The 143440-nt window shown below is 40.7% G+C and overlaps 9 protein-coding genes across 16 annotated transcripts; 5 read left to right on the top strand and 4 right to left on the bottom strand.

The window, feature by feature from the left end:
* The first annotated feature begins 1018 nt into the window (after nt 1-1018).
* On the top strand, nt 1019-7763 carry LOC119740458 (monocarboxylate transporter 12-like). Of its 2 annotated transcripts, none has more exons than XM_038215777.1 (5): nt 1019-1102; nt 4318-4390; nt 5573-5713; nt 6009-6911; nt 7179-7763. In XM_038215777.1, exons 2-5 carry the CDS (start codon nt 4327-4329, stop codon nt 7331-7333), a joined length of 1263 nt encoding a protein of 420 aa, XP_038071705.1. In that variant the 5' UTR covers nt 1019-1102; nt 4318-4326; the 3' UTR covers nt 7334-7763. The 2 variants fall into 2 exon arrangements, with proteins under 2 accessions (XP_038071705.1, XP_038071704.1); XM_038215776.1 differs by having other exon boundaries at nt 1038-1102; nt 4173-4390.
* Nucleotides 7764-13422: 5659 nt separating this feature from the next.
* Nucleotides 13423-26209, top strand: LOC119740724. 2 transcript variants are annotated; one of them, XM_038216111.1, is made up of 7 exons: nt 13423-14569; nt 15941-16163; nt 18035-19301; nt 19931-20020; nt 21258-22424; nt 24427-24676; nt 25369-26209. In XM_038216111.1, exons 1-7 carry the CDS (start codon nt 13511-13513, stop codon nt 25591-25593), a joined length of 4281 nt encoding a protein of 1426 aa, XP_038072039.1. In that variant the 5' UTR covers nt 13423-13510; the 3' UTR covers nt 25594-26209. The 2 variants fall into 2 exon arrangements, with proteins under 2 accessions (XP_038072039.1, XP_038072040.1); XM_038216112.1 differs by lacking the exon at nt 21258-22424 and having other exon boundaries at nt 25369-26199.
* A 2683-nt stretch (nt 26210-28892) lies between these two features.
* On the top strand, nt 28893-45497 carry LOC119741015 (43 kDa receptor-associated protein of the synapse-like). Its single transcript, XM_038216575.1, has 7 exons — nt 28893-30504; nt 30829-31612; nt 39647-39745; nt 41378-41500; nt 41954-42007; nt 42746-42945; nt 44176-45497. Exons 2-7 carry the CDS (start codon nt 30923-30925, stop codon nt 44252-44254), a joined length of 1245 nt encoding a protein of 414 aa, XP_038072503.1. The 5' UTR covers nt 28893-30504; nt 30829-30922; the 3' UTR covers nt 44255-45497.
* On the bottom strand, nt 45250-50805 carry LOC119741017 (caltractin-like). The gene is made up of 7 exons (XM_038216583.1): nt 50391-50805; nt 49544-49902; nt 49148-49230; nt 48594-48624; nt 47770-47851; nt 47273-47294; nt 45250-46710 (listed from the first exon to the last, which is right to left on the bottom strand). Exons 2-7 carry the CDS (start codon nt 49873-49875, stop codon nt 46538-46540), a joined length of 723 nt encoding a protein of 240 aa, XP_038072511.1. The 5' UTR covers nt 49876-49902; nt 50391-50805; the 3' UTR covers nt 45250-46537.
* Nucleotides 50806-50845: 40 nt separating this feature from the next.
* On the bottom strand, nt 50846-57732 carry LOC119741016 (ubiquinone biosynthesis O-methyltransferase-like). 6 transcript variants are annotated; one of them, XM_038216582.1, is made up of 5 exons: nt 57430-57732; nt 56135-56339; nt 55438-55742; nt 54311-54443; nt 50846-52754 (listed from the first exon to the last, which is right to left on the bottom strand). In XM_038216582.1, exons 2-5 carry the CDS (start codon nt 56307-56309, stop codon nt 52582-52584), a joined length of 786 nt encoding a protein of 261 aa, XP_038072510.1. In that variant the 5' UTR covers nt 56310-56339; nt 57430-57732; the 3' UTR covers nt 50846-52581. The 6 variants fall into 6 exon arrangements, with proteins under 6 accessions (XP_038072510.1, XP_038072507.1, XP_038072505.1 ...); XM_038216579.1 differs by having other exon boundaries at nt 56135-56350; nt 57430-57731; XM_038216577.1 differs by lacking the exon at nt 57430-57732 and adding an exon at nt 57124-57423 and having other exon boundaries at nt 56135-56350.
* Nucleotides 57733-61329: 3597 nt separating this feature from the next.
* LOC119741769 (ubiquinone biosynthesis O-methyltransferase-like) lies at nt 61330-75332 on the bottom strand. Its single transcript, XM_038217666.1, has 4 exons — nt 74995-75332; nt 65209-65513; nt 63094-63226; nt 61330-62598 (listed from the first exon to the last, which is right to left on the bottom strand). The coding sequence occupies exons 1-4, from the start codon at nt 75167-75169 to the stop codon at nt 62426-62428; spliced, it is 786 nt and encodes a 261-aa protein (XP_038073594.1). The 5' UTR covers nt 75170-75332; the 3' UTR covers nt 61330-62425.
* LOC119741770 lies at nt 71121-71833 on the top strand. The gene has a single exon (XM_038217667.1). The coding sequence runs from the start codon at nt 71121-71123 to the stop codon at nt 71772-71774; it is 654 nt and encodes a 217-aa protein (XP_038073595.1). The 3' UTR covers nt 71775-71833.
* A 12480-nt stretch (nt 75333-87812) lies between the features above and the next one.
* Nucleotides 87813-102292, top strand: LOC119741817. The gene is made up of 7 exons (XM_038217718.1): nt 87813-88010; nt 95637-95727; nt 95883-96224; nt 97551-97853; nt 98271-98324; nt 98973-99165; nt 100480-102292. The coding sequence occupies exons 2-7, from the start codon at nt 95652-95654 to the stop codon at nt 100553-100555; spliced, it is 1044 nt and encodes a 347-aa protein (XP_038073646.1). The 5' UTR covers nt 87813-88010; nt 95637-95651; the 3' UTR covers nt 100556-102292.
* Nucleotides 102293-109005: 6713 nt separating this feature from the next.
* LOC119740602 (hyalin-like) lies at nt 109006-140633 on the bottom strand. Its single transcript, XM_038215960.1, has 22 exons — nt 140549-140633; nt 136498-136749; nt 132938-133165; nt 132216-132461; nt 130761-130991; nt 129290-129538; nt 127971-128207; nt 126856-127110; nt 124981-125223; nt 124417-124668; nt 124016-124252; nt 121635-121880; nt 120295-120402; nt 119048-119176; nt 117215-117247; nt 115545-115675; nt 114732-114802; nt 114459-114634; nt 113457-113640; nt 111097-111291; nt 110164-110243; nt 109006-109331 (listed from the first exon to the last, which is right to left on the bottom strand). Exons 1-21 carry the CDS (start codon nt 140631-140633, stop codon nt 110174-110176), a joined length of 3858 nt encoding a protein of 1285 aa, XP_038071888.1. The 3' UTR covers nt 109006-109331; nt 110164-110173.
* Between the last annotated feature and the right edge of the window lie 2807 nt (nt 140634-143440).

Genomic DNA, 143440 nt, shown 5'->3' on the forward strand with positions numbered 1-143440 from the left:
AGAAATAAAAACATTCAAAAAATAGTAAGAGAAAAAAAATAACAACCGTAAAGGCATCGCGCTCGCATTAGTTCTGATCAAAGTATGTCCCCCCCCACTTTTGAGAAGCGATTGACGCCCCTGCCCTCTCCCCCCGGCCTTTTTTGTTTTCTGGGCTAAATAATTATTAGTGATGTTATCATTGTTCACATGATGATTCATATGATTTTTATTAGGTTAACAGTGCCATATAGTAAGTAACTTTGTGAATTTGAAGCTCATCAATACTGAGGTTTACGAAGACTACATGATGATATCTGAGGATGGGGAAACGATGCGTGCTTTAGGGTACAGGGTGAGTCAAAAAAAGTGGAACCCAAACTGGCCCCCAAAATTATATTTCATATTTAAAAAATATGTAGCACCAAACATAATAATGACTGGAAAGCAAATTTCGTGAGCTACTTTTAGATGAAAAAAATACTGAAATTGCTCAATCCGTTCAAAAAATATCACCATTTAAACACAATGACCATAAAACCTGTTTCGTCCCCTGTGAAAAAAAACGCGGCGCCACATGTCGTTGGATGCATGTTCGTCCGCTTAGAACAAAATGAGGGCGCCCTTTTATGTAGGCTGGACAAAATACGTCACGTGACAAAAACGGGAGAAATTCCTTCTTTTTCAGAAAATGTCCGAATTTGCCGAATTCGTTTCGTCGACAATCGGATAACGCCACAGTATTTCCGAGTATAATATAGTTTCTATTATTAAAATTATTGCTTATTAAACACTTTTAAAAATGAGTTGATAAGTAATATTCATTGCTTGCATTTAGAAAACTTGAAATTCGCTGTGTCAACGGGTGGGCAAGTGCCACAACAATAAATGATACGTGGGGTCTATACAATTGTGTATAATATATCATAAGTGGTATATGGAATACTTATAATCGCCACAAACATAAGGTGTGTTGCACGAGAGGTCACAGCGATAAGGTTGTGGAGTTTAGGCCTTAAGAGTGGCGCTCCACTGACCGTCATTTAACCCACCATACGTCGTTGGCGTATACGTCCATACCATGCTCCAACGACACACTCTATAGATCTACACTCCGAAAACAGTGAGTATTGAGAAAAAAACCAGTCAAACTAGCACCCAGCCGGCTGACCATACTCTGCTGGGTGCAAGTTGGACTGTTTTCGGCAGTAACCGTATGTCCCCCCCCCCCAAAAGTGTCCATCTGACAATTTTTGTCTCACCTGGACTTTGTTCAGGAAAGATATACTATAAGCCTATATTATGCAATCACTTATGTATGTCTGTTTATAGGCTACGTACATGTACGTATGTATGTTTATACGTACGTGTATGTGGTATTTTGGTTAAAGTTTGAAGGTATTGGTGAATTGTAGTCCAAATGGAACCAACTATTTGAATCGTAGTTCGCTCGTACCCCCGCCCTGCAAACGCTGGGAAGGGGCTGATCTCTTTGAGCTCTCATTGGATAGATTTTACGTGACCTGTGACGTAAAATGCAGCAGGCTGCCGTTGCATGCGTTGAAGCTGATCTGGTACACGGTACCCTGTAGAGACATTATGTGCACAATAGGGAACATAGGATTGTATACGTCTCAACAGAGCAATTTCAATAGGTGAATACTTCTCCACAAGGTTGTCACGTAATAGATATGTGGATTTTACTCAAAAAGTAGCAATTTCCAAGGTCACAACTTGGGTAGATGCTACATGGGAACCTTCACATGATCGTGATGTCAAAAGTCACACACCAAGGTCAAAGGTCACTCTTTAAAGATAATCGCGCAAGCAGGCGAGAGGCGCGGTTCGAACCGCCTAATTGTTGAAATAACTACAAAATCATGAAGTCAATTTTGAATTTGTTTCATTGTGCAGATACTCCTTATCCGCCGGCCTAAACCCCAAGGGCCGTACGTACAACTGGGCTATTGTGATTGTGCATTTGCCCATGCCCCTGTCAAAATGGCGAGTGGAAGCGGCGAATCCTCGCGGTCTTTGAAGGGAAGTTTTACCGCTGAGCAACTTAATTCTGAACACATTTATAAATGACTCTGACAGTGAAATAGATAGATTTGACTTAGGAGTTGATTCTGGAACATCGGAAAATGAAGCTAGGAATGATTCAGAATGGGAATTTGAAAGTGATGAAGTCACTTCCGGGTTCGGTTACATTTAGGTTGCCGTGACAATTGACATGTCGCCTATGTTAAGTTGTGTAATTTTTATTCATTAACATCAAAATTCTCTCATAAGAACACATATTTTCACTTTCCTACCCAGATTTTAGGTTTGGATTTGCTGATTGGCCATGTGTATGAGAATAATGAAAATTATGGCTAAATATGTGGATTTATTTACATTTTTTTTCATATTAATTAGTTGTAAACAATATGGCGGTAAATGGTCATGTGACCTCAATTTAGGATTTTTCACCTTTTTTGGTTTTTCTCAATACAAGGTGAATATTTCCCTACTAGTTAAGTAACTTCATTTATTGAAAATCCCATGAAAACCTACAGTGTAGAATAATTGCACACAAAAACACTCAGTACTGAGCGTATCCGGGCCAGTAACGAAAGGGTTAATGCTCAAGGGCAAATGATTCCAATTCCAAACCACATCAGCCTTTTTTTCCACAACACGCGGGATTTTACACAGTTTGCATAACACAGCACTGAAATTGATTAACTTAACTTGGTCACAACAGTATCCAAAAAATTAATTGTGATCAATTGACCATTGTGCAGTGATGCGTGATTGAAATAAACACTCATAGGGGTTTAGGCCAAGGATAAGGAGTATCTGCATGCAGCTATTAAAAAAATTCAAAATTGACTTCATGCTTTTGTAGTTATTTTAAAAACACGGTCAGACGGACACTGTTTTGGGGACATACTGTAGTGCGTTGCATAGCATGGAGGAAGGGATATATGTCACATCATACGTAAAGGCGTCCCGTTTTATTTGGGTTCTCATATTTTAAACTGCAAAACATAAACATCTTAAGGAAACAAAAACAAAAGGAAGTTGCACTTGTATTGATGGCTGAATTAAGCGATGCCAAATGTCTTTGTTTTATATAGTGCAATGAGATTATCATGATTTTATAACTGAACAAAACTTACATTATTATCTCACATTATATATGCAACATGCAGCTCACTTAAACGTTTTGCTGTAAAAGCAGCCATGACATAACAGTGAAGGTATAGACCCCTGATGATGCTGCATGTGTGAGGCAACACTCATTTTTTATGGGGTAGCAACGGTAAATTGCTGTATGTGCTTGGAGTAAACTTGGATGATATTTTCCTTAACTTTTCCAGTGACACAGAGCCTGATTTTCTAAATTTGATATTCATAAATACCTCAGACAGTTTAGCTATTCCTATTGGTCGAGAGCCCGTCACGTGGCCGGTATTAAACGGATGATAAAGACATGGCTAGCTGGTCTTAAACACTTTTCCAGTGTCACAATAAAATGTGGACTCCTAAAAATCCAGTGCCTCTTACCGTTTCATTGGTTGAACGTTCACAATCCTCACGTAGGCATGCGCAACACTACAAGCGAGTCAGAATTTTATAGTTCTAAATTCAAAACGCAACGCCCCAGGTGCGTTCTGCGTGACATCGCGCAGAACATGTTACGCGCGCGTCAATCTCCATAAAAGGGTTGTTTACATCTTACTCGCCAGCTGAACACTCCATTATTTTGCTAGAGGGATGTTTCAAAAAGCATGAAGTGAACTTGTTGAACAAAATCGGGATTTTTTGAACGAATTATTTGAAATTTTTTTACGGATAAGGTATTTATGAATGGGAATAAATATGTGCTCGGTCGGTATTTATCACTCGTTTAATACCGCTTAGAGTCTGGGTGCTGATAATTACCCTCGCCTCCGGCTCGGGTAATTATCAGCACCCAGACTCTAAGCGGTATTAAACGAGTGATAAAAACCTCCAGAGCACACATTTATTCCCTTATTAATTTTTACCCATTAATTCATTTGTTATGTTAGTGGGTTTTTTTTTGTTCTTGGGTCGGGAACACAAAATAGGGTCGGCCGGAATTGAGAACCAAAGAATAAAAAAGGGCACCCATACAGAAACAAATTGTGGCACCACAAATGAAACGCCAATTTGTGTCCATACAGATCAAACTGCGCCGCTACGATGAAGTGCCTCAAATCAGAAGAATGTACCGGCAAGGGTCTAGTCGTAGTCTTCGCCTCGTTCTTGATTCATCTATTCATGGCAGCAATCACAAAGTGCACGGGGGTTCTCTTTTCGTCTTTCCAGACCGAGTTCATGAGCACCACTGCGCAGACTGGGGCCATCTCGAGCATCATGTCGGCTAGTTCCTTCTTCGGATGTGAGTGGGAGCACACATTGGCGTAACTGGGATTCATTTCGCAGGGGAACGGTTTGGTGGGGTGGGGGTGGGGGGCTTATGGGGCCTCATTTTCTGGAGGGTGGTACACAATGGTGTTGAGGCATATTAAGCTCATTTTTTGCCTTCCTCGAATTCTGAGCGTAGGTATATGGGGGTGAGGGCACAGGCCTCAAGCTGGGTGGGGGGGGGGGGGAAATACGTTCCCCGTTTCCCCTATAGTTACGTCAATGTTAGGCCCTACATTAATGGTACCTGACCGACAAAATATCCATGGTTAAAGTCGTATTTAACCTCAAGCAAATTATTCAGAAAAAAACTACATTGTATATTCTCAGCAATTTGTCAATTTTGTTAGAATCCTTTCTCTGTTAAGTTCATTCTATGGACTCGTGTTGTAAAACGAAAAACAACTTGAACATTTCTTGTGCATGCATCATTTCAGTATAACAGCAGACTTACATGTATGTTTGAGTTCGTGTAGTACTGGGCAGGCCCGTTGCCTGGGGGGGGGGGGGGGGGGGCTGGTGGGGTCGGGACCCTTTGGCGAGCACTTGGCCCCCAACGGCAAAAGCCATACATATGTATTTTGTATTTTTTTATGGTAGTGGGCCCCCTAGTTGATACTATTGCCCCCCCCATGCTCAGGGCTGGCGACGGGCCTGGTACCGGGCCTACAGAAGGCTGCAGATACCGCGCAGGTCTATATAGTACCCCTAAGGCCAAAAAAAAAAGTCTCCGGTTTCTGGTATGCGCGCGCGTCGCTGTAGCCATGCGCGTCGGCAAAATGAAAAAGTTTTTTTTTCAATAAAAGATGATGTCTCAAAACCGCCAAACTCACTGGTTTGACTGGAATCCTGCCGCTGCACAATTTTAACGTGTTTTTAGATGGAGTCATGGTCGAGAATAAGCTTTATGTGGCCTCTCTGGACTCCCAATCCCATATAGGCCTATTTGTACTAAGTTTAGTCGGGCACCATTTGCAGTCATCAGACGACATTTGAAGCAAGAAAGTCAGGTAAAAAAAAAAAAAGCCGCGTCGCCGCACCACTTTTTGGGCAAGCTCCATACCAGAAACCGGAGACTTTTTTTTTGGGGGGGGGCCTAAAGGTCGAGGGTAAATTCACGTCCCATTTTCATCCCTGATGACATTGAATTTTGCAGGCACTATTGGCGGTGCAGTGGCGAATCGCTTTGGGTGCCGCATCGCGATAGTAGTTGGTGGCTTGCTCACTATCGCGGGAATGATTGGTTGCGCTCTGACCAGACACATCTATCAAATGTATGTCTTGGGCGCTTTGGCAGGTGAGGAAGCCAAAATTGTGCACCATATATATATTGGCCTATCAGTAAAACATTAAATTAATTTTTTCCCTCCAAATTAGTTTAAATCAAGTACCTTAATATGCCTCTCATATAGCGTTCATGGGTATTACAAATTGGCAGGCCTGTCAATTTATGAGTATACCTTTACCAAGATTGGTATGGAGAAGATAATGGCCTCATGATATAATAGCCCGCTGTAAAGTTGATATACGAAATGTGTAATGTAAGCTTACGGCTATATTTTGCTGAATGTTTAATTTGTTTCTTTGTTTAGGTATTGGAAACGGGGTAGCCTACACCCCAGCTGTTGTTATAGTTGCTCAGTACTTCCAGAAATATTACTCCTTGGCGGCCTCCTTTATGACCACGGGGGATAGCATAGGAATTATGTTGTTTGGTCCACTGATGCAGCTGTTTTTGGACACGTACGGCTGGAGGGGAACGTTGCTGGTAACCGGGGCAGTTACAGCTAACATCTGCGTGGCTGGTGCAGTGTGCCGGCCAAATACACGTCTGCTTAAAGCACGCGAGAGCGAGAGCAGAGATAGTTGCAGGAATATACCGTTAAATGAGCGAGGCAGTCTTGAACTGCAAGTGATAACTCATCCCGAACAAACGGATCCACAGCCCATAGCGATGTCGCAAAGCAGTGGTAAGAGGAGAAACAACTTATGTGTACACGTAGCGTTTTTCTGGACCGGTGTTGTGAAGATGTTCCGACTGAATTTACTTTGCCAAAGCTACCGCTTTTCACTGTTTTGCTTTGCACAAAGTGTGTATGTTGCATCGCTCGGATGCTATCTCATTTATCTCATCCCGCGCGCAACCGGTTCGTCCGGTGTGTCCGACCGGGAGGCGTCCTTTCTCCTCAGCGTGGTCGGAATAAGTGGTCTGGTAGGGCGGCCTTTCTGTGGACTCCTCAACCAAAAGGTGTCATCAGAGGTTATCTATGACGTGTCTATGGTGGTCTGCGCATGCGCTGTCCTGGTGGCACAGTTTGGCACCTACGGCCATTTTGTGTTCTCTGCCGCCGTGTTCGGGTTCGCGATTGGGTTCCAACGCACCATTTCGCCGGTCTTGATGCGGGAATACGTCGGTATGGATAATTTGGGGTCAGCAGTCGGAATTTACTCTGGGATTGGAGGCGTGGTTGATTTAATCGGGCCAATTTTAGCAGGTAAGCCATACCACCAAAACTATAGTTATAATTTTGCAATGAACATTTATTTTCATAATAGTCCAAGTCTGTGTAATGTACTTTGTAAAAAGCAAAGTGTGAAAATTGAAATATTTGAGAAAAGAGATCAACTCAGATCAACTTAAAATCACGATCACCAGACGATCCCACTTTCCAACTCGATCTTCTTTTTCCTGATTCTTTTGGTTGCCTTAGTTAAGAGATTTCAGATTATTGACAGTTTTTTTTTAAACTTTCACCTTGCAGGAGCTCTCTACGATGCTACTGAAAGCTTCGCCATTCTTTTTTACGTCTTGGCAGGACTTTTTGTTGTGGGGTTTTTGGCAATGCTGTCGGCGCCTCTGCTGAAGAGAATTGAGCCTGGTGTCTACACAAGCGTGGATACTGAACTGACCGTTTAGGGGGGAAAACAGTCATTATTTTAGGGACAGCCCTACACACCTGCAACCCAAAGATCCCCATCCAAAGTTGCTCTAGCATATCTCTGAGCATGCGCACGAGCGAAACCCAAAAGTAAAGACCGCATGATTATGCTGCCACCAAATGTCAGAAAATGTATAAAATACAACTTTTGTAAGACATCTTCCTTCTTTTTATTTTAGGGATTTGAAAGCAAACAAAACAGGAATCTCGAAATGTGGATTTTGATGGGACTCCTCATTTGCAATAGGCTTGCAAGCACGTTGCAAAATAGAATTTTCGTACCTACGAGAACAAAATGCACAATTTACACAATCTTCCTATGGGGCACTGTTAAAAGTAGACATTCATGGCGCTCTCGGACACTATCGGTTGCTTCATTCAGTGGCGCAGCCAGGATTTGTTTATTTTTTTTTGGGGGGGGGAGCTAAAAAAAAATTCAGGGTTTTTTTTTGGAGGGGCGGACTATTTTGACGTTTGTGGCGCCACTTACACCCCTATTATACTACTCGATAATAGGCCACATACATAATTATCACCAAGGTCAAATCGTGGGACCGTAAAAAAATGTAAAAACAAAACAAAAAAACCCCCTTTTTGGGGGGGGGGGGGGGGGGGGTTGCGCCACTGGCTTCCTGCAGGGGCCGGGGTGACTTGATATGCATGTATGAAGGCAAAGTGCAGATTGAGCTAATAATCATCCAAGTGTTTCCAGCTATATATTAAGACTCACGAGTTCGAAGACTGAATATACAATAGCCTGGTGGTTAGGGTCATTGTCCACAGACCGCGGGGTCCGGGGTTCGAAACGGACCCCGGTGCATTTTTTGGTTTTCAATACAAGCGCTCACTCATTTACTTAAATAAGAGTATTAATTTCCCGTCGTCAAATACCAACCGACCTTAGCTCAATCAGTTAAGTCAGCGGCTGGGACTGTCTGCGAAGTCCAGGTTATGCATCTACTCATAGGTACGGGGCTCTTTTGTTGTCTCGGCAGCAAGGCATAGGGTGTCGCCTCGTTTCCTCCCTTAACGGTGCTTGGCCCTCCGGGGTTACATGGATGGACAGGGAAGGAGGTGTGGTGGGCCGGGGAATCCGAGGCCCAGGAAGAGTCCTATATGGGAGTTGGTAACCAATCGCGACCCCTGAATGCTTGGTCAACACCACATAACTTTTTGTTTTTCTTTATCCCATTATTTTTTTCATTGTCGAGGCTTTATAAGGTACAGCAAAACCAAAAGGTTTTCTTCAATAAATAAATCGTTAAATAAATTCGCCATTAACATTTTTTTCCAGCCGGGCTACTGAAACAGACTCTTAATTCTAACAAGCCCGCATGTTTTTCTTTAGTGTCTTATAAACAAGAATGTACATACATGTAAAACATGTATCATGAGGCAATCTTGTCAGTGTTTTTAATAAACAGATCAAATTTTTTTTACCATAAACAAATAATAAAATTAGACACAAATTGATACAGGTTTGCTTTCTGAATTGCATGATTTATTTCTTCCGGTCCTTTCATCTTTGCCGTAGCCAAACAATTTTTCACTCGCCAGCCAGGCTACTTAGGCTAGCGGGCCGCCGCTAAAGTCAAACCCTGAACTAATGTAACAGTTATACCAACATTTCAGTGTAAACAGAAAATTCAAACACAATGATCATCTCTGCCTGCACGGGTCCCTTTTTGCTCCTGGGTTGGTAGAAAGTAAATATTGATATAAAGTGTCTTGCCCAAGGACAAAAATATACTTCAGCAACTTAAGGCTGCTTGTCGGGACCGCACAATGACTCAACTGCATCCAATTCACTCCACTTGGAGTCTTGCTGGTTGCCTTTTTGCAACCTCTGCTGCACTCCAGCAAGATTAAGGCCCAATGTGAAGGCCGGAAAACAATCTTGACAAAAAAAAATGTTTTTCTAAGACTTTGCGGAAAAGCCAAAAATTCAAACACTGGGTATATGCGAATTAGGCGAAGGGTTGCCTAACGTGGGGGCATAATTGACAAATTTACCCCGTAAAAAAACCCAATTTGACGTAGACATCATAAAGCGATTGACGCCATTGACTTTACCAAAAAAACAGCAAATTATACTTGAACAACTTTTCGCACATTTAACTCCAAAAACAAACTGCGTGAAAGCTTGACCGTTAAACTTGAATAGCGCCCTCAATCAACTCGAAGTCGTCACTGTACACATATTATTATTTTATCACATACAATTATTTCTGATCACAACAGCAAAGAACCCCTTCATCTATTTTTAATCCTAATGAACACATGTAATTAACAGGATCTGTTTCGGTGAACTACGTCGCCGATACAGCTAATTACCCGCGAACTACTTTTCGTACGTTTAACCCCCCAAAGCAAAACTGCGTAAGCTTGACCGTTAAACTGAAATAGTGCCCTCAATTGACTGAGAGTATCGCCACAAATAATCGTCATTGAACAATGTGACGAATTCTTTTCTTCTTTTCAGGAATTCGAACACTTTCTCTTCCAATATCGGGCGTTACACTATTGACAGCGCACTCTGTTGCGTAACTTTTTAGCGCATTCATTGTTACGCCGAATTGCCTATTCAACTTCACTCTCGATGGAGGAACTATACGTACCCCTCTCTCAAACTATTCTTCTTTTGTTTCACTTCTTGCAATCAACAATTTCTTGCATGCCGCACGACCGTTCAGTCCGGTACTGGTCTCGCGCCCACGTATGTATTAGGCCAAACCCGGACAGTGTTTTTTTTTTAAGGGTGGGCCAAACCTTTTTTTTTTGTTCCCCGAAAAAGAGGGTCCAATAGACCTGAAACGTAATGACGTAATGGCTTTGTTTACTTAACTCGCTTTCCTATGGGAGCAAAGTCGGGACTACAGACAACGTGGGGACCGTCTACCACATAGGAAATGCCGGTGCGACTTTCGAAATTTCTTTGTATATACACTTTGAAGACCTTTTCGTATTCCATAGGCAACCCCCGCGGGTGACACCCCGTGCTGTTTACATACCTAATTGGCTATAATTAGTTTTCAATGTGCATCTTCTAAAGAGAAAATTTACTTAGTATTCTAATTTTGGGCGTCTGCAACCCTCTGAAAAGGGAGTTTCATTTTGCACACAAATGAACCCATCCTGCGTAAGTTGAATGAATATCTGGCAGCCAATAATTCGATATTTTTTTGAAAGAAAAAAGTCAGCTTCTAAACGTCAAAATTTTCGAGGTGAAACGCAGCGAGGGGACGCATCTTTAACAATTGAACCTGTGATATTTTTGGCTATTACTCGCTCCCTTCTCCATCAACAAAGCATTTTATTGTGAATCGCTTATTTCTAGCAGTATAAACGTTCTTCACTTTTGAATATATGTATAAGACCCGATATTCCAAAGAAAAGCACCGATAAGAAAGAACTATAGAAGATTGGGTACATTTAAGAAAAAAAAGGGCAAAAACAAAAATTGTCCAAAACATCGTAAATGACGCTTGTTTAGCTGCCGTCCAATCTAACACTTTTTGAAGACAACCTAAAATAATAGCATAGGAGGGAGCGTAAATAACACATTGAAATTATATGTCTTTAATTTTGTGCTGTATATAGTATTAATTTCACCGTTATATCCTACATCCGATTCAACTCAAGTTTGGCTCGGCAAGCGCGCATGATTATAATGACGTCATTATGTCTTAGGTCTTTCGGGCGACATGCAGATACTGATTCCATACCGTATGCATGTGTCTTTCTTTCCATGTAACAGGCCTTCACACCGCCCAACCACATCAGGTTAATAAAAGCCGGTATATTTGCCCCATTCGCTCTAGTGTGTTGCGATATTGGAACAAAAGCGAAGTTGAACGGGCGAAGGCTTCTCATTCACATTGTAAAACGTCTCACCTTTTGAAAAAGTTACGTAACGTACGGAAGACCCATACGAACAGTGCGCTACACCAGTCGTGAAACAAAAACGTAGCAACTCTTCCACGGGTGGTAAACCAACGATTTGATCCTCTGCAAAGAAAATGGTGAACAATCGTGTTCGGAAACAAAGCTGAAGAGTCAAGAGTCGCTCGCGTGAGACCGAAACCTCTCCCTCGGTCAGTCGGTCTTAAAGTTAAACTATACAAGGAATAGACGACACATTGTGACCATAACATGCTCCATACACAATGAGTACATGCTCATCCTAGTCAGCTATCGTCCCTCGACTAGTAATACGGCCCGGCACTCGTACGGTGAGCCGGGCCCGCCGCTTTCGAAATGCCTTCAGCGAGATTTTGCGATACATGATAAAAAAAAAACTACAGTGAAAATCGAACCTGATGTCTTACAAAATGTTAGCTTAAACTTCTACTACAAAATAAAATAAAAGCAGACACAATGTCAAAGAGAAAGGCAAAAGGAAAGGACATCGAGTATAGTCAGTGCGCATGGATACTGCAACATGCATGGACTTGGCTGTTCAAACGTTTCGTGATAGAAGTCAGTTCAGTTCAGTTCATTTATTACCAGTGTTCACAAATCAGTGTCTTAAATACATAATGTGTGTCTGTACATGTACATGTCCAACAGGAGTGAAAAAAGTAGAGGAATCCATAAGAAGACACAGCTTGTATAAATTATATGCACAGTAGGCCTAATTTTCAGCCGCCAAGTGACAATCAAGCAAACTGTTGTATTCAGAGAAAAAGATTTACTTGCAAAGATAAACAAGGGTACATATCAATAATTTTATAAGCCAACATAGGAATGTACGTAAGGAGTAAATAAATATAGTTTCAGATATCAAAGTAAACATTCAGCACAATAGATTTGTATGATGTAGAACTTCATCAGGAATGGACTATAACTTTGGTTCTCTCGAAGTTGACAGGTTTTGAAGCAAAATAAGTAGTTAATGGTGGATGGAAATGAATAGTTTGCCGTGTAGAGAGTAAAATATCGAAATTCCTTTAAAAAATGGATTGAAGAGTAAAAGGTATTTGAAATTTATAGACGGATACATTGCGGAAAAAATTACGGCGAATGGGGTGACGAATACAACAATTTTAGCAAAAGTGCCTTAACGAAACAGGTCCGTTTTTTTTTTTTTTGACATGCATGTATAAAGGCAATTGTGGTGAACATCTCGAACGGGGGTTTATCGTTTTGAGACTTTAGATATAGAATTCAGCGCTAGTTTGCGTTTCACTATGGTGAGCCTATAACGAAATGAGCATGTGAGACCATGGAGGAACTAAGGAACATGCAGCATGGTGTTTTTTATTTATGAAATTTTGGGTAGTGCTGATTTATTTTTTTGTTTTACATTTTAGCAATCATTCAACGGCTATTCCTGTGAGGTTGATTTTTTTTTAGCTACTTTGTGAATTTGAAATAGTATCCACCCTGCGAAACTAGAAAATGAATCGACGACTCAACCGTGCATGTCTTGTGCATTCAGTTTCTGCGAGATCGAAGTTGAAGTGCACACCGGGGATGAGGTTGACTTCAATTAAGCGGGGGCTAGTCTGGTATCGTTCCAAGCGCAATGATATCTGTATGTAATAGAAAGGACGCCAGACATTCTATCAACCTGCTTTTTTTTATGTGAATCGTACTGTGGCAGGTGTATATAGCGTAGTGTGTACACAGGGCCTTGACAACGGGCCGTCGGTGTAATCAAAACATTGTCTCTAACGCTTGACTGGACGCGGCCGGCACACATGTGCAACGTAATTGGATCGACTTTGCATGGCGTATTGATTGATATTATAACCTGAATTTAATCTAATAAACGTTGATTTTGCCGATTCTGGCAGGAAAAAGTTTGAGTCTAAGTTCTAACTTAAGTTTTCAACATCAAGTATCCAATTTTGCGCAAAACAACTTGTTCGATCGGAGTTTGTGTCTGCTCGAGCAGTCGAGGGAATTGTTTTTCTTTTCCCTTCCTTTCTGAGAAAGTGGACAGTCACATGGACCATGGACACAGTTTGTGTCATACATGTTTAATAATATGTTGGAAAGTCTTCAGTCGTTGTCAGCTACATGTAGGCGAAGAAAAAAACATCAAGCATGCATACGCGCATGTCAAGAATTGAATTTTAATTGAGAACACTATAAATAAGAAAGTATACAGTTTTCCCCAGGACAGTTGTGCTCAAAGGAAGTAAGTCATCATGGCAGATGCATTAGTCCTTAGGCCCAAAGGCATCCCGACAATATTTGGAAATCTTGAAGAGAAGAGTATAACCTTTCTTGTGGATGCTTCAGGAAGCATGTATCCTTATCTGGAGATTGTTAAGGAGCATCTGATAGAGGTTCTTCTGGCAAGGTCTTTCAAGCAGAATGATACAATGTTCAACATCATGGAGTTTTCCTCAGAGGTGATCCCATGGGCGGACCGCATGGTGAAATGCACCCCCCAGACCGTCACGGTCGCCGGGGAATGGGTGAAGAATTTGGGATGCAAGACGGGAACCAACACCTTGGATGCCCTTCTAGCTGGATTTGCAGATCCGGCTTGTGAGGCTGTTCATCTGGTGACCGACGGACTTCCGGATCAGATACCAGAGGAGATCCTGCAGCACGTTGCAGTGGCTAGTGAGGGTCGTCCGGTCCATGCGATTTACCTCAGTGGTGGAATAGCTGACGTACCAGCTTGCGACTTCCTCGCCAGTCTTGCAACGGAAACCGCTGGAACCTTCCAGTCAATCAAACTGTCTCACAAGGGTTCCATAGAAGAAGTCAAAATTGTTGTTCGTTCAGACCACGCTGTGAGGCGCATCTCACGTTCCCCACCAACAACTCTTGACAACCCACCAATGAAGAGCTTCAAAGTTTACGATGTGTCGACAGGGAAAGGCATTCCTTCAACCAGCATCAAGACAACTCTCCAGAATCTTCCGAGATCCAACACCATTACCTACATCAATGAATCCGATGACACTTCCACAAAAATGTGCAGTGTGACAACCTCGCTAGACCACGATCCAATCGACCAGAAACTCATCTCAGTAGATGACGTTCCGACAAGGGTGATTCGGACAGATAATGTTCAGCTGCGTTACCCAGACCTTACCTGGGAGACACACCGTCCAACGGCGAGACTCGTACGAAGGATGATTGCAAATGCCGACAAGACCTCAGTGACTGGAGGTGTTCTCTTGCAAGGCATGAGGGTCTTGGCCAGACGAGATAAAGATGGCTACTATTGCTTGGGATTTGTTAAGCAACAGGTGCTTAAAATGTAGATTTTTCAACTTTTCTAAAAAAGGCTTGAAGACTTATGTAGAACGGTCCTACTAAAATGCGTCAGCAAGCGTCAACTGGCGTCAACAAACTTCAACGGTCGTCAACCCAGCGTCAACAAATTTTGTAGAAGTTTTGGAAAATCATAAACAGATTTATATGGTAGAAATGGCAACAAAGAACACCTTCAGCATATAAATTACAGTAAAAACTATTTCAAAAGTTGTTTTGTCAATGCTAAACATATGACGACTCTGTCGTGTTTGTGTTGGCCGCCATTTTGTTTTCGTAAAGCTAGCCGTACCACGCATGCGTGAATTGTACAGAGCCATACTACGCATGCGCGAAGTGTACAGCGCCATCCAAACAAGATGGCGGCCAACACTAATCGACAAACTCGTCATACATTTCGCGTTCAAAAAACAAGTTTTTAAATAATTTTAACTTTAATTGATATTCATGCAGAAGATGTTCTTTATTGCTTTTTCTACCATATAAAGCTACTTTTAATGTTCAAAAGCATATATACTAAATTTGTTCATGCTTGTTGACGACCGTTGACGCTTGTTGATGCATTTTAGTAGGACCCATGTAGAATTGTGTATTATTGTAAACTATGCAGTCCTACTTATGCCAAAAATAATAATGGTTCTGCTTCCGGTTACTCTACCTACCCAAAAAAAAAAATTTGCGGGGGGGGGGGGGAGTGCGGAAAACCCTCGAAGATCATCAATTACTACCTTTTACTCTTGGCTACACGCAGACACCTCCATGCCATGTAATCGGAAGCAGAACTTTTCTTCTTTTTTTTGGCCTGAGAATTGCATTAGAAACATTTGATATAAGAAGTTTTGGAACTAGAACTTATCAACTTCTTTATTTGGTACTTTATTTTTGGATTATTAAGTTAATGAATATACATGTATGTAGAATGATGTCTTAGAATTATCAAGGACAATTTCGTAAATGTATATATCCATCCCAGATAATGTAAGGAAAAAAAAAGAATGTGTTTTAAAGTGACCACTTGGGCTTTTCTGTTTTGGTTTTACAGAATATCAGTCCTCTATTCTAAACATCCCCACAAGCTCCATTTTTGTAAGCAGCCTCAATATTTGTTGATAAGTAGTTCATGTTAGTTGGTTTTTTGAACTGTCTGAAGGCAAAATATAATTTCAAAAGACAAGTTTAGACACCTGAAACTAGACCCATTTTAAATTCCTTGTAAGGGTGTTGCCTCATGGATGAGCACAAATTATGAAACATTTACGCAGTCGTTTCATGTCAAATAGATCACTCCATGTCTCTTGTGGTTTGGGTCTTGAACTAACCCTGTTGATGGCCTTCTTGATTCCCAGATCACAGCCAACCACACCTTCCTGATCGAGTTTGACAAAGAGCCAAGCTCCAAAGCACAGCCGCAGCTTCAAGAAACGGCAATCTACGACATCATCTCATACAATGATGCTTCCAGACACTCCATCGCTGCAGGGGACAAGGTCCTGGCACCTCAAGGGAAGTTGCAGTACCGCTACGCCCCAGGGACGGTACTAGAAGGACTTGAAGGGAGATCATCTGGATGTAAGTTTGTATTATCATTGAATTCATTTTTTTCCTGGCAGAAGTTTATGACTTGGTTGGGGCAGGGGATGGGGGGGGGGGGGGGGGGGGTGTGAACGAGCTTTTCAACAGTGAACTAGAATCAAGTGAAAAATTTAACATTTGAAAAAAGAATGAAAATGAAGCAGTCCATTATTTTATGAAATTCATGAAATTCTTAAAATTTATGTTCACATTGTCAGCTGAAACAGGTCAAGTTTAAACAGATGTGCACTACACTGGGAACATATAAGCATAAGCAATAGCTAATTTTACTCCCTTGTAGAATAATTTTTTTTTTTGTGGTTTACAAAAAATTCCATTTATATCCAATTTTCTGGGTTAGAATTTTGTGCAAAATGTTTTGCCCTGCACCATGGAAACACATCTTTGAGACAATTTATCAATGTGTTTGTTTAAAAAGGCCAAATAAAAAAAATCATGTTTAGCGTCCTGCCTGTTTGAAAAAAAGGAAGGAGGAGGCCCATTGTTTTTTCCAAAATGGCCGCCCGACCAATTTTCCAAAATGACTGGACGAGCAAATTTTCAAGGTGGCTGCCAGCTTTTTAAAAAAAATGGCCGTCACTTGGACTCAGGCAATGACATACCAGCTTTATATGGGCTAGATGCAACAGACATGATGTCACTGTTTAAAATGTATCATTTTTTCAGGTTTTCTTTTCAATTAAAAAAAGAAAGAAAAAAAAAGAGGCCGTCTCCAAAAAGGAAGCGGGCGGGGATGCTAAACATGGTTTTTTTTCTTATTTGGCCTAATAGAATGTACACATACTCGTAATCATCCCACTACTTTCTTAACCAGGCTCCACCCCCAAAAAATGTTTCAATAATATTTTAGCCCTTAAAAATAATTCTAGGACGGACAATAAATCAATACACTAAAAGCCTGCTGCCAGTACTGCACAGTAATTAGCATGGCTGCAAGCTGTTTCTAACACATGCGTACAACGTCAAGGTCACCTTAGGCCAAAACACTTATTTGATTATGAAGACAAATGGATGCCTGTTGCTAGGTTGGCAACGGTTGCCATAGCAACAATCACACTGCTAATGACACGCATTTGTTGCTGCCGCATATTTGCTGCTGCTTGGCTGACGGAGAAACAGCACCACAGTTTTGGCTTGGATCATTTTGGATGATTATTTACTTTGCAATATACGGAGTCTTAGCATCATTGCGTTTTTTAAGGACAGACCTCATATTTATTTCAAGAAGGTATTTATAATGTTTCTTCTGTTTTCTGTTGGCTTTGTTGAATGGATTGTCCAATTAGATTTTATTCTTCCAAGAAAGCGTGTGTAATTTGTACACGCAGCTGGTGCTTATTTCAATTTGTGCGGCCTCACAATTGAGAAAGGCCTAATAACAAACACTTTACGAAAGAGTTTTGCACTTTTGAAATTACAGTCGGATGTCAGTTATTTTCAGACCATTAACCATATTTGTTGGAACAAAAAGCCAATGTACTCAGTCACATTAATGCATTCTGACAGCTCAAAATTGATTGGAATAAAACGTACATGTATTTCATATTTTCATAACTCTTATTATGTCTGATTTTACCCTCTGTAGCAGTACATGTAAATGTACTGCTGCATGAGAGTTTTGTGTTGTATAAAGACTTTTGATACATATAAATTGCATACATTGTACATGTTGCATTCTTGGAAAGCTTATTCAAAAAATTAATGTATCCCACTTGATTATAATTTTCGTGTACTAGGTTACATCCTTTCGCTGAATAGGTTTTCATAACTTCTATTCATCTATTCAACAATTCATTTCAGGAAATTATAAAGCTAATTATAATTTTTGTATTGTTTAATCCGTCCAGGTGCTGCAGATACTGAAAGTCTCGTTGTCAGTTTCTTCGACGGGAAAACAGAGAAGATTTTGAAGCAGGCATCCATCTGGATTCCACCCCAGCTCTACGAGAGAGTCAAACTGGAGATACAGATGCCCATCACAGCTAGGCAATACCTTGTCAATAATCCTAACTACCCCATCATGCTGCCTCCGGGATATAGCTCCAGAACGGGGGTGGGTACTGGGTACCTCGCGAAAACGTCAGCAGCTCAGGAAACAGGATACCTGATGGGTGGTTATGACTCCACGTTCGAAGCCACTGATAAGTACCCAGTCTATGTTCCTGTGTACCCCGGAGATTCTGCAGCATTTGGATTCAGGATGCCATCGGTACGGGAGAGCGTTGTTAAGAGCGAGGATGTACACCGGCTTATTCCAGGTACCAGCCTTACCAAAGAGGATCTGAATCGCAAGGTGATGCAGCAGCTTATGGACAACAAGATGATCCCAACGATGCCCGGGGTTGCCAGGGCAACAGCAGAGGAGAGACAGAAGAGGGCATCCCCACTGCAATCAGGGATCCTGCGTAAGAGTGTTTCCTTCCGGAAGGAGGAAGGAGAGATGGACTCCGGTATTGGGTCTTACACAGCTGCGTCGGCAGTAGCCAATGAATCACAGTCAGAACCAGAATCGGAGGATGAAGATGACAACCTCATTGAGAGTGGCACTCAAACGTTATCACTTAGGGACTCTGGTGTTGGCACAGACTACAGCCTCTTGTACAACTACCGGCCTGATAGTTCTCTGGATGAGCGCCCGCCTTGGCAGTACTGGAACCCCAAGTCCAAATCGTCTCGCCCCTCATCTCACAAGAGCTCCAAAGCCAAAGCTTTTCGCGAGACGGTCCTGAGCGCACCTGCGGAAGCCAGGGTACAGCCGATCTCAGCTGAGCCCATCACTGCGTTTTCTCAGTCCCAGCGTCAGGCCTTGTTGGATGCAATTGACCAGGACATCAAGACTGACCGCGCCCAGTTGGAATGGATACAGAGGCACCCCCATCCACCCCTCCGGCCCCCCTACGACCCCGAGGTAGACATGGGACCGGTCAACCGGAGTGGCGCTTTCAACACGGTCAGCAACCAGATCAAGAGTGACCGGGCCCAATTGGAGTGGATCCAGAAACATCCTCAACCACCTAACGGTGCCATGAGGTATCATGGGGTCCCAGCTCATCGCAAGATTGGTAGCCGTGATATCGTACGAGAAGCTAAGGAAAAGGCCTACCTGGAATACAGGTAAATTTTCAAAAATGCATATGTAGACTTTCAATTTTTTTTTAAAGAATTGTTTAATAACAAGTAGGCCTAAGCGTTTTCGCGCCAGCTCTAGGACAGTGCTAAATATACATGTAAATAGTGCTTATGAACTTACATGTATGTCAGTGAAGGGCGAAACCCAATATTTTATTTACATAGCAGGTTGAATAGAAATTTGAAATACCTTTAACTTTTGTTGGAAGCCTAAACCAGGAACCCTTGAATGGAAAGAAGTCAAGACAGGATATTTATTTTTAAAAATCAAGAACACTCTGCTATGGACTCGTGAATGAACAACAGCGGGCGCTGTGACACCTATCAGTAATATCCTGAGCGAATTATACTTTCATACATTATATGATGTATGTATACCAGCGAATTGATCAATTCTATTTTCACCATTGCATGGATACTTGTGGTCATAGGCCAAAGTATCTAGCTGCAATTTTTTAGTTGGAAACTTTAGAATTTTTTTAAGTTTTCGAAAAAAAAGAAACTTATCCATCTTTGAAGGCTTGGGTAAATGAATGCCTGTTGGATGAGAAGTGAAATATTGTTCGTACAAATAGGGACTAAACTTTTTTTTTTGAATGGTTTATTTTCTCCAGACGAAATCAAGTGATGCATATGGAGGCCCATTTTTCTCAAATGGAGATGGATGCAAGAAAAATGAAGGAAGCGAAAGAAGACCGTTGCAGGTTAGTCACATTTAGTTTTGGCTTGTTTTATGCAACCTTGTTCTTTGATTGAATATTTTCATTCCTGAATCATATGTAGAATCTTTGGAGACAATTTCACAATATTATCAGCAGAAAGAATTCAAAATATTTGATGGCATTTTTTAATGATCACTAAACTCATTTTCATTTTTATGACATGATAAAATGTTAATCTCAGCTTCACATGCAGCATTAACATGTAGGCACTTTGAATTAACAATAGACAAATTTCATTAAACGCTGCCCAGCTTCTTTTGTGATGTGTGCCCCAAAAAAGGGGCAAAGTTTCATGCATGTTTTGCCACCACATCTGCCAAAATTAACTTCATGAATTAAGTTTGGAGTTTCTGTTTTTGAAATAATTGATCTGTGGTGAACTGAAAGAGAGTGTTCTTCATCTTTTTTTTTGAGGGATTTGCGTCTTGCTAGATGTACCGTACAACTGACAATTATTTTTTTTTTACTAGAAGTTTTCCTTTAAAGATTAAGCTATTCATAAATGGATCATATTGCATGCCATGCCAGTGTGAATACAACTCACGATATCGTATCATCCATTTCTGCTGAAGTAAACCCCTTTTCAATCTTTTCCCGCCCTCCCTTTTAAAGTGATCAGTTTATGGGGCACATTTCTAAAAAATAAACAAAAGTTGAGTTAAGAGTAAAGAATGAACTCCCATAAGTTTCCTACAACAGGGGTGTGAAATCTCAGCTTTAAAGCTGATTTCAGCTTTTTTTGTGTTTTGGATTTCAGCTTTTTTCCCTCACTTGCCCTCCCTTACAAGAGAATAGGAGATTTCCAAAGTTCAGCTTTTTTACACCTTTTTCAGGTGTTTTCAGCTCTTTTTATCAGTGGTCACTCACACCCCTGCTACAAAACCAAAGGTTTGAAAGAAATGACTGCTCTAAATTTGATGTACTAATATTCACTGTGTTGTGCAGTTGCTCGGGGTTGTATACAACTTACATGTATACCAAGTCGTGGACTTTTTTTGTGGAAAATAAATAATTATAAAAATGTCCCAAAGTTGGAGAAGTTTAGAAGAAGTAGAGGTGTAAGCTGCATGGAGTTGTAAGTCCACATTAACTCCAAGATAAAAAAAAAGTTGCTGACATCTCAATATTTTTTTCAGTGCTCCTGACTGATTTTGACCTCAATGTTCTTCTCTTCTTTTCTCCTTCTTTCTATTTTTTGGGTTGAAATTTAAAACCTCAGTGCATCCGTGGCTGTCGAGGAGTCCCTTACAATGCGATATGACACCTCCAACCTCACACAAGTTAGAGATACTCTTACCTCAGACCAGATCCCCGTATCTGAAATAGCTTATTCAGATAATCCAAAAACAACAAATAACACACTGCCTACAACAACTCAATCCTATATCACTGATGGATCACGGCCACTCAGAAAAACACAAGAAAAGCTTACTATTCGTGATGTGGTGTTTGGCGAGAGAAAGACCTTGACGCCCCCTCCTGCCCCCAAACAAGAAATTGAACAGCCAATCTCGGGGAAGAACGATTCACCAAGGGGGCGGATCGTTTTTAATCCTTACGTCTTGAATAAGTCCTTCTCTTTCACACCAAAAACGTCTTGGCAAGTAGGGGACAGAGCTGCACCCCACAATGGGAACGTGCTTTCAATCCAAAGTGACAGTGGTCAAAATTTTAAAACTGCAGGGGTGAAATCCCTGCAGGCGATGTCCCAACACCAACAGAAAACTAAAACGGGAGAGAGAGCCATGGTCAAGGTGACCAAGTCCACCATGGACAAAATGATCAATAAGGATTTAGAGAACTCGCTAATTGCATTTGTCAATGAAAATTATCACTCTGGCGTTAACACAGAAGAGATGTTGCAGCACATGCAACAGATGCTGATGAATTCATCTCAGGGTCCGAAACAAGTTCCTCAAACGAGACCTTCAAATTTGCAGTCTAGAAAAGGGGGCAGGGAAAGAGTCCAACACAAAACCGCTGTCAGAACAGCTCAGTCTTCAAAAGAAATCTCCAGGTCATCGACAGCACAAAATGTTGTTACTGAAACAAATTTCTCAGAACACAGGCCACACCAACAGCAGTTTTTCGTTGAGAAACCTCTTACTCACTATGGCGGCATCGACAGGCAAAACCCTAGAATTATCCAAAACTCAGTCACTAACAATTCAACCACTGCTCAACACAGCTCATCAGAAACCCAAAAGCAAGTGTGTCAAAAATCAGTCACTCAAAACTCATTCGGCAACAGTTCAGGAAAGACCCAAACTCAAACTGTTAGAGTAGTAGAAAACTCACAGGTGTGCACGGAGGTCAAATCGCAGACGGCGACAGAAACGATAACCAAAATGGCTACCTCCGCCATCCCTAAACAACTGCCTCATCAGTAAGTGTGGCCATTATTCCCAAGCATCATCATTGGAAAGAGCATGTGTAGTTGCCTCATTGTAGAGCATGTCTGATATGTACTAAATCCCAATCACTCTTTGCATGGTGTCTATCGTACATTCATTTTTTCAGTCTTTTTCATTTCCATTGCATACATACATTTCTGCATGAATCTTATGCCTCTGTTTTGTATACAGTACATGTATACATGTGTATTTAGCTATTTAGTGTTTTATAACACAGTAACAATAAGTAGAATGGTGTACATTGGCTCAAGTGTCGTTTTGTTTTCTTGATGTACATTTTATATTTTCAGTGTTTTCCTGCATAACTCAGAATTGAACAATTGACCATTATTTTTCATAAGCAGCATTTGGAGTCATTTGGGGCGGAATCATCCTCTTAAAATTTATCTTTTCACATGAATATGATTACATTTTATCTCCTTTTTTTTCTTTCCAAAATTGAAAAGTAATGACAACCAAAACAAACAACCTGAGGGTGTTTCTGCGTGCCTTTGATGCATTACACTAATTGTATCTTGCATTTTACAGCTTTAATAAAATAACATTGTTTGCTCAATTTTGTTTTTTTCACTAATTGCAGTCTTATTCACATCTATCAATACTTAAGACTGAGATAAAAGTTAAATGGAAATTGAATAATTGGTAAAAGCACAATTTTTTTTTTTAAATTTGCCCTTTTTTGCTACTTCAGGTTGCATGAAAAGATATCACGCATATTAATTTTTAGGGTAATAAATCCAGCTGCATTGGTTACTTTCATTTAACCGGATAAGATTGTTTCATCGGTGACTTCAGATCGTAATCTTTCTCTTTCAAGCATCCTCAGCTTCTTATTACATAAATGAAGTTAATAACACTGTCATTTTCTGTTGTCCCCAACCTAAGGCCAAAAAAAAAAAGTCTCCGGTTTCTGGTATGCGCGCGCGTCGCCGTAGCCATGCGCGTCGGCAAAATGAAAAAGTTTTTTTTCAAAGAAAGATGATGTCTCAAAACCGCAAAACTCACTGGTTTGACTGGAATCCTGCTGCTGCACAATTTTAACGTGTTTTTAGATGGGGTTATGATCGAGAATAAGCTTTATGTGGCCTCTCTGGTCTCCCATAATATTTGCACTAAGTTTAGTCGGGCACCATTTGCAGTCATCAGCCGACATTTGAAGCAAAAAAATCAGGTTAAAAAAAAAAAAGCCGCGTCGCCGCACCACTTTTTGGGCAAGCTCCATACCAGAAACCGGAGCCTTTTTTTTTGGCCTAATGCATGATTCTGTACAAAAACCTTTACACATTCCAGTGTTACGTAATGTTTGTGACAGAGCTAAGAGAATAAACCTGAAAATGTATTTTTCAAATCTTATACATCCATCATCTATAATGGTCAAAAAGATGACAGACTAGGAGTTTTGGATTTTCTTTGAATTATTATTAGATATCTGGTTAATTGGCTCTGTCACGGACATTACACTTCCTTTCATAGTGCTGGAATGGCCCACATGCATTGTTATACTTACTGTTTAGCTTTTTGCAGTTAGTAGCAACGAGAATTTGTTGTCCGTAAATTTCATGTATTTTGTGTTTGAACTCATAATTGAAATATGAATGTGATGTACATTGTAAGGCTTTGCAATGGTGGATAATACAATTGGGAAAAGGTTTTTGGTTTGATCAGTTGGAGTGACCAATTCAAAAAATGTGGTTTAGATAAGAACAAGGCAGGTCTTGATGTTCTTGCCAGTTTGCTTCGTCGATCATTTGAGGATAGTCAGAGTATATCGACTGAAGTTTCCACTTGTTATCACTGGTTCTTCCAAGAGCCACACTTCTCTTGTAGAGTTAGTCGCTTCTTCTTCTTCTCACATGTTGTATTTGCAAATTTCTCACAAGTCACTTTTAAAATGCTCAAGAAAAGTATTTTCACAAACTTCAATCCAAGACTTGATGGTCTCTTTCTTTGATCCCCCTTTTTGTTCATTTATAGGAGATTTGCTGCTGACGTGACCAGGCGTGACGTCCAACGCCAGCGAGACAGTGAGGATAAACTACGTAGCATCCAGGATGCCAAGCGATCGGTCAGCTCCAGTATCGCCAGGCAGCAGCAGGAGAGGTCAAACCGAGAGGCGGACCGAGAGGCAGCCAGGGTGGAGGCCCTGAGACAGCGTACCCAGAGGCGGGAGGACATTGCCTCACAGAGGGAGAAAGAAATCCAAGATGCTATCACACGCAGACAGGTGGGGTGTTGATTGTGTGCAGTGGTTCAATTTTCAGAATGAATTTCCAGAGAGATTCCTGATTAACTCAAGGACCCCAACAAATTAACAAAATTTGTCTGAATTGTGCCAAATTTGTGTCTTTAGGCTAGACAAGCCACTGGCCACATCACTTTTGTGACCAGTGTTTGTCACAAATGATGGGCACAGACTAGCACAAATTTTATGCTGCCCCACTTTAACAATTGCTGCCCTGCTTAAATTTTTACTACCCTGATTTTTTTTTTTTACATCATATACATGTGTCATATTTTAGTTAATGAAAGAAAAAAGGTCCTTATAATGGATTCTTGTTCATTAAGGATTAGTGAAAGCTTGGAGATTAAAGCACCACAAGCCAGATAGCTCTAGAGCCATGCAAGCCACAAATGCACATTTTAAGATATTTAAAGAATTCCTTCTCTTTTCTTAAAAAAAGGGGCCACTTTAAAGTCGTGACCTCGGAAACCAGTGATCGCGACTTTATCTTTTATATTTTTAGTCAGTGGAGAACAGTATGTGCCCTCTATCAGTGATTATTTGAGATTAAAAACCAACTTGACTTGAATTCTAAATCAAACATGCTCGGTTGCTTGAGAGGGAACACTTTATGTTATCTCAAATAAAAATCCAAAGTTAACCAATTGTCTTCTTTTATCAAATCTACTCCACAGGACATCAAGCAGCAGAGACAAGACGACCTGGCGAGGCGTCACGTCCAGAAACTCTCGGAGCAAAATGAACAAGGGGCCGCACGGGAAGCGCAGAAGCGGAACGAGGAGATCCGAAGACGAGAATACTTCTACAACAAGGAGCAGAAGAACCAAGACGCCAAGGATCTGCGGCTGGCCGTCCGAGAACAGAAGCAGCATGACTTGCGCTCTCAGGTCCTGCCATGAGACAGTGAGAACTGCCTACCCAGTGTGCTGCACCTGTTGTTAAAAGAAATGTAGCAGAACCATTTTCTATGGGCTCCGTGCAGAAGTACCCCCTCAGCGGTAAGAAAGGGAGAGTTGGGGGAGACCACTGGGAGAGACATTCGAACGCATTGCCCAAGACGCTTGACGCTCACGCGAAGACGCCATGGGTTTGTGCATATTGACAATGAAATTAGTTGTCCGTACCTTGAGCTGTACCCACACCGCAACCTGTATGCGCACAGCGTATGTCCCGTCCAAGGGCTCTCGAAAGTGGTGAAAAGCGCCCTCTCTCGCTCACGCACTTAGCCAATGGAACAATATTGGTAATGATATCAGGGTCACAATATGATATGCACCATGATGCATATCATATAAGTCATGGTAATTAGGGCAGCGTTTCGATTGGTACGCTCCAGTGTTGTAGTCAAGCAAGGGCGGATCCAGAACACAATTTTTGGGGAGGCCAACAATTTTTTTGGTCCCCCCTAAAGGGGGTCCAAAAAATTTGTTACCAGATGCTCTCTGGTATGATCTGAGGCAATTTCTGACCACTGTAACCAATTTTTTTGAGGAAAAGATGGTGGTTTACGCAGTGCCTGCCTTTATTGCGATGTCACTTAAAAAAAAAAAAAAGTTTTTTTTTTGGGGGGGGGCATGGCCCCCGTTGGCCCCTGTTGGCCCCCCTGGATCCGCCCTTGTAGTCAAGTCCATCACAAGTTAACCATTCCCATGTCAAGTCACAAGCTATTCAAATGAGACTTGACGAAAGCATTCCTTTTTATTGTTCATCCTCTGTTACTTGTGAATGGAAGTTTTGAGATATTTTCCTAAATAGGCCTGTTTTCAGTTGAAAGTCACAGGTCCTCAAGATTGTATTTCCTTCAGGAAAACCATTTTTGCCCTCGAAATGTTGGATTAGTCAACAAACTGTTTTTTAAAGTTGACATCACAAAGTGACGCTATGATTTTCATCTGTGGTTCTTGGAACAGGTTTAAAGTCCTTTTTAATTATCATTTATCTTTAGTTTTGATAATTATAACACAAAATACCCTCAAACGCTTGTTAATTGTACAGTTGTGTCTCACACTAAAACCGTCCTCAAATGCCAAAGATTCAAACACCACTCATATAACAAAGATTCAAACACCACTCATATAATTAAACATTTATGTTCTCTTTTCCACCAAATACGAACTGGCCTTTACACATGAAGCAAGAAAAGATGTTCTTTTCTAAACAGCTGATATTTTATGTGCAAAAAGAAGTTATAATATTTGTCCCTACTTAACTTGTAAGACAAGCAAACTTAATATTTACTTGCTGTAAATGGTGACACTCAGGAATTTTTAATACATTTTTACTTGTGTACAAAAAAGATAAGTTTATTGCATGTACTGTATGTGAAGTATGTATGCATGTAGTACAATTAAGAAAGCTTTTAAAATGTAATGACATGTACACTATGTTGAAATGTTGTGTCATATTTTAAGATGGTCACTTACAAGAATTTAATGAAAATTATGAAATTTGTCTGATGTTGTTGTGAAATTATGTATATTATGAGCAGGCTGTAAGCATAGGAAAAATGATTGTAAATAGTTAATTAAAAGTGTACATATGTATTTCTATGTGTCTAAAATGTTACTCCAAAACACAGCATAATTAATTCCTGTTGAACATCAGAAAAACAATATGTGGTTTGATTTTGTTTGATTTTCATCCCTTGAAGTTAAAACACCACATTTGTCATGATCGTAAAACCAATATTTTCTGGTGAAGACTCACTAATAAGAGAAATTGAGAAACACCCAGCAGATATCTACAGTCTGTGTACAATATTACAATTGTTTTGATAATGATCCCAATTGAAAAATGTCCACACAAATGAGTTCATTGCGAAGAAGGTTGAAGTAGGTTATTATGGTTGTCATTAGAATGGTGAATGATGCTTAGCCATAGAGCTGTAAATAAATGAGTAGAAGAACAGATATTTTTCGTGAGTTGTATCTTTAAAAGTATATATATTCTTTTGCGGAATGGAGATGCAAGGATGGCCGATGACAGCATTATATATTTCACCCCCATGGCAGTATAAAACCTTGTGCCTGTTATTAGATTAGCAGTCGAATGTGATGCAGGAACCATGCAAATTAGTGGATCACTCTTTCAAAAGTATCATTCAGAGAAGAAACAATTCGTTCAAACGCCCTAAAAATTCTAAAAGGCCTAAATTCTTTGAGCGTAGCATAAGCACACAACCTGCCCTCACATGCTGAGAAGGAAAAAAACACTAACTTTTTTCCATTTCTTTTAAATTTCCAAAATAATATGCTATAAAATAAAAATTGTGACAAATACAGTAGTTACCTGCACAATCTCGAATTCAAGTATTTCGTACCTTTCTACCGGGACGTGAGCACTTTTAGATTGAAATAATTTCAATAGAGGGCGCTGCAGTTTTGACTCATTGGCAGGCAAATGGAGTTGAAGGGAATCATTTTGTGTCCATTGTACACTGTTCTTGGTGTTAGAGGAAAGATTTTCACAATTATTTTACGGATAGCTCCGGAATCGTTTTTGAATCTCTCATCTCAACTGTATTCATATAACGAATCACTGCCAATTAAAGGAGAGGGGCAAAATATAGACCTGGGATGTTTTGAAAACTGGAATTGAAAGATGATACTCGATGCTCTTCACTAATACGGATCTTTTTCTTCCAACGAATTTTCACTTTGTAGGCCTATGTTTTGTTTTAACGGTAACTTCTTTGGTCCGATTTCGGGCGTCTGCAGCTCTAGCCTCTGAAAAGGGCTTTCATTTTGCGCACAAATGAACGAGGCCTGCCGAATTGTTGTCTGCCGAATTGTTGTCGGTGGATTTTTTCGTTCTCATCTAAAAGTGAATACATGTAACTTTTATATTTCCAGGAAAATTAGCAATCGAAACAAACAATCTATTTTTCGGAAATAGCACGATGAATACATCTTTAGTTTGCTAATTGGACCATGGTTAAAAATAACCATGGTCGATACCACAGTTAATGGTGCCACTGCCCCTTTTTCTGATTTTCTTTTTTTCGGCGCTGCAAAGTTTTAAAACAAATCCACAAAGCTCGCAAAAAAAATCGGACAAATAAAAACGTATCATCAGAACGGTATCAATAATACTGATCTTCGCTAGAATTCTTTTTTTTTTTATTTATCCTTTATTTTTTAATACTTCATCGTTTGATGGCTCGTGTTTTGTTTTCTTACTTGGCACAAACGGAGTAACTTATTCATTCATGTTGCATCATTGTTGATCGCACGGAAAAACTGCATGATTAGAAAACCGCCCAGAAGCTGCGTAGAAATCGAAACATATATCACCGCTCCTATTAAGCGCGAGGTGACATTCCTGTTTTTATACCCGCGGAACTTGTCGGCTTCAGTGATAAAGCGCGCGGGCATTGGGAGCGAGCGACCCCCGAAGATAAAAGAACGCTCTCGCAGTCTCGCACCATCACAGCTGGCAAATGTCAAAGGAGACAGACAGTTATAGAAACGCCCCTGGTCGGCTACATGGATATCACATAGACGCCATTGTGAAATCAACCAACGTCCTTTCCACATCACTGTAACGGTTCTTGTCCGTTACATATCGGCAGCAGCAGACGATGGAAACTTAGGATGACGTCATTGTTACAAAGTGAAAGTTTTTCGCGCCCATTTCCGGAGTCCACTGCTGAGGACTGAAAGCAAAACACTCCAGGTTTTTCAACGGTGAAGTATCAGGAGTATTTCCTCACAAGTTACGAGGTCTGCGTGCAGATGTATAGCAGTCAGACGTGATTGAGGTTCTCTGGAGAAATGTCTTAATTAATTTCGCGTCTCGGAATTCATTAAGGCCGGCGGTTATTGCGTTAATCAGTTGGATCGTCGATTGGCAAGCAGGCCTGCGATATGGACGGCACTTGAAGTCTGCACACCAGCTTTGCTCTCGCCATATGGCTTCTGGCTGCTGGAAAAATATTGCTCCCATCCCACTGCCGATAATCTTGACACATTTCGAACATCACTGAAGAATTCTCTGATTGCGTTGGAGCCCTGACATTCTCCTCGTAAATATAACCATAAGTGCCGCAGCCTGCGTGTGTTTTGTTCCTATCGCCCTAGCACCGTGGTAATCAGAACAGTACACAGACGGACGTTTGGAAAATTTAGGATTATCTGCCTGAGAGGAGAAGCGATCAAAACAATATTTTGAAGTGAAATCAGCCGTGGTTCAATTAAATGGAGATTTGAGTTATGATACGAGAGAGTGGCAAATATAAAGGCATCATTAGCCATGCATTGACAGGAGAGGACGCTTGCTGAGCTGGCTGCCTCGGCCCAGCGAGTAGAGGAATTCCTGGCGGTGATTTTTTTTTATCAATGACTGATGTGCCTTTTATGGTCCATTTCGCACCGGGGAAGGACGAACGTGTTGTCAGTGCAACGTTGGATCCCTGACGCATGAACATTGTTATGATTTCAGCTCGTGTCACTGGGCGCAAGAATAACAACCGTGAGCACAGGCTCTGCAATTAAATGAATTGGAAAAAAAAAAGAGGGAGAAAGAATGGAATGAAAAGAATAGACTAGACAGTGTTATGTTAGTCATTTTTTCTACAGGATGTATGAACCAAGGACGCAGCCAGTTGTCACGGCTCTACGTAATATCATGGAGGAATATTATATCCACGGAATGCCTTTTACCAGTCCGTCTGCACATTAATAATATCCGACACAGCGGGCTGTCACAAACGAGTTGTACCGCAATCTTTCGCCGGTCTGAAGGCGTTGCTTCATGGTCAAGCACCCGGTGATTTCTGTCAAGTTGGCTTGATGTTGACATCATCCTTGAAGGTAATCTTTTTGCTTTACTTTATTGGTCGAGTTCCAATAATTTTCTGTTGGTGTGAGATTTTGCAGTAAGTTTATGAAAATGTTATTTTAAGAACTTTTGTCAGTGAACTTAACCCAAATAACATTATTACTCACGAATGTGAGTCATCAGTCGTACATTCCTTTATATTTAGCTCAGTGCGAATCAGAAAGTAAAATGAGTGAATTTATTGAAGAAACTCTATTCGTTGTTTTTTCTTTATTATTCCATCCCGAAATAACTTCACAAAGTTGAGTGTTTCGTACTCCCAATTTAGTGTTCTTTATTTCCTCAAAACAAACCAGCCACATCGAAGTGCCAACGGATGACTGAATCGTTCAGTAAAAGGGGGCTGCCCGCCGTTCAACCGCCTAGGTGAGTGTCAACACTTGTGTCAGCATGGGCCAGCGAGCGGCCAAACAACAGATCGAGAAGGGACTGAAGCTGTACAACAACACCAAACAGGAGCAGGCAGTACGCAAATGGAAGGCAGCCCTGGGTAAAGTTGGAGACAAGAAACGCTTGAGGTTTATCCTGTTGGGTCATTTAGCCCTGGCTTACGGCGACTGGGGAGACTATCGCGAGATGTTGGGTTACTCCGTCCAGCAAATCGATATCGCCAATGAGCTGGATGAATTGGAACTCAGGGCCGAGGCTTACCTGAACCTCGCCCGGGCGAATGAGAAGCTATGCGAGTACCACAAAGCCATGTCGTACGCCAGGCACAGCATGAATAACACCGCGTCACAGGAGGACCCTTTAGTGGGGCCGATACACCTCTGCCTCGGCAATGCCAATCTGGGGTTCGGTCACTTCCAGCAGGCACTGGAAAACTTTGACAAAGCCCTAAAAATGGCCATCAAGATCGGAGACAGGGGGTTGGAGTGCAACACCTACGGGGACTTAGCGGAGGTGTATATCAGCTTGAAGGACTATGATAAGGCGTTGAGGTACACGGTGAAAGCGAGTGAACTGGTGAGATGTAGGGGCCAGGAGTGGAGCCCCAAACTACGGACGGTAGTGCAGCTGAATCTGGCTACGCCTTATCGGAAGCTGGGGAAGATGGATCTTGCCATGGATTACTGTGAGGTAAGACACGATTCGACAGAATATGCGAATTTTTCTGTGCATCATCTATTTCTCATCAAGTACATTATAGTATAACACCCCTCTCCCAAGATTGGTACATCTCCAACTTAACATTCGCCACTGCAATGCATTGCCATCATTATTATTGCATTAACCACCATGTTGTAACTTACATTGTGTACCATTTCATCATTAGCATCACCATCTTGATTTGTTGCATTCTCACCACCTCTGTCAGTTTATGGATACAGAAAAACAACTCCATGGTAACAATTCCTCAAGCATGTCCTCCATCCTCCCACGAAAAAAATACATATAACGGAACGAATATTATCAACCAAAATGACCTTCGATATCAGATAGGCAAATGTTTTAGTCTTTTCATACTTGATACCTTTTTCATACCTTTAGATAATGTTCTTTTTGTTGGCAAGGAACGAGTTATGTTCTTCTTGTATAGGTTGTGGGATTTAAATGTACAGTCTATCTGTTTTAAAGAAAATCAATTTCATCCATCAGTGACATTATTCTGGTATAGCAGATGTAGGAAAAATCTCTGGAATAACGTCAGAAATAAACTCCCTGTCAGTAAAATGGGGTCTCGGAACTTAGCCCCTTTCCGACTGTTTCACAAGTATCTGATATCAAAGGCACCGATAACAAACATAAAAGGCGCCTCGTAAAAAAGTAACTGCCCATCATCGGAAATGCCAAGTATTTAATAACGGGTCTCTTTGAGGCCACAAAGATATCGAAACAGGCAGGCTGCCTGTTCAAGCGCAAATGTGCATTGTCCACTGCATTCCAATTTCATGGTATATAATTCGATGAAAATAGACTCTGGACAGAAATCGTATTCACGCTCTACACAGAACACACTCTTGCAACATTTTGCTCATTCATTGATATACAGGGTACAATTTTTCACATTCCGATCCAGCCTGATTGGTTTACATTTCTTGTCGCACGTTCCGTAAATACAAAAACATTGTCTTTGGCATCGGAATCAGCGAATGCAAATTGCATTCCATTCATGATATTCACTGCCGGCGTAATATACAAACGTGTAGAAAGGAGGATGATCCACGTTAATGTTGCATGCAGTGAAAAACAGCCAATCGTATTTTTTTTTTATAAATTATAGTAATTGCTTCACAGCTTTTGTGGAAAGATACAGCGGATTGAAAAAAAAGACATGCAAAGCTGGTAAATTTCTTATTTGAAATAATTAGAAAATGCATAACTTAGTTGCTTTCTTGGTACATGAATGTGAATTGTGAAACAGAGAAATTTAGGTGTAAGTTTTTTCAGAAGTTCCCTAAGCCAGTCTTAGAAAAAGAGCGAATCGTTTGATGGGGGCGTGAAGGTTTTACACCTTTGCTTTTGTTGTCCGACAATGGTCTAAGAGAAGCTTTTGTGGGCTGTCTGTTAGGTCTTGGGGCGAACACTGCAACAGTGAATAGTGGGCTGATTTGTTTTGGGTCGAACAGTATAAAACCTCCTTTGAAGATTGTTAAGTTCCACCAAAAAGTGTTACTCCGCTCTCTGCAGTCTGCAAATACCCCATCAACAGATTGTTTTTATTTCAAATGGCAGAGTTTATTTGAATATCAACCCCGTATTTTGGTCACCAATCTAATTTATCTCATTTACTCGCACGCTGTGCATCCATATTTCATTTTTTTGTATCAATACGGAAATTCTTGAAATTTTGGGACATCAACAAAAGATTACTTTTCGTTGGTAAGTGACGGCTGTCCAACAGGAAAGTCATTGGGCGGATGCACTTCTCGTTTGATGTATGCGAATTTGACGTCCATTCATGATTTATCTGGCTGTTTGTCGATTCAAATGTACACAACTCCCCGTAATATTTTGTCAAAGAGTTAAATGTCAGTCAGAGTTAATATGTTGTCAGTAGTTTAAAGGTCAGAATATTTCCGGTTCAAGAGAGAAACATCAAGTAAAATTTAATAAATAGGCCTATAGGTTTTGCAATTCACCAGCATAGCTTTAATATTCACAACAAAAAACGCAAGCTTGCTTGGGACTCGAACCCACGACCTCCGGAAAAAATTCTCTCAGTGAAGTTTCACGCAGAGACATGATTATGTGAGACCCTCGCTTTCATATAATACTATTAGGATCACTAATGATGTCATTTGGGGGGGGGGGGGGGTCCTCATATTAAAAAGAAGATGTCACGATCACCCATACACCGTACGTCTATTTGTTCTGCCCAGATGTGTCGTGGCACGATCGTTTTTGCATGTAGTTGTTATGTGCAAACTAGAGCGTGCATGCTCCGTCGCTCAAGCGGAAAGGATATCCGCTGTGAGAAATTAATTTCCGGAGAAGTTTGTGATTGCAGTTGACCTTGATGTATTGATTTTTTTTATACCAAGATCAGTGATATTAATGTATGCTGGTTAAGAAACAGATACGACTCGATTGAGGTATTTAACTCCGCTTGAATATTCAAGAAAGAGACAAATAAGTACCAGGCACAAGGACATCACATTTTATTTTTATTTCTTCGGGCACTATACCCATATTTTTTACTCACATGCACACGAGGCCAAAATAAAAGGACTGCACATTATTTTGCTCTTTGGACTTGAGCAAGCTGAGCTGGACTTACCAAATCCCTAGACAGCCAAACTATGCTTAGGACGCAGAACAATAAGTTTTACTTTGAAGTCAAAGGTGACTTCGTCGCAGTTTATAATTTGAAACCACTTCATTTTCCGCACCGTTTAAAGCCATGCCCTGAAATTGCGATGCAGATAATGTAATCCCTGCTCCAAGATGTAAGACTTCTATGGTGTGAAAACGTATGGCTGCTCTGCATGCCTTGGTGACCCGAAAATGCCCGGGGTTATTTCGCGCTGGGAATTCATAAGATTTACGAGCTTATTGCCACCTTACAAGTTTTTATGGTTTTTATGCTTCGTCCTAAACTTCACTTCTGTTAAGCTGTCGGCAGTTTTATACTTCCTGAGAACGACACGCCATATTCTGTGATTTGATCGAGTTTTTTGACAAAGTGTGTTGTGGCGACAGCTGAAAGTTGGGCTACGGTTATTGTGATCTCCATTATTTTTATAAGCAGAGGAATTTATCTCAAACATGGTCTATCTGCCGATTCTATATTTTTGGTGTTCGCAGAGGCTAGGGTCAGCCTAGTTTCCACTTTTTACCCAGTGACGTAATGACTCACAGACTGTCACTGGTGAAGAGCTAGAACCGGGCAGTGCTATTGTATAGGATTTCTGCGTAAAGCCAATGAATGGACTAATTCCGGCCAATTATGTAGACCAGATGCATGAAAAAACTTCCAGTAAATAACCACACTGAATCAATTAAAAAGAATTGTGTGTACTCTGGGGCCAGCTTTACGAGGTTTGCTTTGTTTTGTACTAGATCGAGTAAGTCATTAAATTCATCCAAATTTATGGTCTCATTCCTTTATACCTTTATTTCCTTTATACAGGAAAACCGCACTTCATATTAACTTATACAAACAGGTCTTTCAAAACTTCCTGTCACAATATAACAAGGATAATTCCCAGCCATTTGTTACACCTTATACCATTATCCATCACAGTGGACGTGTCTAACTCATAAATACACAACCGCACGTATTTGCCAGCAGCTCTCAGAAAAACCCATAAACTCACATCCCATCAACAAACCTAAGCCACTACAGTCAAAATTTCCCACTCTGTCAAATCACTAATATTTTTTCCCCTCGTATATGGAGAGATTATTATTCAGAAGTGCATACCCTCAAGTGTTATTTTTGTTCCTGGAGTCCCGGACGTGGACGAAAGGTAATACGGGACCGTCGCCCCTCGTAATTTGGAGTGGGTCCAGGAGAGGGTCGATGCCTGCCCCTGTCCGCTCCCGGGTCCCGTTCCCACGAGCTGGGTTACGCACCACGCCAAGGTTGTCGGTGCCTCGGTAAAAATGATCAAGAAATGAAATTGCTACCGCAAAGTAATTGCCACTTAATCTGTTTCCGTCTCATTAAAGTGAGGAGAATGATTTAATTGATGATTTATTGTGCATTGCAACCTCGAGCACATGTTGTGGAAATATTGATTGAGCAATTATGTAATCACTCATCAGTCAATCAATTTGCGAAGTTGCTCATCACTGTGTTGCTCTTTTGGATGATTAGTCGGTTAACCAGGTATATCAACCAGCGTGTACCAATAACCCAATCACACGTTATTACACATAGTTATAAATACATACCTTACCCCATACCCTAGCTAACCCTCACCAGGCTCACCCTTGCCCTAACCCTAGCACCAATCCCAACCCTAACCCACAACGACTACTTTTCAGTTATATTTAGTGACGCATCCTATCAATGGTTATCAATCCGTTTTCAATCGGAGTTCGGTTTCCCTTCTGAAAAAAAAAACTTTCCAAAATGAACAGGGCCTAATAGTTTTCCAACGTATCTTGAAGACAAAAAGTACCCGCCAGATCGTATAATCAAATCGTCTAGCATCCGATTCAAGGTTGAAGCACTTTTCAATTTCTCAAAAGGGTTGCCTTGACAACGGTAAAAACGCCTCGGGGAAAATCGAGTGGGATTTCTAAAGTTTAAGCTATGACTGGAAATAAATTGGCAATTTTCCCCCTCAAACCGCGGTCCCATCCCCTTTTTCTTTCCTCAAGGACCAAAAGGCACAGCCTAGGGCTAAACTCTTCTGGAAGAAAAAACCAAACGCCATACTCGATTATCTTCAATCGACTCTCAGTTCGGGGAAAAAAGTTTAAGAAAGGGAAATTTGACCCTGGAAGCCCCGCAAGAGGTTGAAGAATAGCCCTTGAAATATAATTGAGAAGCCCTTTAACACAGCCTGCCTGTTACGCGCTCAAATTCTTTTAGTCCGATTTGCGACAAGGAGATTTCGCTCATTTTCCCTCGTCCACAATTTATTCAACCCTGCAGTGCACTGAGATTTTGGATGTAAGGGACAACACAAAATGCAGAGCTTCCAGTTACCTCGGGCATCTCGTAAAAAGCTAAAATATTATGTCGTACTTCGTAGTAAAATTATGGTATATTGCTGGCTGATGGTTCAATCAGAAAAGCAGCTCAAGAGATTGCAAAGTATGAGAAATGCAAATTGACAAACTGTTTCCATCGTCAAGCGTACAGTGTTGCATTTACGGTTTGTTAATACGGTCCTTTTTGTTATTTTCGGCCAACTGTAAACTCTCTTTTCACGTCAGCAGCCTTTGGCAGAATGTTGTAAAAACCTCGTTTATCTTGTCGGCCAAATAATTAGAAATTCTACTGACACTTTCCGTAAGTAAGAGTACGGAGAGCTAATGGTGACTTAGCTAATGCCGCCTAAAAGGGGTCGTGGCACTTGGGTAGCGTTGCGAGAGGGCTGAAGTCGAAGGTGACGAATCGTTAGGTTGGAGGTTGATAAAGGATCGTATCATAGTATGCCGTATACTATGGTGTCTCCTTTCCTGAAAATAATTTACTAAACTCCGTTCTCATTTTTGCGTGAAAATAAGTATACAGGACTCTTCTATTCTAACCCAACGTAGCCATAAAAGGAGGACAGTCAAACTTTGTTACCAGCTGAAAATCAGTCAAAACATTGATTATTTCTTTGACTGGAAAATTGTAAAAAGTCGAAAGGTAAAACAACGATCGGTGTATATATGTTAGTGACCAGAGTTCAACTAATTGTCCAAGAATAAAAGAACCTGTACAAGTATTAAGAATATGTTGTTTTAATTTAAGGGTGTGTATGTTTCCATTTTTAAAACAGTATTAGCCTTTAATTGCAGAATGGCACATCGGGCATCTACAACAGATCATACAATCATGCACAGTTTTCTTGACTGCTGTAATGTAACATTACACACTATATAGCAACAAATATGTCGAACGCGATATCTGTATTTTTACCCCAAATCGTAAATCTATAAACGGACTCATATATAGACCCAGTACAGACATTTGCCTTTGCTCATCGTCCACGGATCAAAAGTTGAACTCCCTCGACACCAACTACAAATCAACAACCCCACTCTCCCACAAATCGCGCCCGGTTTTTTGCCAAAATTGTTCCGTACCCGGGGGGACTGTGCCGGCCCAAGTGATCTGTCAGTAAGATGGAACGGCGCTGTTTGAGCAGGTCAAAGGTCACGTTCTGAACTTGACCTTCCGAGCTTGAGTTCCACGTGGGCTCCATTACGGGGGATCAGTTCCGACCGGTAATGAATGTTGTTTTTCATTTTCCACTTAGTCATCCAAACAGTGGCCTAGATTTTGGAGTGAAAGAAGGACTTTGAAGTTTGATTTGATATCGAAGTCGAGGCAGACAAAAATCTGAAATCTTTGTGTTTTATGGTACCAATTGCAGGAGTTAATAATCCTTGCACAGCACCTTCCCAAAACCTATGCCTGTGAGTTTGGCCAGGCCTGTTTGGTTTGTTTTCCCCAAGCAAAATTCTGCACTCCCAAAAATCTGAAATCTATAGTATATTTTTGGTGCCAACTGCAGGAGTTTTGATCGTCCAGCAGGACCTTTCCACATTGTCTGTGAGTTTGGCCAGGCCGTATTTTTCTTTTTTGCTCCAAGCTCCAAACATACTTCTCCTTAACAGACTTGCGGTCAACTCTCTTATTTCCAAAGATTTAAAATGCACTCCATTCTGGTGAAAATCCACTCCATCTGACTGAGAGACTAGGGGCAATACGATTTAGAGTGATTTCAATAAATGAAAAAGGTCGAGTTTTTCGCTGATCAAGTTTCGACTGAAATGATTCTTTTCAAAGAATTTTAAACAAAACTTCGAGCAAATAGCCCGGTGACATCGTCAAATCCCAAGTTTCACTCTTTGGAAATTGCTAGAGAACAGTTCCAAGATGCACTCCCGTTTTTTCCTATTAAAAAAAGAAAAAGGAAAAAAAAAAAGAAAAAGAAAAAAAAAAATCTTAACGAAAACAAGAGCTGTTTCGGTGTGTACACCGAAACAGCTAAAAAGAAGGAATAGTTGTGTAGGCCTACTTCATTGAACAGTGTGTAGGGGCCTAGTGAATAATACACGAATGTATAACAAACATGAGAAGGGTCGAGTTGGATCGATTCTTGTGAAAAGGTAGAGTTACTGTGTGACTAGGTATACCTGTATTTGTACACAAAATAACTGCCGTACAATTCTCTAGGGTTTCGCTAACTAACAATAACAAGTCGGTCATGACCGTATTCCCTTTTGAGTCTGGTATCGGGGGAAACCCATGGTGCGACAAGGTAACCCAATACGAATATTCAGTGCGGTCTGCCATTGTGGTTATCAGCACACACATTGCGGTAAAGGAGACCACCACAGTTTGGCCGCAGTGATTGCAGCGCGAGCTCAGGCGACTCACGCTGTTCATACATGTAGGCCTATTACGACCAAAATGTCAGAATCCATTGCGTCGTATTATCATTCTGACGAATTTTCTTGAGCACGCATGTAGGGTATTTAGGGTATTAGGTTTCTTTGAAGCTGAATGTGGATATGTAAAATAGAAAAGATACCAGCAAGAGCGGGGAAATCGTTGTTTAATTAAATGAAAATTAACGACAAGTACCGTGGACCATACCTTGATTATTCTTAACTGAACATACTCGACTGGCTGTCTTTTGAGGAATTTTGCATCGAAAGATGTAAACTTAAATTTTGACCAATAAAAAGATCTTTTTTTTGGGGGGGGGGGGGCGGCATTCCCGAATTACGAGCAGAGAGTGGGCACACGTACGAGGGCACAGGCTGGGGGAGATGATGTGCCATCATTCTTCCTTGGTTACTCCAGTGAATTTTGCCCTTTATCCGATCACCGACGTAAAGCTGCAGTCCGCGAGATTCACAAGCTTACTTTGGAGTTACTCGAACCCACGACAGTCCTGCCGACTAGTGCAGTCATTTACTGAGCTGTGTTATGAAATATTTAACTAACTGGTCTATTTCCAAAATCTTGAGACACGTTTTCTGCCTTTCCCCCAGGAAGCAATGAAAATGGCCTTGCAACTGAATGACCGTGCCATCCAAGCTAGATGCCTGTGTATCTTTGCCGACATTCACAGGAAGAGAGGCGATTGTGAGGTAAAACATTGTAATGGTCCTTATAAGTGTCACAAGACTAAAGAGCCAGAACTACTGAACGTCTATATTTTGGTCTGTAGCTCTTCTATGGAAAGTATGGCATTTGATTGATTTGCCTATAAAGTTATACACGCTATTAAAACAGCAAGTTTGTGAAGTCTGCTTTCTTTGATTTTCGAATGATTTTCAGACTTTTCCCTTCCATTGCGTGTGACCTGGTACTGTATCCACCAATATTTTGTAAATATGTCCTGAATGACATAAAGAATGAGTCAGTACTTTCGCATTTCTCATACATATTTCCCATACTTTGAGCGAATGTCGTTAGACTATATATGAACATGGAAATGAAATGTTTAGTTTGTATGCATTCAAGCACAGAGAATCCTATTACCCGGTACGTGCGTAGGAATCCACTAAAATGTGATACGCCGCACGCCAAAGGCCTAGCAAGCTAAATATACATATCAAGTTATTTTGGGGAGAGCTGAGTAATTCGCCCGAAGAAATGTAGATCGTCTTATCATTCCTGAATTCCAGATAAAATAAACACACCGCCGCGACAGCGTTTAAACAAAAATATATTCTCGGTCTCGACTTTCAGTGATTGTTGGTGTAAATAGCTGACTGTTGGTGGCGCTGTTTATGTTGAAAGTTTTGTACGGATTATATTTTTGAGCGGGTGAGGGCGCTGTAACGACGCAATTTTCTGGGTACAGACAACAGAGATACCCCGTACACTGAAGCTACTTGACAACTTGACTCTAATGTAAAAATTACATATTGTGAGAATGTAATTTTTGAATCATAAAGATGTACACTAAAGGCTGGCATTCACAAATGATAGTCCCCCCCTCTCAACGGCGTCGTTACATACAGCGCCCCCATCACTCAAAATATCGCCTTTTGCATGCAATAATTCAAACGAACTTTTCTATTCACTCGTATAGCTAGAGGTAGTCTGTGGAATATCCCCCTTTATCCCCTTGCACAGCAAGGGGATATGATACGCCAGCAGATTCGGCGATTAACTATGCAACACGACTGCGTCTTGACCTCGAAATTCTGCCCATTCAACGGGCGCCTTCTATATCGGGTCGTCCGTAACCCGTTGTTGTATTACAAAATCACGGCATGCAAATTGACCAATCCACAGCTTAGTCCACACCTCTGATCGAAATGACGTCACTGTCTCTAAAGACCACTCTGATTGGCTGGCGCGCGGGGTCGCATAAAATGTACATGCTATGATACATCAGACGTTCAACCGTGGCTTAATTGCCCACGTGAAAGTCTGATCCTCAGACTAAGCTAGAGGATACTATTGTAACAATTACTATTTTTTAGGGGACCTTCGTAAATTGGAATTAAAATCTCAACGTTCCTGAATGGGAAGTAGTCACTTCCTTGAATAGACTTTGCACATGCTTTAAGTAAGGGACTTACAATATATCAAACAGGTTTAGAGGTATTTAAATGATGAAAATCTAATCTCTGTTTTACGCACCATCTGGACGTAAATTTCCTTTTGACAACTGTCTGTCTTTTAGTAATGAATTTTCATCTATTTCCTTCACCTAGTGTTCCAATCTTCTTTTGCCTTATTTCGTTTCCATTATTTTGAACCAACAGAGGGCGTACCCACGCTACGAGTCGTCACTGAGTATCGCTGTTGAAGCGGGAGACAGACTCGGCCAACTCCAGGTCCTTTCGGGAATGGCCAAAACTTTAGTTCTGATGAAGCAGTTTCAGAGGGTAACAATATGGAAAAATCGAATTTTAGACGTAGTATTTTGTAGAACTTAGGCTTTTCACTTTTAACTTTATCATCAAAAGTGTATGTCAATCATTTCAAATATGTTTAGAAGTTATTTCCGTAGGATTTACAAAAAATTCTTTTCGAAAGCAATGTTTTGCAAGGCACTACCTCTTAAGAACTCACGTCTTTTGCATTTTGGCACCAAAGTTACGTCATGCATTTCCAAAGACTGTATACTTTTGTTAGCAGAACTCATCTTTAGAAAAGACGGACATGGTGTGGGTCATTTTGCAAGAAGTACTACCCCCACGTTGATTCACTCGGCGCTTTGCTTTTGGTCAGTGGCAAAAAAAAAAAAAATGTTACGATGGGTTTAGTCAATCCTCGATCGAACCATTATACATCACTTGGTGAAAATAATGTGTCTTGATTATGGTTTTGTTGAATAGGCTCTTGACGTGAATACCCAGGCATTGGACATCGCCACTTCAATCGGAAACAAAGTAAGTGGATATGCCATCCCAGTGGCAAGTATGTCGACTTACGGCACGCTGCACGGCAGGTAAAGCATGATCTGTGTCCCCAACTCAGGAGCTTTTTCTGTAAAATTGCGAATTGCTCAAATTGACCACGAAATCATACAGTATTTACTGGGTTTACTCCCCTTTCAGAGTAACAAATGAATCCGCTCAGGATTGTAGCTCACTATACGGTGCGTATCCAGTGAGAAAACAGAGACTGACGGTTTTGAACCATCTGCCCCGAAACCCAACAATTTCGCCTTAGCCGGCAGCATAAGTGGTCAATTTTTGGCCCAAAACTCCAACTTCGGTCAAGTGTTCACAAAAGGTGCACAGAGGCCAGAAATGGAATCCCCTCAAGATTTCGACTCACTACTGTGGGCATCCAGTGAGATAATCAGAATTGAAGGTTGAACCATAATGTGCCCCGAAATCCAAACATTTTGCCAAAAGCCGGCATCATCAAAAAAGTCTTTTTGCCCATAGATTGAGTCATTCACAAGTTAATCGCAATTTAGGTCACAAGTAAAAGGGAATGAAGAATGACAAAGGAATGCCTTTGCTACAGCTCTCACAGCTCACACTTGACTTGTGTCTGGATGACTTGTGATTGGTTTGTGATTGACTTGTGATTGACTCTTACTGATGATTAATGATTGAATGTTGATGACTTGTGACACCTTACGACGGTCTGACTTCAACCCAACTTTCTATATACAGATGTCCATGCTACGGTCCCACTGGCTGATGCACCAGCTGTACCGTGCCTTAGGCAACCCCAAGGCGTCCCAGCAGCATGCCTCGGCCTTCGATGGCTACCTGAGGGATCTGTCACTCTACTGCGGGGTGTGTCATGAGGTCATGGGTAGTCGACATGACAGTCTGAATGTCCTGACCTGCTGTCACATCTTCCATGCACGGTAAGGGGGACGAACTCGGGAGGCCTAATTAGCAATACGGTCACACAGTGTTTGCGGAAGATGACTACTGTGCGATTTAAGCAATGTCCTCGGACTAAGTATTTCTTTAGAAAAACCGTCTGCAGCAAGTAACATTACAAATACCAAGAGCTGAATCTGCCCTGTCAGACAACATTTGTCGGTTACAATAGGCCCTACAGGGTGAGTCCGAATGATCTGGACCAAAGTTCATCATTTTTTGTGTGGCAAATGAAGTATAATGAGAAAAAACTGAGTGTTTCATATAGATGGTTATTACCTTGTCTTCCACAGGAATTTTTCAAATTAGTGGCTGTGGTGAGGGGTTATGCCATTTTTTATTGAAGTGGCTCATTTTCCAGTCAGCACACGGAATTGGTTTTGCCTTTTTTTAAAAAATGTGTTAATGACCTCAAGTGAGTCAGCCACCATGACTAGGTTTTTGTTTGTAACCCTGCTTCACATCAGTACGCGATTTCAATAATTTTGTTGAACCATGGAACCGTGGTGGTTTGTGTTTTAGCGTGTGTTCTTTGCTAGCGCTTTTCTTCAAAGTGGTACAGTGGATATACATGGAACTTTCACCAGATATGTCCAAAATACCAGCCTATAACATATCTAATTTGCACTTGTTTTGATAATTGCTACATATTTTAAGTATTTTCTTTAATTTGGGCCCAGATCATTCTGACTCACCCTGTACAACCACACTTTAGAATGATTTGACATGTAGCTTGCCGAAAGAAGAGTGCTCTTCCCCTAACCGCAAAGTGAGATATTCCACAGTAAAATAGAACATATTTATACAAGAAAGAACAACATTCATACCACTCGCTTCTGTTAGAGTCATTGTTCAGCTGATGGTCGGAAAACCTTTTTAGAAGTGAAATAAGATTGCTTTAGTCTGAAAGGAATTCAGGTTTTTCTAAGCATTTTGAGGTCCATTAAGCTAACCAGTTTGATTTTTTTCCCGAAAACTTGCAAGAGAATTCGTGAGAATCCTGTAACGCGCGGACGGGGCAATCATAATTGCTAGACATGCAAAGCGATAATAGCCTCACGAAAATATGAACCATTTTCATCCAAGACTCATGGTGATAATCACCCATTGACTAGCTTTCTATTATCAACTATGGAAACTTTTTAAATATTGGAAAATGACAGAATATTACACACATATTCACTTTTTCCCTTCCATTTTATCCCACCCAGATGTGCGGAAACAAGCAGCTTCAAAGCTAGGGGCTGTCCGAACTGCAAGAAGGTGTTGACAATACCGATATTCGTCTGAAGATGTTCATCTCTGGCATCTTCAATTTTGAACCGAAATCTTTCTTAAAAAGAAAGCGAGAACTAATTGCCTGTGAAATGGGAGATATCCTCTCCGGGCGGACGAAACACGACTGAAGTAAAGCAGCTGTATTGAAGAATGTTTGGATGTATGGTCTTCTTGGCCACCTAGCGGCAGCATGGTGTCAAGTCCCCGCGGGAGGGCTTGACAACTGAAGAGCACTTTCGATCAAGAACTATAGGGCAATGATAATTTGACTTCGTCTCAACGAACTCGCACTATAGTGGCATCCTCGCTAGCCGGAGTAGTCTTACTCCTGTATGTCTTTAAGACGGTATATCGGGGCAAACAGAATCCACACATTTACTGTTTTGACATCGCGCGATTAACTAAAGGTCAAACTTTTGTTACAAAAAGCTGACCACCACACGAACTCAGTTTCGGTAGGGTCGGACAACCGTCCCTAAGCCTCGCGATACATACTGGGTTTTGGCTGCCATAGGGTGGGTAGGCCATGATGCAGCACGGGTTCTGGCCCAACCAGTCTTCACTCCAACAAAGACAATGGCATCCACAAGGCACTGAATGGAAATTCTATGGTGTCTGCGACAAAATCCTCGAAATTTCGTGCTCATACGTAATACGTATACAGAACGATTTTTTGGTCGCCTAAGCAATTTGCAACAAAGGCTACACGTCTCCTATTGGCTAACAAGCTCCAGAAAAAAATGATCTCTTAAATATCCAGAATCCTGAATATTCAGTGCGAAGGGAACGTCACAATGTCTACGCAGACAATCTGATTGCCTAACGGCGAGTGTCAAAATAGTAAATTAGTGGACTTGGTTTGCCAGGGTAGTCTACGAAATGGCTAGCATGGACTGTTAGTTGAAAATGGTTGGACTAGTCTAGTATACTAGTCAGCAACTATGGTACCGAGATAATAGAACAGTTATTGGTCGATCGTAATGCCCGGATGTTAAAAGCCACGTGAGTCAGCTGAAAGCAAATTCTTTTAATAAATAAAGACCACGACAATTGACCAAATTTTCTAATTTCAAATTTGTATATGTAGATCAGTTTTATAAAATTACTGAATTGTTTCAAATATCTTATAATTATAATTTAAATTGGTTCTGCGGAAGGAACTAGATTAGTTAACATAAATGCATGCAGGCCTATCGTTTTAATTCATGTTCAATGTTGGTACATCAAATAAAACGAAAACTAGGAACGACATTGACATTGGGTTTTTTTGTAAATGTTTTTTGATACCCGTTTATGATGCGCGCAGCGTGTCGCTTAATTAGAACGTTTTAAATTGGTCCTCTTAAGCGAGTCCAGGAAAGAGACACAAAGATTAAGTGGTGCCGTTCATGGTGTGTTGGGTGTTCTCCACACCGATCGCTAAAATATCGTCAAGGTACTCGTCAAAAGTGGCAGTCGTTTGAAAGTCTTCTGTTGGCAACCTCGTTCCCATGGGTGCGAGATCTTGCTGCGCCATGTTGTTTCCCATCATGCCTTGCGCGATGAAGGAACGCGCACGCGCCCATGGAGTCGCGGCTGTTCTGTTGGCATTTTGGCTGGTCAAACAGGGCCAGCCTAGTGCCCCATTACCTATCTCGCTGACTGACTAAGCTGAGCAGGCTGAGTGTCACTCGTGACTTCGACTGATTGTAGACTGGTGAAGAGACCCGGGCAGTGCTATCTTATAGAATTACCCTGTAACATCAATGAATGGCTTAAGTTCACCCTAATGTATAAACCAGATGCATGAAAATCCTTGCAGTGAATATCCATAATATACAAATAATGTTTGTGAGTGCAGTGGTAAGAATAATTTCATGAACTGACAACGTTCCATCTGTCACCGAATGAAACGATTCTTTCCACTGCAAGAATGTGAATCATTCATTATTTGTTTTATTCAACACCTGAATAAATCCTCGTCATCTGATTGGACAGAGCCACCAATGGTGTGACAGTGCAATGGAACTTCCATTTACAGTGTAATGGAACTTCCAATTTTTGTCGTGCGGCCGCGCCTAGCGATGGGACGAATAATTCAATGACACGTGATCAACGACCCATGCACCAATCAGATGACGGGGATTTATTTAGGCGTTGTAACATGACTTAAGTGCATTGTGCGCTCTGCATAGCTTTGTGTCCCCTCTGTGCCTATCTGACTGACTGACTTTCACTTATAACTTATGGTTTGGAACCCTAGTCTTGTTTATAAACATGCCGTGGTATTGCACCAGTAAAAACGTCGATTCCGGGCTAAAACAGGTTGGTTTGCAGCATGACTTGGAAGAACTCTTCTTTGCTGACGAGATCATCGCCATTGGTGTCGGCCTCATCCATCATGTCTCTGATCGTACCATCTCGGAACTTGAGTCCCGCCGCCTGAGATGCCTTCTTGATGTCTTCAAAGGTCAGGTGACCCTTCTCACCTGTCAACGAATCAGAGACAATGGTGACGTCACTCGAAGTTCACTGGCACATTGCCGTAATGACGTGTTCACGCCTTCTGTTAATACATGGCATGTAGCTAACAATTTTTTTTGGTGGCTTTGTAAACCAAATTTTAAGAAACGCTGATTCTCAATACCGGGAAAGTTTGTTACAAAACAGCTTCCAATTAGCCCATATTTGGTGAAATTTCATCATCAAAATAGGCCTAATGTTGAGTGTTTTATGCCACTTTTAATTCAAAAACTGTGAACTAGTGCCTTAAGGAAGGGCTCGTGACGTCGACAGAAATGACGTTCAACCATGTCGATAAATAAAAACTCGCTGCTTGTATATACTGTCATATTCCGTGTCAAATACAACGGGGCACAGATTTATATACATGTAATTTCTAAAATTTTCAGGAGGGCTTTCTCAGCTCGTTCTGATGTTTGCAGTACTATGCATAAAGTTACGTGTTGTTTCCCCCGTGAAATGTTCATATTAATTAAATCGTTTTATTTTGTATTGATATTTCCCGGACCGTAAAGAATAAGGACTCACCTATGTCCATCATCTTGAAACCCTGCAAATAAGATAAATGATAGATGTGATTGATTATATGATGTGATTGAAATTGCCGTCTATTCATTCTCTTAATTCTGTGATTGTGCATTCGATGGAATTTGGGTTGCATCGGTACTGTTAATTTTCCCGACCGATATCTGCCCCGCCAATCCTCCCACGCGTGTCCTGCCATTATACATGTATTTGGCGAGGAAGGATGGATTGATGTTAAAGTATTTGTTAAAGCATTTTTGTTACAATCGCGTCAAGAGCGAAGTTTCTCATGAAAAAAATAATGACCGCCGCTCTCAATTATGGTATAAAAGCAATCAATGATTGACGATGAACGTTACTTTAAAGACAATATTTCACTACCTTTTCATTGACCCTTTTTGCTTTCCCCAATATCTCACTAAAAGTCACAATTTGAGTAAAACGCATCAATACAATATTTGTATAATACTAAACCATACATTTAAGATTGGTATACTTACTTGCTCCAAATCGCCGTATATATCCCTTGCGTCGGCCTGTTTGTAGACCACCACCTCCAAAAACTGCGCAAATGTGACTTCGCTGCAAAATCCAAATCATGACATTCATGTTAAATTATTTATTGCCAGTGATATCAATACCAAGGTTACAAAAGTTTTTAGGACCTACGAGATCTTGATTTTTGTTCACATTAAAGGGGGAAACGTCTAAAGGTGATATCATTTAATTGATAACATGTAATTTAAGAAAACATACATGTAATGTACTTTCTTGGTAAGAATTGACGAAGTACAAATCAGTACTTGGATAACATTACTGTGAATTTTCTACAATATTTCATTTGTGCTTTTCCCTGTGCATGAATTTCACGACTTTCTTCCTGAAGATCAGGCACTACCACAGAATTCTGCTTGCAGTTATTTTCCTCGGTATTAGCATGAGTGACGTCTTTTTGTAAACACATACCGTTTTGGTCGCCAAAATGAACCTGCTGTGATTTATTCCCGTGATGAATGCCTTTGTTATAGCGCTCAGCAGTCCGTGCTGAGAAGTATTGTTTTCATCTGCTTTCAGGTGTCTTCATGCACATTATTCTCCTACTTATCCATTTCTTGGGGATTCTTTACTTTGTAGAGTCGTGTTCGAAGATCACGTGCTATACCCAATGGTGGATCCAGAACACAATTCTTTTGGGGGAGGCAAACAAAATTTTGGTCCACCAAAGTCAAAATTTTGATCCCCCAAAACAAAATTTGTACCCACTGTTTTGTTTATATCATTGAGTGGTCGGACTGAATCATGCCTCTGTATACTTGAGACTTACCGTCGAGGTGCCGTCCCTCCATTCACGTCAGCTGCAGGCAGAACAGACAAAGAAACATGGGTAAAAATTTCCATTGTTTCTTTCGCTTCCTTTATCTTGTGTAGTGTCTTCCCTAGTTGCTGTGTTTTCAATAATATTTGTCACGTCAGTAGTGGTTTGTGTTTTGAGTACCTAATTGTATTGCATTAATACTAAGGAAACGAAAATACTAAGGAAAAGAAATCCGCCACTGCGTCTATAACATGAATCCCATTTCAGGTAACAGTGGACTTGCTTTACCTTCCTCAATCCTGCACAATCCTCCGGGACCTCCTTATTGATTTTGAAGGATCTGTAGGATTTTGAGGGATATTTCGGATTCCATCGAATGCACAATCACTAAACAGCGGTGTACAATAGCTTTATGATTATACCAACGAACACTGCCGCAGCGTAAAGTCCATTGTTGCAGAACCGTCAAATATTAAACTTTTATAGATTAAAAAAAATCATCATTGTTCTTGTGAAATATGTGTCAATTAAGGTACCATTAAGCTATATACAGGGGTACTTACCAATCATTTCGGTCAAGTCGTCCTGGGTGACTTTGAAGCCCATCACCCTCAGCGCCCGCCGTAAGTCGTCCGCGTCGATAAACCTGCAATTGAAGTTATTCGTAAACCTTTGCTTGCCATTTTCTAGTGACTTTTTTTCACCTATAAGAATTATAGAAAATGCATATCTTATAATGTAAGTTTTTTTCCGTGGCATTATTTTTCTCCAAGCAAGCGTGACTAGCAAGTATTCTTAAGACCCAATGTTGTCTCACAAGTAATTTGTGAAAATAGCCTACCCTTAATCATGTCAGTCAACAAATTTACATTTTTTTTAAGTACTTGCATGTTTAAAACTTGAAAGCCTTTGATGTAGGTGGCGTATCCGTTTTTCTATTGCAGCTCATTTGAACTCACCCTCTGTGCTCGTTGTCGAATGTATCAAAGACGTACTTCAAATCCCGTACTTCCTGCGGTGTGAGCTCCCCCTGTATTTTGGCGTCCACCTCGTTCATTTTTGTTTCACTTGCAATGTTCTTCAGCATTTGCTTGGTCGCCTGAGGCCGACTCGGGGCGTCACTACTATCAACCGACGTGCGAGCATCCTTCTTGTTTTCTCGCAGCATTCGGCTACCTCGTGCATCGGTTGTGTTTGTCTCGGATTCGCTGGAACTGGATTGTGTCCTTTTCGCAAAAGTGCGGTTCTTGCTTCGAGTGACTTCAACGTTTGAGGTAAACCTCTGTTCCATTTTGAGTTTTGTGGCACAAACGAAAACCTTTGAAACGAGTGATGTTAGATTTACTTTACAATGTCACACTAACTATTATAGTAATAATTGGTTTCATGACTTGTTTTGGCTCAAGGGCATGAATTATTATAGGCCCACATCATTATTTTGATTGCTTGGACATTACAAAAAAATGTCTTTAAGGGAAAAAAAGGCACGAAGCCTGGAAGGGAAAGGTTTTCAAATTCTCCTAGGGCATTTGTTTTGTTATTCATTTCAAGGCACTAGCGCCTTTCGACTTAGAGCTCATTGGAGGATACAATCTATATCGACTATTGGAGGTTGATTGGCTGGTGATATTATTTGCGTATCAGGGGATTCTGTAGCTACTGCGTATAGCTGACCAATTGCCCAAACGATCCGAGCATAAAGTACAAAAAGGGATTCATTAAAATGTATAAACAAAACCACAGAAATAGATTACGCTATACTTAATTCCCAAGGTTTTAACTGTGAATCTTTCAATAGAAACCTACCTTCTGAATGGAGTTTGCTACCGTGAAACACTGTACATCAAGGCTATGGCGTCATTTCACTGGCTATATTTCATCAGATTGCCGACTCGCCCCTAAAATTATGCACGCAGTTTCAAAGGTGAAATACAATACGGTTGAAATACAATCTGGAGTAGGTAACCGTTTTTTAATGACTGTACCTCACAGTAAAATAACTCTTCTACTATGATGTATATCAGTACAGTGCCAGTGTCAATATTCCTCGCGTCGGGCACACAACAAAGCAGTACTGACGAGAGGTAGCCATGGATGCTGCCATATACGGCGCTTATTAGTAGTCTCTTCACCAGACGCAACTAGTACTTAACCGTTCACGATTTTTGGCGTACAACGTCCAACCTTGCGTCCAATAGTTGTTTAGTACTGGTACAGTGGTAGAACACACAAACACTGACAAAAAATGTGAAAAAACAAGGTTCCTTGTTAAGCCAAGATGTGGGCTTTGTAACGATTACCGTCTTTGCAACTTGGAAAAAGTTACCTTGAATTTACATTACTGTTCAGAAAATGTACTGCTATTATCCATTTTTTGATAATTATTCATTATTAAAAAACATGACTTAGGAACTCATTTTGTGATTATCATAATGGTTTATCCAGTAATACACGGATATGCACGCCATAAATCACAGCTGAGCAGAAGGCTACAACCAATCACGCTCCATCTGCAGTATTTGTTCAGGCGCGATAATATTTGCACTATGATCGATCGATAGGTCTAAACAATCACGACAGAGCTATGCAGGTATATAATAGAACCAAATTGGACGTTTAAAGGTGGACTTCACAGTCTTCAGTCAACAAAACCCTGAGCCACCGTCGTCTTGTTTGGCGTGTGGAAAGAAAGGACTAAAATGCACTCTGTTGTATACCTGTTTGTCTTTTTTACACTGCCTTTCACTTAAGGAATTCCCAAGGTATTCCACAGTACAGTTATAAGGATTTAACTTTAAGCCTTCTCTCGTTTGAGCAACCAACTTAAAAATGTTTTGCCGACATTCAAGTGTTATATACTCGGGCTCCTTTAAGCATCGACCTTTTATTTAATATTCGTTCCTGCCTCGCTAAAATTGATTTAAACTGATTCACTTCAGTACCAACTTGTTGGTTTTGTTTATTTAACCCATTTGATTTCTTGTTCTTATAAACACCTTGATTAGGCTTTTAAAGTTAATTTGGGACAGGTAGACCAAATGCCGTGGGGCGCTGTGGTCCAATGGTTATGGTGTTTGACTCCGTGTGCCGTGGTACATGGGTTCGAATCCTGACCGTGGGAACATGGTGCTTGTGCTCTTGAGCAAGGCACTTTACCATTATTGCTTCGTCCTTCGGATGGGACGTAAAGCCGTAGGTACCGTGTGTTTGCACCGGTGCTTCTGGCAGTGGCAGCAATATGCGCCGCAGCACCTAGCAAAAAGGTGCTAGATAATGGGTCTCATAATTATGTTCATATACTTCATTTACCTGTCTTTGGTTGCATTCTCCCCAGCGTTTTTTATCCTTTGGAAAAGGCGCTATATAAATACGGTTATTATTATTATTATGCTATGACAATGACTGATTATTAATTCCGGTATTTTTTTCATCCGAATGGACGGTTTAACCTTGCTTGTTAATAATAATAATAATAATAGTGGCATCTTATTAAGCGCAAACAGGTCCATCATTCGGTGACGCTCATGGCGCTATACAAAGAGTAAGTACAAACTACAAAATTTATAAATGACAAAATTATAAATGACAAACTACAAATTATAAATGCTTGGTCCAAGACGTATGAATTGCAAGGTGCAAGCCGAAGAGGATATTAGAGTGTGAACAGGTAGGTTTTGAGTTCTTGTTTGAAGGAGACCGAAGAGGGAGCTTGACGGATAGAGAGGGGTAGACTGTTCCAGAGAGTTGGGCCTGCGTGAGAGAAGCTGTGGTCACCCCAAGAGTGTCGGGATCGAGGAACTTAGGCCCCTTATACAGTTTTAAACAACTGCTCCAAATGTACTCTAGCAATAGTCTGTCTGTTTCCTAAGATAGATTCGATAATTCAAATCAGGAGAGCAAGCAAATTACGAACTAACTGACAGAATGATCAGTTATGAAAACGAACGTCTTTAGACACCGCAGACATTCTGTAAGCGATCGCAGATTGTCTGTGACTTTAGAGAGGCTTGCAAGCGTGTATGACTAAATACTCGATTGGAATGCAGACATGTCCGTCTTGGGTCTCGACTTGGTATCGAGACAACGCCCACTGCCAGAGATCCTCCAGATATGCCTCCTGGTCCGACTCCGGTATTCTCGCTGTTATGCCAATTGCAGTCTTGAAGAATACTGCAGGATACAAAGACAAAATATGGTCATAGTTAAATATTCCAAAATGATGTAAACCGAGCAAAATTAAAAATGTGTGCCGTTTAGCAAGAAACTACAGAGATGGAAAAATGAAGAAACAATTCTGTGCAAGCACAGAAATTTAGCATCAGTATCATTACGACGAAAGCAGAAAATATCTTACTCTCGTAAACTACAGAGTTGCTAGCTAGCTATCATGTGCCTTTAAACAGAAATTTAACACAAAGCTTTCCTTTTGTCATCGTTAAAACCCCTATTGATTGACGTATGATTTCACAATTGACTGACTTGCTACCCCTGGTACATCTGATCGGTGTTGTAGCAAGGGCGGATCCGGGGGGGGGGGGGGGCAACGGGGACTGTGCCCCCCCCCCCCAAAAAAAACGAACCCAATTTTTTGTTTAAAGTGACATCGCAATAAAGGCAGGCACTGCGTACACCACCATCATTTCCTCAAAAAGTTTTGGTTAAAGTGGTCAGAAATTGCCTCAGATCGCACCACAAAGCATCTAGAATCAAAAAATAAAAATAAAATTGGGGCCCATTTTTTGGGGGACCACCCCCCCCCCATCAAAAAAAATTGTGTTCTAGATCCGCCCTTGTGTTGTAGTCGAGTCACCACGTTTCCATCACTAGCCTGGTCAGAAGTAAATCCGGCCTAAACTCCACTTACAAGTAACAGGTGGCGAGCACCATAAAAAGCTCGTGACTTGAATTGAGACTGGAGATTTTGTGATGGACTTGTGAGGACTTGTGAGGACTTGTGAGGAGTTGTGATGGATTTGTGAGGACCGTGATGACTTGTGAGGACTTGTGGGCACTTGTGATAGACTAAATTCAAGTTTAAACACTGCTTGTGATTGACATGTGATTTTCCCGATTACAACTATCCATTCAGATATAGACTGCTCCTTTCAAGTCAATTAATCAACTCATCAATATCGCACCTTCAGGCTCGTGACCTCTGATTAGATAGATTTGAGTGTGTTCAACCAGTTACTGCGTGCGCACAACACATGTGCATTGATCATTACGGTTAACTATACCCATCATGCATTGCGTCAACTTCCTTCGCATTTAAAAAATGTAAGTGGTCATGGGCGGGCTTGGATAAGGACTGCGTGCGGTGTTTTATTTGCAGCACACGTCGTCAATGGATCATGATTATTCAGCTAATTCGATGTTTATTAATAAGAAAATAACAATGACGTCACACCATTGCTATCAGTCAGTCATGCATGTACATTAAATCATTTCAAAGAACGGCTTTCGTCGAGCTGCCACAGTGGCCTTCTATAGTGGAATGAACTATGGATCGCAAGATCTGTGGTTCGAACCCGTGGCCATTTTCATCAAATATTTTTGTTGCTTGGGATAAGTTTAATTGAAGAGAAAACACTACGAGAACCTAAGTGTCCTTCCATCCACACAGTGTGATAAATATTCATGTTAAGGTGCGTGATGTGATTGGTTAAAAAGACGATGTATGCTTCAGAAAAAAAATACGCGGGCTGCGTGTAGGATGGAATGCTTACATTTTGTTTGGAGTTCCGTGGTTGGCAGACGATGTTGAATCTCACATTGCACCTTCGTCCAGCCACACGTCGCCATTAACTCCTCGGCCTCTGAGATGGATCGTTTCCAAAAGTATTGCGAACCCTTGAAGCCCTAGAATTACAAAATGTTGAAAACGCAATTATGCTGACGTTAAATCTAAATGATAGTGAACACATAATAATTAGGTGCTAACTCCGTTGCAAGTCATATATTATCGCCAATACGATCATAAGGTTTTGGAGTTTAGAGTTTGATTTTCAAATACCAGCTGGGTACATTGCAATTGGCACCCAGCCTCGGTGAGGTCCGTTGGTATCGGTTTATCAACTAGAAACCAAGCTTCTCAATTCAGATGCGAATCACGACAAGATGGCGTCTGTGGTAGGCCGCGTCCAAGTTGGCATTGGCTTGCAGTTAATATTATCAAGGTATACATTTTATATTAATTTAACTTATTTGAATTTTCCTTTATTATTTTAGTTCATTTGTTTCTTTTGAATTGTCTACTTTATTTGTAGGCCTATTTAGTTTATTTGGTTTACTACTGTGCATCAGGAAGCACTCGGAAACCAAACCAAACCAAACCAAACCAAACCAAACCAAACCAAACCAAACCAAATCATAAAAGTACGAAGTTGCCTGCTGGGCGCATCCATGTTTGTTCACAAACCTATCCGGTTCGTTAGTAAAAACGTCAAACACGCGCGTGCACCACTGATTACTGGCGCCCATTGGATAACCGCTCGAGGTGCGTTAACTTCCGGTTCCATTCGTGATATTCTACACCGTGTGAAGTACGCATGGTTGAATTGAGATGATGTCACTCTAACGAACCGCTGGATTTTGTTCGTATTCCGAGTCATGTGTTCAGGTACTTGCCGGTCGTAGCCTAGTAAGCCGGAAGCGGGAAAACGAAGGACTGCAACCTCACGTTTCAATATTACTCGCCATCTTATAAAGCAACCTATTTACTATAATCTCAATTCCCTAATGTGAATTCTGCAATGTCACATCGCTTGGTTCAAATAAGATCAAAACTTTTTTTAACTACCTGTGCGTTTGGAATGTCTGGATTGACATTAACTGCATGCATGGTCTGACTCACCTTCACGTATTCTCCCCAACGGGCGTGACTGCCTAAGAACGCGCGCACATCGGGAGGAAATGTCGTTCGGTTACCAACCATGAGCAGCCCCTCCCCTCCCGGCTTGAGACAAGCCAAGATGCTCCTGAGTGCCTTAGCGGGGTCCGGGCACCAGTGAAGAACGAAGAAGCTGACAGCCTTGTCGAATCTTCCCAGATAGTCTGGGTTGTCTCCGATGGTCTGTGCGTCTCCCAAACCGTAAGTTACACTGGGTTCTGAGTTGTTAGCACGAGCGAAGGCTACCTTCTCCTCTGAAGTGTCGACACCTGAATCAATGAGTACGTGAACACATCGTCACAAAAGACTAAAATGCACTACCCAATGCATTTAAATGTGTCAGCATTTGGAGTGACATTAAACAGGTTGGATGTTATTTTCACATTAGTTTTGGCATGACTGATAGAGCAGAAAATAAATACCCTATGAAAGAGGATTACGTTCAGACGGGATTCCCGATAAAAATTCCTTTAGGCATACAGCAGCTTAAATGAGTAAATTTATCAATGAATTATTCAAAATAAAGGAAATTAAAGAAAGTCGCATCTTTAATCCCTTCTGGGTATCGGGCTGCCCTTTGGAATTATTTTTACCCTGAGCAGTAGGCAGATGGTCAATGTTAAAAGACTCCGTGCGATTCCCCCCCCAACCGTATATTTACCGGTTACACTGCTGACTTTCGAGGCTAGTGCCTTCGTCTCTTCGCCCGCACCACAGCCAACGTCTAAAACGACATCCTCCGGTCGAAACGTCAGCTTGCCAATATTGCGCATTATGATGCCATGTTGATTGTATCTACCACTTTCTTGGTAGTCACCGTTCGCTGGAAAGCTCATTTTGCCAGTTCGTCAATGCCTATCTGGTATCTGTAATATAACTAAAAGTGATTGATATTGAAATAGATATGTAGGCCTACGTCGAAGAGACAATACTGCAAAGTCATCTACCATTCGATCCTAACCATAAGCATTATACTTCAAGCTTAATGAAGTTTAGGGAAAAAAGTGGGTACACAAGCGATTGCCCGCGAACTAAAAAACCCCAAGACACACCACTTGACCTTTGACTCATCAAGGTCGTCCAACTGCACTTTTTGTATGCGTTGTAAGCGCGGTCATCCGTGCACAGACTAACGTGCATTCGTTGGCAAATCAGAACCGTTTACAGTCGAGTCTCGTTATAACAAACTCGTTTGGACCTAGCCAAAGTGTTTGTTATATCAGAATTTTGTATTAAGAGGAACATCAGTCCCATCCATTGTGCACATAAATGCACAGTCGGGACTAAGGCTTTATGTTTGTTATAACCAGAATTTTGTATTAACAGAGTTTGTACTATAAACGAGAGTCGACTGTATATCTTAATGCTGCCCATAAACCACCTACACAGGAAAGCAAATCCGCCATTTCTACATCATTATCTTGAATGGGAATTTCGAGGGGAAATGATGGCAGGCAACAGGCTTTGACCTGAGTAATACTAGGGCCTATAATCATTGTGTGATAGCATAGTAAGTGCACTATTTCGTCGGGTGACGAAATGATAGGGTTCGAAAACGTCAACGATGTAATCTAGCTGATAATAATGGTTGAGTCATGGAGGTAGAATTCTACCTCCATGGTTGAGTTTATAGATAGTGGACTTACCTACTTATCTGACGTGTTTCAGATCATCAGCCAGCCCTAGGCCTATATAATTATAGGCAGGTTCGTGGTTCCAGAGCATGCAACTAGCAGCATTCAAATGGGATATGGAACAAGTGCATGCGATTTTGTGCAGAGTCACGGGCAAATGGTGTGAAAGTTAACTACGGGTTTATTGACCCGGCGCAGTATACCCCCGCACAAATTAGGACAATGAAAACTGAGTGACCGAGGTAAGGCACACAATAGGGGATTAGGTTTTTAACGTCATTCGCTCATGGTGGTATTATTTTGGTATGAAAATACATACGACCTTTTCGTCTGGCTCTCCATTGATCAGTGGCGCAGCCTTCGCGTCGCGCTTGCAGTGTTTGCGCCTATAACTGAAGGCCCCAAGCATGGAAGACTCCACGTGACCGTATGATTCCAACTTTCCAAGTACTCAGTAGCATATCCGGAGGCTTTTCGTTCGTGGTGATACCTTTATGGAAACTGCTACTGTGACTGCAAACACCTATACGGTCTAGGTTATACGCAACTGCTCAGTGCTTGTTTTACAATGAATTTTTGTGCTGATTGAATTATCGGTAAGGCGTGCAAAATCAAAGAAGTGCATGCTCACATGTGTGATTGTTTGGTTTATTACAAAAGCCATTGTCGGTCATGTTCGTGTTCAGGGGCATATAGTGGGGGTGCCACACCCCCATTTATTGTTTTGTCAATATCGTGTCTGTCGACAAATGCCTCAACGAAAATGCAGCGTCACCTATTGTCTGATATTGTCCGATATTGTCCAGTTTCGTCCGAGTCTGTTTTGAACAGCGCCCCCATTTTGATTAGTTGGGGGACGATAATTAGCGTCACCTACCTTTCTTTGCCAACCATTGTTTTTTTTTTTTAATTCAATTAATCATATCGTCGTGTGCCCGGCAGAAGGGCATATGTGCATATATGCCCTTATGCAATAGCGCGTAATGACCAAAATGTTCCCAGCAAAAGGGCATATGCAGAAAACTGCCTCTATTTGAATGAAATTTAAACATTTTCATCAGAAATTAATACAAGTTGATCCAAAACTTATGATTCATAAGTGTGACAAATTTCAAATTCGTACGATTTATATTTCGTGTGGGAAAAATTGGATACATAATGCACGCGAGGGAACAATGGAACCTTTCAATGCAATTTTCTTGAAAATGATTTTTTTGCAACAGAACGCTCATACGCCCTTCTGCCGGGCACCCGATATATTTATTTATCTATTTATTTTTGCAAGTAACAAGACGGATAAAAACACAAAAATTACATATATTTGTTAAATATATATGGTTTGCACTTTTGTCAACCAGTGGTAGGCAAACTGTGAAAGGTCAATGATACAAATATAAATAAAGGTTATTAATGTTATAAGGAAATGTTTTTAATATTTCCAAACATATCATTTGATTGTTGCAAATACAAAATAACCCACAAACCATACCAAAGTCATAATATAAATGCCTCTTTCTTACATAATGAGGGTGTTGATATGCATTTTTTTGCTAAATTTGTTGGCCATCCACGGCTTTAATTTATGCGCTTGTGGCAGTCCATTCAAAATGGTGCTCAGAGTTTACAAAAAATAGTGGTTCAGGCCAGTATAATTTATGCTTTAAATTGCCTACGCCAAGCAAAACGCGATTTGCATGCCCTCAAATTCTCAGGTATTAAAACATTTTGACTGAGGGCCATGAACTTCACGGTTTGTACAAAAGAAGGGTGGAAGCCGTGCAGAGGACCACGAGCTCGTACATTTTGTATATGTATGTGAGATTCGGATGAAACTAGGCCCTAAAATTGCTCTATTTTGCAATGGAGCGTAGGCATCATTCTTCAAAATGGCGATGGGCTTAAGGACTACTTTGAGGGGTGATAATCTTTTCTCCCAAAAGTCATTGGTTAAGGGGGAGTCATGTTGGCGTTGGGGAGTCAGGTTGGCGTAGCGACTGTCCTCGCCTTCCACCGCTGTGGCCCGGGTTCGAATCCCGCCCACGCCAATATGTGGATTGGATTTTCAGTCCCTACCTGATTCCGTGTTTTTTTCTCAGAATATTCCTCTGGGCTTTTCCTCCCACTTCTAAAACTGTAAATTCTTCTCATTGTCTTCTCTCTAGCTCCAGGCAAGTTCTTCAGGCTTTCGAGCTACAGTGCCTAGGTCACTTTTTAGGAATCCTTTGTTTCATTACGAGAAAGAAATAGAATAAATAAATGAAATAAATAAATGTCTCCAACACCTTAGTTGCGAGTACTTTTAATAATTATTGTAAGAGCGCGTGATTATCACTGAGGTCTATGGAAGTCTATTTTACTGACCTGCACCCCTATTGTCGAACAGCGCCCTCATTTGCCAGATGGTGTCCAGTCTTTCCAAGCTTCAAGGTTAATACATTTTCAAAGACCCCGATGATAGATGTCCCCACTTCAGAAATTCAGGAAAAATACTCACAACTCTGTGAGGTGTTCAAGACGTACATCAAATTAAAGCTTTTTTCATCATCTTTCATTTTCTGTTCAATAACTTTTGGGAGAAAATTCCATCCAAAGATGCTCACCCCTAAAAGCAGTCCTGAAGCCCATAGCCATTTTGAAAATGGACGCCTACGCTCAATTGCAAATTAGAGCCATTTTAGGACCTAACCATCACGTTTCACAGAAATACGAGCTCGCAGTTCCCTGCATGGCTTCCAACCTTCTTCTTCTTCTTCTTTTTTTTTTTTACAAACCATCAAGTTCATGGCCTTCAAAATGCTCTAATACTGAAGAATTTGATGGCATGCAAATCGTGATTGGCCGGCGTAGGCAATTTCAGACCGATTTACTGGCCTGCACCCTCAAGTTCCAGCACGAGTGGCCTGTCGGCCATTTTGTTTTCACAGGGACTCCCTCATTCAAATTGTTCTGGCGACGCCTGTGTGCTCGATGTCTTTTGTTACAATGTATCAGGGTTGCACCTAAAGCCTATCGAAATTCGCAAAAGGACCATTGACACACCTAGGGTTAAACGGATGGTCTTGGGTCAGCACACACATCGATTTTACTGTATGCGTAGGCTACATTGTAGTTTACGAATCGAATTTTAAAATTTCAAACCTTGCAGCCAACATAAGGTCCGTAATTAAGCCATCAATTCATTTAATCTACTGAAATCTACTAAAACTGATCGCTTCAATATGTTGAGTACATGTATTATCAAAAATAATCATTTTGTAAAATATTATTGTTATTAATATTATTATTATATATTCGACCAAAATTACAAACACAGAGATGTGCCGGGGCAGTAAAAGTAAAAATACTGTGGTCCGCGGACCTGTTGCCCCACATCAAAGTGCTTTAAAATCAATATACAAGAAATATATATAGAAATATAAAACACCCACAAAGCAAGGAACAACACGTCATTAGGCAAAAAAAAAAAGTCTCCGGTTTCTGGTATGCGCGCGCAAATTTTTTTTTTCCAATATAAAAAGATGATGTCTCAAAACCGCCAAACTCACTGGTTTGACTGGAATCCTGCTGCTGCACAATTTTAACGTGGTTTTAGATGGGGTTATGATCGAGAATAAGCTTTACGTGGTCTCTCTGGACTCCCATATATTTGCACTATGTTTAGTCGGGCACCATTTGCAGTCATCAGCCGACATTTAAAGCAAAAAAATCAGGTAAAAAAAAAAAAGCCGCGTCGCCGCACCATTTTTTGGGCAAGCTCCATACCAGAAACCGGAGACTTTTTTTGGCGGGGGGGCCTTAAACACTGTTTAAAAGACAAACTTCGCACACAAAAAAAGATTACAAAAAGCTAAATAAAAAAATATACAACTCTATATAAAAAATAGAAGTAAAAAATCACGACTGATCAGCCACTGGATAAGAAAAAAAAGAAAGAAAGAAACACTACCAACAGGCATTGGATTAAAAAAAACCCAGCCCCAACCAGAGAAAAAAAAAGAAACAAAAGAACTGCAAAAGAAACAATTGAGGAGAAATTTAGATATAACTCAAACCACACTATGGTCCCAAGCAAAAGACTCAGTAAAAACAAAAAAGATTAATAAAAATTGATACAAAATTAAATACAAATGAAAAAAAATATGTACAACCGCCCCCCCAAAAAACCAAACAAACAATGAAGACCATTCCATAAACAGGAGACCAGTGGCGTAGCTACGGGGGGGGGGGGGGGAGACAGCCCCCCCCCCCCCCATGAAACAACTTGAGGTCTTACCCATGCGAGTTTATAAAGCAATAACAATAATATGTGGAGATAAAACAGGTTACACTATAGATTCCTTAAGACTGCGGAGCCAGGTATGCAAGGAAACAGTTAAAAAATCTATTCGAAGCTGTTTGGGAAGTTAATCATCCCATGGAGGAATAAAAACACATGATCATTCCAAAGTCTCGGGAAGGCGTGCATCGGACTAAAATGCAGCCTCTGCGTTCTGGCAACTAAATGTACAAACTTAAGCGCATCCACATGTTAACCTGGACGTTATGAAGTACTGTTTGACAGTTGACCTCCTTAAATCAGCACTTGGCAATAAAGGATAGTAACAGATATTTTCTACGTGATTCTAGTGTATACCAATTCAGGTGTTGTAATCGGTCAGGGTAAGACATTTCCATTCTCCGTTGCTTTAGAACAATCCGCGATGCTTCCTTTGTATTCTCTCCAAGTCATCTACGAGCTTTTGGGTGTGTAGATTCCAAACTGGCAAACCGTACTCCAAAATCGGTAAAACCAACGACTTGTAGACAAAAGAGAGCACGCAAAGAAATACCGACCGGCCATACTAGAAATCAGACCTAGCATCTTGTTAGCGCGAGAGGTAATATAATTGACATGATTAATCCATGTAAGATGGCTGTTAAGAATAATACCAAGATATACTTGATCTCTTTCACAACTTGAAGTGTCACCGAGCCAGTTTATATTCAGGCTCATCATGATTTTTACTGCAGGTGAATCTGACCACTTCAGTTTTAACGGGATTTAATCGCATTTTGTTGTTAGCACACCACTGAACCATTGTATCAAGATCATTTGCGGCAGAATTTGATCGTAAGGTGTAAAAACCGGTCGATAAATAACAGTGTCATCAGCAGATAATGCACACGGTGATTTAAAACACGAGGGTAGATCATTAATAAAAATGTTAAATAAAATAAGCATTTTGTTATATGCATCATTGTAAAAGTCATAATATGGGATTCATGTTATTAAAACTGTAGAACAAACGCGGGCAATGGAGTGTTTTGATCCATGTTCCCTACAACGGTTTGGCAGCGTGAATAATGATCATTTCAGCTGGTAGTCGGACGTGATCTGGTTTCGACGGCTCCTCATACCGAAACAGCGCCCACTGCCACATGTCATCTAGATAAGCCTCTTGCTCGGACTCCGGTATCCGAGCTGACATTCCCAGACTGGTCTTCAGATAAACTATATGGATAGAAGAAAAAGAAGGCTGTTTTATCGATGTGATTTCAATGTTATAAAGGTATTTCCATGTCAATCTTTCGTTATCTGTGCCCTCTTGTTATGTTTTGTGATTTTTTTCTGATACAAAAGTATTCGAATTAAAGCTTTTAAGAACGGACAACCTAGACAACGCCCTCACGCGTTCGAAAGAATTGAAAGCGTAATGGCAATGTCGATCTTTCGTTGTTTGTATCTGGGCCCTTTTGTTATGTTTCATGATTTCTTTTTTTCTCTGATACAAAAGAGCGGACAACCTGGACAACGCCCTCATGCGTTCGAAAGAAACTCGAAAGAGTCATGACAATTTTTAGATTGTCCATGCTGAATGCTTCCATGAAAGCAAATACTGGGTTCGCCCTTTAGAGACGAAGTTTTTAAGAAACGGGAGGTCGTCGAATCGAAATAGGGTTTTAAATTAACATTTTCAATGGATTTTTGAAACAATTTGGAACCTACGTTTTGTCTGCACATCCGTGATTGGTTCGTGGTGTTGCAGTTCGCATCGCACGTTTGTCCAACCACAAGCTCCTAATAGTAACTTGGTTTCCGAGATAGATCGATTCCAAAAGTGATATGAAGTCCTGAAATCCTGTTCGAGAAAAAAAAGGTCGAACACATATTACTCTTAAACAACACTGTCAATACAACCTGATTTTTTTTTTTTTTTTTTTTTACAGTTCTTGACAACCGGAAAATCTATGCCCATAACTTTCTTTTGAGAATTTTAGAGTCAATAATAACCCACGACCAGATTATTTTAACTGGTTTTCAGTTCCATCCATCTGTCTTTATGCCGAGTCATTTTGACTTGTTTTCCGGTCGAAAAGGGCCAGTCTGCACTCCTCTTCGAACTTATCTCACTCAATTCAGTGACTGTCACTTGTGAATAAGACTCACCTGCTTGGCACAAACAGTTGACTCAGATTTTTTAAATTTTATTTTGCATCTTTTGACATTAAGAAATAAAATGAACAGGAGATGTCAAGGAAAAACAAAGGTATACACTCTAAAAACAGCATTAGTCAGATTTGACTAGAAACCAGTTAAATTTTACTTGCCATTCAGGTTCAGCTGGGTGCAACAGAAAATCTGTCAATCTGACTAGATTTTCCAGTCAGTATATATGGAAAAAAATGTTATGCAATTAAATGAAATTGGAGTCGAACCCAACTATTTTTTTTTCTGAAAATGTGCATGTTTAACTAAATTCCTATAGTCAATTTTCATTTACTATAGGAAAACCAGTCAATATTTTGACTAAGTAGTTTTTCGAGTGTAAAACTGTCATCTTAATGATGTGTTCATCCAGTCCCCTGTTCCAAAAAAAAAAAAAAACATATACAAAGATAAAAAGATAATTGCCCAGTACATACTTAAAAATTGTTGAAATTATAAAATTAACACGATAATTTAAAACACACACAAAAACACATATTCAACATGCAGTGAAAACCCGTTAAAATGTGTTAACATCATTTTACGCAGACAAACAAACAAGCAGACAAGCAAACCAATTCAAGACAAGCCGGTATTAGGCAGAAAGAAAATCAGACACGGACGAGCAACCACACAAGCAGATCAAATCAGACATGGGCTTGCTTCCCCTCCCCCCGGACAAGCAAAAAAAGGAGAAAACAAATAGGCGCGAAATCATATTGTTGTTAAATTAATGGGTTGGGGAGGGCAAAATTAACAATCGGGAAATAGCTGGCAATTGGAGGGCTTTTTTTGGGGGGGGGGGGATGTGCTTTGCCCCCCTCTAGAAAAAAAAATCCTGGCGACGCCCATGAATCAGACAAACAGGTCTCAAACAAAATCAGACTCACAAGCGGACAAAATCAAGCAAAGCAGACAAACAAGTAAACAGAGTCAGACGCCAAGCACATATGCCAACCAAAAAACAGACAACGCCACAAAACGAACAGACATGTTCAGACCATACCAATACATAGACAGTCAGTACCACTGAAAACAGGCGACCAAAAGAGTTATGGGCAATTTTCCAAGAATTGTCAATATTGACCATGGGACCAAGTTTTCAATTTTAGGCATTGGGACAAAGGTAGGCTAATTGCCTCTGTGTGGATGATTGCTTGGCTGACAAAAATGTGTTTAGCGACTAAACACAAATCTGAACACTTTAATTCTTGCCAATAGTTTGTACACATGTTTTCATGCTAAACCAAAAAAAATTCAGCATGACGTGATAGCAAGAAAGTGTTAAGAATTGTGTTTACTCGCCAAACATATTTTTTGTGTATAGGCCAGGCAATTATCCACACAGAGGCAATTAGGCTACCTTTGTCCCAATGCCTAAAATTGAAAACTTGGTCCCATGGTCAATTTGACCTCTCTTGGAAAATTACTCATAACTCTGTCAAACATTATCAGATGAGACGTTTGATGTCTCATTTAAAAGTGGAAAGGCGTATCTTTCAAACCATACCTATATTAGGGCATATCTTTGTTCGTTACTCATTCTACGTTTGACATTCGTTATATTATATTGTTTGCACTTTTTTTGTGATACACACTCTATAGTCGATATACGGCAGGATTATACTTTTGTACCTTCGCGTAAATACCCCACTTGGAGTGGTGCTGCAGGAACTGATTGGCCTCGTCTATCAAGTGAGTGCGATTGCACACAATGAACAGCGCCTCCCCTCCCGTCTTGAGACAAGCCAAGATGCTCCTGAGCGCTCCGGCCTGATCCACGATCCAGTTGAGAACCAGAAAACTGACTGCCTTGTCGAATCGGTCCTGCAAGTACAGATTGCCCCCCATGGTAAGGGCGTCGCCGTGGATGTACGTCATGTTTGGGGCGTGGTTGTTGGCACGGGCGTAGGCAAGCATCTCAAACGATGCATCAATACCTGAAGAAATAAGTTGGTTGAAACAAGATGCGGTGAAACGGATTAGCCCCTTCCAGCGCCCTGTTTGCAGGGCAGACTTGTCGGCCAGACCAAATAAGCCATTTGCGAGTTAAATTTGATTACAATCTGGAACGCTGACTTAATCCAATGCTTTGCACGTTTTAACTTTGCATTCTCCCGACCAAAGAGATTGTTACTATATCACATTATTTGGGGCAAGCCTTATGCTAGCAACGCCCAGCTCCGGCATGGTCTGGTGTCTTTGTTCCATTCTCACCCATTGTGAACAATCACGGATCCTAGACACCAGGATAAACGACTGTTCTGAGCTCTAGTACAAAATGCACTCAGTGGACTTGCCTTAATTGGTTAGACGCGTGATAACGGGCATTAAAACCCGTTGGCGCGTGATCGCGAATTTTCCAGATGTGCCATTGTGTTGGGTTGTTGCACGACATCTAAAACGGAAATATTCATAAAACTGTAAGTAAAACTACTTCTTATTTAAGATATAATTGTTCCAAATTATTTAAAAAATAAATACTTCAGGATATAACAGATGGTATTGTGCAGTTTTTGTCGTCATATAGATGAAGTATTTACCCGGGAAATAAATGTCAAATTTCGAGGAGAACACCGTTTAACCAAATTTCGTTTTTAATTAGGCTTTTATTAAAACGTTTTAGAGAGATAGGATGCCGAACTGATGAAACAAAAACGACATTTCATTGTTCATCTTAAAGCTAAAGATATTGTGCTCGGCATTACCATGGTTATTTAGTTATCACTTATCAGAATTCAATAATAAAGACCAAAAACGTAGACTCATGAATATTCCAAAATATAATTCGCTGGCTTGACAGACTTCGAGGCCAGATCGGGCGAAGAGCCTTGCAAATCTGAAAGCCACCGCGCGCAGTGGTCTTTGTTGAAAAGTATTCATGGTATTTGCCACCAGTACAGGCCGTTATCACGCGTCTATAACCAGGAGTTGGGCCGAGTCGTTCATCCTTGTGTGTAGGATCCGTGGAACAATGTACTGGTGCTGAGCGTCCCTTATAGTCCAGGCAATATAAGGTTTGACCTCAAACAAATTGCAACAGAATTTTTTTCACCACAGTGCATTTCTATAACGTTCCTTAAAATGACATATGAATAGTCCAAAAAAATCCAAGTGGTGGAAATATGCCTAATTTGCATAAATCCAAAATGGCCGCAAATTTTAGGATTTTCACATTGATTTGGTCATATTTCTCATACTAGATAGCTTCTTGAGGAACTTTAAACAACAATTTTAGTCCTTTTACATTGATTTCATCATTATTCTAGTCCTCGGTAAATTTCAAGATCCCTATGTTTCCCAAATTTTCCAAATGCGGTATAATAATTTGCATAAATGCCGTATATTAATTTGCATAAATTAAAGTTAAAATTATGGCTGTCATGTGTGGACATCACAATTTAATTTTCCGTAATTCTAGTTCAGTTATGTATACATCAATATCACACCACAGAGCATCTCTATATGGTCCCAAAAAAAGTAAAAAAAAAACCAAGTGGTGGAAATCTGCTTAATTTGCATAAATTCAAAATAGCCACTGATTATATGATTTTCATATTGATTTTGCCATAACTCTCGTCCTCTCGTCCTAATTTGTCCTTTTAACATTGATTTCATCATTATTCTAGTCCTGGGTACCTTTTGAGATCTCTGTTTTTCCCAAATTTTCCAAATGCCGTAAAACAATTTGCATAAATGCCGTATATTAATTTGCATAAATTAAAATTAAAATTATGGCTGTTATGTGTAGACATGGCACAATTGAATTTTTCCTAATAACTTCTAGTTCAGTTATGTATACATAAATATCACACCACGGATCATCTCTATATGGTCCCAAAAAAGGGGAAAAAAATCAAAGTGGTGGAAATTATGCCCAATTTGCATAAATTCAAAATGGCCACTAATTATATGATTTTCATACTGATTTGGCCATAACTCTCGTCCTACATTACTTTTTGGGGTACTTTAAACGACAATTTGTCCTTTTACATTGATTTCATCATTATTCTAGTCCTGGGTACCTTTTGAGATCCCTATGTTTCCCAAATTTGCCAAATGCCGTATAATAATTTGCATAAATGCCTTATATTTATTTGCATAAATTCAAAAAAAGGAAAGTAAAGTTGAAGTTGCAACACAATTAGGACCCGTGTTGGGACTTAGGCCATGAAAAATGAGTTGCGGGGGTAACTATTCATCAGGTTTTGCACTTTTATTGAGTCTGATTTAAGAGGCGAAAGAAACATATTGAGTAATCTTCATCCAAGAACAGAATGACAAAGTTAAATACTAATTCTAAACAATTAAAAAGGAACATGTAGCAAGTCAATTAAATACAAACACAATATAGTTAAAGTCGCAATTATTTAAGATGTTTTCGCTAAATCACTTAATAGTATCAGTTTCGAATATGAAACTCAAAAATACAAAATACGGAATATTCAAATGAAATGATACTGTAGCTTAACTTCTTATCATATATGATTACTGTGAAGGGAGAAAACAATTGTACTTTCCCTGATAATCCAAGTTCAGTTATGAATACAGAAATATCACAACGATCCATATTTGTGACCTATCATCCATATTGGCTTGCATGCAATGTTAGTCTGATTGTTATCATCTACACGTACATCATTGTATCTTAGAATGAACACTTATGTGGCAGACTATAATCTTCAGTAGCATTAGGATTAATGTCTGGTTGTAGGCGAGTTGGAACAACTAGTGCCACGGCATTCAGTGCAAGTAGTTGAACAAGAGAGGCCAAACTTTAGGCACGTGCAGTTTCTATTCGCACAAGTCTTTCTTACACCCACATCTGATGACCTCAAGTAGTGATGGTGGTGCTGGCGGTTTGTCCGTTTGTATGGGAAGATTTTGCCATCAATGCTGGAGGCAACTTGTTTGCCAACCCTTTCCACTTTGCCAAACTTTGGAACTTTGTAGATGCTGAGGTTGGTGGCAATGTCTGAGCTTCTAAATGCGAAGTGGTAGTTGATAGCTTCACACAAAATCTTCTGTACCTCAGAGAATCTAGACCCTCCGTCGTAACACCACTGTACAGACAGACCAGTGCCTTCTCTCCAGCTCTGATTGATAATGTCCTGTTTCAGGTCTGATCCAGTTTAACCAAAAACTTTAGCTTGTTTACGGAAGCTGTCATTCCCCATGGTTTGCGGAAACACCATGTGCGAATAATTTCTCAACTAAGAGAATGGTTCTCGTTGTTTGTTAACTTCGTTTGCAAGGTATTCCTCTTTCCTGAATTTGCCAATCACGTCACCCTATGCAAAGTTAGCTGTCAGGCTTGGACAATTACAAGCTCCTGATCGCCTAAGATGTGTGGCATCTTTGGTAGTGGGACCATCTTCATAACCATCAAAACCTACAGTTGGATGTCCAAAATCTGCGAGTAATGTAACAAACATAGAGCTGGCATATAGACAGTGCAGATGTGCACCACCATCCAAAATATAGTGCCCTGCTGACAGCTACCCGTCGTTGAAAAAGTAGTTGTGGGTCTACCTGTACAGATTCGTTTCTGATCTGTTTTCAAGTTCTGGTGCCACTTGTTACGGCTTGACCGGTCAATTCTTTTGAATGAATAGTCCTCTACTTTCCTTCCAGCCACGGTCCAATATCTTCTTACCTATATAGGTCTACATGACTTTTCCTATCGATTTGGTTGAAGATGACTCTATAGGAAGCATCGTGTGTGACAACATTCTCTTCGTCCATGCTATTCTTGGCTGCGACATCACATCTCGTGTATCTGGACTTGGTAAGGGTGTAGCACTCCAGAAAATCACGGGGAATGACAGCTTCCGTAAACAAGCAAAAGCTTTTGGTTAAACAGGATCAGATCTGTAAGAGGATATTATCAATCAGAGTTGGAGAGAAGGCACTGGTCTGTCTGTACATTGGTAATACGACAGAGGGTCTAGGTTCTCAGAGGTACAGAAGATTTTGTGTGAAAGTATCAATTAGCACTTCGCATTTACATGTAGAAGGTCAGACATTGCCAGCAGCCTCAGCAGCTACAAAGTTCCCAGTTTGCTTGTCTGCTACCAAATATTAAAGTGGAAAGGGTTGGCAAGCAATTTGCCTTCAGAAGATGGGGGTTAGCAGATCATTGATGGCAAATATCTTCCCATACAAACGGAAAAACCGCCAGCACCACCATCACTACTTGAGGTCATCAGATGTTGGTGTAAGAAAGACTGTGCGAATAGAAACTGCACCTGCCGAAAGTATGGCCTCCCTTGTTCAACTGCTTGCACTGAATGCCGTGGCACATACTAGTTGTGCCAACTCGCCACCACCAGACATTGATCCTAATGCTGCTGAAGATTATAGTCTGCCACATAAGTGTTCATGCTGTGATACAATGATGTACATGTAGATGATAACAATCAGACAATCAAACACTGCATGCAAGCCAAAATGGATAAAAGGTGGCCAATCTGGATCTGTGTAATATTTTTCTATTCCTAACTGAACCTAGATTATCAGGGAAAATACAATTGTTTTCTCCCTTCACAGTTTACTTGTAATCATATATGATAATAACAGAAGTTAAGCTAAAGTTTCATTTCATTTACTATTCCGTAGTTTGTATTTTTGAGTTGCATATTCGAAACTGATAATGTTAAGTGATTTAGCGAGAACCACTTGAATAATTTTGACTTGAACTATAATATTGTGTTTTATGTAATTAACTTGCTACTTGTTCCTTTTTTAATTGTTTAGAAATAGTATTTAACTTTGTCATTCTGTTCTTGGATAAAGATTACTGAATATGTATCTTTCGCCTCTTCTCCATTATACAGATCGGACTCAATAAAAGTGCAAAACCTGTGGAATAGTCTCCTCCATGACCCATTTGTCATGGCTTAAGTCTCAACACGGGTCAAAATTGTGCCATGGATATAATTGTAACTTTACTTTACTTTATTTGAAATTATGCAAATTATAGGTTTTCCCGGACAATTTCGGAAAATGTGTACACGAATTTGTAAAAGAAGCATTCGTTTTCGTGCGAAATAGAATGAACCTTCCAAATCTCTGTTTCTATTCAACAAATGATAATTCTTTTTCCGTGAAGGTGCATTCAGTCGTAAAAAATCAGCGTACGATTTCCCGAATGTGCACTGCATTTAGTGTATTGACATTTCATTTTAGCGCGAAATCGAAGGCACATCCGCAATCCTATTTTCCTTTTAATTTGTCATCAATCTTTTTCGCTAAATGTGCAGCCGATTTCCCTCGCAGTGTTATTTAACGTATGCCTGGTCAAGCATTGGAATTCATTTATGTGTTAAAGTAACATTTGAGGAAAGGTTGATTGAATGATTGAACTTTTGAATATTCATGATGATTGAGCTAAAACCAAGAGGTGTAGTCTTTTGAAACATACCAACTATTGTAATAAATCCTTTATAAAAACCTAACCTTAAGAAAATCTTTTTCTGCTCAGCATTTGCCACAATCGCATCATATAGCCAAGAGTCTCAGTTCACATAGTCCTTAAATATCCAATAATGGCTGCAACAGGGAGATACCGACGAATCTCGGACGTTGACCGAAATCGCCTCATCGATGCCTTTGAGGCTGACGACGCTGACTATCTGCAGGTAGCAGATACGCTGGGCATCAAGCACTCAACGGCCAGATCAATCGTTGGCGTATATCTTCGGGATGGTCGTCGTAACAAGCTGCCGAAAGGAGGACCCATAAACCAGAAGGTTGACGACGACATGAGAGATGCCCTTCAAGGATATCTAGATGACAACCCCCTTCTAACTTTGCGTCAACTCAATACTCAACTGCGAGCTGATCTTCCCGATAAGCCCTTCGTTACCACTAGTACCATCGCTAGAACTCTAGATGGTATGCTTATAACTCTTAAACTAGCGGAAGATGTTCCAGAACAGAGGAATGAGCCACGCATATTAGATGCACGAGTCATATTTGGAAATTGGTTTCTTCAGGTTGGTGTCCTTGGCCACACTGTGTACATTGACGAGACTGGGTATAACATATGGACCCGTCGGTCTTATGGTCGCGCTCCTCGTGGAGAGCCAGCAAGGCGTGTCGTCCATGGCCAGAGAGGCAAGCAAGTCAACATCACGTTTGCCATTTCTGGTGAGGTTGGACAGAATATCATCAGAGACTGTGACGAGAGCGACTTTTGAGGATTTCTTAGCGACGACTGTACAAGAATGCGGTATGTTATTCCCGGCAGGCGAACGCATATATCTGATATTTGACAACGCTCGTCCTCATATCCGAGCCCAACTACCCCCTGATGCCGGCAATTTCACCATCAAGTTGCTGCCCCCATACTCGCCATTCTTAAATCCTACGGAAATGGCGCACTCAGCTTTCAAGGCGGGAGTGAAGCGCACGCTGGGGCTTCCTGAATGGCAGGACAGATTTGGAGACCAAGACGCAAGAGTCCAAGCTGGTGTGAACCTGCAAGTCTGGAGATCCCTCCGTCTCCAGGAGGTGGCTGCACTCAACATTGGAGAGGTGACACCTGCGAAATGCACCGCCTGGTACAACCATTCTCAGACATATCTCCCTCGATGTCTTGGTGGACAGGTCATTGAAGGATAGACAATCGAACTGATAAGACGAGAGAGAACCTTAAGAAATACATAAAGAAATTAAAATACAACTAAGACAATGAACCAACAAAAAGTCCCCATGCAGATCCTATGTAACATGGCACGTGATGTGTCCCTTTACCGTTTCAATAATATGGATACATGATTATTTTTATTGATTTCATATTGGTCATATTTATATCATTTTCACATTTCATTTGCTTACATTTCACATAGGCCTTTGTGTATATAAGAACAAACACATTAATGATCAATAGGGCATACATTGATTAATTAATGAATCAAAGTTGTATCATGATTTGTATAGGCCTGTAAAATTTATTTAAATTGAATGCAGAAAATGCGAATTTAAATTGTAACAAATGAAAAAGAATGTTCAATTCAGCCCATGTCACAATAGACAATCGATTTTCTGCGAATTGGATTGCACATTCGTAATAATCGGCAACTCATACGTCAAACCGAAAACCTAATCACGTATTTGTAATCCCTTAAATGAAACGCTATGCACATTCATTCATTTGATTGATGCAAAATGAAATTGAATGCTAGTTATTGCGAAAATGAAACCAGGATGTACGTCGTTCTCAAACTCGGCGCCAAATTGAATTTATGTTTTACAAATTCAAACGCACATTTTCCGAAATTGTCCGGGAAAACCTATATTATACAGCATTTGGCAAATTTGGAAACATATGGATTTTGAAAGGCACCCAGGACTAGCATAATGTTGAAATCAATGTAAAAGGACAAATTGTTGTTTAAAGTACCCCAAAAAGCAATGTAGGACGAGAGTTATGGCAAAATCAATATGAAAATCATGTTTTAAGTGGCCATTGGCCATTTCGAATTTATGCAAATTAGGCATATTTTCACCACTTGGATTTTTTTCGGACTTCTTTAGGGGCCTTATAGAAATGCACTGTGGTGTGATATTTATGTATACATAACTGAACTTGCATTATCAGGAAAAATTCAATTGTGACATGTCCACACATGGCAGCCATGATTTAAAACTTAATTTATGCAAATTAATATAAGGCATTTATGCAAATTATTATACGGCATACGGCAAATTTGGGAAACGTGAGGATCTTGAAAGTTACCTAGGACTAGAATAATGATGAAACCAATGTAAACGGACTAAAATTGTCGTTTTAAGTACCTCAAAAAGCTATTGAGTATGAGAAATATGACCAAATCAATGTGAAATTCCTAAAATTTTCGGCCATTTTGTATATATGCAGATTAGGCATATTTCCACCACTTGGATTTTTTTGGACTTTTAGTATGTCATTTTAGGGACCTTATAGAAATGCACTGTGGTAAAAAAAATTCTGTTGCAATTTGTTTGAGGTCAAACCCTATAGGCCTATAGCCTGTACTACAAAGGGTATACGTACAGGTCACTCGCAAATGGCTTATTGTGGGGTGATGGCATTGTGTTCCCTTTATCCTTTTTTCTAAAGATTCTCATCTAGGGACTAGGGTGATGTGTTTCTGTTGTAAAAATAGTGGGGATGATGTTCCTGAAAGGACCATCACCCCCCAAGTGGGGTATGGTCAGAACGGGGGTATGGTCAGAACGGGGGTATGGTCAGAACGGGGGTACGAGCGAATACGGTTATCACCAATGTTGTCACTAAAAAGTCCCCAGACATCGCAGCTACAACGCCCTCAGTAATGTGATCAGAAAAATATGGGACATTTTAACTAAATGTTTTAAAAGGGCACTTTACCAAAAAAATATGTAATTGTCAACATTGGCTTTTTCGCCGTAATTTTCAGAAATGGATGGATTTGGGGGTTAGTATTTTCATAGAAAATATATTACACTGACTTGTTTAAAATTATTGTATGAAAAACCACGGAAACAAAATAATGATGTTCTTCTTTACATTTAAGAGGAATGGCAAGTTGCACATTGTGTTCCAGTGCACAATTCATGCCATGGTCCCATTAAATGTATTTGTTATGGACTGGTCACTTGAGGCTTTTTCACAACCCGTCACAAGCCGTCACACAAGTCCTCAAGTCGACTACAACCATACACACAAGGATTAACGACTCGGCCCAACTCCTGTTGCAAGTTAGACGCATGATAACGGCCTGTACTGGTGGCAATTACCATGAATACTTTTTAACAAAGACCACTGCGCGCGGTGGCTTTCAGATTTGCAAGGCTCTTCGCCCGATCTGGCCTCGAAGTCTGTCAAGCCAGCGAATTATATTTTGGAATATTCATGAGTCTGCGTTTCTGGTCTTTATTATTGAATTCTGATAAGTGATTACTACATAACCATGGTAATGCCGAGCACAATATCTTTAGCTTTAAGATGAGCAATGAAATGTCGTTTTTGTTTCATCGGTTCGGCATCCTATCTCTCTAAAACATTTTAATAAAAGCCTAATTAAAAACGAAATTTGGGTAAACGGTGTTTGTTCTCGAAATTTGACGTTTATTTCCCCGGTAAATACTTCATCTATGACGACAAAAACTGCACAATACCATCTGTTATATCCTGAAGTATTTATTTTTTAAATAATTTGGAACAATTATATCTTAAGTAAGAAGTAGTTTTACTTATAATTTTATGAATATTTCCGTTTTAGATGTCGTGCCAAAAGCCAACACAATGGCACATCTGGAAAATTCGCGATTACGCGCCAACGGGTATTAATGCCCGTTATCACGCGTCTAACCAATTAAGGCAAGTCCACTGAGTGCATTTTGTACTAGAGCTCAGAACAGTCGTTTATCCTGGTGTCTAGGATCCGTTATTACCTGTCACACTCCCAACTTTTTTCGCTATCGATTTCGTCTCTTCGCCCGAGCCACAGCCGACATCAAGCACGGTGTCGCTAGCCCGGAACGTCAGCTTGTCGATGTTACGCCTCACCAAGGCTCGCTGTAAGTGTCTCCCTTCGCGGTCGTAGTCATCTATCGCTAAGAAATTCATTTCTGATTTGAGCCCAGCGCCGACGAAACAAACCCACAAGTTGATGCAAATATCTCTTATATGGATATTGTTTAAAGCTATATATTTGACAAGCTTTACACACAGACTGAGACAAGCAGATGTTATATGTTGGCTGTGCTATTGCCAAGTGTGGCCTTTATTATTACAAGTATAAATGGTCAGTGTAGTGGTCTTGTGGACAGTGGTCTGTTACATAATGTCTAGACAAGTGACCTTAGCTGGGGTTACTAGTTGCAACATCAGCACATCAACACATCCCCCTTTCTTTAGAAGTTTTGAGGAAGAGTGTTGCCATAACAAACAAGGTTTCCATAATAGTATCAAGGTTATAATGATCCAAAGAATTAATCAAATTAGTAAAACATGTTCGTGCTGATCATAGTATTTCAAGTTTCATAACAGTCATGTTTTAAGAAATCATTGTTGTAGAAGGAAATTTCATTTGTGTAAAATAACTGCATAAGGAACACTTTCAAAATGATTCTTAAATAAATTTAGTGTCAATGAATCAACATTTGATAAATGTCCGTTGTTAATATATTGGTATAAGTAAATGTCAATTTAACATTATACACCACACTTTGGCCATATTACTTTTAAGAATAATCTAATTATCTATACTATCTACTCTATGCTGGATGTATCTCTAATTTGAACGTTAACTGTAAGTACACGATAGTTAATTTTGCATTAACTGTATAATCTTGCAAAGAACTCTGACTGATTTCTTTTCTTTTCTTTCTCTTATTTTATGTGAATCCATAGTATTGAGGCTTTTTTACTGTTCTACCTGATCTTGTGTTATAACCAGAATCCTTAGGTTTCTCAACTCTTTGTTTCACTTCCATCTCCGAATTTGTGTTAGAACTATCAGGGTAGTCTTCATGGTCATCGAGAAAAATTGGATTTGTGTGTGTTTTGTCTGGTTTGAGATGTCGTCTGTTCCTGGTGTACGTCTGTCCAATAGTGTCTTGTACTATGTATGATCGAGGGTTGTCTCCTATACGAATTACTGTTCCTTTTCCCCATTTGTCATTTTTCCGTATCCATATGTTTTGTCCAACATGCGGTTGTCGCAACTCTTTGTACCCTTGTCATAAGTTTGCTTTTGTTTACGGTTGTGTTCTTTGATTTTTTGAGTCACGTCAGGGATTACTTTAGGCTTCAGTAGTTTCTGCGTCGTGGGAAGAAGAGTCTTTGTCCGTCTGCTAAACAGTAGTTGATTAGGTGATTTGTTGGTGTTTTCCATTGGTGTGTTTCTGTAGTTGAGGATAGCAAGTTGGATGTCGGCATTGTCAGCTGTTGCTTTTCGCAATAACTGCTTGGCTATTCCAACTGTTTTTTCTGCTTTGCCATTACTTTGAGGATATCTTGGTGAGACTGTAGTGTGTTGAAATTGCCATTCTGTGCTGAACTGTTTGAATTCGTGGCCAATATAGCATGGACCGTTGTCGGACACTACTTCGTCTGGTATTCCATGTCTGGCAAAATGCGTTTTGCATAGCTTCACGATGGTTTTGCTCGTGGCTGAATGTATTTGATCGATTTCAAAATAACTTGAGTAGTAATCAACGAGCAGGAAATACTGTTTTCCATTCAGTTCAAAGAGATCGGTGCCCACTCTTTGCCATGGTCTAGTTGGAACTTCGTGATTAATTAGTGGTTCTCGTTTATTCCTTGGGCTGTACTCGGCACAAGTTGAGCATTTTTCTACTTCTTCTGTTATTTGAGTAGACATTCCAGGCCAAAAGAGGATGTCCCGTGCTAGTCTTTTAGATTTTTCAATGCCTTGGTGACTTTGATGGATCTTTCCAAGCATTATTTTTCTCATAGTTTTCGGTATGACTACGCGGTTACTTTTGAATATGAGGTTATCTTCTAGAGTCAGCTCATCTCTGAACTGCCAATATTCTTTGACTGAGTCGTCCACTTGGTTTTTGCTTTCTGGCCATCCTTTTTGTATAGTTTCTTTGAGAGTCTGAAACTGCCTGTCATTTTTTGTTTCCTTCTTTATTTCTTCTAGTCTGTGTGGAGTGATGGGAAGGCAAAATACCATACTGATCGGTACTGTCACGTCACTGGAATCATCTTCTGTCACGTCTAAGTAGTTTCTACTAAGACAGTCGGCTACATGCAAATCAGTACCGCGTACATAATATACGTCGAGGTCGTATTTCTGCAGTTTTAGTAGCATTTTCTGGAGTCTCATGGGAGTTTGATGAAGTGGTTTCTTGAAAATGGATTCTAGTGGCTTGTGATCTGTTTGGACTAGTACCTTACGTCCAAAAACGTAGGTGTGAAACTTATCACAACCAAATACAATTGCTGCAAGTTCCTTTTCAATTTGAGCCCATCTTCGTTGTGTTTCAGTAAATGCTTTGGATGCAAAGGCTACAGGTGACACTTGCGATTTATTGTCATCAGCATGCTGCAGCAAAACTGCTCCTGTGCCCTTGAGTGAGCTGTCAACACTCAGTATAAGTGGCTTGTTTGGATCATAGTACTTTAGTACTGGGGCTTCCGTCAACAATTGTTTGAGTTGATTGAAACATTTTTCATGTTCATCAGTCCAGTGCCATGCTGTTTTCTTTTCAGTTAGTTGTCGAAGGGGTGCTGTTATGTCAGACAGGTTTTTAAAGAATTTACCCAGGTAATTGACACAACCTTGAAACTCCTGTACTGCTTTCACAGTTGTTGGTGCTTTCATCTTAGTTATTGCTTCAATTTTCTTGGGAACTGGTTTCAACCCTTCGTTTGTGAGGACATGGCCCATGTACGTGACCTTTGTCAGACATATCTGACTTTTCGCTTTGTTCAGTTTTAGATTCTTTTCTTGGCATCTTTTTAGAACATTTTCTAGTCGCTTATCATGAACTTCTTTTGTGAGTCCCCATATCAGAATATCATCCACCAACACCTCTACACCATCGAGGTCTTGAAATATCTCTGTCATGATTGATTGGAACAGCTCGCTACTACACGATGTTCCAAAAGGCCAACGGTTGAATCTATATCTGCCCTCTGGTGTATTGAACGTGAGGAGTTCTGAGCTTTCCTTGTCTAGTGGTATTTGCCAGAAGCCTGAATTACAGTCTAGTGTACTGAAAAATTTAGCTCCCGTTAGTTTGTCTGCTATGTCTTCAATGATTTTCATGGGAAAATGAGGTCGCTGTATAGCTTTGTTCAAATCCCTAGGGTCAAGGCATATCCTTACTGCATTTTTTCCCTTTTTAGCAACTGTTACCATCGAGCTTACCCATTTAGTTGGGTCTGTTTGCTTTGTTATGATCCCTAGATCTCTCATGCGTTTCAACTCTTTCTTAACCAATGGTCGTAGCGACACTGGTAATTTGCGAGGAGGATGCACTACAGGGGTCGCATCTTTATCAATGTGAATGTGCTGCTCTTGGTCTACGCACCCTACACGTTCTTATAAGTTGTTAGCAACTCTTTGCTTGGTTTTGGTGTTTTTTCTTCTTTGTGACTTTCTTTTACAGTCTCAACTTTTGCGATCAAACCTAGCTGTTTGATGGAAGGGAGACCAAGTAAAGATACTGGTTTGTCTACAACCTGAAAATGCAGAACATGATATTTTCCATGTCTTTCTGCTAACATAGTGCATCGACCTTGCGATTTAATTGCATGCCCTGAGTATGACACAAGTTTTGTCAAGGATTTTTCCATCTGTGGTTTACCAATCTTTTGGTATGTATCGCAAGACATGACATTACATTGTGCTCCAGTGTCTAATTTAAATTTGACATTGTTGGAATGAGATTGGCCGTTTAAGTGTGTGTACTTTAAATTGAGATTTACATACCACTCTTGTTGTTTTATAGTGTTCGCTGTTATCTCATCCAGCAGGAATTCCTCAGCATCACTCGATGAGTAGTCGTCCTCGGTGGACGGTGCACTGGAGACGTGCACGTCGTTGACTTTTCGACGTGATGATCCATACTTCTTGGGTCGGCGTTTGTCATGATGTTGACTCCGTTGGCGTTGAGAATTGTCCGATGATTGGCTCGGTCCGCTGCTGTATTTCTTGCGGCAAACTGTCCCAAAATGGTTCTGTCCACCACAAACGTTGCAGGTCTTTCCGTAGGAAGGGCATTGTCGGGCGGGATGTTTCGTTTCGCATCTCGAACATGGTGCTCTGGGTCCAGATGACGTCTTTTTGACAACATGGACGGTTGTTGCTGTTTGGTGCTGTTGACTTTGTATGTGGGTCATGTGACTGCTAGCCAGCTCTGCTGCTTTGCAGATGTCGATTGCCTTTGACAAAGTCATATCTGCATCTCGAAGTAGGCGTGCACGGACTGTGTCCGAAATGATGCCGATGACGATCTTGTCTTTGATGAGGCTGTCTCTGAGTTCACCAAAGTCGCATTTCTTGGCTTGATTGCGGAGAACAGTTAAATACTGCAGTATACTGTTCAATTCTCTCGTCGGTCTGTTGGTTTCGCTTCTGAAAGTTATATCTTTCGAGAGTAACATTCACCTTTGGTAGGAAATGCTGCGAAAATTTGTCGAGAAGAACATTGACATCTTCTTTGTCTTCCGTATTATCAAAAGAAAAAGTGTGGTACACTTCTCTTGCATCTCCCCCGACTATGTGAAGCAGAGTACAACTTTGTACATCTTGGTCTGTTTGTGGAGACCAGTCGCTTTTGCGTAGATTTCGAAGTCCTGTCTCCATCGTTTCCATCTTTGAGGATCTGTGGTATCGAAGCACTCAGGCGCTTTTAGGCTATGAACCTGCTGCATATTGACGATACTTTTTTGCCTTTATACAATTTTGCTATTCAAAGGGCTTAACTTCTGACACCATGTTTAAAGCTATATATTTGACAAGCTTTACACACAGACTGAGACAAGCAGATGTTATATGTTGGCTGTGCTATTGCCGAGTGTGGCCTTTATTATTACAAGTATAAATGGTCAGTGTAGTGGTCTTGCAATGTTGCAGTGTCAGCAAGCTGACGTGGTAGACAAGTGACCTTAGCTGGGGTTACTAGTTGCAACATCAGCACATCAACACAGATATCGGGGGGGGGGGGGAGCTCGCAGTGTGAACTTGCCAATAACCTGGAACGCTGACTTAATCCAACGCTGACGTTTTAACCTTGCATTCTCCCGACTGTTAGGTTTGTGAAATAAACGGACACAAGATACGTCGTGTTACTTCATATTGTAATCCGAAAACCAACATGGATGCCAGAAGCCGTCAAGGCTACGGGTGCAGTGAACTAATTTCAAGTGAGAATTTCTACGCAAGCTGATTAGCATAAAAAGTGACCCCACAGTTTCTTTTGAAAACCATTACAACAAGTAAATGGCCATCCTCCATACAAACGATCAGCGTTGAAATACACGCTGTATTCACACACAGATGGGTATAGGCTAATGCATACACACTCGACTTAATTACTGAAACCATAACTCCTAAAAAGAAACAGGTACTGAACATAGTAACTGTACCCAATGTAAATTTAGTTTGTCTGCTTGCTGTAGAAACCAAATATTTCTGCTTGTGGAAAAATTATATGTACGTACAAGCCCGCGGGAGCGGGGGGTGCTGTGGGTGCTGCAGCACCCCCAACTTTTTGGATTGGGGTGCTGGAATATGCTTCAGCACCCCCATACCGCCGGGCAAAAATGTGTTCCAGCCAGCAGTTCTACGACGATGAAATTGCGCCGCTACGCTATACATTATGCTTGCTCTACAAATATCTCCTTCGTTTTGCTCGTTTCTAGTTTGCCGCGGCTAAGCGCGGCGCTTCGAACGTCTTGCACAAACACTGTAAAATATCAAGAGGAGGTATTTTCTAAATTTTTAGGCAGTGCAGAATCAATATTTCTCTCAAGGTATCTAAAATCATGACATGTCTATGACATTTCCGCCATAATGGAATCTTTGACCCGAAAGCAATAACCTCGGCCATGACAATGGTGGCAAAGTTGATTTATGCTTGCCCGGGATTTTTTTTCATTCGATCTTTCAATAGGGGAAAAATGTTAATACCTTTACCCTGAAGGTTTTTTCTTTACATTTAAAAAATGCATTGACGTTGCTAATATTCTGTACACAGCATTGACAAATAGCAAGATTCACACACATCTCCAACATAATGGTAGTGGAATTGGCTTTCATTGAAACTAGTCATGCTTTACGCCAATTCCAGTGCAGTTTCGTTTTAATAAAAAAAAAGTTATTCAAACCCTCTGCAAGTTTTTCCTCATAAAAACTCAGTAGATCGATAAATCCTTGCCCAGCCCCAACCTTACCATCTACCGATCATAAACATGAAGATGCATTTGGTCTTTTTTCTTTTATATTTGCCATTCCCTGTAACACACAAATAACACTGCAAATATATCGAGAGTTACATCGTTTGGTGAGTTAGAACTATGTGAATATTTATATGAACAGAAATTCATCCGCTTCCAGTGGAACCATTTGTTTTAACTTGAACCAAAAAACATCCTTTCGGGTTTTATAAGTTTCAGTATACTTCAGTATATTTCATCACAGTGCATCCAAAACATCCAACATTTTGGACCTTAAAGCGGGCCCCTGGCCCTGTGGCCCCACGCCGTAAGGGCTCGGAAAATAAAACAAAACACACACGACGGCATTTACTAAATGTAAGAAAGCAGCCTTGCAACAATAATAGTTACACGCGATGTCATGCAGAATGATACAATTCTTTTTCCAGAATTAAATGGAACCAAAAATGGAGATAAAAATACCGCAGGGTTCTCCACTTTTCAGTACAGTTTACGTTTTAAGGGCAACAGTATATTCTAAACAAAATAATGAAATGAATTGTCTTTATAATCTCAAAAAACTTTTGCTAAAAAAGTCAAATGAAGTGGCCATGAATCGCTTCAGATTGCACCACAGAGTATCTACATGTATATTCTAAATTAAGCCACGACGTAATGGCTTTGCGCTCCGCTTTCGCCTTTGTCCGTCCTTTATTCCAGCACCCCCTGGCAAAAGTTTGTTCCAGTGGCAGTGTGTACGTACGGTACTTTTCGAATTCAAAACGAAAGCAATTGCACTACGGGCACACTGACTATGTCAGACATACATGCCTTTTAGGTGGCCGATTCGCTCGGCCAGATGGCATACGGGGCAGTCTATTTGCCTGTCACTCACGAAGTTTATTCAGAAAGTAACTGCACAGCTAGTTGCTGTCAACTCTAGTGAATATTCAAATTAAATTTGAATGAAAACTTATGTACGTATTTTTCAATATTCATAAAACCATTAATCAATCTGAAGTTGATCGACTGTATAATCGACCGGTAACCCAATTTTGGCTTGTGTGTTCGCCGGGTGCGCGCGCGCGTACTTCTTGTAATGCGGAGACCGTTTGGCTTTAAAAACGGTGGAATTGTGTGAATGTAGTCAAGGATCAACTCCCTGGTTTTTGAGCTTCCATCTGAGGGCAGGCTTGATAAAATTACGGTTGAAAAATGGGTCCTATTTGCCTGAGAAAGTGGAAGGATGCCACTTGTAAAACGGCTACATGCAGGCTTGGGAACTATCACTTTTCGGGAGGTGATTTTTTTTGGTGTGAATATTTAAAAATGTTATCGGCTAATCTAACCAAAATTGAAAAGAAATGAAAAGATGAAGTACAAGACAATAATTCAATTTTTGTTTGAGAAACCCCAGTGATGTCGGCTTGCATGTTATTTGGCCCTGAACTTTGTTGATTTTACACTGTTTTCAATGGGGCTTGAATTGGTTCAGTGCACCCTTTTAAGGGTGCAGACCAGTAAATCAGTCCGAAATTGCCTCCGCCGGCCAAATCACGATTTGCATGCCCTCAAAATCTTTTGAGCATGCTGTGGGCCATGAACTTGAGGGTTTGTAAAAAATATGGGTGGAAGCCGTGCACAGGACTGGGAACTTGCAGTTCTGTGTAATTTGGATGTAATTTGGACCCTAAAAGCGCTCTATTTTGCAATGGAGTGTAGGCATCGTTTTTCAAAATGGCGATGGGCTTCAGGACTATTTTCAGGGGTGATCATCTTCAGATGGAAATTTCTCCTAAAAGTCATCAGTTGACCCCCAAAAATTTAAAAGAAAATGAAAGATGAAATAAGCTTTAATTTGATGTGTGTCTCGAACACCTTGGAGAGTTGTGAGTATTTTTCCCGAATTTTTGAAGTGGGAGCATTTATACCATTGGGGTCTATGGAAGTTTATTTACTGGTCTGCTACCTTAAGTGGGTATGAACAGCGCCCTCATGAGAGCTTAACTGGTACACGTAAACAAGTTTAAAGCAAGTTACAAACATCGTACACCGACCAAAGAGACTCACTATATTATCACATGATTCGGTGAATAACTAGCAACGCCCAGCTCCGGCATGAAGTGTCTTTTCGCCATTCTCACCCATTGTGAACATTGTAATGGTGCTGAGCGTCTCTTATATACGTAACTATGCAAAAAGCTTGCCCAGAATCATGTGAAATTGACTCTGTGGCATACCTGTTTGTCTTTTTACACTCTAGTACAGCTAGGATTTAAACCTTCTCTCTTTTGAGAAACCAACTTAAAAATGTTTTGCCGACATTCAAGCGTTATGTACTCGGGCCCCCTTTAAGCATAATATTGGCCTTTTATTTAACAGGTCTTCTTTCCTGCCTCGCTAAAATTGATTTAAACTGATTCACTTCAGAACCAACTTGTTGGTTTTGTTTATTTTATCCGTTTGATTTCCTGTTCTGACAAAAACCTTGATTATAATAGGCTTTTAAAGTTCATTTGGGACAGGTAGACCAAATGCTATGACAATGACTGATTATTAATTCCGGTATTTGTTTTCATCCGAATGGATGGTTTCACCTTGCTTGTTAGGCCCCCTATACCGTTTTCAACAACTGTTCCAAGTGTACTCCAGCAATAGTCTGTCTGTTTCCTGAGATGGATTAGATAATTCAGAAACCAGGGGAGCAAGCAAATTACGAATTAACAGCCAGAATGATCAGTTTTGAAAACGAACGTCTTTAGACACCGCAGACATTCTGTCAGTGATCGCAGATTGTCTGCGACTTTTGAGAGGCTTGCAAGCGTGTATGACTAAATACCCGATCGGAATGCAGACATGTCCCTCTTGGGTCTCGACTTGGTATCGAGACAACGCCCACTGCCAGAGATCCTCCAGATATGCCTCCTGATCCGACTCCGGTATTCGCGCTGTTATGCCAATTGCAGTCTTGAAGAACACTGCAAGGATGCAAAGACAAAATATGATTATATAGCTTAATATTCCAAAATGGCGTAAATCGAGCAATATTAAAAATGTGTGCCGTTTAGCAAGAAACTACAGAGATGGCAAAATGAAGAAACAAGTCTGTGCAAGCACAGAAATTTAGCATCCCTATCATTGCGACGAAAGCAGAAAATATCTTAGTCTCGTAAGGCCCCCCAAAAAGTCTCCGGTTTCTGGTATGCGCGCGCGTCGCCGTAGCCATGCGCGTAGGCAAAATGAAAAAGTTTTTTTTTCAATGAAAGATGATGTCTCAAAACCGCCAAACTCACTGGTTTGACTGGAATCCTGCTGCTGCACATTTTTAACGTGTTTTTAGATGGAGTTATATTCGAGAATAAGCTTTATGTGGCCTCTCTGGACTCCCAATCCCATATAGGCCTATTTGTACTAAGTTTAGTCAGGCACCATTTGCAGTCATCAGCCGACATTTGAAGCAAAAAAGTCGGGTAAAAAAAAAAAAAGCCGCGTCGCCTCACCACTTTTTGGGCAAGCTCCATACCAGAAACCGGAGATTTTTTTTTTTGGCCTAAACTACAGAGTTGCTAGCTAGTTATCATATACTTTTAAACAGAAATGTAACACAAAGCTTTCCTTTTGTCATCGTTAAACCCCTATTGATTGACGTATGATTTGACAATTGACTGACTTGCTACCCCTGGTACATCTGATCGGTGTTGTAGCAAGGGCGGATTCGGGGGGGGGGGGGGCCAACGGGGACCATGCCCCCCTCCCCCCCAAAAAAGAACCCAATTTTTTGAAAGTGACATCGCAATAAAGGCAGGCACTGCGTACACCACCATCTTTACCTCAAAAAGATTTGGTTAAAGTGGTCAGAAATTGCCTCAGATCGCACCACAGAGCATCTAGAATCCAAATTTTTTTCGGGCCCCGAACCCCACGCCGTAATTTTTTTAACCCACTTTTTTGGGGGGGACCAATTTTTTTTTTGCCCCCCCCCCCAAAAAATTGTGTTCTGGATCCGCCCTTGTACCACAGAAGCTATCTATTGAATTGTGAAACTCTATAAATCCTGAGCATGTGTGTAAATCATCGATTGAATGCATATAGGCTGTGATTTGAAAAAGGATGACACTAAATACAAAAGCCCCGCAATAATTTCACAAGTTTCCCCATATAAGCGGCTTATCGTGTGTTGTTTGCGACCGAGTTCTCCAAGGAATGGTCTTTTAAAAGCATTTTCTTTGGAACATGATATTTCCCCTTTTTGTGTTTCCCATACTAAGCATGGGCAAGGATTTTTTTCAAGAGGGGGGGCAAAACATATTTTTCCCAAAAAATTCTTGTATTTCGCAACAAATTCTTGATTTATCAGTTTTGGAGGGGGGCAGGGACATTTTGCCTCCCCCCAACTCATTAAATTTACACCACTATGACTTCGCGCCTCTTTTTTTCTCTTTTCTTCTTTTTTTGGGGGGGGGGTGTTGCTTTTCCAGGAGGGGGCAAGCGCCCCCCCCCCCCTTGCCCCCTCCCTCGCGACGCCCATGATACTAAGATTATAACCTTAACTGAATAAGTATATATATTAGATATAGTATAACGAAAGACTACCTCGGAAAACTTTACAAAATACGAATGTAGTTGGTGATTACATTTCTTAAGTTTAAATTCAAGATTTTTTGCCGGGTTTGATATTGTAAACTATACGAACCTTTGTTCCTTTCCCTCTGACATAATTTGGCGAATAAACGTAACATCTGCTGTGGAATGGGTTCCCATGTACCTGCATATATCACATCACTGTAGAAAGTCTGCGCGAAAAAAACCGAATTACTTTGTTTGAGTCATATGCGTGTTCATTGCATAGCTCTTTATAATTCATCGTGCAAAGTGGATTATACGTTCTTTACAAATTACAGAGCTTAAATAAACATTTCAGATTCCGTAGGCCCCCTTAAATTCAACCAGTATATCGATGCGTTGCTTAAAAACACTTTTTATATTTGTTTAATGCGGAAACTGAGTTCGCGGTTACACCATGTGAAAGGAAATCTCTTTTGTTAGACACATTAAAAGTACATTTGACCCATTAAAAGTACAAGATCATATCCAGTATTTGTAAAAGAAAAAAAATTCAGACCATCAGCGTCCCCCGAACTGAAGGTCATTCACCAATTACAAAGTTATTTACTAAACGACATTAATCATTGAAACCGAATGAAAGGGGTTTATTTTTCTTTGTTTACGCAACAACGAGGGAAAATCCGTTACCTCGATGTCTATTGATAAGTTTGGCCTAAGTACCAATAATAATATGCCCCTAGACTCAGCAATGGAAATTTCCATTGCGGTGGGCATGACTTTACAGATTTCACCTGCAAATGGTTTACCGTGCTCCCGCACGGTAAACCATTTGCAGGTGAAATCTGACACTGAGCTTGTATTATTACAGTGTTCATCAATATCACTCACAAGAACTCGTGTAGCACAACACAAAATTCTGTTCTATTGACAAATTTCAAATTAACAATGAAACCGAGGGCCTCAGTGCTGTCTTTAGTTGAGAGGATTAAAAAAGAAAAGGTCCTCAGTGCTGTCTTTAGTTGAGAGGACGAAAAAAGAAAAGGTCTTCAGTTCATACAATGGCTAATTAGCACTGAGAGACTCGGTTTCAATTCCAATTTGAAATTCGTCTATTGATTCAGAATGGCAGGAAGTCTTTTCATGCATCTGGAGTACACTGCAGTGGGCCGGGTTTAGTCTGTTACGGGGTAATCCTGTACGAAAGAACTGCCCGGCAATTGCATTTAAGAAATTACTCTTTGGTAGCTATTACATTTTATCATCATATTTTTGTGACTCAGTTTGATCAGGTAATTAATTTATATTAATTCATACGTCTCAAGTATTACAGCTTTGCATTGGAAGACCGGTTTTGCAAACACTTTTGCGCATGCGTCTAATTTGCATACTTTTTGCAGATCACGTGACGTACATTACCCGGCCACGCTGCTACCTGGCCGCCGTGGGTTGTACCTCTTGGTATTTGTTTCAACTGGGGGCACTATAATAAGGCATTCAGTTATCTGTACTCGAGTCTGGTCACGTCACCTTTTGTTTTAGGAAACACTTCTTTGATTTCAGCAATGAATACATTATAACATATTTACACACTATAGTTAACAAACAGATTACGAAATAATTGTACATTATCCACCCGCCCGCTGTAGTTGTGCGCACGCGCGCGCGCGCGCCTGTTATTGTAAGAAGTGATGTCATGGGGGAATTCCCAACAACGAGTCTAGTTGTTGTGCAACGATCGATTCACGCCACACGCTGGTATATATATAAAGTCCACGAAAGAAAACTAGCTACCTGTTAATACTGACTGCAGTGGCACGAACACGTACACGGGCATCGTATTGTAGGTTGAGCTCTCCGAAGTTCTTCATTGTTACAGCTGTAATTTACCAAAGAAATTGAAGAGACAAGTAAGACCCTACGGAGGTTGGGGGAAACATTATCTTGGAAAAGACAGAAGTAGGCCAGGCAACAAGTTATACGGACGGGGGTAAGTTTATGGTGTCTTAGCGATGCGATATTTATGATGACCTTGTAAATGGCATGGCAAAGAATATTTCGTGTGTGACTCTGATAATCTGACTGGGTCAAGTGTGGACTGTTAAAGTGGCTGACACTGCTTGATTGCTATGCTTGGGGCGCCAAGTGCACGATATTTTCATGGTCTATATGCAGTCCTTTTTACAATTCTTTTATAGTGTCAATTTTTGTATAGGCATCAAGTGTACCGTGAACCATCGCAATGTGTACGCAATAGACCGGTGAATGGCTTAGTGGTCTATCAAGGCCAATTGAGAATTTTTGCTAGGTCTATATATTTAGGGCACACACATGAAGCGTAATGCCTATGTACCCAGGTAGGCTACAATTTTGCCATTTGGCATTGGACGTTTCATTTTTTTTCCCAGCAAAAATTAATGCCGCTTGATTTGAGTTACACACGTTTCATGGAAATTTATGACTGCTTGGGATCTATAGTTAAACTATGCAAAAGTGGTTAGATCTCTCTAAGTTGTTTCAAAAACCAATTCCCAGAAACACGTATATATCTTTTGTTTTTATATCTTTCACTCAGTGACTTAGGCGCGGATCCAGAGGGGGGGGGGGGGGGGGGGGGGGGGGGGGGGCAGCTCTGTCAAAAAAAAAAATTATCATACAAATTCCTAAAAAAAATAAGTCGAAACCCCTGAGACACCCCCCCCCCCCAAATTATACTTGTATAATGTCCACCTGTTCAAAATACGGTACACCATTCTGTAATGTAGTGTTAATAATCGTCGAATTTGAACATCGCCCCCCCCCCCAGTTATTGATTTTACGGAGGCCAAGTGTCCGGATAAAATACCTGTGTACATTTTCGGATTTTTTGCTGATGAAACCCCCTCCCCCCCTTGCGAAAATTCCTGGATCAGCCCCTGTGACTTTAACAGAACGAAACTATCTGTTTAACCTTAGAATTTTCAAACAACCAAACATGTATACCACAGATGCTATCTATTGACTTTTGAAACTCTATAAATCCTGAGCATGTGTGTAGATCATCGATTGAATGCATATAGGCTATGATTTGAAAAAGGATGACACTGAATACGAATGTGTTGGAACCCAAAAGCCCCACAATAATTTCACAAGTTTCCAATGATTTGATGATAAGCGGCTTATCGTGTGTTTGCGACCTAGTTCTCCAAGGAATGGTCTTATTAGCATTTTCTTTGGACCATGATATTTCCCCTTTTTGTGTTTTCCATACTAAGATTATAAGACATGATAGGCGCATAAGCATTTCAGATTCCGTAGGCTCCTTAAATTCAACCAGTAGAGTGTATAGTGTATATACTTCGATGCTTAAAAACAGTCGGATATTTAAGTATTGCTCGCATTTTTCATTTCCCAAATTGTTTAATGCAGAAAAAGCTGAGTTTGTGGTGACACCATGTGAAAGGAAATTTTATGAGACCTATTAAAAGTACATGTAATTGCCAGATTAAAGTTAATAATATAAACGGCATTAATCGTTGAAACTGAATGAAAGGGGGTTATTTTTCTTTGTTTATGCAATAACGATCAGGGGCAATCCCTAACCTCGAATTCCATTTATAAGTTTTGATCATGTTCTTAGTACAGTGCGAAGATTCCCCTAGACTCAGCAATGGAAATCCGCGCATGCTCAAAATGCTGGAAACAATATTTCCCACGGAATTTTCCATTGCGGTCGGCATAAATTTGCAGATTCACCTGCAAATAGTTTATCGTGTGGGAGCTGACAGGTTGCATGTATAGTCTTCATAATTATCACTCACAGGAACTCGTATCCTACAGCAACAAAAAAAATCTGTTCAATTGACGAATTTCAAATTGGCACTGAAACCGAGGGCCTCAGTGCTGCATTTGTTGAGAGGATTTTAAAATGGTCCTCAATGTCATACAATGGGCCTTATGCACGAGTTGGCCATTTTTTTGTCGAGTTCCCTGAATGTATTTCATTCATTGTTAACTGTTGAATGGGATGGCGCCAGACTATTTATGCAGGCATTATCCAGCCTTATTTTACTGTCAATTTTTTTTAATCTGGTTTTTAACATTACGTATGTTTAATTAAATTTTGAATTATTCATTGAAGTAGACGGGACTTAATTAGTAATTAAGTTGCTTTCATTTCTCTTCGCAAGTTAAAAAAAAATAGGATTTTACCTTACTTTCAATTCAATACGGCCGACTTGTGCATAAGGCATATGCCTTAGCACTGAGAGCCTCGGTTTTAATTCCAATTTGAAATTCGGTTCTTCAGAATTGCAGGAAATCGTTCCGTGCATGTGGTGTAATATTATGTACACAATGGGTCAGATTTAGTCTGTTACGGGGTATAATCCTTTACAATAGGACCGCCCGGCTCTTTTCACCAGCCTGATGACGTTCGGGGAGTCAGTCAGTCAGTCAGTCGGGGGGGGGGGGGGAGTCGGGGAGTCAGTCAGTCGAGGAGTCGGGGAGTCAGTCAGTCAATCAGTCAGGTATAAATAGGACATTAGGCTGGCCCTCTGTGACTAACCATAAAAAACAACCCCTATATTTTTCATCGATTTCGCCCATCTATTTAGCTCGTACTTACTCATTTACTTAACTCATTGACTAAGTGAATGTCCGAGGCATTCAATAAAAAGTGGAGAGCAATTGCATTTAAGAAATTACTCTTCGTTTGCTATTATTATCATGTGTTATGATTCAGTTACGATCAGGTCATTAATTTAAAGAGAATATACAACATGTGCAAACATCAAAAAATAAAACTACCAAGTTTTTACGAAATACCTTAATAGGATGTTGGTAGATGACAGTCTAAAGCATCCTGTAAAATTATGGCACCTGGTGTGAAGTCATTCTCAAGAAAATGGTATTTTTGTATACATTTCCAACGGTGGTCGGCCGATCACTGTTGGAAAAACCTAACTATTTTTCAACAACTCCTCCAACTTTACACTTTTTTCAATCCAAATTTTGTTTGCTATTGCATGGTTACATGTTCACGAACGGGTGCAGGCCAGCTAGACTGGTTCCCTTACCTTACAATTTTCCGGCATCTATAAATTGATCCATTTTATATTTAGTGGAGTCAAGGAACCAGACTACTTGAACATTTTTGTTTTTCTTGGTTTTTCCAGCATTTTCGAACACAAAACTTCAAACATATTAAAAGCCAATGATGTACATTCCCTTTAAATATAGTCGCTCTTTAAAACATTCGGGAGTTTTCACCATAAAACCAATGAGCACGTATGAGTTCGAACAAACACACACCAGCCCCTGTGTAATTAACCCCATAAACAAGATTGTATAGATTAGTAGCTTTAATGGATCATTCTTAATTCATATTAAACTTTTTCATATCTCAACTTATCGCAAACTATAAGAGGTTGAATGTTCAAAGATACAAATCAAATCGAGTTCACTAGTCACAAACAGGTCACACACTAGTTTAGAGTGGTGGTTTGCTGCATAAAATACCCATCATCGATGGAAATTTCCACGTATGTGTCACTGCTCCCCAAAAATTACATGGAATTTTACTGGTCCCTTGATGACTCAATAATTTACAACACTTTTTTTGTCCAGTAACCGTCGGGATTTAGTTACCTTTATCATGCTTTCAAAGACCCGGCCTGGCGCTGTGAAAACATTCAATAAAATAAACACAGGTTCAGTTTCGAAAGACTTCTAAATAAACCGGATGTCATTACTTTTCCTTTTTTTGATGAAATATGGAGTAAATGGTCTTAGTACTTCAAACTAACAAAGTTTCCTTCGTCGTAAATTTTTGCACTTATATACACGCAATGTGAAGTAGGGATAAAATATTATTCATAGCAACACACGGTAAACGTTGTCAAATAGTTCTTCAAGATCTGGTCCTTTCGGATTGTTTGTTTATTGTTTAATATTTTGCTGGCCAGAGAGGGCCTTAGTCTTCGTTGGGTTTCAGACCATTAAATAAACTGCCATAGGCTACACCCCAGTGATAATTACACCCACTCCCAAAAATATAAGGAAAAATACTCACAACTCTCAAAGGTGTTTGAGACACACATCAAATCCAAGCTTAGTTCATCATCTTTCATTTTCGGTTCAATTTTTCGGAAGTAATCCGAACTTTTGGGAGAAATTTTCATTCAAAGATGATCACCCCGGAGAGTAGTCCTGAAGCAAATCGCCATTTAGAAAAATGATGCCTACACTCCTCTGCAAATTAGAATAGTTTTAGGCCCAATTTCTTCATACGAGCTCTCAGTCCTTTTCACGACTTCCATCCTTCTTTTTTTACCTCAAGTTCATGGCCCATAAAATGCTCTAATAGCAAAAACGTTAAGGACATGAAATTCGTGATTTGGCCTGCGAAGGCAATTTCGGGTCTATTTACTGGCCTGTACCCTTTATCCTTGTTTGTGGCGTATAGTCGTCAATAAAGGCTTGCACTCAGTCGTTTTCCCTCGCAACTTGCCCCAGGCACTTGACTTGAGGCAGTAATATCATAACTGTATATGCTTTGCAGTGTTGAGAATGGTCTACCCCACATACGTACTCTTGAACCATTTTCTTTAAACTTCAATCTAACATTAATATTTCGTATATATAAGTTTAGAGATCAACTTAATCAAGGACATTCGGGGTTTTTTTATCTTCAGGAATAAAAACACACCTAGGCCTACTTTCCTCGATTTATATCCTGATGTACACCGGAAAACAATTGAAATGAAAGTGTTCTCGTTTGTTCCTGAACTGCTTCGCAAGTTCCTGGTTTCTCAACTTCAAGCATAATGCTTTGGAGGCCAATTGCAAACGGAAAATGTCCAATTCTTTTCATCCGTGCTTAAACGTTTTTCAATCGTTTTACGATAAACGGAAGTAGTTGAGGGTATGTGGAAGTCTCGTTTTACTTTCGATTTTCTGCTGATGACCTCAACATTATTTTTCCAACTAGTTCCTTGTAAACTCTTTCCAAAAGCATTCCTCGAATGGCTGTGTACTAGGAATACAGCAGACAAATATCCCACAATTGCGAACATTTGAAGGTGTTGTGGGTCTCAAGGAATAATATTCACAAATAATGGCTAACACTTTGCTGCCGTACGGTGGTCTTCCAAACCGAACTCGCAAACCTTAAACCTTCAGACAAATTCGATCCACTGATCACTGCACACAAGCTCGAGGCCCCCTCCAATGGATAAACCACTGTGCAAGCTATACTGACATTACAGATTATATGAACTGTAGCTAGCAAGGTGTTATTTCCGCCATTAAAGGGGGCCTTCGTAATAGAATCATTGATAACGTGCCCTGATTGCATGGTCTGTAGATTGAAAGTTCAGTCAAAGGTTATTGTTCTGATTTTTGTATAAATTGCATCCTATCGTGGACCCAGTTGCAACATATTGACCGTTGCTTCATCATTTCGCATCATGTACCGGTATTCCCCGTCGCTTTTACCGCATAGCCATACAGCATGTGTTTCAAGCGTAAAAATAATGACGAGTCATACGTCTCAGGGTATTACACGGGTATTGCCCGCATTTGTATTTCATAACATCAAACATCCCCACATCTATCTTTGCGCTGAAATCTTACAACATAACTAGCGCTGGGTCTGCTGTAGACCATTAGATCGTCCAGAGACTGCACCATATTACGTGCACACCGTGTACATGTATGTGTTTAGTGCATGCATGCTTCGATGAGTGAATACTAAGCAAGTTCTTTTTGCGGTAGGTAATGTTGCATGAAATATTATGTGCTAGGGACCAATAATTATCTGATTATCTTCATTGTCAGGTAGACGCGTAGTCAACGGATCGTGAAAAAGCATTGTGCATAATTTGGGCAGAAATGAGTACAAAAAAGGAGAGTTCGTTTGCCTTTTACCCTTTGTAGTGTTGCGATATTAGGTGTGTGTGTTTTTTGGGTGCATACCGATGTTCCCCAATACCGATGTTCTCCGAACCCTGTAACCCTAACCCTAACCCTAATCCTAAGGATTTCGGGGAACATTGATAGAGGGGAACATCGGTATTGGGGAACATCAAGTAGACCCCCTTTTTTTTTTTTTTTTTTTTTACTTTTATCCAGTCGATTAAGTGTGATGTAGAACGTAGTATCTAGAAGAAAAGAAACACGTGATCAGTTAAGGCAAGAAACCAAAATAAAATGCTCAGTATCGTGATATATATTAAAAATCCCCAAGTTATTTCACAATCTCACTTTTTGACTTTCGGTGGTTTTGTACATCGATAATCTCTTCTGTTTTTCGGGGATGAATCTGAATCACTCATTCATTCATTTCTGTTATTTGTCTCAGCTCCTGGCCCAGAGGGCAAAATTTTAAAAGACAATTACATTATAAACAATTAATTCTATATGTAATCGGGTAATGCTTGGCAGCTATTTCGTCTTCATCAACTGAATTGTACTTTGCTGGAGTTGGGATACATTTGCATCGACTGTGTGGTAGTAGGCCAATACGACGAGTATTGGAAATTGCTCTTTCGGCGTGTGGCCCCTCAATTTGGTGATGTTTACAGCTGGCTTAGCCTGAAATGTATGCCTATACATGCCCCCGTTTGATTGACGGTCGAACATGTTTTCTCTCTGTAAGCAGTTTGCATTGCTAATTACGGCCCTCTGCTTCTGGGGGATGTATATGGGGCTGGTGATAAGTTGTATTGTAATGTTGCTGAATTCGATGTCACATTATTGTGCAATCAATTTGCTGTTCTAGGTTCGAATATTCTCCATTTTGTTTTTCAACCCTTTAACCCTAATCAGGCCGGGTTATTTTGACCATCTCTCAGCCGGGGGGGGGGGGGGATCTCGGCCATTGAGTGACGAAAAATTTTGAAACTCGGTACATGCATAGAGTAACTCATCATAAACATTCCGCCCCGGCCCTTTTAAGGTTAACCCAATCCTTTCCCTCGTCTTTTCTTGCCACCCTGTCCTGATAACGTTCCATTACCCATCCGCCTCCGAAATTTCCCCACTAAGCACATAACCATACGATCGAGGACCGTTTTCATCAAAAGACCCAACGCTCGAGGACTGAGAGGCTCTTTCTTTCTGCCCGCGTGTCTGTCCTCTATCATAAAGCCATACATGTAAAGCTGATCCTGTCTTCGTTTCACGTCCACTCCTATTATACAGTGCGAGTCCAAAAAAAATATACACTTTTAAAATTGGCCATAGTTTTATTCTGTAGCAATAGATAACATATTTTCATATGTATTTTTAGAGTAACTCTTCCCGCTTCTTTTGGTGACTTGATTAGTTTTCATGCATGACTGCACAGGAGACAATTAAAAGGGTCGGGTGAAATCTGACTTGCACCAACTGGTCAGGGCTGGATAAGAAAGAAACAATTTAAAAGAACAGTCATGCATGAAAACTAATCCAGTGAAAATGTCACCAAAAGAAGCAGAAATAGTTACTCTAAAAGTACATATGAAAATATCTTATCTATATTACTACAGAATAAATCTATGGCCAATTTTAAAAGTGTATAGTGTTTTTTTTTTTGGTTACTTACATTGTATTTACAGCTCACATTTTTGTTTTCTCTGATTTTTGATGGACACAGGTTAAGTTGAAGACAATGGGCGGCTGTAGTAGTAACTCCAAATCGAGGGCTCTCCTACTGCTCTGCCTGCTACTACAGACGATAGTCCTTGGTAGGAAGAAACTTTGTTTTTTTAACCAATTTGTTTTTTTTGTAACCAATTTTTTTAAAAACCAAAATGACACCTTCAAAAGAGACGGAATGCAAAACAATGCATTAAAGATATCTCATCTAAAAAAATTCAAACCCTTCTTTTTCTACTTCTAGGGATTGCCAAAACGAAAATCTACATGAAGACGCCAGGGGTATGTGTAGCTTTCGGGGACTCAATTCATTTGGTCTGTGTACTAGGAGAGGCATCAAACGAAGACACACAGATAGCGTTCTTCAAGGGATCGATGCCACTCGCCAGTAACAGCAGGGTCCATATAAATAACGACCACACTGAACTCTGTCGAGAGATCGGCTCGAATCGTAAATGTGATCTGAGGGCGAGTCTCACAGTAGATGATGTATCGGCGAGCGATAAAGGCGTCTACTGGTGTCAGGCGACAGAAAATAATATTACAATAAAAGCAAATGCGACAGTGTTTGTGCAATCACAATCCGGTAAGAATACATCACATTAATGTTCTTCGTTTTTGTTTTTAAATGGAATCGCCATGCCATAGCAACCTGAATCGCAACTGAGCTACGTTCCATTAATTTCGCAAACGTCTCAAGTGCTTGCAAACCACAGAGCTATATTAAATTACAAACCCACGTCGATTTCACAAAACGTCGAGTCACACAGCCTTGCACAACTTTTGACATTGCGCAACACTTCGGATATGACAAAATGAATCCGCGGATTTCGCAACAAAGATGACGCAACTTATTATGAAGTCATTGAAGGTGGCGTGGTTATCTGACGGAAAATTGAGCATTTTTTAATGACTATTCTTGACAGTCGTAGAGTCTGTCATTGCCCAACTTATCAACGTTTATTTAACAAAACATCCACGACTTTGTTTTTAAAAGTTTAATGAAATGCAACTTTTTTACTCGTGTCAGAATTTTGAAAAGTTGCCGCTTCTATAGAAAGTCACACAGATTTTTGTTTTCTTCAAATTTTCTTCAAACTGGATGAATGAAAACCGACGACAGTTTTGCGACCGAAGTAAACAAACAACCGTCGTAAAAGCTTTGATTTCTCCATGTCAAAGCGGTGTGTAGTTATTGCGTAGCTGCACAACAGGATTTGTTGGCAGAAGCTCCATTTATACTTGTGGCTTGAATTGGCAACCCGCTGTTTCGTGAAATCGGCTGTTACGCTTGTAGGTTTTTAATTAGCTATTCATCAACCAATTCTAGTCGAGCCTCTCCTTTTAGTGATCCCTAAGAAAACCACTGTGGTGCTATGAACGTGCTTAGTGCGTCGAAGAAGTAATTTCAGTAACAAGGTTTTTATCAAATGGGGTGTGTTTACCTTTTAGGTCCTATTTTCAGAGTAATTGAAGGAATGAGATATTTTGTTTTTCATGTAATTTCATCAATTCCAATAATAACAAAACTAACAATCCAAGGACGAATGTTCAAAACCTTTTGAAGTTTCAGCTCAGTGGATACTACATGCTTTCGAAAGTTTCGAGTAAACAGTTCACACTATACTGCCTAACATTTCGATCACGAAACACGATTTCGTCTAGACACAACTCTTTTATTTCCAGTAATCAGTCAGTTGACTGATCGTTGGAAATCACCTACACTTCCCATTTTCTTCTAAAAGCAAGCACAAACTGGAGTAATTTCATGGGGTGTTCAATACCAGTACGTTTTTTTGGATAAGCCTTTTGGAAATAATTCGGTTGGTTACTTTTGGAATATTGGAATGCAGATGGTCTTGTAACTTCTGTTCCTTGCTCTATGCTTTCACTTATATTCTCTATTTACTAGAACTTGAATTGCCCGCCAATGTGATGACAGTTAATCTGGGGGACAATATCACTGTCCCGCTAGACCGAAAATGCGACCTCTATGCACCAGTCCAAGTCACCAGAACGAGCAGGGATGGAACGGTCAAAGAGCTTCCCTACCGGCACGACCACGAAGAATATCAACATGCGTACGTCACCAAGCTAGAGGGTGCGCTCTTCATCCCAGGCTTCAATTGCACGGACGAAGGGAACTACACCTTTACTGTGATCGCTGGCCGGAACTACAAACCTGTGTTCACGTCAAAATCCATTTACATAAACGGTCAGATTTAACGCACATATAGGTTCATCTTTCCCAAAAGTAACAGAAGCCTATTAGATTCAATATCGTACTGCATTACACTAAACACCCCATGAAGTTGATCCGTCTGCATGGCTTCCTGCCATTTCGAAAAACCAAGAAATGTTGGTGGTATCCAGTGATCAGCCAACTTACTGATTTTTTTTTAAATAAAGAGTGATGTTGACGAAATGACGAACACAATGTGTAAAATGATCATATATAACTTTTACATAAGAGTGTACATTATCACATTGTTTTTCTAGGAAAGCTGGCAAACTGATCCATATGGGACCTTCATGTATGTGTCTCTCTCCACACATAGTGTCACACACAAATTAGCTGGAGAACATGCAAACAAATAATTTATCAATATCTTTGGTCAATTTTCATATACAGCTTCGTGTGAAGGTTGCTGCCAAGGAGACGCTCCCGTGACTTCAACCACGATCAGTAAGTTTGGCCGATTGAATTCAATTTTTGTTTCTTCAGGGGAATGGGTCGGGGTGCATTTAAAATGAAAACCGGAAAGGCGGCGATTTAAAGCACGCCAAGTTTTCAAAAATAGAAGAAGGATCTGTTCTCTTGGGGAAAATGGCAATCAGCACTTTTATTTCAACTGTTGGGTCTATATATTCCCGATGTTTCCACTTGCATTTCCTTTAGCACAGGTTCGGTTTTATTTGAAAACGAGGCTTTGCGGGCGATCAACAACTCGTGAACACCCATTGCTTGTACTGTATAGCATTATCGTACGTCTGGGGATAAGCCATTAATGTTTGACCCTGACACTTTCGGAATAGCGTATTTCGTGTTCCGAATTACAGGAAACCGCATCATTATATCCAGCCCTATTGGCAGTCTCCGGCCTGTGCCTCGCACCCCAAACAAATAGGCCTACATCACAACGTATGGATTGCCAACGTAATATAGAGCTCCGTATCACATCAGACATTATTATATAGAGATGCACTGAAGAACTCTTATGTTCGACCTGACATTTAATAAAAATCAAGTTGGATCGTTTGGGAGGATCATTTATTACATCCCAAATCGCTCCTTCACGATTTGAATCACAATGTAAGTCTATTTTCACTTCAGGCTTGGATACAAGTAGCCAGGCTTACACAAGTCGCGAAGTCACTGCAGAACCGAGCGGCAACTCTGACGCAATCGGCATGGGTACAGGTAACACCGCCAACATTGTCATCATTGCAACCCTGTGCGTCTTGGTGGTCGCCGGCCCCCTCGGAGTGCATTGCTGGCACCGTCGCAAGAATCGCCATTCTTTCAGGTGAAGCTTGATTTTGTATCTTAACGGCATGATCATTTGCATCTATTTTGAACACTGGTTTCTGGATTTTGAGGGGTGTTATTATCGGAAACGAACAAAATGCATGCAAAGCAAATGATCCGAAATATTCCTATAGTTATTGTCGTATAGTCGAATTGCCTCGCGTCCGAGTCGCGAGTCACTTGCTTCGAGTCTGAGTCCGAGTACTGAGTCACTTGCCTGGAGTCCGAGTCCGAGTCTCGAGTCACTTTGCCTCGAGTCCGAGTCTCGAGTCACTTGCCTCGAGTCTGAGTCTCGAGTCACTTTGCCTCGAGTCCGAGTCTCGAGTCACTTGCCTCGAGTCCGAGTCTCGAGTCACTTTGCCTCGAGTCCGAGTCTCGAGTCACTTTGCCTCGAGTCTGAGTCTCGAGTCACTTTGCCTCGAGTCCGAGTCTCGAGTCACTTGCCTCGAGTCCGAGTCTCGAGTCACTTTGCCTCGAGTCCGAGTCTCGAGTCACTTGCCTCGAGTCTGAGTCTCGAGTCACTTTGCCTCGAGTCCGAGTCTCGAGTCACTTGCCTCGAGTCCGAGTCTCGAGTCACTTTGCCTCGAGTCCGAGTCTCGAGTCACTTGCCTCGAGTCTGAGTCTCGAGTCACTTTGCCTCGAGTCCGAGTCTCGAGTCACTTTGCCTCGAGTCCGAGTCTCGAGTCACTTTGCCTCGAGTCCGAGTCTCGAGTCACTTTGCCTCGAGTCCGAGTCTCGAGTCACTTGCCTCGAGTCTGAGTCCCGAACTTGCCTAGAGTCCAAAACCGAGTCTCGAGTATTGTTCATTCACTGTTGTAGAAGCTGATATTTAGGTCTTCACGTGTGTGTACATGTATGTGCATAAGTACTTGAAGTTACTAAAAGTAACAGTGCAAAATAATTACGCAAGTGCAAGAGAAAATATGAGGAAGTTTGGAAATTGTGCTATTGAAAGACGAGGGGGGCTTGTATCCATCCACTATTATCTAAGAAGTTCCTGGTCTTGACGCGGAATCCATGTCCACTTTGACCTGATACTTTCCATCTCAACTGACAGTTTTCTTTGTTAAAAATTGACACTTTTGCCAAATAAGGTTTCGGGTCCAAAATAATGATACCTTTGCCAAGGTTGATCCACAGCATGTCATTATGATCTGGAACAGTGCCATTTTGACATTGATTTCAGGCTACAATAACCCGGATTTCGGGTCAATCTGACCTGCGCCGTTTTAGAGTGTGTCTGAATTTAATTTTATTTATTTTAAATGTAGAGTGCGTCTCATATTCTCACTCTGATTCTTGTTTTTAACAGCCCAGAACGAAGCGCTGGTGCAGACGAGGAAGCACCTAGATTGCGGCTTGAACGGATGAACTCAAACGACCAATAAGGAAACATTGTCACGTGTCACGTGTTCCAGTTGGCGGGAAAAAAATGCCCCGCCCTCCATTCAAGGTTCCGAATCTGATGATTAAAGACCGATTTCAAAAGGAAACGTTTCGCAACTGTGACGTCCAAACGTTCAATGTCTTTTTTGTCAGTGTTATGACAGCACAAACCTTACTAGAAAAACCCGATATTGAAAAGAATCGTGCACAATTTGCAAAGGAATGTCCATAATTAAACAGAACACATGGTCGAAAAATAATGGTAAGCCCTTTCCCCGACCCCAAATCTAATGACAAAATCTTGGGGTGCGTAACCAGTGTACTTGACCAAAATATTACAAAAGATATTCTTCCTCGTTTCAAAGGTTGATTTGTAGTGACCAGCTCCTACAGTTACTGAGAAAGTTGCCTTTTCTACCGCAAATGCCTTATCAAATTCAACAGCCCTCTATCGTAACATTTCCGAAAACATAACTCAAAAATAATAAGAATACTATAACTCAAAACGAACGGGCTTACATGTAAATACTGTAATTTTGTAGATAAGTGTACATATAAAATCAATTGAACGGGGAAAATAGAGGAAGGCCTAATGTCTAAATGTACAGGAAAAAAAAACGGTTTTGTTTTATTTATTCCGTCTCCAAATAGTCTTTGCAGGTTGAAGACAGCAAACAAAACTACTTTTACAGCTGTGTTATAATGTCAAATACAAAACACGGACATTATTAGGCCTATCCTAAATAAATTGCATTGGGTAAAAGAAAGACAAATCGAGTTTTGCCTAATTTCATTAATCAAATACAGCATTTGAATTGTTAATAATGGGAAAAATGTAAAAACAAAGAAATAGTATTTGACAATTAGTTTTTTGAGCCCTTGAGTATAGCGCACCACACCTCATGATTAGATTTCCACCTTATGATAGGAACGCTGCTAGCCTTGGTGATTTTAAATCAGTGCTGAAGAATCACCTTTTCATATAAGCTTTTTATCAATGTGCGCGTTGTTGATATTTTATTGATGCTATCTTTAGATAATTTATTGAATTTGCTGTCAATTTGTTTACACCTTTCTATCGATTAATGTGTGATCTCACTGTATTTGTTTTTAACATACTCGTGAAAGGGTCATGTCTTATCACTTTTATGAATATATTGTGAAATTTTTGAGCGTTTTACCGATTAATTTTGTGATATTGTAATTTACCAATGTTTTCAGTAATTTATCATAGTTCTTTTTGTTAGATTATTTATTCTCTAATTGTTATCTGCTCCGGTAAATTGAATGAAACTGGAGCAATATAAATCAATAAATTATTATAAAATATTACATTTGGGAAAACAATTAAAATATTATTACATTTACTAAAGGTTGAATATGACGTGCCCGACTCCAGAATGTTCAAGTCGGGCGAGAATACAATCCTTGCTTAATATTGACTTGGATTCCTAGCCGAACAATAGGTTAATCTATCGAAATGTTTTCTTTAGTTTTTATGTGAAACTAAGCTTGATTCTTGATTGATGTTTTCTTACATACACTTTTTATTAAAGTTCAAAAAGTTAATTTCTTCTGGATTCCAAAGAAGACATTCCTAATAGTTCTAGGGCCTTAGAGTGACAATCATAGCTTATTTTTTTATCAATTTTATGTGAGTCAATTCGTGGACAAATGTGTGTGTTATGATTTTTTTCTAACATACACTTTATATTAAAGTGCAACGAACGTTTACATTATTTCCCGCAGGAGTCAGCTTCAAAATCTGTTTCAGTTTTTAAAACTTCCGATCTTGTGTCGAGATCAATACTGTCTTTTATCTGGACATGGAAAAATATTTGCATATTTCGTATGACGGTGTAGATGTTCTTGTTAAGACTTGATTGACTCCTGCGGAAATATGTACAAGACAAATACTACCGTTATGCTGAACTGGTACACATTGTTGCGTGGGAGACCAAAGCGAGACAATCCACAATTATAAATATTTTCACCCTTGAAATTTCTCACTATTTCAAATATAAATTTTTTTTGGGGGGGGGGGGGGGGTGGGGCGGGGCGAGAGAAATATAAGGTTATTTGGGGAGTGGCAAAGACAGGGCTACATTCATGCCCCCTTTTTCCATTTGGGGTGTGCCGATATACATTGGCAGTATTACTTGAAGACAAAATACGAGATTCATGATCAAGAGATTTTTTTTTTTTTGGATATGAGGGTTGTCTTTTGTACGCAAATGACGGGCGCTTGTGTGTACGAGTGAAGCAGAAGGTGAAGGTAATACCCTGTGGGTACATTTATATTTTGTTGACATACTGAGTCAAGTAACAGAACAACGTACATACGTGTACATTCATTCACAATAAATATTAATGATAGGCAGATAGTTAGGGATCGAGCAGAAATTGTCATGACTGCACAATGACGATATCTTGCCTCCAGCTTAAAGCTAGAATGGTTTGCTTGTGTTTAGATGTGCATCAGTTATGTTAGCATCTCAAATGTAACTGCTCTGAGTTGGCAATCAGTTTCCAAGCTTTTTTGCTTGGTAAAAACTTGATATACATATTTTTTTATTAGTGTATTATTAAACTTAGGCCTATAGGATTTAAGTGTTGATATCGTTGTATTTAACCATGTTCTTCACAGTAATCTAATGATTTCTCTTTAGCATCGTGAGTTAAAAACACAGCTTAATTTGATCATTCGTTCATAACATATATGTTATAGTATGATATAAATCATTGTTATGTTATTTAACAGTTACTGTGATAGTTTATACGATTACTTGTGGCCTAAGCACAATTGGCCATTGCTGTATAAAATTGGTCGAATGCAGATGTGTCACCTAGCCTGAGTATTGTGTTTTGAATATTTATGTTTCCGTAGTTGATACAAATTTATACAAATACCTGCACGTATTTAAAAAGAAAACGTAGTCATGTCGGCTCCTCGATACTTGGTCAATAGACAGATTGCATTCGGTAGCCATCTTTGATGTGTGTTTTGTTGTGTTAATTCATGAATGCACAAGGAGACTTCATGCGCACCTCGCAGTGGCAATTTAATAACAAAAACATTATAAAGTATGACCTAAAAAAAAAAATCCATAATCGATTTTTTTGGAAGTGACCGTCCAGGCTCTGATTTCCAACTGCAAATCTTTAAAATCCTTTCCAAAATAAAATCTGTTAAAACATGATTTATCTTGACCCCTCCTTCAAAATCTGCGCCGTTGAAGTCACATGATCACCGATCACCATTCTCGTCCCTTGGGGTTACTTTATTTTCGACGCCATATTTTCAATGGGGAGCGCCAATAAATCCTAAAATCATTCACACTATATTAACTACAAATGCACCCTTGTCACGACTATTTCTTTAGGGGGAGACCGTTCGCATGTACATCACAATCCTTCTTTTTGCTAATGCAGTTTTTTTTACGGAATAATTTTTTTCTTTTGGAGGGGGCTAGACAATTGGGGGGGGGGGGGGGGGGGGCTAAAGCCCCCCACCCTCGTAGAACCGCGCCTGGTCCTCCCATCTTAAAAAAAGGACCATTTTTCCCCTCGAAATTGATGGTACTCCATCTGGAAATGAAGACTATATTCCTTCATATCTGTTTTTTTTTATCAATTGAAAATTTCCATTCATGATGATTTTTTTTGCATTAGGGGCCTATATTTAAATAGACCTAAAAGGAGAAAATAAGTTTGCGGAGAAATGCACACTGAGTACTGCGACACAAGGCAGCGCACGGTACGGAGCAACAGCCAGCGATATAAAAATGACACTTTTCACCTCCATATCATCACGCCATGGGAAATTACCGAGAACGGGGTCAACGGACATTTGGGGCGTATTCGGAACCCTGCTGTTCTCGTGTTCATTCGATTACGCCTTGGCATGGGAGGCATCGCGCAAGGCCTTCCCCCTATTTTTGGTTACTCACCCAAAAAGCACCTCAAATTTCACAAGCTAACCTGGAGACTTTATCCTCCGAGTTTCCAGCTTCAAGCCCCCAATGCGGAACTTGACAAGCCCGTGGAGTCGTCATGCATGGGGCGCGAAAAAAACAATGACATTTGGACTATTGAAGTCTTGCAATTGGGCCAGAAAACCAGTCTGTATGTACGGGTCACTGCAACATTTCGACGCAGACATAGTTCATGTTGTGTCGTCGTCAACCTCGTTGACAAACGGACTTGAACTTTGCTGTAGGCCCACATAACTTGTCATAACTTTCGTTTTACAGAACTGAAGTGGATTTCGCAACTGCATTCCTTTGAATGCTCATTTTGTGCTGAACTGAACTGAACTTAAATGGACACTGTAGAATTGTTGTGAAGTCAGAATTTTGTCGAATTATCCCAGCGACGTTTTTGGTAAATACTGAAGTCAAGCATTTTGAGTTCGTCGGGGTAAGTCCAACTTTAAATAAGGAAATATTGAGGTGAGTGAAAATTTATCTTCTCCTCCGGTCACACAGGAGTAAAAAGCGGAAAAGCGTCTCAATCTGCTGCATTTTGAGCAATATGGCACCTGATATTTCTGCCTGCATTTTAAAGCTCACTTCGAAGTAAAGGGGGGGGGGGGCAGAAAAATTCCTCTCTTTGACTTTGGTCTTATTTAGCAAAATATATTGCATTTTATACATGAGGTTGTATTTTGCACTATTTAATATTGTGCGATGAAACTCTGCAATTCTTCTCTTTAAGTATCTCATTTTTAGTATACCTAGAAAAAAGTATTAGAATAAGCAGGAACATGTGTGTTTGTTGCTAACAAATAGCGTCCATTTTGAGTTGGCCATACACTGAGTTCGTCTTTTGCATTGCTGAATTGTATGAAATGCCATTCCCGTACATAGGCGATAGCTCTTTTGATTTAGATTAATTTGCATGTGAATACCTGCCAATTTGTTCCACATAACACGTACATGCCTTTTGAAATTTGGTGCATGGCGCACTTTCACGCATTCATGCTCCAAAAGCGAAATCGAGAGCCAGCGGAGCGAGTCCAGTCTGCACGTGAGCCGCTCGTGGCCGGCGCACGCAGTGTGGGCGTGTTCAAATAGACTCGGATGATTCTTATTGGACGAAAAGTTGAAAGGCCGCGCGCGCGGTATGCGGCCAGGTGCACCGTCTTTGCTAAACTTTCAAAGACATTCCATCGATGCAGGGGCTCAAGTTTTAGGGGTTTACTCAAAAGTTGGAGTACACATGTTTGGATTTTCGTTAAGAATGGAGGTTTCTTGGAATGTGGTTTGTCTTATTGTTATTGTATTAAGATTACTGCTTTAAAACTTACCAGAATAAATAGTTTTGAGCTTTCGTTTAATTATTTAAAGATGGAATAAATGAAAAACCTTAACACCATGAATTCGAGGAGTTAACAACGGAAACTTATGATCATACGTGTGAAAAATTTCAAATTCATACGATTTATGATGCGCGCGGGGGAACAATAGAACCTTTCAATGCAATTTTCTTGAAAATGATTTTTGCGTCAGAAAGCTCATATGCCCTTCTGCCGGGCACCCGATCAGAAAAGTTCTTTTTAATATCACGTTCCATAATGTGCCATCGGCGTTGCATTTTTCAGCTCTGGCAGGGATCATTTTGATCAATTTCATGCAAGACTTTCATGCAAGACTTCTTGCAACACGGCCAATTGTGCACTCATACTTGTTAGGGTGAAATTGGTAATCTGGGCATTTTTGTTTCAATCTTTCGATACTCTAAGGCTGCCACATTGGGTCAAACTGCGCTGATACCGGGGCGGTAAAAAGAGTGGAATACGATCAGTGATGTGTCACTACAAGTGTTTTATTAAAATGAGTAAAATAAAAATCTACAATTAATAGCCTGTGTAAATCGTGAAAATAAGACTGAAATAACACAGCAAGACTGCAAGCTATATCTGAATGCAATTTACAGTTACAACGCCAAGAACTACTACGACCAAAAGCCACAGAAGGGGAAAAATGCCATGAGACCAAAAATGCACACTCAAAAATTCCTGGGTCAGATTCAACCCAGAATATACGGGTCAGAAATGACCTGATACTCTTCCAGTTCAAGAAAACGTGTCAAATGGATCTCTTCTGAGACAAAATAATTTGGTGTCGAAAGGACACCTTCCCGTGTCAAATGCATGGCCCAGAAAAGTGACTGCGAGAAGTAAGAAAAAAGTATCGGGTCAAGTCTGACCGGGATCCGGATAGAATGTGACCCGGGACTTTAAACAGATATAAACTGCAAGATGAAGGTCATTATCATTGTAAATACACTGTAAACAAGAAAAATTGCGAATGTAGTTATCCAACAAGAAAAGTAGCGTCCACGAATAATGGCTCGCACATCACAAGATAAGAGAAATGATGGCAGCTATATTTTCACTATCACTGTCCTGAGTATATCAATAATACCTCCACCACCGCCAATAATAGTACTACTATAATACCATACGAAAAGTAGCGTATACTTCCACCAAACTATAGCCATAAAATAAAACATAATGCTACACGAATAACTAGTCGTTCTTAAATCAAAACAAAAGTCACAAAAATATAACTACTGCATGAATAACTTGTTATACTCTGTGCGAATAAACAACTACTTGGCTAAAAGTTTGATTCCGAAATAACCGTCATGGCAACATAATACCAACGTGCTCAGATTACCACAGAGATTAACAGAAATATCCTATGCTGAAATATCCTATACACCCACAAACGACTGTGTTTTGGTCCAAAGTGTGACATTTCTCCCGTCCTTGTTATCTCTGAACTTGTTTATTTGCCATTTAAGTAACGTTAACAATTAAGCCTAAACGATTTTTAAAAAATAGATAGCTTGCTATTCATAATCACTTTCGGCGGACAACTGCATTAAGGAGTGCATCAGAATGATAAAACCACAGATGTCAGATGTAACAGGCAGGGAAAGAGTGGACCCTAAAATCCACTTGCGATTCCATTAGTTGGCTATGATTGTTCAATTTCTTTTGTGTGTGTGTGTGTATTTCGTTTTAACACCTGTAATATTTCCCTTTGCCATGTAAATAAAAAATAGAAGCAATTTCCTCGTACGATACATGCCAATTTCATATTGCCTCTTCTTTTTGCTTATACACGATTACGGTGCTAAGCTTAACTACTGATGACGTGTTACCCTCATGAAAAATCAAGTGTTAAACTCAAATCAGTCAAATCAGCTGAAGGCTCCTATAGATTATGTTATCATATATGATAATTACAATGTAATAGGATCCATAAAAGTTAAACTATTGTCTGGCACTATGACATAATGGTGTATAACAATATAACACTGAGAAAGCCTAAGCGACTATCTAAAAACACACAAAGATATGCCATGCATATTTTCTATCCCATTTCAGATTTTTTTTAAAAGTGGATATAGTTTATTTACTTTTCTTTGGTGTAAAATAAAGTTTGTGCAATGATAATACCGGAAAAGTGTTAACGAAGGGGAGGAATCCTTTGGAATGTTTATTTGGAAAAAAATGTTTAAATATATGTGGCTCGCTCCATTTAATATTAAATAACTTAGGAATACTTTACATCCTGAATAGTAACAGTGAAAATTTCACTTAATTTGCATACTCCAATCACAAGATATCTCTATTTTAATTGTAATATCACAACATTCAGCTGTCCACTGATCATTTACCAATACGCATTGATGAAGACCTTTTAAATACAACAAACCATTCTTACCTCCATGAATGAATGAAAACTTGGATAGAATAACAGACAAAATCGCCGTCATTATTTCAGAAAAATACTTGATACGTTCCTCATAATATAAAATACAAAATCAGAGAGTAAAAATAAGGTTTCAGTCTTGACTCAAGTCATTAAAAATCTCATTTGTATTTGAATGAAATGTGTGTAAATCTCTGGTTTTACTCAGCTCAATAGCTCCAATGCATTTAGCATTCTATGGACAGCCGTAAACATGGGTTCTTTTAGTAAAACATGCGTGACTACTAATAGCATGGATCAATTTCAGTTTAAGCTACAGTCCATCATTTGCAGCTATCCAATAAGCAACTGACAAAAATATTGTTGAACAGCATACTCGGTTTAAAGATAGTAATGGGACTAAACTCCCTGTGAAATTATTCATTCTGACAAGCTGCCATTTTGAAGAAAACAATGAAAGAAGGCCATTTCCAACGGTATTTCCAACGGTGCCTCTAACGATGCATCATTGGAAATTTCCGTAAGAAGTTCGTTTTTAATTCGGCGAAGCACGTGCAAGCGTTGACACGACGATTCGTCGGTTCAGTGCGCGACATTGCATAGCTGCAATCGGCTGAATGAGAACTCTGAATTCCGGCGCAATTTAAAACATGACTTGGCAACTTTTGATTTGAATTCGAGATCCTAAAATATTGTTTTTCTCGGAATACACAGTATTCACAGAGCTAAAACTGCAGGTTAGTTTTTAAGCACCTTTCTTTAGATTTTGAGCACTTTTGTTGCTTCAAACGAACAAAATGCACAAATGACAAATGGTACTAGACTGTACCTAAGTGTTCACATGACTGGAAGAACATGCTTCATTGGTGTGTCAAATTTAATTGGTTTTTTTTTTTTTTTAGGGAAACAAATTGTTAATCCAGGCTACCTTCTTTTTGACTCAACCTACAGCACGTTTCATACATTCAATGCTTGCCCGGGATAATGACTCCACATCCAGACTTACGTCAGCAATTTCTCCAATTTTAATGTCTTCATGTTGATACGCACGCTGAAACGGAGAACAAAAAAGGTTGACTTGATTGATGTGCCAAGCAGTAAGAAAGCTACTCATTATATAAGTCTTTTCTTTGAAAGAGCTAGAACCAGATGTTGTGTTACATTGTCACAACAAGGTTTACAAGCGCCCTCTTTTGCATCAATAAATTTTGGATGTTCAATTAACATTTGTCCATGTTTGCTTTTCAGATTCGTAAAAATAATCGTTTTTCAGGTGGGTGTTCAGGCTTTATAATTCATGATAACTTTTTTAAGGTAGAGTATATCATCTGCAGCTATCCAAAATGTAATGGACAAAATTATTGTTGAATAGCTTACTTGGTTTAAAGATAGTAACGGCACTGAACTCCCTGTGAAATTATTACTTGTGGCATGCTGTCACTTTGAAGGAAAAAAAGAAAGCAATTTCCAAAGATGCATCATGTGACGCATTTTTGAAACTTTCCGTAAGTAGTTGTTTGTAATGGGGCAAAGCTGAGAGTGGATGGGCGCAAGCCTTGACACGACGCACAAGTTGCTATTATTCGTCGGTTTAGTGCGTGACATCACGTAGCTGCAATCGGCTGGATGAGAACGCCTCCTGGACGCTGGTTTCGGGCGCAGTTCAAAATATGACTCGGCAACTTATGAATTGAAATCGAGATCCTAGAATACTGTTTCTCAAAATACAAAGCATTCAATGAGCTAAAACTTCATCAGGTTAGTCGTAAAGCACCTGTCTTTAGATTTTGAGCACTTTTGTAGCTTCAAACGAATAAAACAAAACCCAAATGACAAATGATCTATCCTACCTTTAATGAAAACAAGATACTATTAACACTTACTATGATTTGTTTACAAGGGGGAGGGTTGGTTCTCATACTCTCTGTTTTCTAGTGCCAATGCCTCGACTCCGTCTCCCCGACTATGTGAACAAGCAAATTAAAACTTTATTGGTTTAAGTCGCCACCACTATCAAACCTTTTTGCGCCAACGCTGCTAGCCTCAAACAGGCACACAATGTTTTTTTTTAACACACAGCAAAATAGTCGAGTCTTCAATCAGGCCAACTGGCAGAATGTACATAGGGCCAATTTTGTCAACATTTTGTATTAATGACTGATTCTTGGAAATGTCGTTGAAATATTATTGCGATACTGGAAATCATTATTGACTTGCATTTGTTTCACCGATTTTACAGAAACCATTGACACTGTTGCATACATTCCTGATCCTTCCCTCGTTTTAACACACCCTGTTTTTGTCCTTACCAGTTTCCAGCCCTTGTGTTTCCATTGGTTCTCCTCACCCCCAGTGGCGTAACTACTGCAATCAATGTATACGCTACCTATGGTGCCCCCTTAAAAAATTGGTGCAGTGCCCCCTAGAAGCTTCACCCTAGTTCCACTGCTGCTGCCCCCTCGAATTTCTTTAGAACCAGCTTGGTTAGGGGGTATTTGTAGACTATTCTGTAACATAGTGTTAATATTTGTCGGATTTGAACAGCGCCCCCAATGAAAGTATGGTACGAGCCCCCACCCCAACCCCACCAATAGATTTTCGGAGGCCAAGTGTCCAGAGAAAAAAAACTCTGTCTACATTTCAGAATTGTTGGCTGATGACCCCACCCTCCCTGCAAACATTCCTGGATCCGCCTGTGATATGAGCTCCGATATGGAGCCAGGTTGAGACGAGATCCAATAAGCTCCCATAGGAAAGCACACATGTAAACAACGTGAATGTGTGGCGTCAGTATGTTTCAGGTCTATGACTGTTACCTGTTATCTTCCTGAAACTCAGAGACACTGTTCTTGCCAGTCTTTTTCTTGTAAACGAAGACGATGACACCAATGACGATGATCAGTAAGGCCCCTCCACCGAGACCTACTGACAGCCCGACAATCAGGGGGATGTTGGGCCCCTCTTCCTCGAGAGGTTCGCACCTCGGCCCTCCTGTGTTTGCCGGACAGCTACTGCAAATTCGGGAGAGTCCAAGGAAGAATGAATATTTAGTGTCCACAGTGGCCAGAGGCGGCCAGAGCTGCACCCAATTTCACTAAACGCTGCGACGCGTCGCAACTCGAGTTACGACGTGTAACACGTCGCAACTCGCGATGTGTCGTACGATCCATTTCACGAAACATGCAATGAGTTGAATGCGTCTTAAGTTCCTTGACAACGGCTTAAAACACGTTGCAAGTTACGACGTGTCTAGTAATCATCGCAAACTAAGAAGAGTCTTTTTCTTAGCCAGTTTTATGCCATAAACATTACATCAACGAGATTATAATACCAAGGCAATGTGTGTAAAGTTGTAAATAGAAAATTCATTGAATAATTATAAATTAGCTTGTTGAATATTGCAGTTGAAATTTCAAAGTAGCTATGCTGTCCACTGAGAGCTTGTTTTCCTTTAAAATTGCATCACATGTCCGCCCTTTTATTTTACGTTTTAACAAATTTTGGGCAGAGATCCGACAACTCTTTGTTGAATATCAGATGACTATTTACTGTACGCTGACTAAATACATAAAACAGTCACCGATTTCTGCTACAAATACACCTAAAACGTGTCACACTTACGACTTGTTTTGTGAAATGGATTGCAGGACGCTGCGACACATCGTAGGGAAACGAAGAGTTTGATGAAATCGGGTGCTGGTCAGAAGTCAAACACTTATTAACCATTTTGAGATATTGCGGACAAAATAGTTGGCGATGTTTAGTATGGGTGAATTTGGGTAAATACAAACAAAGTTAGGCCTGCCCAAACCTAATAAAAAATCAACAGGCTAATTTTCCATAATTACCAAAGATACAAGTTCTCTCTAATGAAACCATGAAGAAAAATAGGCACAGTAAAAGTAACAGAAAAAAAACAACTTCCGATTCTGTAAGAAACATCGTTTTTTTTTTTTTTTTATCCTTTTGTACCTTTTGGTAAGCCAAACAAGCGGCCAACATACGGATTTTGGCCTCATTTGCTTGATATTAGTTTGTTAAGCCCCAGTCACACATTCACGGTTTGGAGCTACGGATATCCACGGTTTTATATTCATGATTAACCATTGGTGGGAGTGCCGTATTCATCCTTAGTACGTCCATTATTATCCATCATCTTCCTTCGGTATTTGTGGAGGCGCTACGGTTCCAAACTTCCGTGGTGAATCATCATGAAAATCAATCCGTAGTACAACTGTAAGACATCCGTAGGACAACCGTACTGATTTGTAGTGTTATTCGCGGCTAATCTTACATATTCTTGGAGATTCGTAGCTCATTCGTGGTAGAAATCTCTACGAATTCGCTATGAATGTCCTACGGATATGCCCGGGTATGCTGGGGTTATGCTAAGGTTGTACAGTAAACTCCGGCTAAACCGACATCGTACAACTCGCTCAAGTCGGCCGTCTGACTAAAGTCCCGATTGTCGGTAATGCATTTCCATTGAATTTTTATTTCAAAGGTGTTTTTTTTCGCCATTTCACTTAAGTCGTCATGTTACTCTCGGTCCCCTTTCCATAAAAAGCATTACGAAATCCTTTGTGTAAGTCAGCATTCAACAAATCACACATTGGCATCGACTTCCTGTACTGCGGTTGGCAAAGTGTCAAGTGAAAAGTGGTTGCACACGGCCCGTGGTCGCTGCAAGCATCGGTGTCGGATTCAACTCAAGCATAAAGGAGATAATCCAGGGCAAATCGAAGCCAATTAGTGCAATGAATCATGTGTGCAAAAGACCATTCATGTAAGTCGGCAAAATGACGACTTACAGCAGATATCGGCATTCGCGTAAGTCGTCACACATTCTCGGGTCCCGAGAGTGCCGGTTTAGCCGGAGTTTACTGTTTTACGAATATGTATGTTTTATTCGTAGGAGAACCTGGGTCATCCGTCACCCAATCGCAGACAACCGTGGCGTTACCGTCATTATTCTAAGTAATTCCTTTGATATTCTTCAACAAATGGTCCATATTCTTGACAAACCGTAGTGTATCCATAGAGGAACAGTAGTGCATTCAGCATTCTTAGAAAGTCGATTTCTCCACGAATCTCGATGGTTCATTGTTATCGATTGATTCGTGGTAAACCGTGGATATTCGTAGCCCCAACCGTGAATGTGAGACTGGGGCTTTACCCGCACAGTGGATCTTTGTCGAGGGCCTGGGAGCAGACACCACCGTTACAGTATTTAGGATCAGAGATGCAGCGTGACACACACGCAAGGATGCAGTGGTCATCAGATTTGTCCTCATACGGCTCACGATTGCCTGTGCACGTGATGGAATCCTTGTCTGCATTTGCGCAAACGTCGGTGATATCTGTGATGAAAAGCAAAATGCTCAAGCAAATGAAAGGAATGAAGTAATCAAGTAAAGAATGGCGTGAGCCAAATGAAACCGAAACTGACCCGACCCGAAACCGACTTCGGGTCGGGTTGGGTCAGTTTGTCCATCATTTAAGTCAGGTCGGGTCGGTTTCGCATTTGCGATTTTTGAGTCGGGTCGGTTAAGCCATCTTGTGAAAAAAACCCGCAAATAAACCAAAATTCACCGAACTAAACCAAAACGTTGACAACTTAAGCGATGCAATATTATTGCAGAGTTACTGTGCCCGGTACAACCAACGTCAACCCACCGCGCGAATGTGCATGTGGTTCGCGATCTATAACGTACAGTCTATAACGTGTAGGCCCACCAATAAGTCACATCCTGATTCTTTACCGTACCGTACGGTGTGATTCTGTTAAGAGACGACGACTTTCACTCGGTGTTGGCAAGTTCAGGCGTAAAAAGCGGACACAGTTTCCCAAATGAGATATTCAGGGGTTTTTCTCGGGTCGGTTCAGGTTGGTTTTGCTTAAATTTTAGTCGGCTCGGGTTAGGTCGGATAAGGGGAGCTTGGATCAGTTTCTGTACGGATTTGGTTTCTATCTCTAATGTTCCGGGTCGATTTGGCCTGGTCAACCCGACCCGATGCACATTATTTTACATTCCCTGCCAAATGCACCGGTTGTCCCTCGAGCATCTTTCTGGTTTTACTGAACACTTTGTCCTGTTTACATTGATTATAGGTGTCTTCAGGCTTCCGTGTTTCACTGGCGTCAGTTCTTACTACGATCAACCTAGATTCACTCTACCTTTTGGATCAGAACAATCAGCGCAATTCGTCACCAGTTCCAAGGTCCCAATCGCGCCTGCCTGGAGCGCGTCCCCCAGGGTCGATTTCCTGAGAAACTCGGTGGGTCCTATTCCCCGGACTTCTACATAATCGTAGTTGTAGGTCACGGTGTGTGGAATGACAACGCTACCTTTCCTGCAATTCAGGAAACATGACATTCCATTTTTTTTTGTTGTATCATTTACGATTTACTTAATGCACACTGTGAATTATTGATTAAAAATACGCTTACTTGATTGCCGTCTGATCCACCGTAACGGCTTTGAAACTCCTGGGAGAAACTTTCCTGTACAATGACTCCACCTGGATAAACGACCAAAGAATAGAATCAGGTGTATCCACGCTCATGTGAGCAATGGCATCTGTACATGGAAATATACATTTCAATGTTGAACAACTTTGAGCAAATATCACTAAGTTTGGGTAAGACAACAATAATGACGGAGAAAAAATTGAAGCAGTGAACCAGTGGGTCTGATGGCACTTTAAAACCCACTTGTGTCATTTGTAAATTTGTGTACCGATTTACTGAACAATAAATGCACAAACTGTGATGCAACGCCAAATGATCTGATTAGCAGGTAGGCTAACAACTGGATAGATAAAAGGTCCCTCTAGAGAAATCTTGCAGCAAGTACAAACAATTATCGAAGTAAAAACCAATATTCCTTGGAACTTCCGGTTATCGCAACTTGGCTGAACACAAACTTAGTTTTTTTGGTGCAGAAATTAAAAAAAGAAGACGTTGATCCCCATTTCATTTATAGGCTTTATTTTTTTTTAGGTTGCTGGAAGTTCTCTGTTTTGCTGAAAATTCTCAACTATTTTGTCAGTCTTAAGAGCTAAAGTGAAATCGTAACTCATCAATAGGACACAACCACCTCTGACTATTTTCTATGAAAGAATTTCATACAGAGGAAATGTAAATTCAATAGTGAGTTTTCTGCCTTGCACAACTGTCATTAAGGCACGGACAGCCAGTAAATGTGGTTCATATCAAGTCCAACTTACGTCATTTTAAGTACAAATTGATATGATTACTTACAGATGTCTTAAGCGTGTTCACAAGCCCCAAACACTGGAAAGACATCTTATCACTCTCTGGATCGCAGGCATATGATGAGGAGGTTGAAATGGCTAGCACTACGGAGAATTTCTTCTCCAAGTCAGTTGATCCTGTTGGTATATTTTAGGTCAGTGTGGAAGGTCAGCCACAGTTTTACAGACTCACAAATTCCTTTAAATTTGTTTTTAAATACTACTTTAATGATTCAACAACACTTAACTTAAATAGTGCCACAGCTGAATGGAGGAACTTCTCCCAGATCTTTTGTTTATTTGCAGGAATGCAGGACACACAGAGTTTTTTATTATTCCTAGGATGTGATAGGGCATATGGAGAACTTTGCCACCCATATGTTCAGAAAATCAAAGCCCTGCATGCTCTGCGGTCACCCACAACGGTGCATTGACCCAGCGACCTGCATATAGCCCCACTGCGTAGACCAGACAATACATAAACAGCAGGTCGATCCTCAGAACAAAAGCGATGTCTGATTTGACAAGAAAAGTGCCCCTTGTTCTTCTCAACCAATCTAAACGGTTGTTACATGAATGGAAAGCTTATTGTGTTATCTTTCAGAAACCGTGCGAGGTAATTGTATGCGACCGGGTTCACACGTGTGCTGTTCGAAGAAGTAAACCCGCACCCTCAAAAATCGGGGAAATGTGCCGTGACCTCCATAGGAAACGCGAAATGTTCACTGAGTTACCCGTTTTTCAATGAAAAAGTGCACATAATTATTCGCCTTTGGTCATGAAGAAATTATATTCATGTGAAAGAGGAAAATCTGTATTTTATGATGCGAGGAAGTAAGTTAAACCAACACACCTTCCGCATATTAACGAAAATTTGTTCAGAGCGCCTAGACATGAGCCAGTCTTCCCACGTAAACAGAGCTGCACTAGTGGCGAGTGAGCAAATGCGCCCTAGTTCTCCATATGTTTTCAGTCAAAGATTGGGCCCAAGTTTTGTCTTGATATGGGACCAACAAAGAGTTTAGAATTGGTTGGACCATATAAAAATTAGTCTTCCCCTTGCCTGCTGGGGGGAGGGGGGGGGTACCACATCACCTGCTTAGATCAACTCGTGAACGATCAACCCATGAACACCCACACATGTACTAGCACATTTGTTTATAGTGTAAATCAAGCATTTTCTTTTGTTCCTCTTCCCATTTCCTTTGTTTGTACTCTAACTTTTTTGCAACAGCTCTCATTGGTTTTGTACACATTTTCTAATCGAGGTCGTCCTCGATTTGGTTCCTGTCCTCGATTCACCGATGATGTTTGCACGTGTGGGTACTCGATTTAAACCATAAACAAACGCATACACATTTGTTTATGGTGTAAATTGAGGATTTTCTATTGTTCCTCTTCCCTTTTCCTTTGCTCAATACATTTGTTTGTACTGTGTTTAAACTTTTTTCCAACAGCTCTCATTGGTTTTGTACACGTTTTCCAACCGAGGAGTCTTCGATTTGGTTCCTGTCCTCACTTCATGGATGATGTTGCACATGTGCGTCCTCAATTTACACCATAAACAAACGCTCACACCCATCTCCACTTTATGTAATAGTGGTGACGTCATCAAAAATGGCCCTTTCCTTGTTGTGAAACATTGTTGAAAAAAACAATCATTTTAAAAACTTTTACCTGTTATATTAGGGTACTCCGGTGCAATGTAAGCTGAGAATATAACCACACACAAATGTGATATTCTGTTAACAAGGCAGCTGGCAATAAAAGTGGGAGTGTTTTTCAGATTCATTAATTCATTTATTAATGATAATTAATTCATTTTTGTGAAAACGGGGTTAAGACCATTCAGTAAGTCAATGATACCCAGTCCAAGTCACAAGTGATGGGGAGTCGGGGAGTCAGTCAGTCGGGGAGTCAGGAACAAAAATAACAGCGTTGCTGTTGAAACCCCTCAGCCAGAGTCAAGTTATCATCCGGAAACCATTAACCTTTAACTCAACGTGGTGACCTTGACCTTTGGCCTTTGACCCCAGAACCAGTCCCAACATGCCTGTACCAATGGGAAACCCCCTACCGAAGTTAGACACCAACATTTCATTTCTAACTCAAGTTATCATTGGGAACCATTTACATTGAACTCACCACGGTGACCTTGACCTTTGACCTTTTGACCCCGAAACCAATCCCAACTTGCCTTCTCCCAAGGGGAACCCTCTTCCAAAGTTAGACACCAAAATCGCATTTCTAACTCAAGTTATCATCCGGAAACCATTTACCTTTAACTCACAATGGTGACCTTGACCTTTGACCTTTTGACCCCAAAACCAATCCCAACTTGCCTACTCCCAAGGGCAACCCTCTACCAAAGTTAGACACCAAAATCTCATTTCTAACTCAAGTTATCATCCGGAAACCATTTACATTTAACTCACCACGGTGACCTTGACCTTTGACCTTTTGACCCCAAAACCAATCCAAACTTGCCTACTCCCAAGGGCAACCCCCTACCAAAGTTAGACACCAAAATCTCATTTCTTACTCAAGTTATCATCCGGAAACCATTTACCTTTAACTCACCATGCTGACCTTGACCTTTGACCTTTTGACCCGGAACCCAATCCCAACTTGCCTTCTCCCAAGGGGAACCCTATTCCAAAGTTAGACACCAAAATCGCATTTCTAACTCAAGTTATCATCCGGAAACCATTTACCTTTAACTCACAATGGTGACCTTGACCTTTGACCTTTTGACCCCAAAACCAATCCCAACTTGCCTACTCCCAAGGGCAACCCTCTACCAAAGTTAGACACCAAAATCTCATTTCTAACTCAAGTTATCATCCTGAAACCATTTACATTTAACTCACCACGGTGACCTTGACCTTTGACCTTTTGACCCCAAAACCAATCCCAACTTGCCTACTCCCAAGGGCAACCCCCTATCAAAGTTAGACACCAAAATCTCATTTCTAACTCAAGTTATCATCCGGAAACCATTTACCTTTATCTCACCATGCTGACCTTGACCTTTGACCTTTTGACCCCAAAACCAATCCCAACTTGCCTTCTCTCAAGGGCAACCCTCTTCCAAAGTTAGACACCAAAATCTCATTTCTAACTCAAGTTATCATCCGGAAACCATTTACATTTAACTCACCACGGTGACCTTGACCTTTGACCTTTTGACCTCAAAACCAATCCCAACTTGCCTACTCCCAAGGGCAACCCCCTACCGAAGTTACAACCCCAAACAACATTTCTAACTCAAGTTATCATCCGGAAACTAAGCTGCCCGGACGGACGGACGGACAGACGCACTTACATCCGGACGGACGGACGCCCTAGGCGATGACAATACCCCTCGAGCCTCTCGGCTGAGGGGTAAAAAGGACACGAGGCTGGCCCTCCCTGGGATCACTAAAAACTGCAAAATGCAGGACAGCCCTAATATTATATTCTGTTCGTAAGTAGACATATAGTTCTGGTTAAAACATCATTGTGTCTTACGTTCGCAACTGTACACTCCATCCCCATAGAAGCCTTCTTTGCATTTACATTTGAAGAAATCCGGTGGTGGCAGATTATTGCAATCGGCGTCGGCGTGACAGGGTTTATCGACCTTACATTCATCTATGTCTGTCAACAAAATAACACACCAACATAAAAACATTATTCCATTCCACAGTGTTGTAGGACTGAAGTCCAGGACTCGGACTCCAGTCGGACTCGAGTCACAGTTTTCGTGACTCGGACTCGAGTCACAATGGCAAATGACTCGGACTCGGACTCGACCATGATGACTCGGACTCGAGCTTGGTGACTCGAATAACATATTTTTATTAAAAAGAAAAAACATAACGTATTTGTGGGACGAACGTAGCATTCCTTTTTACTCCATGGACAAAACACGGCGCCGCGGAAAATTGTATCCAGGGGCCGCGCACGGGGTAGGGATGGGAAAGGATTATTGAGGAATAATATTTGGGTGGTAAAACATGGAGGGAAGGAGGAGGGGTTTTTTTTAGGGATGGGAATGAAAATGAAAACACATTTTGGGTCTAAACAACATGTACATCACACACAGGGTAAATTATATACACTGAGATTTACTTAATAGACAATGGATGATTGAAAAAAAAAATTAAAAAAAACATTTGATTAGTTTGTTGAACAACTACGAACAAGTGGCTTAAGACTCGACTCATGGCTTGTGACTTGCGACTCAGACTCGAGGCTTGTGACTCGAGACTCGGACTCGAGGCTTGTGACTCGAGACTCGGACCCGGACTCAAGGCTTGTGACTCGAGACTTGGACTCCAGGCTTGTGACTCGAGACTCGAGGCTTGTGACTCGAGACTCGGACTCGGACTCGAGGCTTGTGACTCGAGACTCAGACTCGAGGCTTGTGACTCGAGACTCGGACTCAGACTCAACATTGGTGACTCGACTACAACACTGCTGTTCTATTGATGTTTACCGTTGTGTGATTTAGTCCAGGTGCAGCGAATGTAAAAATTGCTGGAAAAGAAAATGTGTTATGTACTGTGCTCTCATCTCGTTCTACAAAATCGCCATCTTGGAACTAATGCAAAACTTTGAGAGTTTGCGTCACTATATCGGTCGCTTAGCTATAATATACCTGTAGGAATGTATACATGTATTTGCCCTTGTTTACCATTGAAAAAAAAATGCTCAAATTGAAGCGTCATTTAATGCCTCTTCAACAGGCTTAATGTCTGTATACTAATACTCACCTTTACATGGATTGCCGGAGAATCCCTCGTTGCATGTGCATACTGACTCGCCGTCCGGGTTAACTGTGCAGACTGAGTTTTCTCCACAGTTTTCTTGGCATGCTGCACCTGAGATTTAAATCAAAGAACCCATATATCATTAACTAAAATTCACTGATTTGGTGTTTCACTTCATTCCCTGAGAGGGAGGGGGGGGGGGGGGGAGGGGGGGAGAGACCGTTTCCATGTACGTCACATTCTTACATTTTTCTAGTGCTTTTTTTTATGGAATTTTGTTTGGGGGGGGGAGGGAGGCCCCCCCCCCCCTCCCCATAGCCCCCCCCATAAAACCGCCACTGCAAGAGCTTAAAATGTCTTCAAGCACTGGCCTGTCGTTGGAAAAGAATTCTTAATTCAATTTTGGTCTTAAAACGTCTCTACTTGTACTTAAAGCCACATAGGATCATTTGCAATGACCCAGATAAATACCTAACGATTTAATGACAGAACACTTGCTGAAAGTGAAGATAGGACTGGTATATCTACGCACATTAAACTAACTGAATCCAATTAGAGACCCAAAAATGTATTCATGTTTCCTTTGTTTTTTCAGAATATATTATATCCACTGAGCTGAAACTTCCAACATGATCAGAGTTATTTTGAGCAATGTTGTTGCTTCAAACGAAGACCAAGTGATCGTATGTACCTTTACAACATTTGCAGCTAGCCAAAAAGTAACTGACCGAATTACTGTTGAAAAGCTTACTTGGTTTAAAACTCCCTATGAAATTATTCCATCTGGTATGTTGTAATTTTGAAGAAAGCAATAAAAGGTCATTTCCAAAAACATTTCCGTTAGTCGTACGTTTTGAATGTGGCAAAGCCGTAAATGGGTGCATGCAAGCCTTGACACGACACACACGCGCGCGCGGTTGCTATAATTCGTTGGTTCAGTGCGTGATATCACGTAGCTGCAATCGGCCGAATGAGAACGTGTCTTGGGCGCTGATTTTGGGCGCAATTCAAAACGTGAATTCAAATTTGGCAACTTTAGAATTGAAATGGAGATCCTAGAATATTGTTTTCTTGGAATACACAGCATTCGACGAGCTAAAACCTCATCAGGTTAGTTATTAAGCATCCCTCTTTAGATTTTGAGCACTTTTGTTGCTTCACACGAACATAATGCACAAATTACAAATGATGTATTCTACCTTAAACTCTTGATTATTCTTTCGCTTGACTCACTTATTTGTAAAAATTGTTCACTTGTTTTGTAGCGCTTCTTATATTGTGGTAGTCTGAATAAGAATTTAATAAAAAGTCAACCATAGAAATGTCTACTGGAGTTGACCAACCTGTCACATTGACATCGAAGGTGCAGGTTCCCATGTTGCCAAAGGAGTCCACGGCAAAGCAGAAGACCTCCGTCGATCCGTACTTGAAGACAGACCGCGACTCAGGTATGCACAACACGGAGATGTTTTCCGTGGGCGTGTTATCGTCCGTTACGTTGACCATCCATGTGTGGTTGGCAGTGTTGGTTCCCGGATCGGGCATAAGAGTGGTGTCAGCAGGGCATGTCATTATGGGTGGACTGGAATCTGTTCCATAAAAATGTTCTGGTAGTAAGAATATGTAATTGACGTCCAATGTTCAGATTTAAGAGTGCAGTCAAAAAGGCAATCAATAACTGTCATGGCCAGGTTTAAAACGACCAATTGTTTTATTGTTTTACCAAGGGTTATACATGTTCACCTCTCTCCTAATTTTTTTCTTCTTTATTTTCCACTTTCCTTCCATTAACCCTAACTCCCTAGGGGTGTGCAAAATCATATTGAAATTGGAGGATTCAGGACTGTTTTAGGGTTTAACTGTTTACTGTGTTTTTGTTGTATTTGGGATGCATATTGTACCATCTATTATTGTACAAACTAATGCTTCTGCCGTTGCTGCAGGGAATGGGCTTCGTGATCATATCATGGAGCGCTGTGGTCCAATGGTGACGGTGTTCGGCTCACTTGCCGCGGTACGTGGGTTCGAACCCGCGGACAGGGAACATGGTGCTTGTGTTCTTGGGCAAGACACTTTACTACGATTGCCTCTCTCCACCCAGGAGTATAAATGGGTACCTGTGAAGGTAGAGACTAGAATGCGCTGATCTTGAGCTTCTGCAGAAACTGGTCTCATGGCCTGATGAACAGGGGTAATAATTGTGAAGCGCTTTGAGACCTTTGGTGTAAAGCGCTATATAAGCACTATATATTATCATTATCATGATTCTGTGTCCCAATTGGTCTATACACCATGACACCTGTGACGTCACGCTGACAGGCAATTGACAGACAAAACAAACACTTTTATTAACATATTTTTCATGCTCTATTCCTACATTTACATGTCAACACTTTTAAACCCCCATTTCCACAGAGACAAAAATGCAGTGCAGAATACAAAAGTTGTTGTAAGTTGGCATCACGTGACCACTGCATCCATTTTTTTTATATAACAGATTTGACACTGCTATAGCGATGCCTGTATTTCACATTACGTGAATCTCCCATTTGAGCTAGACCCGAGTTTGCCTATGACAAACTCGGGTCGTACCTACCGATTTCAGATTCAGCAGCTTTCAACGCGATCTCTCTTATCTGATCAAGAGTTAACGAGCCATGAACAGGTGATATGGTGTATGGTGCCTCTGCCTGTGAGCTTACTGACAAAACATATCTACCAAAGTCTACTAGGTTCTTGTTTATAATGTAAAGTATTTGGAAAAGTGTCAAAAGTTATTATGTGAGCAACTTTGAATCATAAAAATCGATCAAATATATCTCGAGATATCAAATAAGAAACAGTCGGACTTCAGCCATGCTCTTCAAGGTTTCCGTTATTTGACACCACCAGCTCATGGTCACTGGCCCTGGGGAAGTGGGTGCCAGGGTAAGTGTTTATCTTATAATTACTTTACTGATAACAGCTGATAAGAGTCACAGTGAAATCAGTAGGTACAGTTCAGGGGTTTTGGCAAATGGGAGTTTCACGTAATGCAAACTGTGACTCCATCGTGAATCCAGACCTCGACCATTGGAAGCTACGGAGCACTCATTTGACCTTTCATCTTTTCCTTCTTTTAAGAAATGTTTAGCATTCCGTAGAAAGAAAATAAGTAGACCACTACAGTACACCGAATAAAAAAAACCCCAGACTTCTTCACTCATGCCTTCTTTGTCTCTATTATTAAACTAGAAAGCACTCAGAGAGCGCAAATCTCCGCCAAGGCTAAACAATTCCCCGCCATATTGTCAGTACACCCAAAAGAAATACTCGCATAAATGGTGAAGAATCCTTAAAAACTATCCTGGATCCAGACCCAGATCCGGACGACTTCAAAAATCTAATAGATTTGTAATTGTACCAAGGACTGCCCCTAAACAACTTTCATGCAAATCCGTCCATAACTTTTGGAGTTATCTTGTTAACAGACAAACCAACCAACCAACAAACTAACCAACACCGATAAAAATATAATCTCCTTGGCGGAGGTAATTCCCCCTCATATCCCCTAGCAGGGGTGAATCCAGCTTTGGCCAGGGAGAGGGGTGTTTAACAGACATGTGTTTCTTTTTTTCTGCATGATTTTCCAACTTCTTGTTATTGTTGGGGGGGGGGGGGGGAGGGGGGTTGAACCCCTACACTCCTCCGTAAATCCGCCACTGACCATGCAGTGTGTACTTACCGACAGTCACATTGAATGAGCAGTTCGTTGTGAAATCTGTCCCTGCATCCGTTGCTGTGCAAGTGATCATAGTCACAGTTTCGTTGAGTTTAGCCCCAGCCTCCATGTTGCATTGGACTGAGGCAAACTCCCCGGTGGTGTCCATGTTACCCCTGGCTTGGAGCCAGTCGGGGGACACGACGGCCTCGCTGGGACTCACCACGATATCTCCAGGACAACTGACATTAAAGGTCGGTGCTGTAAAATGATAACAAATATATGATAACGCATTTTCTCTATATATAGACACGGATCTTCCTACAGACTTGAAATGTTGAAACGGGGCACTCCATGATTATTTGATGATCATGGGATGATCGAAAGTAAGGGTGACAGAATCTTCAAAAACAAAATGCACTCACAGACGAAGACGTTGAATATACAGGTGCTTATGAGGCTGTCCATTGTGCTGTCCACAGCGGTGCATTTCACTTCGGTTGGCCCAGCTCTGAAGTCCATGGTGCCGCTAGCAGGGGTGCAGGTGACGGCCGCCGTGTTATTGTCACGATCCATAGCGGTAGGGTCGACCCAAGACACACTTGAAGCCGTACCGTCCTCGGTGTCTGGTGGCACGTTGACTTGTTCGTGGCATGGGTTGTCTTCAAAGGTAGGAGCTTAATGATATTGCACGTAAATAGACAGAGAAATTAGCTTATTTTTTATTTTACTGGAGTCCTAAGGTGAGCCAGTCAGGCCCGGATTATCTAATAGGCAGCAGCTTAGCATCCACACGAAATTGGTGCTGTGCTATATGCCTGGTGTGCAACAGACCCACAGAACTTAATCCAGCCCTGCAGCCAGTGCTCTGACTGATGCCGAGTCCAGCCACTGCATAGCACATGCTCCATTTATGATACAATTTGAAAAAGGCATAAAGGGACTGCCCCATTTGATTGGTCTTGCGTGCAAAAAGCCGAGCTCATTACCTTCACCAACAGTGACTAAGAACGTGCATGTGGCCTCATTTCCAGTCACAGAGTCTGTAGCGTTGCACGTGACGTTAGTTGCGGCGTCGTTGTCAAACTGCGACCCAGAGACCGGAACGCAGTCCACACTGACGTCGGACTGGGTGGAATCCGTAGCCGTTGCTGTCGGGTAGTCCACGGTAGTGATGGGTGAAGTAGTGTTTGGAGCAGCCACTACGTCAGCAGGGCAGGTGATGATTGGAACTGGGAAGGTTATTAAGAATAAAGATTACAAAATACCAACAATTTGTTGTAGACAGTCTAGACAGTCGAACCCATTGCAAACTGCCAGTCTTGCCGATGATCCGCTGTATACGCAAGTCAACATTGGACGGATCGTTGTAGGTGTTTGGAACCACAGTTATTTGTTTATGAAACGACTGAGAATATTTGTCTTCTTCCTAGATGACTCCAGTCCATATGAGGTTACATGTACTGTTTCATTCTCCTAGGTGGAGAGAGGCAAGTGGGTTTGAGCACACAGAAGTTACACACATCTATACAGGGTGTTAAAAGAGGTAATCCTACGTTGTGGTTTAATATGGCCGGACTATATATGTTTACCAGCAAAAAGCATGGTATCATCTTAAAGTAGAAGCTACTTGCATTCCAAAGATACCTTGGTTGACCTTCCAGGGTCACGCATCGTTGAGCACCATTATCTTGAAAATGTGGCACAAAATTGGGGTTGGTTCACTTCCATGTCGAACAAAATCAGCAGTGTGCGCCGGAGGACATTCGAGACGAAATAGCACAAGACCATTAAACAAAACTGAAGAAGACTCAGGTTTTTGTTCAATCATTGAATTTTTTCCAGCATGAGTTTCTGATTTTTCCCTCATTTGTCAAGACTCTCTACGTACGTGTCCACCCTCTCCAAACACAATCGGCTGCGATGTGGCGCATGTCGTCCCCAGCTTGTCTCACGGTATCTGGATCTTCCCCAAAAATATCCACTTCGCGCTGAAGCCAGTTACAAAAAATCCTGCATGTTGCTTGGTGGGGTGCTGAAAACATTGTTCTTCAAATGACCCCACAATAAAAAGTCACAGTGCATGACGTCAGGTGACCTGGGGACTACTGGGCTGGTTCAAAGCAAACTCTCGTTCGTAAAAGAGTTCCCCCAGGCGATTTCAAACAGCAGTGAGACGATGGGCTGATGGGCCATGGTGAGCCCACCACAGATCAACGGAAGATCCCATTTTCCTGGCGTTGAAAGTGAAAATGTTTTACTCCTGAATAAAATTCAATGAACTTCTTCATTTTTTAAGCTCCTGTGCCCTAGCTTTCGTCTTGAATGTCCTCTGGCACAATGTGCTGATTTTGTTCGACATGGAAGTGAACCAACCCCAATTTTGCACCACATTTTCAAGACAATGGTGCTCAACGATGCGTGACCCTGGAAGGTCAACCAAGGTATCATTTGAATGCAAGTATAGCATCTACTTTAAGACGATACCATGCTTTTTTTTCTGGTACATGTATAGTCCGGCCATATTTATAACCCTCTATAGTAGAATTGCCTTTTCTTGTTTTTAAAACACCCCATGTGTATGTGCTGAATTTGAGCCCCTGGCCATACGTCGAGTCTCAAATCCCAACCTCCACACCACTAAAAAAAACAAGTGTGCATCCCCATTTTTATTGAAGCAACTTTTATTCATTCTAAAAAAATTAAAGACTGTAAAAAGGTAACACTTGATTTAGAACCGTTAATTAGCACACACTACATGTAAATGGCATCATTATACCGTACCCTATTGGATGGACCATTGAAATCTATGAAAACTTTTGTTCAGATATACGTCTTATTTTTGATGCATTGATTTGACTCACACACTCGAACTTTGAACTTATTGACAGCTTCAGCCACCGAGCCGGAGCCTGGTAGCGTCCAGGATGCCACACACTTGGCGTCTGATTCCCCGGGTTGGAATGTGGAGCCCGATGCAGGCGCACATGTGACGTCAGCAGGAGGGGGTTGGGGCACAATTGCACTAGGCAGATCCCATTCCACTTTGGCAGTCTGCATTCCAGGATCTGGCCCTTTGTCGATATCCCTCACCAAGGTAGACACCTCTAATGATGGTACTGCATGTGAACACGATACAAATCTTTTGAGAATGTGCAAGGGTCATTACAACGGCATAGTTTAACAACTTTGGATATTATTGCTGGGCAAACGTTTGTGAAAACCATGGAGTGCTGTGGTCTCACGGTACGGGCATTGGATTCGTGGTCTGTGGGTAATGCTGCAGGTTGTGGGTTCGAGTCCAGCCGGGGTCATGGTGCGTGTGCCCTTGGAAAAGGCACTTTGTCACTCATTGCTTCTCTCCACCCAGGAGTAAATAGGTACCTGTGAGGGCAGAGATGGTTACTGTGATTAAATTAGCTTCCTTGCACCTAACAGGCTGCATCGAGTTGTGTACTCCCCAGTGAACTGAGATGGCATTTGGTATGTTTCATGGGCCCAATGAGCAGGGGTAATAATGATGTAGCCCCTTGAGCACCAGTCCTGGTGGATACGTGCGCTTTATAAATACCCATTATTCCAGGGAGACACCGGTCATTAGGGAGACACATAACTGTCTCCCTAATGTCACAGCCCCCCCCCCCCCTTTAGAGGAAAAATGTTACCGTTGCAATTTTTTTGTTGCTCGTGGTCTAATTAGTCAAAATACCGAAATTCGTGGGAAAAGGACAAGGGAATATTGGGTTAGGGTACGTTGGAAAAAATTGTGTGCACAAGTCTATGGGAAAGTCTCCCTAATGACCCATACCCGGTAATTATTATTATCATTGTTAACCCAAAATGACTCCATGCTGTCAATCCAGAAAAGTTTGCAAAAAGCGCGAGGGTGGTTCTACCTCAATCCTTTTGTGACAGATTGTCTGTATACATGTACTTGCCACACCGTTCAAAGCCTAACATGTCATGTTCACCGACTCACTTAGTAAAACAGTTGTGACACAGGAAGCTGTTTCATTGGGGGTCTGCTCGGCCGTGCACCTCACACTATCATTCTTGCTATCAAATTTCGAGCCCCACGGCGGTTCGCAGGTGACGACGACATTATTTCCGTCTTGATCTTCGGCGATGGGGTCCAGATGGGCAATGGTTGCTCTGTAGTCATCAGCGTCCGGCGTTCGAGGGACGATTTGGGGACAAAGTTCAACAAACTTGGGATCTGGAGAGAAGAAAGCATCGCAATGGACAAAAAGCAAAAGCTCAGAGTTTGTTAAAAGTAGTGGATCGTTCCAGATTTGGCAATAAGCCCCAATCACCTTCTGTTTGGGTATTTCTCATAGTGCTTATAACAGAGCTTGACATAGCTCGTTTTGATCTAACTGTTTGATGCCCGCTATTGACCTATCACCGTTTGCGGGTTAGCCAATCCCCTTAGAAAACCCTATGGAGTTTTTGTACACTAACTTTTATTTGTCTCAGACTTTGCGCATTCCATGTCCATTTGTATCATGCACTTGGACAATATTTCACAAGCTGTGTTGATGCGATTCCAACGCGATTCTACCGCGATAGGTCAATTTGATTGACCAACACATGATCCGAAGGATCCATTGAGCATGGATGGAAGAAAGCTGTACAGAGGGGGCACAATAATGCGTTTGTTTATGCTGCGATTCGAGGACACACACATTCAACATCATCAGTGAATCGAAGTCAGAAACCACATCAAGGACTCGACCTCAATAGAAAACCTGTACAAAACCAATGAGAGCTGTTGCAAAAAGTTAGAGTACAAACAAAGGAAAAGGGAAGAGGAACAAAAGAAAATCCTTGATTTACATCATAAACAAACGTGTGTGCGCAAGCGTGAAATACGCTCAGATTTCTTGGGTCTCGCTGCTTAAGTTTCCAATGCTGGATTTGAATGATCTTGTTGAAAGTGCCCTCCATATACCATCTCGGACCTTGCCTTAAACCATGGGCATTGTGCAACAACAGAAGGGGCTGTACTACTGGGAACAACTCACAATAGCAAGCGATAGCGATAGTCACAATGGTCATTGCAAAGTATTACATTTATAGGGCACGGAATGTGCCCCATACTTTTCACTCTTGTGAACTGAGTTATTTGTGAACGAGAATCAAAGCGATGGTAAGGAGACCTTCAACAGTGAAGTGTTTGATGTCGACTATAGGCCTATGACGATAAACAATCCGAAAGGTAACCAGTCTAAATATGTTTGGTAGATTTCTTTGAAACTCTTGAACAATGAAAACAGTTGCCTATTGCTATAAACGTACAGACTCGGACTCTGAAGTTACACGTCGTTATCAGCGTTTCCTCGGCCGTATCCTTGGCGACGCATGTGACGTTGGTATCTCCTCCTTCAAAATCGGTGCCGCTAGCTGGCGTGCATTCTACCATTGCAGCTGTGCCGTCGGATTGGTTGGCCGTTCGTTCTGGCCACTCGACGTTTCGAGCCTGGGTGTTGCTGTTCGGAGAGACGACAACATCTTGCGTGCAGTCCGGATCGGGGTTGAATATGGGAGCTGAATTCAACAATATGTAAATTTTTTTACAAAAAAACCACAATGGTTTAGGTAAGAAAACAGAAGAGTTACCTTCAGCATTGATTAGTATCGATTACTAATTTTTTTACAAAAAAACCACAATGGTTTAGGTAAGAAAACAGAAGAGTTACCTTCAGCATTGATTAGTATCGATTACTAATTTTTTTACAAAAAAACCACAATGGTTTAGGTAAGAAAACAGATGAGTGACCTTTAGCATTGATCAGTATCGATTACTAATTAAATGGCCGCTTTTTCAAAGAGCACAGGCGAAAAACTGACCATTTTCTCTAGTTTTCAGAACTGACTACCTCTTGGAAACACATTCAAAACGGGAAAACACCCATTTGTAGATTCCCATTTACATATATTTAAAGATTTTGAGTCATTTTTGTAATCCAAATAACAGTTGTTGACTGATATTGTAGTTGCATCCGTGCAGTTTAATAGTCAATCAAGTTGGATTGTCCCCATCTAAGAAATTTTTCTCCACTGAAAAGCTGCTATAATATAACAAATGAATCAGGCTCAGCCGTCCGTTTTGGACCTATACATTTTCCCTTCACACATCCAGTACAGGAATAACAAATCAAGTCCTGATGAACTTCGACTTTTACCTAAACATTACAGTCAATTTATCCACTGAATCTCTGCTAGTCTGAAAATTTGGGACTCTCAAGACTGTGTGTGAGAGTCCCAACACTTAAGGTATTGAAAACATGCAAAAATACAAGAAAATAGACTGGCACCTGAAACAACCAGTCCAACCAACTTAACTCTTCAGTACTGCATCAATTAACTGTGCCAAAAGAAATATCTCGGATTTCAGGTAGTAGTCTCTATTTCTACACATTTCTCCATAGTCAGCCACCAATAATGCCAATGAATGAAGAGGTCAGTCTTCTCAAACAGTTGGACCATGGTTGGACATGTACTAATCTAGTCTTAGCCTCATGCTGAAATCACCTGACTTCTTTCTCATGTGCAAAATATTGAAGAATAGTCTGCTTTAAAAATTGAATTGCGTCTTCAAAATTGGTTGGTGAAATACTGCGACAAATTTGGAGATCGAAGTTTGCTAAAGAGTGAGTAAAGTTGGCCTGATTTAGTTTTGCATGTTTTTTAGCACTCAAACTCCCGACATGGAACTCTCCTAAAACACCTTCTATTAAGAAAGAAAAAAAAATGTTTATTAACTTACCATCCCCAATCGTTACTTTGAAGGAGCAAGATACATTCTGTCCAGTCTGCTCACTATCTTCAGCTGAGCAGGTAACAGTCGTCGGTCCAGGGTCGAACCCATCTACTGGGTTGTCGCAGATTACGTTGGGCGCTAATTCAGCGGAGTCCATTGCTATCGGCATGGGGAAATCCACGGTAGAACCGTTGGCTTGAATTATGTCACCCGGGCAGCCCGTGGTAAATATGGGATCTGCACAAAGACAGGATTAGTAAGGCGCTAGTCACTTTTGCAATGGGCCTGACGAGTCGGCCATATGGAATTGAAAGTGAGGTAAAATCTTAATTTTTGGACCTTTCGAAGACAAATGAAAGCAAGTTAATTCCTAATTAATTCCAGTCTGCTTCAATGAATGATTTCAAATTTTTAATTAAAAATTCCCTAATGTTAAAAGCCAGACTGAAAAAAAGACAGTAAAATAAGGGTGCATTGTGCCTGCATAAATAGTCTGGCGCCATCCCATTGAAGACTTAACACTTATAGAGTGCGTTCGATTACTTCCCCCGCGCTTACTCGTGCAAGCGCAACAGCGTTCACTTTACCTCTCACGTGACTTTTCGCGCTTACTCGAGCCTGGCCCAAGTACAAGTCGGTTAATACTTGGGTAAGTATCCCACAAGGCCATGCAATAAACATGGCTGCCAACATGATGTCCAGTGGATGCCTCAAGCCGTGTCCGAAACGGGCTTCCAGAGCTACGGCTCAGCGCGTCCCCACGTATTTTCAATGGGCGCGGACCTAGACCTAGCTCTAGACAGTTGATTCGGATGCAGCCTCGGTGTAATGTCAAAGTTCAACTTTCCAGCTCTTGCACGAGACTTTACCTGAAACCATTCGTTTATTTAGATCCACTGCGCATGTCTGTCATCATGCGAGGAGCCAGGCGCAAGTAAGCTGGGGGAAGCATTCGAACGCACCCAATGACATGTACATTCAGGGTTGATTCCGAGTCTATTGTTGCCATTAATTGTGTTGATTAGCAAACAAGCCTATATTCTGAACATATGGTGTTTTGTGGTAGTCACAAAGAAAGGCCTCTATCCTTTTCACGCATGGCTGCATATCAGCAAAACTTTTACTGACTGTGGTCAATACCCAGACTAAATGTTGGCTGAAGAGAACACACTGGTTACCTTTCCCGTTTTATGGGAGAAGAGAACTTATCCAAAGGGACACTATTTTTTACTCACCCTGTATATGGTTTTGTATTGCGTGGATCTGATATATATGAGTAAACATTTTGTGCATTCATTGTTATTATTATATTAAAATATTACAAATAACAGCCTCCGAGACACCCGCAGTGCAAGAGTCTATTGGTTTTACTAACAATTAAGCAATGGCGTGAATCAAGTAATAAACAGGTAGGTGAGGCATCAAAAGAAGGACGTAAATCTACTCGATAAAAATACTCACAGACTCGAACTGTGTAATTGCACGTGGTTATCAGTGTTGGCTCCGTAGTATCTGCAGCTGTGCATGTGACGACTGTTTCCCCACCAACAAAGGTAGTCTCACTATCAGCCTGCCGACATACAGCGGTCACAGTAACTCCATTAGCTTGTGTAGCTGTTAGCGTCGGTAATGTTACTCCCTCCGCTTCATTTTTGCCAGCAGTTGGTTGGACATTAAAATCCGTGCAGTTGGAGTCGAATGTGGGGGCTAGGGTTGAACAATTTATTTAAGACTTAAATGCGCCGTGAAATGGGCATTTAATTTGCAGTATGCATAATAATGTTCAGCTTTGAAGAGCATACCAGGCCCCCCCCCCCCTTTTGATTTTATGGAGGCCAAGTGTCCGGAGAAAAAAAATGTCTACATTTAAGCATGGATGTGCGGCCCCCCCCCCCCCCCAACAAACATCCAAAGCTGGATACGCTACTGTATCATCTCAATATTAAGGTCAGTCATTTTTACAAAAATGATGAAATTATTACTTTCAACATGAAACTGTTGCTGTTGGGAAATACTTTGAAAATGTTCTTGACTCTCCATAGTTAATTATTAATTTCAACATGAAACTGTTGGGAAATACTTTGAAAATGTTCTTGACCCTCCATAGACTTTATACACAACCGCTGAAGTGGTATCCTTTTCTCATATAAATACGAATGGAATTGCTATGGATGAAAACTTACGAATGCCGACAGTCACGTCAAACGAACATTCTGCTTGCAGGTTCTTTTCTGCATCCGTTGCCGTACACGTCACAGTGGTTTTACCTGCAGTGAAGGAATCACCACTATTCTTGTTGCACGTGACCTCAGCCATCTTCCCTCCAGACCCTACGGCCCTTGGAATCGTGAAGTCCACCGTGGTGTCGTTCTGAATGATGGGAGCAGGACAGCCCACTTCAAACTTCGGAACTGCAGGGGGAGACGGATTATTGTTTTAGTGTGAATGTTGTTTTAGGCTATACGATATGCGTTCAACTTTCAAGTTCCAAGTTGTAGGCCTAATTGTGTTAAACCTAGCCTAGCCCAGGTTGGACGACGTCTTCATTGCATTAAGACTAACGTAACGTAGGGAGGAAAGGGAGTCCACCTGGGCTAAACCTAGCCTAGCCCTAGTCTATGGCCCACACTGGAGTAAATTGTGGCTCGAGAGTTCACTCCAGCAGTGCAGGCCATAGAATATATACGACTATGTTGTTCAACCATAGACACGATGGAGGGGAAGGGCAGGGTTTTAAGAAATCATCCTGCAAGCATATAGTCTTTAATCAACTTGAACGTTACAGGGAAAATATCAAACTTTACTCAGGGGATGTTTTGGTCAAACATTAACTATGAATAAAAATGTTTAGATTAGGCCACACAAAAAAAGTCTCCGGTTTCTGGTATGCGCGCGCGTCGCCATGGCAATGCGCGTCAGCAAAATGAAAAAGCTTTTTTCAATGAAAGATGATGTCTCAAAACCGCCTAACTCACTGGTTTGACTGGAATCCTGCTGCTACACAATTTTAACGTGTTTTTAGAGGGGGTTATGATCGAGAATAAGCTTTATGTGGCCTCTCTGGTCTCCCATAATATTTGCACTAAGTTTAGTCGGGCACCATTTGCAGTCATCAGCCGACATTTGAAGCAAAAAAAAAACAAATACAAAAAAAAAAGCCACGTCGCCGCACCACTTTTTGGGCAAGCTCCATACCAGAAAGAGAAACCAGAGACTTTTTTTTTGGCCTTATTATAAAAACCGCTTGTCGCATACCGCGATAATACTCCACCTCCGTTTAATTGTGGCAGTGTATATTTTGCTGGAGACGGCAAACCTTTAGTAAACGTTAGTTTGCCGGATATGCACTGAACATGCGCAGTTACTGTTTTTTTGTACTTAAACATTTTCCGGTGACAAGTTTTAGTCTGGCTCCTTGCCAAAATTATCGTTGTTACCTCGTATTCACAAGATGGGATTCAGACCATTTTATAATTTCGGACTTTAGGCCTATTTCCCTTTTAAAAAAAATCCTCCAGAGCCACAAATCTGAAAAACAAAATGTAATAATCTGCAAAAAATGTTTGAGACATGTTAAAATAATAAAAGAAGAATATTCTTATTTATTTGGGGATGAAAAAAAAAAACTTAAAAATGTGGTGCGGTCGGAATCGAACGCGAGTCATCCCGCTTACTAGAGCCAGGCTTTGCTTAACCATTACACCAAACGTGCTACACAACTTTTAATGGGAATTTAATACATGTTATAATTCAGCCCTATTTCAAAGAGTACAGCGCCCTCTGTTGATATGGATTGCCGCCGGCAAACCTTTAGTAATCGTTAGTTTGCCGTCATTACCTCCGGCAAAATATCCACTATCTTTAATTGCGTACACCGCGCCTGTCTATCATATATTTACACAGGCATCGTACATTTGTACACGGAATAAACCACACTACCGTCGGATTTTTTTTATATCAATTTGAAAAGGAAGAGTTATACTACCAAAAGACAAGACAATTCGGGAAGGTTAGTGGGCAGTCTCTATTCCGAACGAGAAACGTGATAAGACTGCGATGCATGATAGGGCATTCATCCTTCGCGCGACGCGTGTGCATGCCACCGAGTATAGCGCCCTCTGCTGTCTGATTGGTGTGCATAATGTACCAAAAGCGTCGTCATGGTGTCAACCCCTCTCGACTCCCCGCCGGCGTATTTTTTTTCCCTAGGACTAGGAGGGTTAGGGGCAATGTCATGAATAATTCAGTTTTTCCTTTGACTCATTGCAAGACTTAGGTTCTCGTTCTACTTTCCCCTTAATTTAAAATTATCTCAGTGATAAATTTGGAGAAGAAAAATAGCTGATGAAAATGAGCAGCGACGACGTGGATTCGAACCAGGGATCTTTGTATCCATAGCTCCTCTCGCTATCCACTAGGCTACTGTGCGGTAGCTCGACGACAACCGTTCTTTAAAATGCTTTAACGTATTGTAACTAGTTGAGTAACTAACAACAATGCTGTTGATGTCGTTGTCCGTTCAGTTGGATAAACATGAATTATTCATGACATTGCCCCTAACCCTCCTAGGAATAAAAATTACGCTCCCCGCCGTGTTCGGAATATGTTAGGTGCCATTCAAAATGTTCAATGTTTTTAAATTTCGATACTTATAATTTTTTTTCGAAATTGTGGGTGGGTGGGTCAGGGTAATTAATTGACAACCAAATGCACTTTTCATAGAAAAAGCCAAAACAAAAAAGCTAGATCTTGTGACTTGCTGAAACTACGCACCAGCATTCCGATGCGTGTTTCTTTTCAACTTTTTCCCCATTTACAGACATAGTGACCTGTACTGTTTAATTAAGTGTTAAAGAAAACTGAAAACACTACAAATGTTTATGTTACATCACTGCACCAAGCAACTTAGAGCCCCGAACGGGTGTTTAGGTATATGCCCGGCCGGCCGTTGTTGTACTACAAAACACTGCATTCCTTTCAACCAACCAAAAACTTAGTCCTGATTTCGGAATGAAATGACGACACGATTTACTGAGTCGACTCCGATTGGCTGGAGCGTGGGGTGGCATTAATCTGCAGTTATCAGAGACAGTGCTCATGTGGACAATGGGTGATATAACTCAGACTTCCAATGACATTTCACTGCCAAGTTTAGGTAATTAAGGACACAAACTCAAATATGTAAACACCTCAGTCGTGGACTGGATCCCTTTTGTTCCTATCACGGTTTTGTTATTCTTTAAACTTTTTTGGGCAGGGAAAATCCCCCATCGGTTTTTTGCACAATTTCCACTTGTGGCCACCTTCATCATAATAGCCCCACTTGTGTGGCCTTCGTATTGCTGCGATGTACGTTCGGCCACACGTCTGGTTTTGAGGAGTTTAGTCCAAGCTCTGGCGCACCTTTAGTGGCATTTTTTTTTTTACATACCACTGTATATAGTTGTAGTCTATGATTTCTCATCTTTTGCCTTCCGGGTAGATTAGGTAATCTTTCTTCAAATTTTTCGAGAAATTTAGACATCTTCCTGGAGTCCGAGCCATAGGCCTATGCGCCAGAAAACTCGTCAGTTGGTTGGGAAACCAGACGTGTGGCCTAACGTACAGCGCAGCAATACCGAGGCCACACAAGTGGGGCTACATCATATCATGATCATATCGAGGATCTGATTGTCCTCGGTTGTTCATGTTCAATTAAGGTGCACTTGAATGCATACTTGCCGCAACCTCCACCGATACTTACGCACGTGCACCTCGAAGCTGCACTGGGTTGTCAAGCTCGTCTCGCGTGTATCCACGGCCGTGCAGGTGACCACGTTCGAGCCCGGGTTGAACTGCCCAGAGATGAGCTCCTTGTCGCATGTCACTGCCGCGCGCTGGCCAGAGTTGTCTTTGGCCAAGGGGACGATCCAAGCGATACCAGCCACCGAGGACTTGTCTTCTGCCGCTATGTAGATGTCTTCAACGCAGGGGGACTCATCGAAGGTAGGCGGCGCTAAAAAAAAAAAATCATAGTCTCATTTAAAATAAAAAGTCGCACTGCCTTCCAACAAATCCATTTTTCCAAACGAATGTTGAAATATTTTGTGGTTTCTGTTGAGCACAGCATGCAGCAAGTAGGCCTATAGACATGGCTTTTCCGTTCCTGCACTGTCGATTCCGGGAAGACCTGAATTACGAATGATTGTACCAATACCAGTGGCGTAGCTAGGATTTTTTAGGGGGGGGGGCATCAGAATATCATGGGGGGCACATTATCGTAAACGTCCTATTGCAGTTTTTCCCAGTTGGCCACATAATGCATCGCTATGATGCTAACTAAAAAAATACAACTTACAAAAACCCTTTTTGGTTGGAGAAGGAAAAGGGACATTATCAGTATTTCTGTGGAGGGGGCACCGGGGGGCGGGGCACAGACAATTTAATTGGAGGGGGGGGGCAAGTGCACTTGCCCATTGAAGAGCCATTGAATAGGCATCAAAATTGGTGACATTACAGGTGAGAGTGGCCCAAGTATAATTTACACCCATATTTCTGGATCTAAGGACCCAAATGGAATGGGGTAAAAAGGAGTGGATTGAGAAATAGTCAGGCTTTAATGTACTATATATTTCATTGAAGAAAAAAGGCTTTAAACAGTTTTGATTATTTGTTTTCTGAATGTTGCACTTTTTTGGCGCACTCTTTTGTCTGGTACATAGTAGTACGATCGTTTTCGTTTTTAAGGACCGGTTTCCACGCGCTATGAATAATATATGATATCGTTCGTCTAACTGCCAGATCCTTGGCTCAAATTTAAACATTTTAGACAGACAAAAAGAGATTCGCACGAAAACCGTATTACAATTAACAAGTGCGAGTGCACAATAAGCTCTGGCCGTGTTGCAAGAAGTCTTCATGAAAGTCTTGCATGACATCGATCAAAATGATCCCTGCCAGAGCTGAAAATGCGACGCCGATGGCACACATGGAACATCATATTTTTTGGTCAATTTTCCGGGAACAGACAGACAGACCGACCGACCGACCGACCACCAAGTGACATGTAAAAGCTCCTGCTAGAGCTTAAAAACATGATAATTAATATCTAAAACCCATATAACAGTCCTGCTTGCTCCACAAAATATCCAAACTCGAAGGAATGATTAAAACGAACTCTGACATTCAAAACTGCAAACAAAATATCAGGGAGGAACTGTTTGCACAAAATTCCTGGCATTGTTAACTTGATTCCGAGACTCAAAGGTCGATTATGATTACAATTTTGACCGCTTTTCAAGTGGGTCTGGCTAGGGATACAAAGAGTGCATAGCATGGAGGAGTCATATACAATTCTTTGAAAATGCAGGATACTAGCAATAGAAATATGCCTTTGATATTGGATGTTGCATGTAAACATCACAACATGTAAATTACATGACACTATTGAATATTGAACATAATTAAGTGACTTGCGAAATCATGTTATTGACAGTCTCTACATCGTTGCTCCCCACTCACTAAACGATCTTGTCCGTACAATCTGCAGCTGCTATAATACATACGCAAATTCGACTGTTCAGGCGATATAGACCTTTTGCCCAGCCGACATCTTGGAGGGTGCATGCTCTGTATCATTTTAATTTAGTAACAACATCAACAACACACAAAGGTTTACTCATGATCATATCTATAAAGCGATATGTCTACGGAGACGCCTTTATGCATCAGAAAGATAAAGAAAGGTGTTATTATGTGAATATACAATATGGGTTGAGAATATCACTGGGAAAAAAATATTTAAGTACCTCTTGATTTAAGTACCTCTTGACAATACGGATCAACGGAACGGTGATGCCACGCCAAAAGAAAACTTTTGTATGTCTCGCCCTTAAAATGACCATACGTTTAATGTGTATTTTATTACACCCCGGCAACTTGCAATTATTATTTGCGGATTTCCTCAAATCCACACCCTTTGTGTATATTCTGAGTCATTATGTTCTTCAAACTGCAAACAACAAGTTATAATTGTTTGCTTGATTCTGCATACGCTAATGTGAAATTTCATTACCTTAAATGGACAAAAATCCTTAATAACCATAGTTTTCATGTCGATATAGCAAGCCCACACCCATGCATAGCCGATATGTTTTTCCACGAGTTCGAAAGGAAGGCATGTGCCACGGTGCATATAATGTCTCTGAATCATTTCAGGTATAGTGTAACTACGCTGCTATTATGTGGGGATACGTTTTCGATCGCGGTTTAATTAAAGGTAATAGGATATATGCTTTGTGTATTTTGTTCCGTTTGTGGCAACGAAATTGCTGTTTTAATTAATGAAATAATTCAATGAAATTTCGGGAAACTGTTGCTTAGTTGACGTTGACATCCCAGTGGACTCTCAGTACATGTCTAACGAATATCGTCAAATTTTCAAAACGTGTGCCCGCGGTCACACTGATAAAAAAAACCCAACTCCAACAACTGTTTTCTTCCAAACGATGCCATGATTATGAGAAATGATTTCAAAGGGTATTATTATGGTACCAAGTTTTGTCATTAGAGCAAGGTTTAACTCATGAAATCGGTAGGTTTGAGTCCGGGTAGTCACTTGCTATATGTGTTATAGTAATCAGCTCGTCCTCTTGAAGGCGGTGTGAATGCGTAGGCCTACATAAAACATGGTTGCAACATCTTGAATCAGAAATTGGCTTTTATAAGAGGAAAAGTGGCTCTCATAAATTATGCATAAACAATCTTTCGTAATGCGTCCTTGAGAAAAAAAAAAGACTTCACAAGGAATCAGCCCTCAAAAAAGTAGCTAAAAAAGAATATCAAATTCAGGCAATCAGGCACTGCATTATTTGAAAAGCTTTACGGAAAACAATATCGGATTTTCTTCGAAGCACGGCATTAAAGGGTGCAGGCCAGAAAATAGACCCGAAATTGCCTAATAGTAATACGCAGGCCAAATCACGATTTGCGTGCCCTCAAATTCTCCGGTATTAGAGCATTGTCAGGGCCATGAACTTGAGAATTAAAAAAAAAAAGGAAGAAGAAGAAGAAGGGCGGAAACCGTGCAGAGAACTGCCAGCTCGTATATTTCTGTGAAATTGGGATGAAATTAGGCCCTAAAATTGTTCTATTTTGCCATGGAGCGTAGGCAATAGGCATCCTTTTTTTCCAAAATGGCAATGGGCTTCAGGACCACTTTTAGGAGTGATCATCTTTGGATGGAATTTTTCCCCAAATGTCTATGGCATAAGTTACCCCCCCCCCCCAAAGAAAGTGAACAGATAATGAAAGGCAAAGAAATAAACTTTAATTTGATGTGTGTCTCAAACATCTTGGAGAGTTGTGAGTATTTTAAAATATTTATTTTGGAAGTGTGCGTAGTTATCATTGAGGTCTTTGGCAGTCTATTTACTGGTCTGCAACCATGGCAACCAATGCAATCCCAGAAGATGCGAGGGTGTTGCCTCTCCTCATAATAGGTGTAGCTTTACTGTTACGTCATGGCTGTCACTACAGCCAAAACATGAGTGCGCTGCTGCAGTTATAATCGGAAAGCCTGTTAAATCTTGCCAAAAGAAGATTGTTATTTAGCCCTTGATAATTTCATTGCAATAAACAAAACAAGAGACAACATAGCACTCAGTATACATCTACAGTATACGGGTTCAACTGCAATTTTTTTGGATTCTTATTTTTCGCCGACCGAGCGATCCTACTTTAGAGACTAAGAAATAACAGCACCATGCATAGAAATAGAAAGGGGTGCATGCGTGCGAGGGAGGAAACGAACGTACCTTGACCGTACGTTGTCCCACTGTAGACGCAAAGAACAGCCATGACGCAAAGACACCATCGTCGTCGGATAGCAGACGTTACCATGTTGGTATGCACAAATAATTTAATGAGTAAACTCTCGTCGAAAGAAGGTGGCTGATCAAGCTATAAACGCAACCAGAATGGCATCAGATCCTAACCATTGTATTCAAGTTGATAAGTCACAATCTCGAATAATAGCACATCGTCACAGAATAGCAAGCACGCTTTGGTTAAAATAGGCCTGTTCATAAATTATTTACTTGGCGACTTGGTTAAATATTAACGTTTTGCCAGACAATTAGAAGTGCCCAGGTGGACGCAAGAGTGTTAAATTATAATTATGGGAAGATTTACTAACCTACGATTTCTCTATTTTGTTCTCATAATACCCATACTACACAAATCTCTTGTAAAGCAATAGGGGCCTATACGTGTGCGGCATTATGCTGATTGCACGCTTGCCTTAATTCCTTTAAATTTTGTCATAATCATAGAATAATATTATGGGGCACAAGTGGATGCGGTGTTTGCTATATTTTGATGTGGCTTTTTTTTCGAAATGTTTGCCAATTTAATAAGCAAAGAAACTTTTCTGCTCAGCAAACAATCGACGAGTGAAAAAGAATGTAAATAGCTTGTGACAGGTTGTCAACTAAATGTTGGCTTTGTGAGCAAATTAATTTTGCTTAGTACTGAAAAGCTCGATACAAAAAAAATAGGCCTGATCTCAGACTGATTTTATTTTTGATCCTTTGGTTTTCTCCACGCAAAGTATTGTAAAAGACTGACTGTTTTCACTTATATACATTATTTTAGATTTTATATGCAGATATGTACTGGTTTTATGACTTGGGGCCTAATCCACCGTTTATATAGGGTGCTTCAGTTTACAAGAGCGAAGTCAATAAGGTTCCGTTTCATCGTGATAGCTTGCAGGGCATAATATTATAAATGAATCATAAATACAGGTGCCCAGTTATTAAACGGAAGCCGTTGATTGATAAAGTGAGCAAATGCGTCGTTAGATAGACTATTTTGTTTTGTTTTGTGTCTTTGTTGGTTGTTTGTGTGTGTATGTGTTTGTTTTTTGCTTTTTTTCTTTTTCTTTTTTTGGTGTCGGCAAATTGCAAAAGTGCCAGATTAATGGAAAAAATAACGCTGGTGCCAGCAAATATTTTCCTCTGTACGAAAAAATAAGGATCATTTCTTTTAATATTTCAAAATTTATCAGCGTTCGCCTGATAAGCCGTCGACAGCTTTTGCAATTCACCGGCTTCTGGTTCAAACGTAATTAATAATTACTCTCACTGTATGTGCGTGTATGTTCTCGGTGCTTGCTTCTTGATTGTTCAGTGTTTGATAATGAGGGATAAAGTCCAGATACCTTTTCGTATCCGCCCGAATAGATCATAATTTTCGAAACAACAAACAACTCATTTAAAGGAGAAACCTGAACCTTAATAATGGAGCATATTTATCTTCAGCCATGCGAGAATATTCAGGAAGTGGAATGACATATTCACAGCAAAACATACAGAAAGCGGGGTGATCAAAGAAAGTAGGAAGTGGGTTTAAATTTGCGTCGAACGGTTCAAAACTTTCGATGCTTGTATATTTCAGAAATTTTGTTTTGCATTAACCGCGGGATCAGTTTCTGGATAGATTGTCCATTTCATTGTTTTGTGTCCAAGCTCCTTTTTTTTTTATACCTGTGCCCGAAGAGCTTTCTGTGATGATTCAAAACCCATTGAATGGTCCATCCGGTAAATGACACCTATATAGGGCCGGGTGCCACAGCAAATTTAACCTTAATACGTCACTGTGCAGAGTGGCTCAATGTTAATGTTAGCAGAACTGATAAATCCATAGCAAATTCAGTACAGTGTTCAGCAAAGCTCAAGGCCTAGCTTTATGAAAGCCATATGGGTGCACACCTGTAAATAGGCCTAAACCCATCCGCCGAGCTCATGAATAAGAGTTATACCCTCAAAATATTCTATATTAGAGAGTTCTGAGAGTCATAACATTGGGGAATTGAAGAGATATGGCAATGAAACTCTGGCCCGGTTGCAAACCAGTAAATAGGCCGAAAATTGCATACGTCGACAAAATCAAAGTGCCCTCAGCTCAGCAGTTAAAAGAGAGTCTTGTGGCCAATGGCAGCGGCACTGGAGGGTTTTTGGCAAAGAAGTTCCCAAGGTATCCATATATATCCGGACTTGGAACGTAAATTTCGGGGCTTAAAGTTGGACCTGAAAGTCACTATACTTTGCTTTGGGGTGGATGGATCATTGAAAAAGATGGACTTCTTTTAGGACGAAAATTGCGTTACGATGCCCAACAATGGACGTTCGGTTTGTGAACCGGATTTAATTAAGTCATCGAATATGTACGGAAACCGTAGAGGTATTTAAGCTGCACAGATCATGATCAACAACGATCCCTCCACAACATGGCAAAATAGCACCACTTTCGAGCCCAATTGCAATTGAAAGCCCCAAGTCCGGTCCGGGCCAGAAGTTCATTGCCATATCTCTTCAATTCCCCAATGTTATGGCTCTCAGAACTCTCTAATATAGAATATTTAACTTTTATTCATGAGCTCGGCGGATGGATTTAGGCCTATTTACCGGTGTTTACCCCTAAGATTCGTCAGGAATAGTCAGAATATTTTGGTCTGGGAACCAGACTAGCCATTGCACACTGTACAATTATTATGTTATCATATACAGTTCTTCCTAATCACAACAGCAACGAACCCCTTTATCTATCTTTAATCCTAATATGAACACACGTATTAACAGCAGCACTTTCGGCGAACTACGTCCACGAAACGGCTAATTAGTATGCGCGAACTACTTTTCGTACGT

Source organism: Patiria miniata, unplaced genomic scaffold (genome assembly GCF_015706575.1).
Source record: "Patiria miniata isolate m_02_andy unplaced genomic scaffold, ASM1570657v1 HiC_scaffold_5, whole genome shotgun sequence".
In the NCBI taxonomy this organism is placed as follows: Eukaryota; Metazoa; Echinodermata; class Asteroidea; order Valvatida; family Asterinidae; genus Patiria; species Patiria miniata.

Excerpts from the sequence above, each read along its gene's own strand:
- LOC119740458 (XM_038215776.1), top strand. The coding sequence starts at position 4,192 with ATGAAGTGCCTCAAATCAGAAGAATGTACCGGCAAGGGTCTAGTCGTA. Across the intron at positions 4,391-5,572 it reads GGCTAGTTCCTTCTTCGGAT|GCACTATTGGCGGTGCAGTG; the intron begins GTGAGTGGGAGC and ends TGAATTTTGCAG. Across the intron at positions 5,714-6,008 it reads TGTCTTGGGCGCTTTGGCAG|GTATTGGAAACGGGGTAGCC; the intron begins GTGAGGAAGCCA and ends TTCTTTGTTTAG.
- LOC119740724 (XM_038216111.1), top strand. The coding sequence starts at position 13,511 with ATGGCAGATGCATTAGTCCTTAGGCCCAAAGGCATCCCGACAATATTT. Across the intron at positions 19,302-19,930 it reads AAGGCCTACCTGGAATACAG|ACGAAATCAAGTGATGCATA; the intron begins GTAAATTTTCAA and ends TATTTTCTCCAG. Across the intron at positions 20,021-21,257 it reads GCGAAAGAAGACCGTTGCAG|TGCATCCGTGGCTGTCGAGG; the intron begins GTTAGTCACATT and ends TTAAAACCTCAG.
- LOC119741015 (XM_038216575.1), top strand. The coding sequence starts at position 30,923 with ATGGGCCAGCGAGCGGCCAAACAACAGATCGAGAAGGGACTGAAGCTG. Across the intron at positions 31,613-39,646 it reads TTGCCATGGATTACTGTGAG|GAAGCAATGAAAATGGCCTT; the intron begins GTAAGACACGAT and ends CCTTTCCCCCAG. Across the intron at positions 42,946-44,175 it reads TGTCACATCTTCCATGCACG|ATGTGCGGAAACAAGCAGCT; the intron begins GTAAGGGGGACG and ends TATCCCACCCAG.
- LOC119741017 (XM_038216583.1), bottom strand. The coding sequence starts at position 49,875 with ATGGAACAGAGGTTTACCTCAAACGTTGAAGTCACTCGAAGCAAGAAC. Across the intron at positions 47,295-47,769 it reads TATACGGCGATTTGGAGCAA|GGTTTCAAGATGATGGACAT; the intron begins GTAAGTATACCA and ends TCTTATTTGCAG. Across the intron at positions 46,711-47,272 it reads TTTCAAGATGATGGACATAG|GTGAGAAGGGTCACCTGACC; the intron begins GTGAGTCCTTAT and ends ATTCGTTGACAG.
- LOC119741016 (XM_038216582.1), bottom strand. The coding sequence starts at position 56,309 with ATGAGCTTTCCAGCGAACGGTGACTACCAAGAAAGTGGTAGATACAAT. Across the intron at positions 55,743-56,134 it reads GAAAGTCAGCAGTGTAACCG|GTGTCGACACTTCAGAGGAG; the intron begins GTAAATATACGG and ends TCATTGATTCAG. Across the intron at positions 54,444-55,437 it reads GTTGGGGAGAATACGTGAAG|GGCTTCAAGGGTTCGCAATA; the intron begins GTGAGTCAGACC and ends TTGTAATTCTAG.
- LOC119741770 (XM_038217667.1), top strand. The coding sequence starts at position 71,121 with ATGGCTGCAACAGGGAGATACCGACGAATCTCGGACGTTGACCGAAAT.
- LOC119741769 (XM_038217666.1), bottom strand. The coding sequence starts at position 75,169 with ATGAATTTCTTAGCGATAGATGACTACGACCGCGAAGGGAGACACTTA. Across the intron at positions 65,514-74,994 it reads AAAAGTTGGGAGTGTGACAG|GTATTGATGCATCGTTTGAG; the intron begins GTAATAACGGAT and ends TTATTTCTTCAG. Across the intron at positions 62,599-63,093 it reads CACGGATGTGCAGACAAAAC|TTTATCTGAAGACCAGTCTG; the intron begins GTAGGTTCCAAA and ends CTATCCATATAG.
- LOC119741817 (XM_038217718.1), top strand. The coding sequence starts at position 95,652 with ATGGGCGGCTGTAGTAGTAACTCCAAATCGAGGGCTCTCCTACTGCTC. Across the intron at positions 95,728-95,882 it reads ACTACAGACGATAGTCCTTG|GGATTGCCAAAACGAAAATC; the intron begins GTAGGAAGAAAC and ends TTCTACTTCTAG. Across the intron at positions 96,225-97,550 it reads GTTTGTGCAATCACAATCCG|AACTTGAATTGCCCGCCAAT; the intron begins GTAAGAATACAT and ends TCTATTTACTAG.
- LOC119740602 (XM_038215960.1), bottom strand. The coding sequence starts at position 140,633 with ATGGTAACGTCTGCTATCCGACGACGATGGTGTCTTTGCGTCATGGCT. Across the intron at positions 133,166-136,497 it reads CAGCTTCGAGGTGCACGTGC|TTCCGAAGTTTGAAGTGGGC; the intron begins GTAAGTATCGGT and ends CTCCCCCTGCAG. Across the intron at positions 121,881-124,015 it reads CTCATTCAATGTGACTGTCG|ATTCCAGTCCACCCATAATG; the intron begins GTAAGTACACAC and ends TTTATGGAACAG.